The sequence below is a fragment of the Python bivittatus genome, unplaced genomic scaffold (genome assembly GCF_059951505.1).
Source record: "Python bivittatus isolate LINGU-HERP-01145 unplaced genomic scaffold, Pbiv_v1 ctg000610_np1212, whole genome shotgun sequence".
Taxonomy (NCBI): domain Eukaryota; kingdom Metazoa; phylum Chordata; class Lepidosauria; order Squamata; family Pythonidae; genus Python; species Python bivittatus.
The window spans coordinates 7,900,832-8,015,274 of record NW_028277088.1 but is presented as its reverse complement, the minus strand read 5'-3'; the positions used below and the strand labels follow the sequence as shown (position 1 = coordinate 8,015,274).

The 114,443-nt window shown below is 39.5% G+C and overlaps 1 protein-coding gene across 3 annotated transcripts; it reads right to left on the bottom strand.

Moving 5' to 3' along the window:
* Nucleotides 1-16,307: 16,307 nt before the first annotated feature.
* Nucleotides 16,308-105,844, bottom strand: RBM33 (RNA binding motif protein 33). 3 transcript variants are annotated; one of them, XM_007433195.4, is made up of 19 exons: nucleotides 105,578-105,843; nucleotides 99,296-99,371; nucleotides 95,851-95,896; nucleotides 93,652-93,728; nucleotides 90,924-91,233; nucleotides 89,029-89,148; nucleotides 85,819-85,990; nucleotides 79,559-79,767; nucleotides 78,562-78,853; nucleotides 76,674-76,732; nucleotides 63,535-63,685; nucleotides 62,748-63,076; nucleotides 60,925-61,194; nucleotides 58,683-58,967; nucleotides 54,250-54,888; nucleotides 38,336-38,548; nucleotides 37,298-37,489; nucleotides 24,124-24,212; nucleotides 16,308-23,452 (listed from the first exon to the last, which is right to left on the bottom strand). In XM_007433195.4, the coding sequence occupies exons 1-19, from the start codon at nucleotides 105,606-105,608 to the stop codon at nucleotides 23,404-23,406; spliced, it is 3,609 nt and encodes a 1,202-aa protein (XP_007433257.1). In that variant the 5' UTR covers nucleotides 105,609-105,843; the 3' UTR covers nucleotides 16,308-23,403. The 3 variants fall into 3 exon arrangements, with proteins under 3 accessions (XP_007433257.1, XP_007433258.1, XP_025025590.1); XM_007433196.4 differs by having other exon boundaries at nucleotides 37,298-37,486; XM_025169822.2 differs by lacking the exons at nucleotides 16,308-23,452; nucleotides 24,124-24,212; nucleotides 37,298-37,489; nucleotides 38,336-38,548 and adding an exon at nucleotides 47,105-47,561 and having other exon boundaries at nucleotides 105,578-105,844.
* Nucleotides 105,845-114,443: the final 8,599 nt, after the last annotated feature.

Sequence of the window (114,443 nt, the reverse complement as noted above, 5' to 3'; positions counted from 1 at the left end):
CTTAGCCTAGGTGGTTTTACGAATTGCCAAGTATCATGGACTAGTCTACTCCAAAGAAATGCTGTGCTTCCCACTGCCTTGTTCAAAGGTGATTGATAGGACCAATCTGAATGCAAAGATAGGGTTGCATCTCTGTATCTTCTTCCTGAAGTTTTTTTTCTTTTCCCTATCCTCTCCCTAAAGTGCTTTTTCAAATTCCTTCCAAAACTGCTTTTCCCCATCTCTTAGCCAGTGCAATATTTTTTCTGCGTTTGGCAACATGAAGTGGTTTGGACTCCAGGAAATCAAAATCTTAGCCCCGTGCCTCTTTTTCATCTTTTCTAACATATTTTTCCTCTCGTGCAGAGCTGTGCGCAGCAACTGAGGGGCTTTTAAAAAGCCAAGATCCATCCACAGCCATTGAAGATCTACAGAACTCTTTTTTAATGTCCATTTCATGTGTAAGGTCTTTTCTGACAAGAGTAAAATATTCCCAATGGCTAACAGTTTGCCACCCTTCATGACACCTAAAACATGCTTCCTGCGGCTGTTACTTCACTCTGCTCGGATCCCAAGTTGTAGGACAGTGTTTCCCAAACTTGAATCTAAAGAATCAAACTTTAGATTGAATCTAAAGAACCTAAAGACTCAAACTTTAGATTCAGACAATTTCAAAGTATTTAGATTCTTCACTTCCTCTATTTTATTGAAACGAACTATTAATCAGGACTTTATAAAAAAAAAAAAAACCCTGGCTCCAAAAGAATTATTTCTGAAAATCAATGGGTAGATCTAAAAAGTTCACAGAGATCCATTGGTTACATGTAATTTTGAAAAAACGAACAATGATTTATCTATGGCAATTTCACTCAATCATCTAACATGTATTACAGGTCCTTTTCTGATTGACAGAGTGAAATCAATGAGATAGGTGGGTTGGTAAAATGTTGTAACAGTAGACATTTATCTGGAACAGTGCTGATAATAAATTACAGGTGAGTCAACCAATGACTTTCTAAAACTTTGATGCAGTGTTTCTCCACCTTGGCAACTTGAAGATGTCTGGACTTCAACTCCCAGAATCACCCAGCCAGCCATGGGGAAGGTAGAATGTTCCCTTTTATTCAGAACATTGCTTTAGAACAGTGTCCCCCAAGCTGGGCATGCTGATGTATGGCCATTGTTGGCCATTCTGGAAGTTGAAACCCAACAAAGAGAAGTTCTTAAATTTGGGAAACACTGTCCTACAACTTGAGATCCAAGCAGAGTGAAGTAGCAGCCTGAGGAAGCATGTTTTAGGGGTCACTTAAGAGTAGCCAACAATTAGCCATTGGAATTATTTTATTCTTGCTGTCAGAGAAGACGATCTTGAAGGGTTTTCTATTTCAGGTGCCCAGACCTTGAGTGCTTGTGGATGGATGCCTCCTAATGAGTGGTACCAGTCAAAAAGATTTTGTGCCTCAATTACAGACTTTTCCCCCTTCCCTTCATAGTGATGTGTGTGCATTGTGTGGAAAATAAAAGAGAAAACGTCAGAAAATACAAGAGGGTTATACATAGAATGTAATTTTCTCTGGATCTCTTGTACACATTCTGAGATGGATGCTAGGGTACCCAACAGCCCTATTTCAAACACCTGATGATCTTGAATATGAAGTGGGGTAAGTAGGAATGGCATTTGCTGCTCTACTTCCAACATCAACAACTTTAGCTTGGCCTTAAGACCCAGAGCAACTTGACTAAGATCTAAATTGACTTTCCCACCTAAGCAACTAATTGGTTCTTCCTCACCAGACATGACGGTAAATCCATCTCAAGTGGCTGGAATTTTCTAAGCCACAACATTGCTAAGGGTACCTATGCTTGGGATTTCAATGGGACTGCCAAACTGCTCCTAGTTCCCCCACCCTTGATGATTGGGGTCATCTTCCTTCTCTGCCAGTAATTGCCATCAGGGTCATGCATTTTCATTGCAGTTAATTTTTCATTGCAGTTAAGTTGTCAAAAAAATAAATAAATCAGTACCTTCTAGCAATTTCCCCCAACTTTACCTATTGCAGACCCTATTTTATTTGCCCTGCATAGACTAGCACGCATGACTTACACTGTATTCTGAACTAACCCACTACTGATTCTGAACTACCAGAAGAAATCAATTAAATTGGGGCTAGAGAGCTATAGCTAACCAGAGGCTATTGAACCACAACTCTCAGCAGCCCAAGCCAGAATGGCCAATTGTGAGAGATGCTGGGAGCTACAGTTCTGCAGTATCTCAAATACCACATGTTTTCCACCCCACCTCTAGATCTCTTGTCACCAAGGTCATATCATTTAACATGGGGTCATTTCCTTCCTCCCATCCAACACCTAACTAAATTAGTTGCTGGAAACTGCCATAACAAATGTATCAGATGGGATATTCATACAATGATCTACACCAGTTTATTGATTTAATAAATGCATAGCTATTTATCTAGTTCACATAATACATTAAAACCATGGTTTAATGGATAGGTTAGTACAATATGAGAAGCTAAAGCAAACAAACCAAGCATATCATAGTCTTAAGGTGCTACATGTCTTTGTTAAAACAATGTGCAACTGGGGCTCAAATTCATGCCAAGCACAGATGGGTTCATGGACACTCCACAATTCGTCCTGAAGAGGAAGTCTAGCTGAGAATTATAAACAGAAAGCTAAGCAAACTCTGTAGCTCTCTGCTTCTCTTCTTCCAGAATGTGTCAAGAATTTAAGGGCCGACAATCCACCTTCAAGAGGGGAACTGCCTGGGGACTGTTCTACGTTCAAAGTGATGGTCTTTGAGCCTATTAAAGCTCTTCATTGTTCCCCCAGTGCTGAGTCAATATCATTAAGGTTGTAAAATGTCTGTGACTGGAATGTTGTTAATACATCTGCAGTTATAAACTCTGAGTTTAAACTATGTACATTTAGGGGTGTGTGTGCTGCGACCTATAGGAACCCTTGAGGGATTGATAACACCTTCCTTAACATCCATACAGGCATCATAAAGTTCTCTCATTATCAGTCATGCTAGTGGTAAAATCTTCCCAGGTGCCATTTTCCAAACTTCTGAGGGCTAAGCAGGATACGTTAAATGACATCTTGTTGATAAAGGTGGGTGTGGGTTATACTGTAGCATAGCCTCACCCGATGTTGGTGAGGAATGTGAAGCCCCAGTGTGTGTGGAGGGATCCAGATGGGATATGGTGCTGTGGTGGCTGGACAAACTAGAGACTGTTGAACACTGAAAGATACCCTATTGTACTTTTGTCAGCCTGAAGCAGATCTTGCTTAGAGTCCATGGATCTATCTCAAGGCCACCTATTTCTGAAAAGCCCTACATGGCATGGGACCAGGTCAGTGTTGTCCAAACTTGGCCACTTTAAGATGACTGGGGAATTCTGGGAGTTGAAGTCCACATCTTAAAGTGGCCAAGTTTGGGCAACACTGGACCAGGTTATCTAAGGGACCGCCTCTCCCCTATGACTTCAACCCATCCCACCCAATCACACAGAGAGGGCATGCTTCGGACTCCCTCAGTGAAAGTACTTCGACTGGCGGGGTCCAGAAGGTGGACCTTCTCTGCGGTAGCCCCTGCTCTTTGGAACATCCTGCCCCTGGAGGTGCGATTAGCCCTCACACTCCTGGCCTTCCGTAAGGCTTTGAAGACCTGGTTCTGCCACCTGGCCTGAGGTGGGGTGGGAATACCTCAAGCATGGGGATGGCTAGCCCCATAGAGGCCTCAGCCTTCAGCCTCAGGTTTTCATCCCCTTGGTCTCTCCTTCTTCTTTTTAGTTATGTTTTAATTTATGGTTTTATGTGTTTATATATTTTATGTTCTAATGTTTATTGTGAATCACCCAGAGTTCCCCCATTGGGGGGAGATGGGCGGTTGAAAAATTTAATAAATAAATAAAATAAATAAATTTCCTAATTCACCAGTGGAAGTCATTGGCACTCATGAGTTACTTGCAATGAATGTCACCAGCCTTTGGGATCACAACTCTGTATTTCAGAGGTGGATGGCGTGTGTAACTCCTGTCTGTAGCCTCCCCTTAGTTCAGGGCATTTGGGGTGTCTGAATAATGGCCAGATTCATAAGTAGGGGAAGGCTGGCAAAGTGGGATGCTCTTGGCTTGACGAAAGTCTCCAGTTGGGGACTAGCTCCACTGTCAGGTAGGGTGAAGCAGAAACCTCAGAGAAAGATGCAGTAAAATCAGAAAATAGTGGGAAGGGATCTCTATGACACTTAAGGTACTTTGCTACAATCATGAATGGTGGGGGATAAAGAGCATAAGAATCTAAGTGGCGTTCTGTTTGAATGCTATGAAGATCCATGAATTTCACAAGTAGGGCACAGGCTTCTTCTATTGGTGATGCCTAGCAAATAGCATTTACTTTGCTTTTTGAGACATTATGTAGCCATCAAGATTAGTAACCACTGAGTAGCACACCTCCGTGAATTTGTCCAGCCCTCTTTTAATGTGCGTCACAGTTGCACTGAGGTCATCAGCCTGTCTAATGGCAGAGAATTCCACAGTTTGCTGGTGTAAAGAAGCACTTATGTGATCCTGAATCTTTCTTTCTTTCTTTCTTTCTTTCTTTCTTTCTTTCTTTCTTTCTTTCTTTCTTTCTTTCTTTCTTTCTTTCTTTCTTTCTTTCTTTCCTTCCTTCCTTCCTTCCTTCCTTCCTTCCTTCCTTCCTTCCTTCCTTCCTTCCTTCCTTCCTTCCTTCCTTCTTTCTTTCTCTTTCTTTCTCTTTCTTTCTTTCTTTCTTTCTTTCTTTCTTTCTTTCTTTCTTTCTTTCTTTCTTTCTTTCTTTCCTTCCTTCCTTCCTTCCTTCCTTCCTTCCTTCCTTCCTTCCTTCCTTCCTTCCTTCCTTCCTTCCTTCCTTACTTCATTCTTTCTTTCTTTCTCTTTCTTTCTTTCTTTCTTTCTTTCTTTCTTTCTTTCTTTCTTTCTTTCTTTCTTTCTTTCTTTCTTTCTTTCTTTCTTTCTTTCTTTCTTTCTTTCTTTCCTTCCTTCCTTCCTTCCTTCCTTCCTTCCTTCCTTCCTTCCTTCCTTCCCTCCCTCTCTCTCTCTCTCTCTTTCTTTCTTTCTTTCTTTCTTTCTTTCTTTCTTTCTTTCTTTCTTTCTTTCTTTCTTTCTTTCTTTCTTTCTTTCTTTTCTTTCACTGCCCATCTCAAGTGCATGATTCTGGGCTGCTGACAATTTGCATCTGCAATGCACCTTTCATTTGGCATTAATGGCTGAACCTAATTTCTAATAATACCTGTCTTTGTGTATGTGTGTAAGAGAGAGAAAATCTCTCTATCTCCTTTTCACATCATGGATGAAGTTACGTATTTGTTTCACGGCCTCCCCTTACCATCGAAAAGCCCCCAACACTATTGTTTTCCTCTGTGGAATGCTGTTCTAGCTTCCTAATCATTTTGATCCCCCTTTTCTGCAGCAATTCCAGCTGCAAGTACCGCTCCATTGTCCAGAAGTCAATGGCCAGTCAAATAGTTTTCATCCATTGCGTAGGAGGGCTGACTTTGCTTCAGACACCATATGCTCTTCTGCTGTTCTCTCTAAGGTTTCAGCTGCTTTTGTCTGCACTTTGCAATTGGGAACTGCCTTGCAGTAAAGGCAGCTGATGTGCAGTTGAACCCATAAAGAGCTGAAACCACTCTGAAACCACTTTTTTGTTTTTGCAGGTGCCATTTGCATTCTGCAGTGGTTGAGAAGTGGCTTAGTTAAGCCACCAGAAGAATCAGCTCAGGAAAGAAAGATCTGTCTCCCAACAGTAGTTCTGAACTCCCACCCTGTAGAAACCCCCAGAGCTCAGAAGTCCAAGCCAAAAACCATCCATATGAATTATGATTAATTAACGCCTTGGAAAAATATTCAGATGCTGTGATGTGTCTATACCTACGAAGATCAGAATAGGGCAAGCCATGGTATTCCCTGTGATACTTCATGGAAGCAAAAGTTGGACTTTGAAGAAGCAGGAGAGGAAGAATATTGCTGCCTTTGAATTTTGGTGTTGGAGAAGGCTCCTGAGAATATCATGGACAGCAAGGCAACAAACAAATGGATCGTCAAACAAATCAATCCAGAGTTCTCACTCAAAACACAAATGGCCAGGCTCAAATTATCCTAATTTATGCATTATTACATTATGCAAATACCTAGCTCTCTGGAGAAGGCTCTAATGGGAGAGGTGGAAGGAAAGAGAAGATGAGGACAACCAGCAGCAAGGTGGATGGACTCAGTTACAGCGGTGATGGGAGCAGCATTAGAAGATCTGAAAGACCAGGCTGGGGACAGATTGTCACAGAGAAAATCTCTCTGTGTGATCACTAAGAGTCAGCAATGACTTGATGGCACATAATCAATCAATTAATCAATCAATACTTTGGAGCAAGGAGCTTCTGGGACTAGAACAATCTCTACCCACCTGTAGCATAAAAAATCTATAATATGAAGCAGCTGTCAGAGAATCAAGATGTTTATTATTAGGACCATCTTCTTTCTTTGTGGCCCATTCATTCAGTCTCTGCTTACCCCACCCCATCGTCCCATTTTAATCTGTATCCTCCCTGCAAAAAACACCCCTCCCTGCCCGCTTTGGGCCCTCCATCTCTCTGCAGTCTGAAATACTCAAAAACAAAATGCTCTACTCAGTGTTGGATCTTGTATTTCAGAATTTCCCCCCAATGTATCTCTAAGTTGACTTTTAAAAACAAAGGGCCCAATTCTCAGAAATCTGAATCCAAAGGAGAGGTTACGGTGTGTCCCACACACCTCGGGGCAGGTGCACTTGAGATCTAAGCAATGGGGCTGTCCTCCGGCAGCCCCTTCTGTTACAACTGCCAAAATCAACAGCCACATAGGGCGAAAACTTTTGAGTTCACTGTATTTCTCCTCAGGGGGTAGATGGTAAACAGAAAAGGGGAGGGAGTTGCTTGTTGTGGAACCCAGGAGGTTTTCCGTGGCATTTCTTAAAGCAAACAAGAACCTGAGAAGGTCCTTTATGAGTGGAATGGAGGTGACCTCTAGCGGCTTCAGAGTATGTCTGCACAAACCCTGCTCAGCCATGCAAGAGATAGAGAGGTGTAATGAAAGCAACCCATCCTTGATTGGCGACACTTTGAGCCAGTGTTGTCCAAACTTGGCCACTTTAAGATGAGTGGACTTCAACTCCCAGAATTCCCCAGCCAGCATGGCTGGCTGGGGCATTCTGGGAGTTGAAGTCCACTCATCTTAAAGTGGCCAAGTTTGGACAACACTGCTTTGAGCGGTGAAAGCGATTCAGAGTTGAAATGCAGTCCAGCATCTTTCCACATGCACATCCCCACATTGAAATACACCCACCTGTGAGAACAGCTCCCTAGTATGTACAGCATGGATTTTACAGAAGTCCAAAAACTTATTCCTATCAACGGGCCTGAAAGTGGGCTGTGGAAAGATCAGTAATATTTGTCCTTATAGAAACAAATATGGATGAAGAGAGCCAGTGTGGGGTAGGGGCTGAGGGGCTGGGCTACAGAGTAGAAAAATGTGAGTTCTAGTCCTCCATTAGCATGAAAGCCAGCTACTGAGCCCAACCCACCTCACAGGGGGAATGTGGTGGGAAAAGTAAGAGGTGGGGCTTTAAGTTTCCCAGTCTTGAATAATCTTCACACACACACACACACACAGAGCCCCAGAGTGTTGTTTTACAAGCCTCTCAGCAGTGGCAGTCTCAACTGGATCCTTGACTCACAAACAACCAACTTGCTCCATTACCCTCAAGGTATGCCCTTATTATCCCCTTGAGGGTAACACCCCCAGTTTAAGAACCCCTGCTATAGACTGATATTAATAGGAGGCAGCCCTGGATTAACCAGGAAGCAAAATAAACCTGAGTTTGGGGCACCAAGGCAAGGGAGGCACCCCAGAGTTTCCTCATGCCTCTCACTCTTTCACTGCCACACTCAACTGTAGTCAATTTTTTTGTAATTGTCCTTTTCTGCTGTGTTTGACTTTAATCTGCATTGTTAAAAAAATGTTTCCTTTGGCATGGTGAGTGACTAAAGTTTAAAAGTTTGGTTTGAAGGTGTGCCAGAGATCACCTCCGTTTCCGTCTCACGGTGTGAGAGTTTCGCTTCCGTCGAGGGACACATTGTTGGGCTGTGGTTAGAGCATATTTGGCCTTAATCCAGCCCTGATGGTAGGTAGGTAAACAGAGGTTATACCCCAAACTAGTTCTCCATGTTTCCATTGCCAACCGTGACTGTTCTCCACATGAATTTCCTATTTCTGGGTCATGAGAAAACATCACCCGCCTGTTGCCTGGCAGACACGCTACAGAGGCATCACTTCCTTTAAAATACAACCACAGGACAAATTCCCTTCCTCCTGAATCTAGTGCAATGGACAGTTGAAATGGTAAAGATTACCCTGTCCATAGTGGGCATAGGAAGTTCCAGGCCTTGTAGCTAATTACAGCTCGCAGTAAATCATATTAAGAGGGTAGGCAGGGACAGCTGTCTTAATGGTGGCTTGATAAAGAAATCTGGATTGGAAACCAGCATTTGATTCAGTAATAAATGCAGGGAAATTTCTTCGGAATAACATGTTGGCTCAAAATCTGAGCCAGATCTGGAATAAAAGGTAAACCATTTGAACCCAGAAAGAGATGTTATTTTATATACCATTTACTGGCTATGCATGTCACAGAAGCTAGCGTTGAGATGGCATATACACTGGGTATTTGATCCTGTCAGGGAGAACTGATCTCCAAAAACGATGAAGCAAGAGGTAGCTTTGCTGGGTAGGTTACCAAGAATGCATAGAAATGGGTAGACCTTTTCTACACCACTTAATATTCTGCATTATAATCACATCCAGCTATTTAGAAGCCCAAGAAGCAGCAGCAGGTAATGTGTAAACTGTTCACCAGATACTCATGGGGAATGAAAGGCAAGATTCAATATTTTCATAAGGAACCTGACTTTCCCCTATTCTAGATTTCCTTGATGAATCAAAAGTGTAGCATCTCTCAGCTGAGACACTGAGTTCAGATAGAGCAGTATTTCGCAAACTTGGCAACTGTAAGATTTAAGAATTCTGGGAGTTGAAGTCCACACATCTTAAAGTTGCTAAGGTTGAGAAACCCTGAGGCAGAGGAGAGCTGTTGGCTATTAATGGTGTGATCCGAAAACAAAAAGACCAAGACCATCAGTGGGGCCTTTGAGCTTTTCAGCTTGCATCTTTCCTGCAGCTGGGGCATCAAAATACGCAACCATCAATTAAAGAAATGGTGACTCCAACCACACGTGATATGTATCTCCCCTTCTTGACATAAAGGAAACCCTTGAAGAAAGCTCTCCCATTTCTAATCAAGGGGAGGAGAACAGGTTGGCCTGAGTCCAATGCTCGGTTGGAGTCTAGAGGGGAAGGAACAATGACTAATATGTTATTATTGTTACGTTTTAATATTTTATACATCACCTAGAATCGTTTGGGGTTGAGGCAGTTAATCGATCAGTCAATCAATCAAGAACATCTTGGCCCAAAAAACCAATGAAGGGTGGGGTGCCATGGTCTTAATTTAGGAGAGGGAGGAACTGTCATACAGCACAACTCATAACACTTGGTAGAGTTCACACACACCAGCAGCTTTCTAGTCACAATGAACTAAGCCTACGCACCAGCTTCAGCTGGAGGAACGGCGAGTGCGACACATGCTGCGAACCACTCTAGGCCTCTCCATCTCTGAAGGCCTTCATCAGCTGCATTCAGCACAAGAGTCCAGTGTGTCTTTTCCAGAGGAGGCAATTATTTCTTGGCAATTAGGTTCAATCAGGTCACCTTAGAGCAGCTGGCAATCTATCATCTCTCGGCCTCATTTACAACCGTGATGGCCTTTTCGCTGTGCTAATTTTCTGCTGCTCAGGACCATTTCCATCATCAGTTGGTGTAAAAATCATCAATGCATGAGGAAGCGGGCAGGAGGCCGAGATGGGAGGGGAAAGATGGAGAGACGAGCCAGGAAATGAAGGCGACCAAAAAGAAATGTTAAACTCCACCCGCGGTTTGAAGTACAGGGATGGAAAGTTTGGCAGACGAGCTACAAGGTTGCCAGGCGTGCCTGGATCGAGAAAGATGATCCTCATTTGCTGATAAAATGAGACATAAAGGGGGTGGGGGGGTTGGGGAAACAACATCCTGTTTTATACAGCCCAAAATATCTTTTCCTTAAACGCAGGTTTCCATTGAATCTAGAAGAACGCAACATATGGAGAGAATCTGAGAATGACTATCAGATCGAGGGAGAAGATCGGGAAGAGAGGAAACAACGTAAGTGCCAGGGTTAATTTTCACTGGTTTAGTTTTGGGTTTTTTGGAATCTGCTGCAAAATGGCTATTTGCAGCAGATTCAGTGGGGCTTGCATTTTGATAAAATAGGACAAATTTGTGACAAAGCCTTCTTGGGATGAGAGGAGTGGTGAAATGGTATCCCCCCAGGCATTAAGGCCAGTTGAGTGTGAGTCCCCTTTACAGTATTATATGGTGGATTTTTTTCTTTTTTTATGTATTTTTTTTTCCCGCTGTACGCCACCCAGAGTCACACTGAGTTGGGTGGCCTTACAAATCTTAAAAATTAAATAAATAAGTACATAACAGAACTGCTAATGAGTAGTGTGTTTTAAGGATTAGAAACTGAATTATAGAATTATGGAACTGGAAGGTACATTACAGGACATCTAGAGCAACCCTCTGTTCAGCACAGAATCCACTACAGCATCTCTGATAAACTCAACTTCTGCTTGAAAATCTCCAGCTAATGAGAACGTACACTTCATGTCACAGCCTGTTCCACTGGCCAAGAGTTCATATAATCAGGAAGTTCTTTCTGATGTCTAAGTTGAATCTCATTTGTTATAATTTTATAACCTATTGATTCTGTCCAATGCTTAGACAGAAATGAATTTAGACATTTCATTATAATGGATCCATAGGAGGATGAATGCCAGCTAGAACAAAATCCACCTGGCTTTTGACCTTCCAGATCAAAAAAATCAGTTTTGGGGGAGAATGGTACTTATTTTCTAAATTTTGTAAGGTGGTTAACAGTATTTTCTACCTTTTAATTTTACTTTCCAGCATTCTTACAGCAACTCTTTCATCATAACAGGAATCTTCAGACATGCTTCCAAAATTTGCCATGTGATCCTGAGACATTGCATAGTCCTATGGATATTCTAGGAAGTATTGGAAGATTAGATAGACAGACAGACAGACAGATAGATAGATATAATGATAGATAATAGACAGATGATGATTGATAGATTATAGATCCACACACACATGCACAATATTAAAAAAAAAAAATCCCCTCTCACCCCTATGGGTGGTCTGTGTCTTCCTCAATCTCAGGTCCTCTGCCAGAGGCCTGGGAGTTTGAGGGTTCTGCACAGGATCTTAGCTGTTCCTAGCACTGCACTCTTCTGGACAGAGAGCTCTGATGTTGCTCCTGGGATCTGTTGGAGCCACTTTCCCAGCTTAGGAGTCACAGCCCCGAATGCTCCTACCACCACCGAAACCACTTTGGCCTTGACTTTCCACATCCTCTCTAGTTCCTCCTTTGGGCCCTGGTACTTCTCCAGCTTCTCATGCTCCTTCTTCCTGATGTTGCTGTCACTTGGCACCGCTACATCTATCACCACCACTGTCTTCTGGCCCTTGTGTACTACCACAATGTCTAGTTGACTGGCCAATATCTGCCTGTCCATCTGGATCTGGAAGTCCCACAGGATCTTAGCCCTGTTATTCTCCACAGCCTTCTGTGGAATCTCCCGTCTGGACCTGGGAAGGTTTAGCCCATACCCTGTGCAGATGTTCTTGTACACAACGCCAGCTACTTGGATGTGCCGTTCAGTATATGCTGTTCTTGCCTGCATCTTACACCCTGTCACTATGTGTTGGACTGTCTCTGAGGCCTTGCTACACAGTCTGCACCTTGGGTCCTGCCTTGTGTGGTAAGTCCCTGCTTCTATGGATCTGGTGCTTAGTACCTGTTCTTGTGCTGCTATGATCAGTGCCTCAGGGCTGCCTTTTAGTCCAGCCCTTTCCAGCCAGTGGTAGGATTTCCCAACGTCAGCTACCTCAGCTACCTGCACATCCTATGCAGGCCTCAGGCATTCTCTCAGCAACTCATCTTTGGGTGCCATCTTACTGATGTACTCTTGAATGCCCTGGTTTCATCCAGGACAGTGGCTTTGTCCACCAGACCCTGCCTGCCCTCTTTCACCCTCTCCGGGTGTTGGACCTGGGGTGGAAACCTCTGTACATTGTGAGGAGCTTCTGGGTCTTCACAGCAGCAGCCTCCATGTCCTTCTTTGGCCAGCTCGCTATACCGGCAGGGTATCTGATGACTGGCAGGGTGTACGTGTTGATGGCGTGGATCTTGCTCTTCCCATTGAGCTGGCTGTTCAGGACCTGTCTCATCCTTCAGTGGTACTTGGATGTTGCTATCTTCCTTGCCTCCTCATCATGGTTCCCATGTGACTGTGGGATACTGAGGTACTTGTAGCTGATCTGTATGTCTGCTATGTGGCCCGCTGGTAGTTCTACCCCATCAGTCTTTACTACCTTCCCTCTCTTTACCACCATCTGGTCACTCATAGCTCAAACCAATGAACTGGTATATGCTACAGCCGCTGCAGTTCTGGAGATGATAGATAGATAGATAGATAGATAGATAGATAGATAGATAGATAGATAGATAGATAGATAGATAGATAGACAGACAGACAGACAGACAGACAGACAGACAGACAGACAAATACATATACATACACTCTCTCCACACACACACAAATATACACACATACACACATGCAAACAATATATATGGCCACCTATCTCATGCTGCAGCTCTGGGTTGCTGATTATGAATTAAAAACAAAAAGCCAAAAAGCAGATCAGCAAAAACCTTAGAATAGTTAAAAAAGAAGTTATGATAACGACCAACATACTATGCATCAGAGATCCAAATAGTTCCTTACAGCTTACATACTGATGCTAAATAGACAAACAACATAGAACCAACCAACAGGGCTCACCCAACATCTCAGCCCAAATGCCTGAGGGAAAAACCAGGTCTTTAACGGCTTATGGACAGCCAGTAGGACCAGGGCCATCCAAATCTTAGGGGGGATGCTGTCCCACAGGGCAGGTGCCGTGCTAGAGAAGGCACATCTCCTGGGCCCCAGAAGAAGGCATCTGCTTAATGGAAGAGACCTGGAGAATGCTCAAGGCTGGATCTGGTGGGATGAGCAGAAGCAATGGGAGATGCAAATACTTTGGCCCTGTGCAATGTATGGGTGATAACCAGCACCTTGACTTGCACCTAGAAGCTCATTGTAAATTAGTGCATCTCACAGAGTAGTGGTATTATATGAGTATATCATGAAATGTCCCTAGCTACCTGCACCACTGTATTTGGGGCTACTTGCAATTTCTGAATGCTCTTCAAGAGCAGCCCCATGTAGAACACATTACAGTAGTCCAAATGGAAGATGAGTAAGGTGTGAGTGACCATGAATGGTGCCCCCCAATCCAGTAATGGGTGCAATTGATGCACAAGGTGGATTTATGCAAAGGGCCTCTTGGTTATACTGCCACTTGCTCCTTGAGCAGGAACCGTGAGTCCAGGAGTACCCCTAATTGTGCACCAGCTCTATCTGGCGGAGTGCCACTCCATTCAAAGTTAAGGATGAAAAGTCTCCAGATTCAGACCTCAAAACCCACAGCCACTCCATCTTGCCAAGGCTGAGCTGGAGCCTGTTCTTCCTTATCCAGATGCCCAGAAATTCCAGACACTGGGGAAAAGCCTTGATGGCATCACTTGGTGAACCTGGGCACAGATGTATAGTTGGGCATACTGATATGTCACCCCATGTTGATGAATAATCTCACACAGTAGATGTTAAATGGGAATGGGGAGAAAGTTGAGTCCTGAAGTACTCCATTATCAGCATTTCAACATTGTCCAGATCAGGAAACAGACTCCACAAGAAGACTAGAGCTAAGCTTTATTGAGATATATTAACAAATCTGATTGTTTTTCCTCCCCTCTCTTATAACCCAGTGAGTCAGGGAGGAGTCAGCCTGAGTCTCTTCCTAATCCTACCTCCTTTCCCAGAGCTTAAGAAAGGCTCCTGACCCTTCTGTTTTTGTAATGGCTTCTGAATATTTCCCTCAAGGCCATTTTCATGACTCTCTGGATCTGCAAAGCAGGGGACTGGAGCTAGAGCTCTCCCCTCTTAGCAACATTGACTGGAACTGGCCTTGAAGGAAGGAAGAGAACTCCTGCAACACGGGGCTTTCCACTCCCAATCCACAGAGCCAATCTAGAGGGATTGCATGACTGATGGTATCAAAGACTGCTGAGAGATCAATGAGGGCCAGGATGGATACACTGTCCCCATCCAAGTACCACTAAAGGTCATCAAGTGCAACCAATGCCATCTCAGTGCTATATCCAGGTCTGAAACCCAACTGAAAAGGGTCCAGAATCCACTTCCTCCAGGGTTGTTTAGAAGATAGGTGATGACTTGAAGACAGGATACTTGCAGGCCTAGATAGCAGAGCTTTCAATCCTGTCCCCTCCCATGTGCTCTCTCCTTTCCTATCTGGCACTAACAAGAGAGCTCTAGGCCAGAGACAGGCAACCAACAGCTCTCCAAATGTTACTGGATAGCAAATCTCATCACACCTGACCATCCCTAACTAGGGCTTGTGCCAATGGGAGTATAGGTTGTCCTTGCTTAATGACCACAATTAGAACTGGCAACTCCTTTGCTAAGCAATGTGATCATTAAGCAAGACATCACATGACTGTGACTTGAGATTTTACTGCTGGCTTCTCCATCGACTCTGCTTGTTGGAAGCTGGCTGTGAAGTGCGCAAATGGTGATCATGTGACCGCAGGACACTGCAACAGTCGTAAACGCACACCAGCATACTGTGAAGCATATGAATGGTGATCATGTGACTGTGGGACTGCTGCGATAGCCATAAATGCAAGGACCTGTCGTAAAGTTATCTTTCCAGCACTGTTGTAACTTCAAACAGTCGCTAAACAGTGCAGTTGTTAAGCGGGGACTACCTGTACAACCATCTCAGCCAGGAAGAGTCGTCTGGTGGGGCCCAGGAAGAGAGCCTTTTCTGCCATGGCACCTGCCCTGAGGATCAGGTTGGCCTCGACCCAGCTGGCGTTTCGAAAGACGCTGTAAACATGGTTTTGCCAATGGGAATGTGGACCCAGGAGTGTGGTAGAGCCAGTTTGGTGGCCGTATTGAGTGTTACTGGTGGATGTACTTACCTCAGCTGTGAGTCTTATGAATTTTGCTGATTTCTATATTATTTTTCTATTTTTTCATATTGTTTCTAGATTGCTGTATTGTTCTGCTGTTTTATATTATTTTTACGTTGATCCTATTCAAGTTTTCCTAAATACAGTTCTTGGTAGTTTACTTCAGAGTACTTCAGTTGAGAGTATAAGTTGCTAAATAAAACAAGTGGGAGGCTATGGACAGAATACCTTCGTTCAGACAAAATTAATTTGCTTTCTTTCCCCTCAGAGCTTTAAGGATACAGCAGTCCATGACTTTGTGCTCAGTGCCTTGGGAATATGCTAGAGCGGCTTCTGTGCACTATATTTACATCAGAAAAAAAACACGTGTTTGAGAAGATGTTCAACAAAATCCACGGAACAAGAGATGACAAGAAACCCTTTTTATTTACACGTTTCAATTACAGTGCGTATGTTGAACAACATAGTTATCTGAATCAGTTTATAAGCATGACAGCTGAAAATCATGAATCACAACTCTGTAAAGCGATTTCTGCAGTATAACAACAAACTCTGTAGATAATCATTCGAAAGCGAGAAGAGAAACTGGGCATAAAAATGCACGAAGATTACATCTCACAAAACGAGCTGTAGAGTTATTTGGGTAGCTGTCACAAACATGAGGCCAGAATCAACCCCCACCCACCCCACTCCCCACTGAGTCAGTAGCATGACACAGATCTTACTGCATTTGTCCCAGCAAACATACGGTTCACAGTCAAGATGGAAGCAGAACACGTTTGAACAGCATTTCTGATTCTACATAGGCATATGCAGTATTTCACAACGTTACAGGTTAGGAAGGATCACACTCAGTAACAGTAATCAAGGATTCACAAGTCTGACACTACTGCTACATGAGAAATATTACCAAGCTATTACTACCACTGAATTCAAAGAAAACTAGAAAAGCCTGGAAAAAAAAAGAAAAGGAAAAGATTAGTAAGACGGGTTTCTGCTGGAACAGTGACGGGTCCCACTTTCCTTTACGGATAAGAAATACACATAAACAAACTCTTATTAAATAGATTATCCAGTTGTCCAGAACACAAATTGCTCCTAAAAAAAGGAGAAAACCTGTAAAGGAAAAAATATTAGTATAGGTTAAGAAGTTACAAGTACTCAGGTCCACACACAAGGAAACATCTTCAGTTTTGGTATGTGCAAAATTCATTATCTGGAATGGACCATTCCAGAGAACTGCAGTGTGTTCTGCTTTCCACTGAACCACACTGACCCTGGGAGCAGTTCTGTGGTTTTCAGACATAAATCTTCCATGCCAGAAGCTGTTCAAGGGGTTCCAAACATTATGTTCCAGAAGAAACAGGAACATCATGGTTTAGATGTGTGGCATGGTCTGGAGGGAAAGAGAATACTCTGGAATTCTCTGGAATGGTCTAAATGTGATAAATTTTGCATATCCCTATATTGGTATGTAGTGCCCCATTAATGAAACTAGTCAGTGGATTTCTAAACGAAAGATTAGCAGTAATCACCCAATTTGCTGGCCACTGATGTTAAAGACAGCAGTCACAGAACTTGATGGATTCTGTGTCAGGGTTTGGTATAAAGAGGTGGATCCCTAAGAACAGCCTTTCTCAATCTGGCATCTTCTAGATGTGTCGGGATTATAGTTCTCAAATGTTATAATCCCAACGTATCTAGACTGGATAGCTGCAAGTTATCTATGCTAGACATAGACTACTAATTCTTCTGAATGTGACTTCATGATTTGCTGAAAGAACAGAATCCAAGAGTGCAGCTCTGATTCCAGATATTTTGAGGTAGGTTTAGTGCCTCTGAGAAGTCAGGCGGTAGTACTGTTCTGTTCTACCTGCCTTTCTGGCCTGCTACGCTGTAGTAAAATAATTTATTTGAATGCAAAAATCTTTATGCTGCAAGATGAAACAGTAAAAGATCTCTTTATCCCAGACCTAGAGAAGCAGGAGGTAAAGGGGAAAGAAGATTGAGTATTTCAACATGAGGCACAGGACACTCTAGTACTAAACTGAATGACTGGCCTGCAATATAGCACTGTGGGTCAACAATGACAATTGGAGCACAGTCAAATGAGGGGCAGGAGGGCTATGCTTACCTCTCATGAAGTCATATAGCAATGATGAGGGTAAAAAAATGCCCTCCTTTATGTTTTTTTTCAGATGGGGAGAGGGTTGTAAATGGTCAACATACACCTTTCCCTTCTTATAGTTTTGAAACTGCCCTCTCCCTCTCCCTGGCCACTTTTGGAGTGTAGCCCTCAATGAACTGTGCAAACCCTAGAAAAGCCCTTGAAATGACAGAAGCTGCATGTTCCTGCTTTATGCCATGCTAATCACATATCAGAATTATGCCCCAAGGTCCTAAATAATTTTCTTAGCCCAATAAGGACCCAACAGACAATTTAATTTATTGGGTTCTATTTTTCTCCCTAAAAAAGAAAACAAGCTGCAAAGAGGGAACAAAGATGGAGAGTGCCATCACACTGAAGAAAGAGATAGGAAAGAGTTGGGTCAAAGGCAGTAGAACATTGGGACCTGAAAGGGACGTTCCCTGGATGGCTTGATTAACCCTTATAACAGTTTGGTACAGAGGGACAATGAATGAAAAATCATGACCGGAAAAGCGCCATAAACATGATTTAAAATTAAGACAACTACTGAGCAAAAAAAAAAACACCAAAAAACTAGAGCAATGCTAAAATTGAATGAGATATGAAAACTCGAAGATCTCCTGTAAAGGAATGGGTCTGACATAGTGGTTCCACCTGTTAAAAAAAAAAAAAAGTATTCATTTCAAGGTCAAGCTCTGGAAAAGAGTCAGGAATCAATTCCTTTCCCTATATCTGAAAGGAAAATTATACAGTTACTTAAAAGTAAATCTTCATTTTCAGTTACATAAAATGGGAGAGGAAACAAACCTGCTTCACAGAAAAGATCAGTATTATGCATATACATCCAGCAGATAACCATACAATTTTATCCTAATTAACAATAATTTCTCTGAAGAAACACATTTTCTATATTACCAAATTAAAAAACAACAACATTCAACTAGATGATCTATTTAACATTATTGGTTTTGGGGATCCTGCTTACCCGTTTGCCAGAGTGCATTAAAGATTTTTCATTAAGAACTTTCTCCCTTGAGGAAAGGTTAACACATTGTCTTCTTTTTGTGAGCTATGTTTTTAAACCAATAGCAAAGGGCAACATTGAGTTTTATTGTTTTTTATCCTGACATTCCCAACCAAAGATCTCACATAATATGAAGAGGGGTAGCATTACCAAAGATGAGTATGGAAACTGGGGAATATATCCTTCGAATAACACAATTAAAAAATGATCCTTCCCAACCAGATTTATACCAAAAGATGGCATACATGAGATCCAATATGAATCAATGTTCTGTACATTAGGGCCCAAGGCTCATAATCAGTAATAAGTTATTAAATGTATATGATTAAAAAAAAGGTTACAAATAACCTTACACAAAATCCTTAGGATTTAAAATAGTTTTGCAATACTTTGGTAAACAGTATGGATCTTTGCTATTTAATGGTGACCTTAATGTAGATACACCTCAACCAGTTAGCAACTCAGAGGTATGTTATGGCTTTAAAAGCCATTTGCACCATCTTGGATGCCAGTTAAAAGAATTCTCCAACCCTTCCTTTTCTCCAAAATGGCTGCTGCAAAATAAAGCCTAGAAGACAGTGAGAAAGTTTATAAGCAGGCAATCAAAGGAAAAAAGCGAACAAGAGCATTTCCCCTCCATAAGTATGCTAGACTGACAGCCTAGTTAATGAAAGGATAATGCCTGTGATACTAAGAGCCTACCTGAAAAGTTATGGATAAGAAAACACACCTCATTAGTTTTTCTAATACTAGGGAACATCCACAAAAAGTTCTAAGAAGTAGCACCAAGTAAAGCTATACAGTTCATGAATAGAATCATGAAAACTGAAACAGGAGTATATCAAATAAATATTTAGTATAAGTGAACTAACTTCTAAGATGTATCCCATAGATGGTGTAATTAATTTGACTTCCTGATGTCAGCTAAAAGTTTCTGCAACGTTAATATCAAGAGTCATTAAGCTGCCAAAACTCCTTTGGATCAACTCTGAAGAGTTCCTAGTATCAATTCTTACTTTGAAAAGTGTCACCACAAGGTAACATTGCCTTTTCATTTCTTCTGTGGTTTCTACGTTCAGTGTGTGAGCCCTCTTGGTAATGAAACATTCACTGTACCTTTTAAAGTAGTCACTGAAAAGGAATACAGCAATCCCATAATTTCACCATTTGGGCCATATTTGGAAGAACAAGAAACCACGGAAGAATGAAGAAGAAATGTCATCTTATGCTGGCATTTCCCCATAAAGCTGATCAACTCACTCTAATTTGATATATATAAGCCTTCACTGATATGTAACTCACACTAGGTCTCTTCAATAGTGGTCTTGCCACATAATTCATACTAGCACCTAGAGGCTGCTATCTAAAAGCCAATACTTGGTCATTAGGTAGTTCAACTGTTCGATCTAGTTTGATACAAACTACAAATAATTGGTACATCCACCTCCATACACTCTAACTATTTCTGTAGGCTTTAAGGTCCTAGCACTAGAAATATATTTATTTCTAATAATTATAAATTTGACTTCTGCTGAACATCTCTGTTTTATGACCAACATTTCAAAACAACTTTTGAAAATCTGAAGAAGTGTAAAAAACAATTCTTATATAGGGAAGATTTTCTGTAATCTTCCCACGATAGCTGAACCAAGAGAAAATCACCCTCATTTTAGCTTGGACAAAAACACCATTATGCAGATTACCTTTAATTTCTTATCAAATTAAAATTATCCAACCTTGTCCAAAATGAATGTTAAAAAATACATGAATTAATGAATACCATAGAGGCCATTTAACTTTGAACTATAAAGTCATGAATACTTCAGCATCACACATAACTTGACTACACTTTTTCATTGGCATGGGTATAAAAACTAAACTGACCTAGAAAATGTTGCCAAATTAAATGAAAGTTATCTCTATAAGAGAAAAAGTTTCCACATACAGTGGTCACTGGCTAAACATCTATACCAAATGTATGCTTCCGAAGTTCCAGAACAAATAATACACAGGTCAAGATACATGTATTGACTTACTGGCATCTTTATAAAAAACAGAAGAGTTACACCAAAAATAATAATAATAACAGCAACATTTATGGAACCATTTCCATTCAACTCTGATAAGACAACACAACTGCCTTCCTCCCCCAACCCACCAAATAAACTTTCATGTGGCTAAATTATTAGCATGTGAACAGCTTCATTTAAATTTTGTTAAAAAGTCTCGTATTTACATAATACATTAAATGCAATGCCTGCATTTTGCATCTTTAAAATAACACATGATAAAGAAAGAACAAGATAATGGTTGCAACAGATCTTCTACAAAAAGATGTGGAGATGGGTCAGGAAGCATTGTGCAAAGATCAGGGTCTCCTATTTTTACTGTGATTTGCTTTTGTGGAAGGCACCTCAAAATTAGGAACCAAAAGTACTATGATCATGCCAAAGTCATTTCTAATTTAGCATTAATCAGTCAAGGTATTACAGTATCTAAAGGCAATTCAAGCAAGAGGTCTGGTGCCTATCACCCATACGACAGGTTTCCTTCTGCTCGCTATGGAAAGAGAGAGAGAGAGAGAAAATCACAAGTCTTCTTCTTCTTCTTTCCCACATCCCAGAGAATACCCTCTATCAAAATGGTGAACATATTATACACCCGTGAGGCATTTGTCATCTCGTGTGAGAGATGGGCCTCAGACAAATCACACAAAAGTCCACACCATTATTTTAAACGGCACACCGTAGCAGATTTCCCACATACAGAGGTTGTAAACCTTCAAGCATTAGTTAACATTCCCAGCCCTCACAATTCCCTAAGCTTCTCGCCAGCCTAATCAAAGACCTGCTGACATAAAAAAATAGTTTCCTCGGATCTCAAATGTGATGTAGAGGTGGGGCATTATAAAATCCCCTCTTCTGGCAAGCATCGTTGCATTTAATCCCGCCAAACCATTGCAGCCTTGCCAACCACTGAGCCCAGCTCTTTAAAGCTGCCACATTCCGTGCAGTGAATTCACTTTTCCAACCTACTCGGTTCTCAGAACTGTCTGTGCATCGTGCTTGTTTGTCATGGACAAGCTGCACCTCAGCTGTGCGGTGAAGACATGAGGGTTTTTAAAAATGTGATTTTAAACCTAAGTCCTACATAGCAATCTTGGTTTTGTGGAAAGACTGTAACATGTCCTGAGATGGGTAAAGGTACGATATTTTCTCTCTTTTGATCTTGAGGGACTGTTAGTTTTTCAAACAATTCTAAGCAGAGAAAAGCTAACCTAAATTGCGCGATAAACTAAAATCCCAGTTTTCTTAACACACACAAATTAAGAGCTGTAAATAATAAAGGATAGCAAACTCACCTCTATGGCATGGTCAAATTCAAGGTAGGATACTCCGCAAGGATGAAGACGGTTTTTACTAGCTAGTCATTAAAACGTCTTTAACGTACCTTCACACCCTACGCTACGCCAATGATGCTATAACTGTGATATTACCAGTAGAGAGAAAAAAAGCTCTGCCTTTAAAAGACATGATGTATTTTTATAACTTAATTGCTTACTGCCAATTCCCACATCTTCTCATTAACTGGGAACACAGTTTTAAAAGCCTTCTTTACAGAATATGATTTTGAATGATTAGAAAAGAAATATCGCTACTGCCCAATGTCACATCATCTGCAGTCCAGAAAGAACATACTTCATTTTTCTATATGCTCAAACTTGCTGGCTAAATTATAATCTGCTCCGACTATGTTTATTGGCCTCAAATACATTAACGCTGAACAGATTTCTAGAAGGAGTAAAAGAAGTTCTCTCTTCTCACTAGCTAAAGGAAACAGGGAACAAGCGCCTTTCTCTGGCGGAAAGAGCTTATTTAGTATAAAAACAGAACTTCCCTAAAGTCTGCACATATTCTTATATTAGCCCACATCTCAGAGAGGAAATGTCCTCATAATTCACCTGGTGGCATGGGAACAGTGCTGGAGTGCAATTTGGCAGACTCTACCATTATCAAGCATTACTGCCAATCATTACACAGAAAAAATAAATATGAAACTTAACACCAGTGACTCACTTCCCAACAAGCCTACCCAAAATGGATCTCCTGGACCTGAATGTGTACCCATTCTCACCACCAGTTAATTCCTGGCCATTCAAGCACTCTAAGAAAGCACAAGAGAAAGCTAAAAGACATGTCTTTCCAAGAATCCGGAACGTGAATAAGAATCCTTCTTGTGTAAGGCCATCAGACTGGTGAGACTATTTGTCCAAAGTAATGTTGGTAAGAAAAGAATGCTGGGAATACTGAGCGAGACTTTATGCACAACGAACTATATTCATCTTACTAGGAATAAGAGCTTTCAAGAATGAGCTTCAGAGCTCTTGGCAAAAAATCAACAAATTACAGAGCTCAACTTTTATTCTATATTATAGGCATCTATATGCTTAGCTACAAACAATAGATTATGGGTGCATTCTGATTTCAACACCCCACATTGAAGATAAGGGCAACCATTATCAAATATTCTTTTCTAAGAAGAAACGTTAAAAAAAATCTTTTCAAGAGTCAATGTTCTTTCGATCCAAGTCATTGTGATCACACAGTATATCACCTGGAAACATCCGTGTACACTATTCACACATGAGATCTGTAGTTCTGTATGTTCAATACAGTAAAAGAAAATCAAGACAGATCTTTTTCAGTCTTGAAATTCAACTTCCATTTGTAGCAAGGCTGTTGCTGTCAGCAGTTGTCACAGAGTAATTTGAAGTTTCAGAAGGAGTCTGCAAAGCTGGCACCAGAAATTACAGGGAGATTCTACCCTTCTGACTTCCTCCATAACCTGCTTTATTTTAAGACAACTTATGCTCAGTAGGTCACTCCACTATCAGTGCCACGTTGATATGGGAGAGATCTATCATGTGCCTGGAAAAAAGATGAACGCACAATGATTGAAGGTAGACATATTTTTTAAATGCATTAAGGAACTCTCCCACAACTTGGGAGTCATGCAGCCATGTTTTATAAGCCAGTGGTTATCAAACTGAAAAGATTGGGTTGTTTCATTGACTATTTAGTCAAGCACCCCATTTTTTCACTGAGACATTGGCTTGTTATACCATAGCTACCAGAACTTGAATCCACTTTACATTCTGTTTATAAATGATAGAAAACATCGTTTGATATCCTGATTTGTACACTATACATTAAATGACAGTTGTTGTTCCCAATGCTATGGAAAACTGTAGCTTAAAGAAAGACATCAATGTTGAAAAAAGGTGTACTGAGACATAGAGAAACAAAGAATTGAACACATGGATTCAAGGCTTACTTTTAGTCTGATCAGCTACCACTGCTACAGCTGAATTAGGTCTAAGTTAAACAGTTCTCTAATCTCAAGAAGATAAAAGGTCTTTGTAAAATGAATTGGTTGAAAAGAATTTAGTGTCCCCGATTGCTATGTTGAGCTATAATGTTTCTTTTTCACCAGATTGGTTAGGGATAATGAGATTTGTAATACAATACATCTAACATTGAGAGACGTTGAGGAAGACTAAAATAGTTCATATATGAGAAAGCCTATGCATAATACTTACCTGTGAAACTTCTGTTGAAATTTTAAAGCATCAGCAGGTTCCTTAAATTTTGCAATGGCCTTTCGTTGTTGAGGCAACATCTGTAAACTCTATGGAAGACAAAAGGAAAAGAAAAATGCTTTTTAAAGAACATCAGAGCTTGAAATAATTTCCTCTCACCAGCTGTTGCAAAAAGATGCGTTAAGGTGAAAGCCATCAAGCTAGTACTTAACTCACAAATCAATCCATCTGAATGCAGAATCTGATGTTCATGTATTCACTCAGCTACTATAAGAAATTCCACCACCCCTAGTATTTTCACTATCAAATGAACAGCAAAATTAGATATTTATCACATTCTTACAACTAAACAATCACTACAAATTCATCTTTAAAACAAGTATGAGATGGCCTTAAAAATATCAACATTCATTCTGGGGCAGTATTTTTATTAGAGAGCTCCAGGGAAGGGGGGTTGAAGAGGGCTTTGAAGATGTTGCTGCAAACGTCATCTGGACTTTTTGACACTTCCCTTGGATGTAGCTGATTCAAACTTTTCAGTTTTCCATAAGCTTATACAAGTTAAAATGGAAACAAAGCAAGTGGGGGGAGTGGGGAAAAGACCAAATCTTAAAGGGACATGTGAGAAAAGGCTGAAAACATTCAAGGTAGGCCTAACCGAACCACGTTGAAATACCTGCAGATTATTTTCAAATTCTTTTAAGATGATAACTGAATGTAAACTCAACAGCTGCTCCTCTTCTGTATGTTTTTGATGCAGGAAATGTCTAAAAATCCTCTAGATAGGTACACAAACACTTGTGCATACAGAACTGGGTTCCTTGCACTCACACAGCCAATGGCTTCCCATAGAGATTAGTGCTGGTGTCCAACATCCCAGAGTAATTTGTTAGGGTAACTTGGAAGCAATGCTCTTTGGATTTAATTCTAAGGATTTAGACATGTTATGGATGCAAGAATTAGGACAGTTTTGCAGTCCCCCTAAATGGACTGTTTTCTTCACAGATGCAAAGAAAGTGGTAATACAGTACCTCAAATTCTATGGTACAAAATCTTTAACTTCACTTATATTTAACTTAAATATTGCAGTTAAACTGATTTAGTGGAAAATAATCCAAATGTAATACAATCTGTGAATGGGTAATTTAAATGAATTATAAAGATATAAAGAATATAACTATTCATCTCCTTCAGATAAACAATGAGTGGGGAGGAAAAAGGAACCTTTTATTCTCCAAAATGAGACAAAGAAAAATAGAAGATCGATTTTGGTTGGCACCCCTATGATACAACAGAATTAGCTTGACTGTTAATCCTCTAAGTCTGTCACCTATCCTTTTGTTCAGTAAAGGAATAAAATACTATTGCCAAAGTCTGCCATCATGCATGGTAAAGTGTAGCTTTGTTTTCATCTGATAACTTTCTGGTTCATATAATCTCTAGTTTATAATAAATAACCTAGGTTAAAGAAACAGTCACAAATACTGTCTGCATTAGCAGTTAGTATTGTAACTTTATGAGATAATTCCATTATCTCAATTCTCTCCTTTCCTAATTAACATTCCTAGGAATACAAAAACTTGGATACAGATTTTGTCATATTTAGATCTAACCCACTGAAGCCAACAGCATTTCTGCTGTTCTGCATGCTGGCTGGGGAATTCTGGGAGTTGAAGTCCACACATCTTAAAGTTGTCAAGGTTGAGAAACACCGGTTTACCCTATTATTTCTTTACTCTGGATAGAGAAAGGAGAATGCTCAGACCATATTAGATAATGGTCAAAGATAATGGTCAAAGTAGCACTGCAATCAGTGGCATGAAGAAAACCTTGATGTGCTTGTTCAAATAGCCATCTTTAATGAAAGATCAACATAGAAGAAAAGTTGCCAAAACAGAATGACTTTATTACATACTCACTGAAGAAGTAAACTTTGGCTCATCAAACAACAGGAGAAAAAACATTACACCATGCTTTCTATATAAAAGGACCACCTCAAGTTTTCCTTTCCTCAGGATTTACAGAAGTTGAAAACAATTCTGCGCAAAACTTTTTTTTAAAAAATAATACTATTAATCACTACAGATAAATTAAATGTACTCTCGGAAATAATTAGGAACATGAGGCTAATGAAACTTTTTTAACAGTGGGCTTGAATATAACACCATTCAGCATGAACATATATGTCCCATCCTAATACTAGTTGTGAACAGTCTACTCAGATTTATTGCAGATTTTTGTCATTAAGGCACAAGAAGGCATGCAACACCTTTGTGGATGAACGATCCATTGGAACACTTGTGAATGATCACTACAGTTTTGATTTCATGGGAATGTAACAGAATCGTATTAGAATGTACTATCAGATAACAGAAGACAAACAGTGAATCCACTAAACCTGAATTTGTTGTGCTGGTGCACATCTGTGGCTTGAAAAGTTGAAAACAGCTAATGTGTACGAAGTTGCTATCTCTAAAAGAAGTTCTAAGATTGTATGTAAACAGACAAAATAATCTCTTCATTCAGATGCAGTGCTAATCCCAATGACTGGTCTGTACCTGGCTACTCTGCTTCTCTCCTCCTTGACGGTCACAAAAAGATCAAAAGTGTATGCTTCTGATTTCAAGCAACCATTGCTTTTGAATAACTAGGACTTTTCATTAGCTCTAACTCTAACTTTTATCCCCGAAGTTCAGAATTATAAATTACAGTCTAAAGTTGGCTTGCCCAGACAAGCCTGGTTTGTACAGTAAGAATATAGTGAAAAATTGTGGCTAGCTGGGAAAAAAAAAGCAAAAGTTTTCAATCGTCTCTTCAATGACCAATCAAGAAGAAGAGAGGGGAGTACAAGGGTCCCAGTCAAATTACAGCTGAATGTTTCGTTCAAATGCCGCTTTGGTTTATAATGTGCATTTTGACAAATTTCTTATGTTGCAATGTGCAACTGCAATCTTGACAACATTCTGGAATCGAAAAGAACTATTTATAGAATTTAACTATCTGTTGTGCTACATCATGTCTAAAAGGCTGCATTTGATAGAACATCTATTAGCTGCTCATGAAAGGGTAGCACATCATTATGACAAGAATGCCTATTTTTGATCAGTTCATATTCCAGAAGGACCAAATAATATTCAGCACTTCTGCACACATTAGAATATCATTCCTGGAGTTCTTTACAAATAGCTCTAATAGATTTTTCTGGTGTTGGCTGAGGACTACTCTACTTGTCAAATAGCCCAGAGATATAATAGTTTCCATTATTGGTGCCATGACAATTGGTTCCCAAAGTTAAGTTGCATGCTATATTTTTCACCAACAAGAAGTCCTGTTTCTACCTTAATATTTGTACAGCACAGATAATTAGTTTATGAGCTCAGGCATCAACAATGATTTTCCACCCCAAAATCATTGTTCATTTATGTCCATGGGAATCAAAACCATGGAAAATACTGCTAAACAAGAGACAACCTGTTAATTTGACTCAGAACCTAATTTAAAGTCTATAAATAAAATTAAATACAGAAGAGTATGAATGAAAATGCTTTTCACCTTAAACTTCTTAAGTATTATTGCTAACATATTGAGGTTTCAGAAAAGTGTTATTTTATGATTACATACAATCCAATTAACTGGACTGTTTCTAATTCTTAATAACTCTCACATTACCTTATCAGCTCTGGCCTAGTGGTTGCCTAACCTTCCTTATATAAATTTTAACCAAATTCAATGGAATTGGTTTAACAGTTTGTTTCAAAAAAAGACTTCTGCAACTTGATATTGCTATAATAAAGAACATTTTTTTAATTTTTAAATAATAACTATCTTCCATTTCTTGTATTTTTACAGTTGCCATTGTTTAACTTTTAAGAACTGAAAACGGGCAGACATACCATTCAACTTCAACTGTATAAAGAATCCTACTTTTAAACTCCCAGCTGCTAGTGAAGGTAAGGTAACGTTTGGAGAAATTAGTGTTCTCTCATTTGCTGCTCCATATTTACCAGCAGGCGTATTCTTAAATCTACTAGGTTGTTTCTTGGTTATCAAATTTTGACCAGGTTAATGGAATATATTATAAAACCAATACTTGCAGTGGTAAACTAAGTTACAAACACTTTTTACAAACGCAGAAACGATTTGCACCGAATAAAAGTGTTTAAGTGAGACTAGCACTTCCCGCAGAACAGTCACCAATCATGAAGAATGTCCTCTACTGCCTGAGAGGAATGGCATTCTTAAAGGTCCAGTTAAGTCAACAGGAAGGACAAATGACCATGGGAGGGGAACTTCCCCATCAGCAACACGCAGCACTTCCTCCTCTGTCAACTGGTGGTCTCCCCTCTCCTGAACTTTCTTCAGCCCTCTTGCTAATAACTGATTCTCACAATCAAGTTAGGTGCTTTTCTCTCAACTACTGCAGGACATTCGCCCAATGGGTTAGCCTCCAGCTTCCTGTGATAGCCAATTGAGAGGGGGAAAAAAAAAGAAGAAGAAGCTATATTTAGCTACTGTATCAATTCTCAGGACAACAGTCTATAAAATTCTTTGGGGACATGGAGTTAAAATCACAGCCTTCCTTTGAAATGGAGAACTTATGAAAAACATGGTTTTATTTGATAGCCAATCCAATAATGCTTGGCTTAAAACTGTTTTCATGCATTATCACAATACCATCCAAAGTTGCTATTGTTCCTTACTGTGGACAAGGAGAAGCCAGGTTTAGAATCTGGCTATTCTTTCTAACTCTGAACTTGTTCTATGAAACAGTTGCTTTAAATAATTCAGGAAGGCCTCCACGATATTTTAATTTTTGGCCAATGCATGGTCCAACTTGTATTCCTCATTCTATAGTGTCAGCAGTAGCTAATGATTTGCCAAGTTTCCCAACCTCCTTCCCCAACCTTCTGCCCTCCAGATGCTTTGGACTGCAACTCCTATAGTCATAGCCAACATGCCGGCTAGATACGGTGGGAGAAGTAGTCCAAGGCACTGCAAGGTACCAGATTAGAGATGTCTGCTTTCTAAAAGGCTTAAAAACGTTTTAAGTTTTAGAATAGGTGAAACCTACAGGGTGGTGGGGGTTTTTTTAACCGACACTTGAGAATCCTGGGAAACTCTGATATGCACACTCAAAATTTTCAGCAAGTGGGACTTTGATCTGATAAACATATGCAGAGATAATATTTAAACTACTAACTTGAGGCTACTATTATTTAATAACTTACTTTACCAGCTTCTGCTTTTGGGATTCCAAATACAGGTGCTAGGAAAACATAAAATGGAGTTAAGTCTGCATATCTTAATTACATATTTATAGTAAGTACAACTTCTGCTCTCCTGATACATTATGCAAGCTATAACCTTTTTATCTTGGTACAGCAAGCAATTTGCTTTTCAACCTTGGCTGATCTCAAGAAACCAAGGGCCAGACTTGGCCAGTACTTGGATGAGAGATCAACTGTGGGCTAGAGTGAGAAGTAAAACAAATGAATGCACTGTATATCCCAATCAGTAAAGGGAATTTCTAACTTTAATCACTCACTGACACACCCAAGATACAGGAAACAACTTGACTGTCACCTGCATCAATAAGATAGGAAGACAGGTTGCACAAATCCCAATGAAACTTCTGAACTCAAACTTTGATCTCTTGGTTACAGAGAAAAGAAATGTGCTAACTCTTAGAATACTGCATTCAAAGCTCTGTTCTGAACACACACACACACACACACGCCTGTATCTCACATAATAATTCATCCATCCATCATGGGATTTCAAAGAAAGTCCAAAAGCTGGCTCATACCAAGTATTTATATATATTTATATTTATCTCAAATTTGGTTCCCGCCCATCTCACTAGGAAGTTGGGCTATTGGGTCCTCTAACTGAGGACAGTGGCTCCCAGGATGTCTAACAGGGCTTCTTTCAAGCCCTACCTGAAAATGCAAAGAATTCAATTGTGACCTTCTCGGTGAAAAATGTAAGCTATGTAATAGAGGTATGGTCTGAGGGACACTGGATTTCTCAAACCGAAGTTTTTGCAGGGGTAGCAATGAGCCTGTGCACAGGCCAAAGGATCTTTATATTTTAAAGGCTTCCCTTCCTGTATTTCTATATAGCTATAGCCCTTTTGGATATCTACTGGGTATGAACCTATGTCCCCACCCTAATGTGACCAACACTACATTGAAGGGCACACAACCAAGACAGCTTCTGGCTTGTTCCCAGTAGCAAACCCTAACATCCATAGAGTCCTCTACATCACCCACAATGAAAAGAGGAGAGTTACTAGCAGCCCAGCGCACACAATCTGCTTTATGTACACAGAGGATATACACTTTACCAGAGAGGTATTAACCACATCACTGCCAAAGACAAAACAGGCTTAAGCCGTATCCTGCAAATAAGGTGATATGATTTTACGCTGCATACCAGCCATCACAGCCAATTTACTTCTATCTCTAGATGGATACCTACTTATTTGTATGTTGGAAACAAAAGATTAAAAAGCGGGGTTTCACGCAGAATAAGAGGGCTTATTTCCTGAATTATATTTAGATCCTGAAAAGAGAGCAGCAGAGCTGAGAAGGCTAGCTATTTGAAGGTGGCGCAGACAAAAAACATTAAAAACATGATAATTTCCGTCCAAGGTAAAAAAAAGAAAAGAAAAAAAATGGATTTAGGGAATAGCTCCTGTGTGGGAAAATGACAGCATACAAGTATATCTGACACAGGCTAGAGGAAGAGGTCCACAGATTTTCCATTACTTCACAGATTACCAAGAAATGTAAGTCACGCTGTAAACTCATTCAGTCCACAATAATAAATAAACTTTATCCTCGGTGTTATCCTCACGTCGGTGGAACTTCTTTATGTCAAACCACAATGCATTTCATGTTAAATCTGGGGTTTTAAGCTTATAAACTATTAAATGTATAATCATTTTCAAAGTGAAATGCGTAGCAGCAAAATGTTGCAGTTACCCGAAGCAAGCACTAGGATGTGCTATAACTCTAAGAATGTCAAAGGGGGGGGGGAGAAACAAAAAAAAAACCCCAAACTTTTCTGGGTTTAGCACTACAGGGAGTCATCTTTAAGCCCATATTGAAAACACAGCTGGATTTTAAAAAGTGCACAGAAACACAAATGTAAAGAAACTGCAGTGGTGCAGGACTTCTGTTAATCTAGCATAAATGAACACAAGGCCAAGTAAGTTGCTATTTTCCCCAAAAAGAAGGACTGCAACTGCCTAGACACCTTATATTATAAAAATAAGTTAAAAGGTTATCTTATGGCATGGTACTACTACCATAGTACTAATTTGGAACTACAAATCACACCATTTGTTGATGTAATTGAACAGGTACACAGGCTTACCCCTCTAGTATTTTCAAGGAACAGAAAATCGTCCTGCACAGTTGTTCCCTTTAAATATAATGAGCTGCTCCAATGATTCAAGAGCTTAATAAAATAGAAAGAGCTGCAAGAATTGATCTGCTTGTCAGAACAGTCTGAAAATCTTCTGAGCAGCATAGGCTTCTTTCTATATGACTGTTGGTAGAAGATGCTCAAGCTGTCTTCATGGAGCAGTTGAATTAGCAGTATTAGTATTAGAGATGGCGAGAGAACCTTCAAGTTAAGGATCACAATCAAGCCATCAGAGATAATCTGTAGAGGCCAAAGGCGATGGTGGTGATGAGAGGAAAGCCTGAGATTAGTAGGGCCAGAACCAAAAGTGGTCAGAACTACTCTTCTGTTTTTCTTATGGTCTCGTTTCCCTCTCTCTTCCCTGCCCATCACGCTGCCAGGAAAAATAGCTGGCTTTTCCTAGTAGTTTAAACTGATTGTCTAGGCAAGATTTCTTCAGGGTCACATGAAATAATTCCTAGAGCAGAGAAAGGATATCAAAGTAGTATTTTTAAAATCATAAAAACATAGAACTAAACCACTTCTATTTCAATACAGGTAGTCCTTGCTTAATGACCACTCGTTCAGTGACCATTCAAACTTGTGACTGTGCTGAACGAGCAGTACTTACAATCGGTCCTCAAAGTTCTGGCCATCACAACAGCCCCGGGGTCACATGATCACAATCCAGTCTTAACGATGTCGCAATCTCCCACGGTCGCCATTTGTGACCTTCTTTGCTGGCTTCCTACAAGCAAAGTCAATGGGGAAGCTGGCAGGAGGTTGCAAATGGTGACCACATAACATCTTTGCTTAACAACGGCACGGGATTCACTTAATAGTGGCAACTGGGAAGTGCTGGAACTGCCATCTCTAAACAACATGGCCACGTGACATTGCACTTTACAATCACATTACTAGCAATGGAAATTCTGGTCCCAATTGCTGTTGTTAACCAAGGATTACCTGTACAGTGTCTGAATCCATAACCAGTGTTATTATCTCTTCACTAATCCTAGTTTTTGCAGAAATGTCTAAAAGAAAGGTGACAAATGGAATTTTTACAACTTTAAGGTAGAATTTAGAAATCACAATAAAACTAATGGGAAGGAAAAATACTGTATGCAAAGAATAATGAAGTTATACTTCAACTGTTGAGCTTGTTTTATTTGCTACAGTGGTATAAATATTTATTTAATAGATGGCCACAGACCAAAAGAGTAAAAAAAATCAGTGAAATTATACAGTAGCTAGAGAGAAGTGAAACATGAAAGCAGCAGTGTTTAGTATACAGCAAAAGCCACTGGATGTGGATAAATCAAACTTGGCAGAGAATAAGACTGTGATGGAGAATGCCAGGGTTTGGTAGGCAGGTTGGTGGAAAGCAAATGTGAAAGTGAGTGGATGGAAAAACAAAAACCCAGACTTTGCTGGTTATAGAGCAAATCCACTGGTCTCTAATGGCCATAGCCTTGGCTAAGAATTTTGTGACCTTCTTAGATGTTTCCGTATGTTGGTCTCGCAGCAGTTGATCTATAACCATTGACTGGGATAGGTGGAAAAACTTACTAATAAGTAGTTCAATAAGACCAAGGCACCAGGTGTGATTTAGGGGCAGTCTGATTGTGCCACTGGTTCAACCTTGTTGTCAGAGCATGCACAAAGGTGATCCTGATAAGGAATGATACAGTGATGCCTTCCTGTACCAACCACTGAATGCAGTGCATCAAATCACACCAATGTAAATTCCCTTCTATGTGGATCATGAAGGATATGATAAAAATATCTAAGTAGGAGAAAAGGCTTGCAAATATGTGAATTTTTTAATCTGTGTTTTTGGATGTCAAGGTCCAAGACTCTCTGCTTTAGCTCTGCCAGGATTTATCTGGACCACTAGTGTATATAACTTGGGGGAGGGAGAGGGGAGGTTTACAGCCTGCAATAAGACAAATCCAAGAAGGAGGTGCAGCTATCCAAAGTGTGATTGGGCCAAGGACCCCAGAATATTTATTGCAGCCAGAATTTAAGTCATTAGTCTGGAGGGCCTTAAGAGAGATTCAGCCAAGTTGCAACTCAGAAAGTGTAAATATCTCAGAAACACACTCCTCGTGAACCAAACCTGTTACCTTAATGAGCCATAAGCTCAATTGGGGGAGGAGAATTTTTCCTCAATTCTTGCATTTTTAAAAAATGACTTATTTTATTACACACTGGTAGCAGCTCTTGATCAGCTGGTTACAGCCAACTTGTTCTAATTTTTTTCCCTACAGAGCATCTTTAGAATGACGAAGCTGACAGCGGTTGACTAGCCAGCATGTCCCACACCCATCTCCATTTCTGACAGGAATAAGAGGGGTTATGAAGGCGCTCTACGCTACGCAGGAAGAAACCTTTCTTAGCCTAGCCTTCCTCCCTTTCTCTCAGGATTACAGGCAAAATGCCACCCCATCACTTCTTAAGAATGAGATCCCAAGGGGAAGGAATTTTGCAACTGTCCTACATATAATTCAAGATGCTGTTGTTACCTATAAAGCGCATAGGCCTGGTGATTTGAGGGACTGCCTGTCTCCCATAGCATCTGCCCAGCTGTTCAATCCTGTAGGGTTGGTGCAGGATTAAACAATGTCCTCTATTGGGATCGTGGAAGCATGCCTTCTCTGTAGCAGCGCCTGCCCTCTGGAATGAGGTTCCCCCGGAGATCCAGATGGCCCCCACTCTGCTATTGTTTAGAAGAGCCGTGAAGACTAGGCTCTTCACCCAGGCCTTTGGCAAGGGAGAGTAAGACCCCTCTCCCAAACACATCACACTTGCCATCTTTTACTGACTTTATTGTAATTTCTTTTATTGTTGTGAGCTGCCCAGGGTCGTTGAGAATCTGGCAGCATACAAGTTTAATAAATATTATTAAATTAGTATTATTATTATCGTAATCAAAACCGCAAACAGAAAAGGGGCACTTCAGAAGTTTGCCTGCAGAGTCCAACACTCAGTGTGCCTTAGACAGATACTGTGGAAGGCATAACTGAATTTCCCACTATGTTCTCTGCCCAGTAAGTTTCATCCAGTGAGTTGGTACTGGACTTCAAGTCCTCCCTAGGCAGCACTGTACTGTGATACTCTCAGAGGGAGTCTGAAGATACCAAGAAAACAGCACTACCAATTCCTATAGTTACATTATTTAAATGAAAGGAAGATTACCCTGAATTTAAGATATCCCCATTCCCAAGAACATGAGATGGGGGGTGGGTGGGGAAGATTATAAACACAGAGAGACATGCACAGATTCAATACTCTGCTCAACTGCCTTGTCATCTAGAGTTCCCCACTCATACTGGATCCAATACTACAGCATGTTCTTTTTCTCCCAACAAAGTGTGCACACATGCTTGGCTGGGAGAAAAATAATTAATTAATATCAATGTAATTAATGACTATTCATTAAAATAAACTGCTCACAAAATAAGGTATCCTATTAGTAAAATTAACTGACCCCCCCTCAATTGATATACCATCTGCATAAACACAACCATTTTCTCATGCACCCACATACACTCAGAGAGAAAGAGAGTGTAGAAATGTGAGTACAAGCAAGCACTGATTTAGACACACTTAGTATGTAGTAAGACTCATTCCTAGTCAAGCATATATAGAGTACTGCTATGTTGGGATAATTCTCTGTTTATCCCAGCTTATTTCCAGAAAATCGAGTAAAACTTGGGGGAAAAGCGTCCTCGGAGAACTCTTTTTCCTTCTGTTTGCAAAAAGAAAATAGGTAAAAAAAAGGGTTTGTTTCTGGCTTCAAACACGAAGAAATGCATGCTCATTCTGTGATAAGTCCCTGAATTCAAGAGTCCTTACTCTTAGGTAAGTATATTCAGAATTTCAGTCAGCATGCTAACCTCCCTCTCCTTTCATTCCCTCCACATATACAGAGAGCGTTGCAACGGAGAGCCTGTTTTACCCATGGAGAGCCTCCATCAATTAAGGATCCTAATTAACAGAGAGAGCCTCCACGGATACGGAAGATTCTCCAGTGCAGACACCCACCCTCTTCACAAGAAGGGCGACAACAAGTGGGCAGGGCTAGATTGCTCATCTCTGTCCCCCTGAAATGATGACAGCAATTGTCTTTCATCTTTTGCTTCCCTTCATGAAAGAGAAAGTGCTTTCGTTATTTCCAACTCCTGCCCACTCACTTGTTTTCTTCTATTACGGTTTCCTCACTGAATTAAGACAACCTGCCCACATGATAATGATTGTGCCTCAACAGGACTATGTTCTTGTCTCATATCCAGAGCTTACAAATAGGAAACTCCCAACCAAGTGTGACCAGGTAAAGTCCTAGAATCTAGAAGCAATAGAATTCATAACAGTAAGAGTTCTTCTCTTTCTTCATTCTTGCAGAAAATTTCTCTAGGTATATCATATTTTCATATGGACCCAACAGGAGAACCAGAAAGCATGGTACATGCATATTTAAGTAATAAAACCAAAACGATTTGCGTATGAAGACAGATGGCAAGTTATTTGCAAAAAAAAAAATTCATGGATATTTTGTATTAGCCTCCCTTTGAAACTGAAAAGGTACTTTGGTTGACATTTTCACCTAGAGGCAGATGGAATTGGCAAGGAACGTTTTTCCCAGCTGGTTCAGAGAATGCTGATACTGCTAATCTCAAATATTTGTATCAAGAGCAAGAAGCAGATGGGTCTCTGTATAATATTTCTGTAATTCCTGAGCCACTATGTGGCAGCACCTAGCCAAACTTAGCTGACCTGGAAAAACTAGGCAGAGGGAGTGCTGGGATGGGAGACTAAGTCACTAGTATTTAAACTCAATTTGGAGGCTTCACCTTAAAATACTGGGAGGGAGGTAGACAGATTCATGCATTCAATAAAGGAGGTTTCATTGAGAATTTTTACCCCACTGAGCAGGCCCTACATTTGCCTCCTTCCTTCACAGGTGATAGACAACACCTGAATAAGAACACCCCTACATTACTTGTAATAATTCCCAGCCCTCCTTTTTTCAGCTACTTCATGTTTTGGCAGATATGCTGCAATCAAATGAGAACAGGATTCTCTAATGTTTAAGGGTTAATTTCTCTAACCAGTGAGGAAGAACCCAACCCTGGGTACCACTTCCGACCTAGCTAGATGTGAGAGTGGGTAGAGGCAGGCTTTTAAGAGCTCGGTCCTTGCTTGTGGGAATAACTGGTGTTAGTAAGTATGCACATCCACCAAAATATTTGCTTAAGAGAATATTCTTGTCATTAGATTTCCTTGTTAGCACTGAATGTGAATTTTTTTGTTCCTCATTAGCATATTGGAGAGGGGATGGAAAAGAGCTCTATAAAAACTGAGAGAGGTACTTGTAGGTGCAAAATGCGAAACACCACTGCACCCTGCCACATTTTAACTAATCTAGTTAGCATGGTTAGTTTTATTTTTAGTTAATTCTCTTGGGGCTTATTTGTGCTATGCAAACCCAGTCCATCTGGTTCATCTACAGTCAATGTACGGTTCAAATTCAGAAAATGGGTTAAATCAGTAACCAGGTTAAACTTGCCAACACATCCACTGGGCTGTGGGTGAGTATCAATTTATTGATTCAAAAGGTTTTCTCCCCCCCCTTTCCGATACACTGGTGGTGGGCATCTTTAAGTATATGTAGTTAACAGCCAGACGCCTCCTATTGTGCCTCTTCTATCAGAAGTACAGAGCTTTGTAGGATGAAATATTTCAAAAGTGGGGGATGATCTACCTGAATGGGTCCTACTGACATGAGCAGGTTTTTCAACTGGATATCCGTGGTGGACGAAGAGAGGCCTTCCACTGACACGACGCAGGGCTGAGGTTTACACTCTACCACCCGCAGGTTCGGTTTGCTTGGCATCAAGCGGCCTCGGCCCATCTGGCCCGCGATCCCCCTGCCTCTCCCATGTGGAATACACTGCTGAGAAAAAAAGTATTTGATTTAGCGCTTCTACTTACGGAATCTGACAGATTAACACAAAAGTTATATATTCTCTTAGAAGGCGACCATGAAAGCAGAAGCCAACTAAAAGGTGGTTGGCAAATTGCTAAAATTCCACTCATAAACACAGCTATTGGGCTGTCACATTTCTTCAGGTTCACTCTCATTCATATTATGAATAGGAAATCATAAAAAGACTCCAATGTAACAGGGAGTTCCATCCCTAGGAGAAAACACTCCCAAAACACCAAGGCTTGCCAGAGCAACATCCCCTGCCTCCATGAACTCTTCATTTCCAACAGTGTCCTCAACTCAAGCTAGCCCTTCCCACTTTACAGCTATTCCATTAAGACAAGTTCCCAACAACTCTGACATACATTATGGCAATAAACATCTATGGATTGCAAAATGTAGGCTCCCAAGCATTTTTCTATTACCACATGAAATTGCAGAGATGTAAAGATCTTACAAGAGGGTTTTAGATCAAGGGTCCCCTACACAGTGACTTCCAGTGTTGGAATACATTTCCCATCAATTCTGTTTGATGCTTCTCAAGATGTTAAGAGTTGGAATCCAATGTATCTGGGAAGTATCAGATATGGGAATGCTACCTGAGAACCACCATGCACATAGGAATGTTATACTTGTCAATAGCTCTATCTGAAATCAAAACAATCCCAAATCTACACCACCAAGACAAATTCTCTTTCTGCTACCTTACCAGCTAATGTAGTTAACAAATTCAGTGTCTCAATAATCCTGAAAAGTTATTTCTTAAAGGTATCAGTACGACTAATGAAGGTATCAATACAACCAGTACAATACCTTTTTTGCTTGATGTATCCCTGGGATATTTTTTAGTCCTTGAGGAAATGTAGAGTGAATCTGTGATAGATGGTGCTGATGAGGCTGATGCGGTTGCTGCACTGTCCCCTTTGTCAGTGTGACCTTCCGCATTGGCTGATGTCTCTGCTCTGATGGCTGTGGAAGCCGGTGAGGAGGTCCTTCCAAATGAGAAAAGCCAACATTCTCTCCACCCTGTAGGAAAATTGAAAACATTCTGCTCAGGATGTAAAAAATCTACTACATATTTTTGGCAACAGCTACTACAACAGAGCCTGGATAACAGATTAAGTAGCATTAAGACTATGCTTTGTTCAGAAGAGAATGGGCATGGCTTCCTAAAGTTGGGAGGGGGTTAGGAAGAGAAAACATTTAGTAGAACTTTCTTCCTGCATGATCATTCCTGAGAGTTATAAAACACAGAGTTACACATTTTTCAAAGACGTACATATGAATTAAATGCTAGTACAACTTCCCACAATTTGGAGCCCTCTAGTTCTGAGGCTCTCAACTCTCAGAATTTTCAGTCACTGTGACTACTCTATATAACAAAAAGCTGGGGGACTTGTTGCCTTCATGTCCTGCTTATGGCATGAAGACACCTCATACTGGTGACTGTCAAAATTTGAGATACAGGTAGTCCCCAGTTTAAGAATGACATCTATCCTTAAGTTAAATTTGTATGTAAGCTGGAACAGTATTATTGTATAATATTGTATAAGTAGTATTGTGTAATTAACACAAACCATTGTGTATTTAACTCAAATTTTGCTACAATAGGCTCCGTTCTTAACTATGGGTTGTCTGTAACCTGGGCGTTCTTAACCTGGGGATTACATGTATACACAAAATGGAAAATATGTTTTGCTTCAAGCATGAATCAAACATATTCTGGCTTAAAAGTTCATCCAGACCTTTCCTGGAAGTCAAAGTCTGCCAAACCAAAACCCAGATAGCTTATGGATTATATTGCCCTAGTTTGCCTATTCTTCTAACAGAGGAACTAGAGCAAAGTTGATAAACTTGTTCCTCTCTCCTCTCCACTTCTGCATGACCTCTGTACCAGCCTGCCTACCAATCTTTCCAGCATCTTCCTTTCCCCACTGCACTTGAATTCAAGCAAGGTATACCTACCAAGGCCCTCAATTTTCCTTTTTTTTTTTTTTAGCCAATGCTCACCTCCTTCCCATCTTCATTTCTACCTGGTCCACATGTCCTTCTCCCTGATCTTCCCAGAGTCTTACCTTGCCTTAGCCCTCCGTTTTAGCCATTGCCTCTCATCTAGAACATTTTTACTGGCACACATGTATTCGAGATCTGTGCCCAGATGAGATATGCATACTTCAGTCTGGATATGGACCATCCAATACTTGCTGATCCATGCACAGAATGTTTTGCACATCCCTAATGAAAATGCAAGAATGCTGGATTAAGTTGAGTTAGGATTTAGGTCTGATTCAGCCAGGCTGTCTTTATGCAGCATACAGACCTTTTCTAACTATGGTACTAGATTATTCAAAGAAAATAATATCAAACCATGGTTCTCTTGGTTTCCTCAAGAGGTTTCTTTCCTTAAGAAACCTCTTGAGGACATGTCATTCTGTTATTCATGAATTAAATATTCCATCCCAAACTCTGAGTATTAATTAAAACCAATACAATTCAAGAAAGGCTACAGACATTTCAAAGACCTGTGTGTTTTAAATTTACATGATACACTGAAAATACGAACTAAACATATCCTAAGAAGTTTCCCTCTCTAATCTTTTATTCTACATCTCAAAATATTTGAATTGAAATACCCACAGTGAAATCTCCCTACAATGGTTATGTTCCATAGAACTTTAAAGACTTCATTTATAGGGCAGTAGAGAAATGTAACATGTTCCTGTTGGTAAATCCTAAACAAACCTACACACACACACATATGCACAAACATTCATACATACACACATAAACACGCTATTCCTACTTTGGACTAAAAGCAACATTTTCAAATTCCCCTTCAGAAGCTCCTATTTGCATTATTTTTGAATGACAAGCCAAGAGCAGGATTATGTGTGTGAAAAAGCTGATCTATCAGAAGCTCAACAGGAGCTCAACAGGAAGAGCCCTTGTCACAGCATATCTTGAACTGCTGATCTGCAAATAAAAGACCCTGCAAATCTGGAGTGTTTAAAAAAATGAAAATTCAAGAAATGGCATACTTTCGCTCCATTATGGTTATTATATGTCATGTACAAGAGACCTATAGACTAACACCCTACTACACAGTATAAAAACTAAGATCATTATTTGTTTCCTTCCAAGTCATCTTAATTAATTTATTTGGGTTGAAAAAGCAAGAAATTAATGAGTAAGATTCAGAAGTTTCCAATTCCATTATTTATTTTTAGAAATGAAAGCTGTGATCATGTTTTATTAGGAAGGACTTTAATAAATAAGAGCAATGAAGGAGCACCAGAATTTTGTAAGCTGTACTTTTATCATGGATACCTTGACAGTTTCACAATGAAGATGAAGTCTGTTGGTTACCAATATTAGCTGGACAATTTTATTTATAACAAATGCTTTGAGGATGTCCTGATAAAATACTGTCCCACTGATACTGTCACAGCTTCTTGCCATTTGACAGATCAAATCTTATTTTAATTCTTAAAAACTGCGCAAATGAACGGTATCACTAACATGCATTCTGTAGTGAGCAAATTGATTAATCCCCTTCTATAGAAATCTCAACTCTTGATTACACCTATCAGACGTTAAGCACCATTATTCCAAGTGACAACACTTGACAAATTCCCTAACCATCTCTCTCAGCCTTTGTAGCCCTGCTAGCTTGTATTAACCCTGATGAAAAATTAATTTTCCTTATCTTCAACTAAACCCCAAAATCCAAATCCTCCAAACTGGCAACTCTTTCTGTAAAGGTATTATGAAAACCTCTAAAAGATTAATTGCATGTCTTCAGGTGACATTAAATTAATTTCTATACCCATGATAGACATTTGATACTCGGCACTGAGAGGACAGATAACATTGTCAGGATACACAGAAGGACAGTGGTGGAGTATCCCAGGGCAGCCTCTTATGAATTCTCCTTTCGATAAGGCCATATTTCACTGTCATGGGCCCTGTTACTGATCTTGCAGCCCTCAGACCTCACTGCACAGGTTTCTATTAACAGTGACAATGCTGTGTTTATCCATGTAATCTTTGCTAAAGCTAATTCAAATATCCACCCAACGGTGAGAGGGGTGTGCATGCTGGATAAAGCATTTAAAGAAAATAAACTTGGTCTGATTTGTGTAGTATTGCATTGCAGGGGCAGGGGCTGCAAACACAACTCTGCACTCATATCTTGTGGAAATGAGTTACAGTTTAAACAAGGCATGGTACCTTTTAGTCTCTACACTGAGAAACCACAGTAAGCTGTGTGACAACCATATTCTCAGTAAAAGCCACTTTACAAGCCTTAATAAACTTAATAAACTGCTTGCTTTTCTCAACAACCATTGCTTTTTCAAAACAAATTTGTAGAAAGCAGGAGGAGAAAGAAACTACTTAAACCAATTAATGGTGCAAGTGTAGTTAGCAACTTCAAGTGTACATTCAGTAAAATAAGGTAAGATTAAAATGAAAAGGTGTAATATCACTGCAAAGCTAGCAACCCTCCATACATTTTATCGCATTTGAATACTTCTATTAATCAACTAACCAAAACCAATGTTATGGTAAGTAAATTATAGAAGGGTTCATGTTTGGTCACTTTTGAGATCTGAGACTTTAAAAAAGGGATATTCTTCTTTCTGCCTTAAAGGTCAAGGTGAGAAGACTGCAAATGAGTTTATCTGGGTTAACCACAAGGTAGCATTCAAGGTACAGATTCAGACTTACACCAGCCTTTCTCCACTGGCTTCCTTCAGAAATTCAGTACCGTATGTATGAGACTCAAAATTAGCATCTCACATATTAGTGTAGAATGAAAGGATACTCTGAGTTCCATTTCCTCTGTCCACACTTTCTGAGAGGGCATGAATTGGCCTTTGCCTTAAGTATATTGCTGGAAAATAGGGGGTCTGGATTTGTACTTGAGGGTGTATGAGAACCACACCTACAAAACTCACAGACTTTCAGCACAGAAGATGCCACAAGGAGGCTTTACTCAATACACAACATATATTTCTGCTATTTCTACAATAAACCCCCATCCACAGTTAGGGTATAATTAAGACACACCTCAACACCTCCGTACTTTTACAGTTAGCTGAAGACAGTAAATGTCCTTAGTGTTATCAAATAAATGGCCCTTTAATAGAGATGTACTGCTGTGTGTCTGCAGATCACTATGACCGCAGAACACATATGGATGCCTGCCACTGCAGCCATAAAAATTACATTTTTGAAAATGTAAGGTTTTATATGGCTGTTCCTTGAAAAACTACTCAACTGATGATAAACATAAACATTCTTCCTGTCCCCAGCCCAATCAAGCTGTTTCACCACATGGAATTATAGGAAGCAAAATAAAATCGGTGAGCTGCAGGACTTCAGAAATAAAAATGTGAGATCTATTCTTTCAATTAAAAAGATTTTAAAAAATACTATACTGGGTGGAAAATAAAGTGAAATAAACATAATTGCGTGCTTCTTGCATTCAAGAAATATTTTTAATCATGAAAATATGTGCTAAAATATGTAACAAATACTAGTAGTAGTTTTTTTAAATAAATATCTTAAAAGCCAAGGATTGAGAGAATATGAACTTTACAGGCTTTGCATTCCATCACATTCAAAGGAAATTCCTTGCAAAGATTACAGAATATGCCTATCTATAACCAAAAGTAGTAAATCAACCTTACACCATAGTATCCCCGTTCTCCTGAAATACAATGCATGCATCTTTCGTTTTCCCTTCCCGTGTCCCTCCATCATGCTTTCTCCAAACATTCCCCATATTTTTAAAAATAGAAATTGATATCCCCAGATGAGCAAATCTACTTATATTCTAAAATATTATTCAAGCAGAGCAGAGGGGCCCTACTCTCCCTTTCAGAGTTGCAGGATATTTGCAGTTGGGTATCTGTCTTTCGAAGCTACTGAGGTAACTACTCCAATTTATGTTGGAAATGTGAACAACAAGAAAGGACATTTTACCATGCTTGGTGGACTTGTAAGAAAGCCAGAAAAATTTGAATTCAAATACATACCCTAATTCAGAGGCTTTTAAAGATGAATATACAATTGAAACCGGAGGCCTTTCTTTTGGGACTGATAGAAAAAGAGTTGGGAAAAAGTCATGGAACTTTGTTTTTATATATGACAACTGCACCGAGATTATTGTGTGTGCAAAGATGGAAAGATTTGGTACTACCCACAATGGAGGAATGGTTGGTGAAGATGATGGAACTTGCGGAAATGGCCAAACTGACTCTTTTGATTAGAGAAAAGACAATATCTACATTTATTGCTGACTGGGAACCCCTTATAGACTTTTTGTGTGAAACAGAAAAGAATAAATTTATCATTTATGGTTTTGATGATTAGACGGGATAGTTTATAGAAAAAAAATGAATTATGCTATAACCATAGAGCAAGAAATAAATGTATAATTGTACTTAAAACTGCTGTAAAGAAAATCAGAAGCTACTTCTTTCTTCGCTTTTGCACCTTTAGCTTTCTTTGATCATTTCCTTTTTCTTACTTTATATTAGTTTCCATTAAGTTTTTTTATATTCTTTCTTAAAAGTTTTAATAAAATTATATTTTAAAAAAGAGACTACTACTAAAGACTTGTTCCTTTCAAACTTTCTTCCTTAGTTATTAGCCACAGCCATAGATGGTTTGAGAGAGAAAGAGAGAAATATTTATTTCAGTCAGTGACTTGAAATCTGCTCATAGCTTAAACATAACTTCTGGAGACCTTCTCATCAGTCTACCTCTTGCAGCAGTAAGGTTGGGAGGCATAAATGACTTTTTCTGCAGTGATAAATGTTATGTTAGTAATTCATTTCCAGCTGGGATCCATATATTGAGCCCCACCACTACAGAAGTTTTCAGTAACTGCTAAAAGATGATCTGTCCTAACCAAGTTGAGCTTTACTGAATATGTTGTTGCTGGGAGTCAAGTGTTTATTGGATTTAAATTTTTTCTTGGGTTGGATCAGGGATATAGGTTTTGCAGAAAAGATTAAACTGGAAAATTGTTCTATATAATCAGTTATAAGATAATTTGCATGGAGCCATTTTCAGTTTGTATTAGAAAAATGTTCAAATGCAAATTGTCTTCTGCACAATAGATTAATCCACATAGGAAAATGTTCATCCTCAATGTTGTGGGATGAAAAATTTTCTCTGGAAAAATAAACCACAGAAAAAATTCCCATCCTTAGGTCACTGGACGGGGTATTGCTGTATGTTAGTCTTAATTCTTAAAGAGAATCTAAAAAAAAATCGACATCCTTTGTCAACTCATCAATTTTAACTGTGAGCCACCCAGAGTCACCCATTGGGGGGAGATGGGCAGCATACAAATTTAATAAATAAATAAATTCACAAATATGGTAAGTCATGAATTTCTTCAAATAAGTAGTTAACTTTATAAAGCAAAATTGTTTGAAATTACTTTTATTCAAAAAAATACCACAGTGTGCATGGCAATCTACAAAGTAGGAAATGATAGGCAGGCCCCTACTCCAATGTGTGTATAATCTGCAATATAATATAGGAAAACAGAGTTAATAGGGAAATAGGGGCACAGAAAGCAGGACAACAATAAAATGGTTGCTTCTGTTATACATGTTCCTGATTATTTATTTATTTATTTATTTATTTATTTATTTGGCTTGTATGCCGCCCATCTTCCCCACGGGTGACTCTGGGCGGCTCACAATAAAAAGAAAAAACACAATTCTCTCCAAGATGGCTAAAAACTATAAATAATTAAAAAACATATTAAAATGCCCTAAAAAACCTCCTCTAATTTTGGCCCTATAAAAACCTGTAAGATGCTGGGGGGGGGGCAACCCATCACCCCACCAGCCATCTCCACAGGTGCGGGCCCCCCTCTGGCCTCCAGGCCTTCTGGCAAAGCCAGGATTTAATACCTTTCCTGAAGGCCATGAGGGAGGGGGCACACCAGACCTCAGGAGGCAGGATGTTCCATAGGGCGGGCGCTGCAGCAGAAAAGGCTCTCTGCCTAGACCCCACCAATCGAAATTCCCTGACTGGTGGGGTCTGCAACCTGCCCCTTCTGCTGGACCGAGTGGGACGGGCTGAAGTGACCAGGGCGAGGCGGTTCCTCAGGTAACCTGGTCCCGTGCCATGAAGGGCTTTAAAGGTGATGTCCAAAACCTTGAATTGGACCCGGAAACAAACCGGTAACCAGTGCAGCTCACGCAACAGTGGTGTTATATGTGCCCTCCTAGGGGCATTAAGAATTGTCCGCGCCACCACATTCTGCACCAGCTGTAGCTTCCGGATACTCTTCAAGGGTAGCCCCATGTAGAGCGCATTACAGTAGTCCAACCCAGAGGTGACCAGGGCATGAGTGACCGTGCGGAGGTCCCCCTGATCCAGGAAGGGGCGTAACTGCCGCACGACACAAAGTCGTGCAAAGGCCCTCCTGGCCACGACTGCCACCTGCTCTTCGAGCAGGAGTCGTGAGTCCAGGAGAACCCCCAAATTACGCACCGGGTCTGTCTGGGGTAGTGCAAGCCCGTCAAGAACCAAAGATGACAAAGTCCTAGATCTTGAGGCTCCCCATATCCACAGCCACTCCGTCTTACCAGGGTTCAGCTGAAGCCTGTTGTCCCCCATCCATGATTAGCTACCATATAGAATATCTATACACATGGGAACCAGAAGGATGTGCCATTAGCTACTTTATGGGAACTAAAAGAATGGGAGGTGTCAAGAAAAAGTCATGGAGGGACAAGAAACTTTTGAACACATTAATAAGTCTGTTTTTGTCCTAAGGTGACAAGACTATTTCAGGTAAGCACAGTTCCATCAACTACCCTATGTAGGGCCCAACTGCATTTACACAGTGATTAGCACAAGGGTTAACCATAGCCCTAACTAAAACCCACAGTCACAGTTGGCTAAGACTGCTCATGATATAAACCTGCACAAGTTAGGTAAAAAATAGGATCTGGGATAGGGCTGAAGCAGGGCTAGCTTCTCAGTCACCCAAACTTTATGTAATGTGGTTCCCATGGATGGAAAAATATGCCTACAGTGTGTGGGGACTGGGGCAATGCTTGCCGAATCTCTAAAGCATGGTTTTACTTCACTCCAAAGCTTCTACAAGTAAAATAAATGTATGTACTGTTAAGATTTTAAAATAAAGCACACAAAATGAAAAACAGTGTAGATGTGCTCAATTAGCATAACGTTATTCAACTTGCAGAATTCAGCTTCTCTCAATTCAGCCTTCAGCTTATTGGAATATAAGTATATTCTTCAAGTATCCCTTGTCAACTGGATATATATATACTTTACGGAGTGAAGCAGAAGACGAAATTTTTATTTTTTGTCTTCTAAATCTGATTGCATTTTGAACAGATCACCCGATCATTCTTAAATTCATTCTGAAGCCATATCAGTTGTCTTCTCCATTTGTTTTAACTATCAAAAATTGTCCTAGGGGGAAAAAAGGGTATTTCCAGCTTCAACATAGTTAATGCCTTTTCTACAAAGGAACTGATTTTTATCTATGACATCACAATAAAGGGGCTATAAAAGTACAAATTCTTCAAACGTTTTTATTGTATGAGATGAGAAATACAGATGCAAAAACAAAAACAGACTATACAACAAGCAAACTTAGTATGATGTTTTGCGTCAACTGAGATGGGAACACCTTTGGAGTAGTGCTCATCGTGAGAGTAATGCTGGCTAATCACCTGCAGCACATTTCTTTGTCCATGCCTCCACCTTTTCCATTCACTTCATCCCTAGTACATACCAGTAGTTCAGACAGGTTGGAATAAGTATGGCACTTATTAAGATTGTGCTAGCTGTGAAGTCAGGCTTTATAGGCATATTCAGTACCAACAGTATACAACACAAAGCTGTTCTTCCATATAGAAAAGAGCACTAGTGAAGCTCTCTCTCCAGAGAGACAAAGAGGTATGTTCTTGGTCCAGTATTTTCAGACGACAGAGGACTAGTCATGTCACTCTGAGCAAGGGAGGAAAGTCTTTGGCTAAGGAGAAATCATCCAACAACAACATAAGATGGCTACATAGTACAATTAATATTTAAGCTTCATGTTATTTCACAGCAATCAACAAGTAGCATCCGATATAAACAGCTTCCATCACCCCACTAAAGGGAAATCAGAAACATTATTTAAAAAACCTGATTAGACAGTCATAATTATTATAATTTGTTACTTTACACACATTCCACCTGTACTTTTAACCTCAACATTTATGTGCTATTTCAGAGGCCGCTAAAGGAAAGGGAACACAAGGATGGGTCACATTTTAGGCATACCTGGCCTGCAAAGCAATTATAATCTGAGGTTGGGAATAAAGACATTAGATTTTATTTGTTTTGTGATTTGGGGCCTTAGAGTGCAAGGGGGAGGATGGCAGACCACGGAGGATATCTGCAGGCATACAAAGAAAACATTTCAGTGGCAAGGTGATCTGAAATCCGTGTGATGTAGAGATTAAACTGTTGGACAAGGACAATGGAGAGTGAGGTTGAAATCCCTGAACTATAAAGCTCATGGTATCACATTAGTCAGGAGGAGATAAAAATGGATGGATAAGGCAAGTACCGTTTACATTTCCCTGAGTCCCATGAAAGAACTGTATAATAAGTTTATTAATATGATTATGATGAGCTTTAAAATGATTGCCATTTACTGCCTGTGAATCTTGAGATCCCGTTCCCACTAAGTCAACAAAATAAATTATAGCAGCTATACAGGGAAGACAACATAGCTGTGAGCAGGGGAAAAACATGGTTTCAAGAGAGAAAGTTATGCAATGCAAAGTAAAGCAAAGCAGAGATGTACTAATGCCAACATATGTGAGCATAAGGATTTTGAACAGTGAAGGGTTTAGAAGGTAAAGGGTGTTTAAACTACCTTCAGTGATAATTATGTGATTTAACAGCAACGATAACATTTCACTGGGTTCAAAGGCATTTATACTCAAATGGTAGCTAACACTACTTCAGACTGTAAGCAGGGATACTATTACAGAATATCCACTCTCATAAAACCATTCCTACAAGTAAAATAAAAAGACACATAGTAGTTGCTTTATTGGGTAATAATCCTACTTATATTAAGTATCATAGAGGGGAAATTTGGCTTATCCGTACCATCAAAAGTTCCTTCCACTTTAATTCTACAAAGTCTACAGACAAAGCTTAAGTCACAACTAAATTTTGTCTGAGGCCAGATAGAGAATAATGTAGACAGAGTACTAGACTGTAGCAAACAAACAGCAGCACTGTACTAGGCTGTGGAGAAAAGTAGCCAGTTAGAAACAGGAGCTAAGCGTCTATCAAAAAGAAGTCAAAAACCTAAGCAAGCAACGTATTTCACATATTTCACTCAGCTCAACAGTCAGATGCAACAGCCTCTAATAAAACAGGGAAAAAGGCATTTGTTCTGGACCAAAAAGGAAAGGCAACTGAAGTTCCAATGTACAAGCAAACACCATCCCAGAGAATGGCAACATCAGACATTTACCAGAGATAAAGTACTACCAAAGGGCCCACTTTAAAAATGCTCCCACCATCAAAAGCAAGAAAACTCTGTCCAAATAAAGCAGGCCCTACCAAAAACATTTTACCCAAGAATTCTCCAAATACTGCAGACAAAAAGAGCTCTTAGCAGACAAAACAACACACTGAAAAATGTCCCTCAAAGGAAAATGAAACCAGCTAAGAGAAGCTGCAGATACTCATTTAGCCAAAGACAACTTCCTTTCTCAAAACTTTCCAATCGCTGGTCAATATCCTGCTATTATATGTACTTCCAAAAGTCATGAATATTCCCCACAAGCACTGAGACACAGAAGAGAACCTTCGTAGTTACTCAGTCAAGTTTCACATTTACACAGGACACAAAAAAATGCCAGATAATAATAAAGCATGAAAGTATTTCAGGGATAACTTTTACTACAACACATCTACATGCACACCAAAGATGCTGAGGCAATGCGGAAGCCAGGCAAGGAATATTTGAACCAAAAGATAAACATTTAAATACAACTTAATCAGCTGTTATCCCAGGATGTTAGTAAGCATGGAAGGATCTTGTATATTATAAAAATAGCCTTGAAAATTCCCAAGATGGCACATTAATGTCATAATATGTAAGCATTCCCACCACAAATGGAACCATGCATTTTCTAAATGTGCTTATCTTAATTTCTTGAGCTCTATGAGGTGAATATGTAACAGATTCATTTTATAAAGGTAAAGTTCCTCTTGACTCAAGCTCAACTTCTGGTTGAGATGGACACAGAGATGTCAACGTACTTTCTTGTCAACAACAGAAAAATGGTTGGTCATTGTCCGGATGTGTTTCCAGCTTGCCAATCTAGCCTATGGCTCTGGGATTTCCAGTGATCGCCCATCCGATTACTTACGGGGTTAGATCCTGCTGAGCTTTATGAAATCAGGCAAGATCGGAGAGGTGCTGTTACTTGCAGGAGGGAGATTCATTTTATTCATGTTAAATGTTTGGGTTTGCCTTTGCAATCATAATTCTCCCTTTCTCTGTCAAGCATGTAGAACAAGGTCACACGGTTACAATTTTCTTTCAATAATCCTACCTTTTGCTAGGATTGCACACCAACTGTGGAAGGCAACTGCACAATCTCAAGAAAAGATGCACCTGCTATAAGAACTGCTGATGGATGCCATGGTAGCAAGACACTTTCCCCCCTTCAATTCCAGTGTTACACAGCCCAAAAGGGCTAAAAGAAAATAAATCCTTCAAAATCTGGAACAGAATTCTATAATGATTCTTGCCTTCTGAGTTACAAAATATTCCTGCTCCATACCAAAAGGCAGAATATTTTACTTTCAATCCAGAACAATTCTACATGTATGAAGACTAGAACCAGATGACTTGCTGGACAACTTAAGTTCTTGCCAAGTATTGTAGCTCCTACTGTAAATAAGGCCTATCAATCTGCAACTTAAAGCTGATTGCCCTCTTTAGCAATGAGAGATTCTGCAGGAACAATTTTCAAAGTAGGCCCTGGTTTCACACAGATGCCTCTGCTATGCACTGTATTTTATCTATCATGCATTAAATGATACCCTGATCTTTAGATGACAAAGTGCAGAGAGAGATTCCATGACCTCAATGCCTTCTTACTCACCTGAAGAACTGCTTCTATATTAAGGTGAACTTAATGGGGAGTATCCCATTTGATTCATTCTGAGTAACGTTTACAGCCAAAATCCTATCAATCTGATTACAGGCATTAAAATAGGTAAAACATAATGGTAATTGATGGCTGGTGTGGGTCTTCCGGGCTGTGTGGCCGTGTTCTGGAAGTTTTGTTTCCTAACATTTTGCCAGCAACGTTGGCATGCTGGCGAAACGATAGGAAACAAAACTTCCAGAACATGGCCACACAGCCCGGAAGACCCACACCAGCCATCGTATTCCAGCCATGAAAGCCTTCGACAATATAATGGTAATTCTTGTTCTAAGAAAATAAAATGACTCCCAAAGTAAATGAGGTAATTACTTACTCAAGCTATTTGCAATGCTGCTCATGTTATAAGTAAACACAGAGAATCTGACATTTAGGAAGAATTTCAAAGTTTTGTCAAGTACAACTGCACAGAACTGGGTTTTTAGTTAAAAGAACAGTACTACAGTTATGTCAAGAAAGCCCCCCCCCCAAAAAAAAACCTTTCAAATAGTCTGTTCCACAGGAACTTTAACTTATTTTAGCCTATAGGCCAGTGTTTTTCAGCCTTGGGAACTTTCAAATGTGTGGACTTCAACTCCCAGAATTCCCCAGCCACCATGGCTGGCTGGGGAATTCTGGGAGTTGAAGTCCACACATCTTAAAGTTTCCAAGGTTGAGAAACACTGGCCTATAGGTTATTTGGCATACGTTGCCCAAGAATGGACTGGAGGTATGCTTAGTGTGAAAAGAACTCCACGGTAGAAATCTGGGTGTTTCTACTTTAGCATGATTTATAAAGTGAGTTAAGATCCTCAGCTGCACTGCATTTCACCTTTAAAAAGTCATCTATAACCTTGTTCTCTTCACCCTCTGGTACTGTTTATATGCACTTCAGGCTGAAGGTTTTTGACCAACAGAGTAATATATAGTTGCAACTGCATGAGAAAGGAATAGATGGGATGGAGAACCTCAGGCTGTATACTTTCCTTGAAGGAGTCCTCTGTTTGGAGTACTAGAAAAATCTGGAGCCAGAATATGTATGTGTTTGTATGCATGCATTACATTAGTATGAACGTACAGCAAAACATCCCTTTTGAAAAGTCTTGTTATTCCTATCCTTGGAAAACAGAGGAAGGAAGCAATTTCCCCATCATCTTAAATCTATCATATTTTTAATATAATCGTCTATTTTTAAAAGCAGAGGTAGATAATGACCAGCTGTGTGTGGCATACAGAACCCAAGCCCAAAGATACAGGGATGTGGGGGTATATATGGAGAGTCTGCTGCCATATTTCAGTGGCAACCTTGACGGGTCATCAAGTTTAACTGGTGACACCAGCACTCTATCTAGATACAGACCTGCAGTTGTACTACATTTATTTTAGGGGGAAGAAGCACAGCCCCCACTTCTTCCCAGTTTATGATTTCTAAAGTGCAGTCTGCGGTGGCTTGTTCCTGCTTCCTGCAAGAAAGGCCGATGTATGCAGAAGACACTCTGTATTTTGGAGGCAAAAAGCTATTCCACCCCCAAAACAGTATCTTGCAACTGTTCAGAAATGGGTTTGTGACAGCATTAAAAAAAAAATTAATGGAAAGAAAAAGGGGAGATTTCTGAATATTGCTGTGAATAACAGCAAGTATTACTATTGTGTAGTTTAAAAAGTTAATGATGGCCTTTGAGTGGGATTAGAAGGGAAAACAATTGTGGGTTGAGTATATGTAATTAATGTATGTTTAAATGTGTGGTTAATTGGAAAAAAGCTAACATATGACATAACAGTATTTTCAAGTGTATAATTAAGTTTAAAACAATTGGAAAGTTCACTAATGATTGATATAACCTACATAGAACATGGTTAAAACAGAAAAGAAATTAGAATGTAAAAATAGCCCAGCTATGCAGTGACCAAACGGATGCACAGATAATGGCATAGGGCCTGGTTACTTGAGGGACTGCCTATCTCCCATAGTATCTGCCTGACCGGTTTGATCTTGCAAGGTTGGCATGTTCCAGGTTTCTTCAATTAAGCAATGCCATCTACTGGGACCTCGGGAGCACACCTCTCTGTTGCACTGTCAACCTTAATGAATGAGGTTCCCCTGGAGATCTGAAAGGCCTTCACCCTGCTGGTGTTCTGAAGGGGCCTGAAGACCTGGCTCTTTACCCAGGCCTTTGGTGGGGATGACTGAGGCCTCCTTTTAACTTAGGTTGTTTTCTCTCATTTCTCCCCAGTTTGTTATTCTGCCATCTCTATCCTTTTTTCTGCCTTGTCTTTATTGTCATGTTTTAAATCATTTGTAAACTGCCCAGAGTTGCTGGGAGTTGGGTGGCATACAAATTTATATGATGATGATGATGTGATGGTGATGATGATAATAATGTCCCTTTCCACCACTACTTCCCAGCAACCAGTATTTAAGCCATGCAGCCTACAATTCAGAAGCTACTAAACAACCATCAATATTAGTAGCCACTTAACAACCTGATCTATGAATCTCTAGAGTCCCCTTTTAAAATAATCCAAATGGGCTGCTATTACTGTAATTACTGGCAACAAATTCCACAATTAAACTATAAAAAAGTTTCCTTTGTTGGTCGTGAACCTCTCTACATTTAATTTCAATGAATGACTTTGAATTCTAATATTGTGACTGAAGGAGAAAAACTTCTATTTATGTGATCTATGTCACTGGATGCATTTAGGAAACCTTACCCTCTTTTCAGTTTGGTCTTGCACACTTTTACACGTGCAGTTCTCTATACTCCAGAAGACCAATTACACTTTTTAACACAAAAATGATTGCCCAACTTTTTCCAGCTCCAAAGTTTCTTCATGCAACATCCACATAAACTGAACTATTTTTGTTTACTATTCACTCTTACTCTTTTGATTTACATTCCATTTCCTGGTGTAAAAATAATATACATATATCTTCAATGGACATTATAGTACACCTTAAGTCTAGCATTCTCAGCTTTTCTAGCTCTAGGTTGTGACCTAAGCTTAACTAAGCAGAATGCAATGCTCTGAGCATTTTTATTCTGCTAAAGGAGCAAAAAAGAGGGATTATTTTTCTGAATTTAACCATATACAATTACTTATGTAATATTCACTGTTACTTTTTTTGTAATTACAGTTAAATATCAATTTAGTGATCAATATTTTTACACTACTTAACACTTATCCTGTCATGATGTAGCCCCATCAGTTCAATGAGACCATTTGAGGTCATAATAAAGGATAAAGTACACATATTCTTTTATGTGTAAGGGAGGAAACCACGTCAATAGTTACATATATCTTTGTATCTATCTTTCCACACACAACTAGGCCTGCTCAAAATTAATAGGGGAAAAGCTGAACGTGGGTGTTGGCCAGATTATTCTTTCCCAGTCCACCTTTTTGGAGCTTCTGAAAATGACACCAACAGGACAGATGGAGATCACAAACCAACCATACAAAAATAAGAGACAGACATGCCTGGTAACTTACCCCTCCTGACAATTTTATCACCCTGACTTTGGTGCCGACATGGGGCCCATCGCCACTACCACTGTTTGCCCGCTGCATGACAGTTCTTTTCACCCCAGGCTTCAGCTCTTGAGGTTGGCCTTGCACCGATGCCACCCGAGCCATCTGGGACAGGTTCAAGTGCGCAGCAGCAGGCGGCTTTGCTTGCAAACCTTTATAGGGCAGCTGGAGCTCATTTTCGGGCACTGTCCTAGCCTGCCTTAGTTGCTTTATTGTTTTTATTTGCTGTCCTTGAAATTGCACACTGTCTCCAGCCTGGAGAATGTTTATAGGCTTAGGCTGAACAGCTGGGGAATTTGGAACGACTGGCTCTTGTTTTTTAACCATTAGCCTGCATTTCACATTTTGGCGGGGCTGTGCACCAGGAAGGGAAAGCAATGGATTTCCATTGGTGGGCAGCTGTGAAGTTTCTTCCTCCTGCTGTTGGGCTGAAGAGCCTTGTTGCTGCTGCTGCGCAAGCCTTTCAAGCAATTCTCTTTTGCGGGCCCCAGCCTGAAGCTGCCGCCTCAGCTCCTTTTGTTTCAAGATCTCTTCCCTGAGGCGTTTCTGTTCCTCTATCTTCAGACGGTACAGTCTGGTTTCTTCATCCTCATCAGGAAACTGCAGGGTAGCCAGAAAAGAAAGTTACACATGGTAAAATCCAACTTTGTCCAAAAAAAAAGAAAGAAAGAAAAAAAAAAGGTGACACTTGTTAAAAGAATGGCACACTTTCCCAGCGGTATACTTAAATTAACTGAAAAACGATGCAGTGTCTTTAACGACAAAGCTGCTAACAATGGTTTATGAGCTATTAATCAGACAAGCAATGAAGAGGCAAAGAATATACTACTCCACTTTGGACTTTTAAATACAGTAAATCAGAAAGCTGAAACTGAAGCCTTCTAAATCGGAACTCATTTAGAAGTTGCTGAAACTAATTAAACTATTAATATAATTCAAGAACTCAAATATTGTTTCAAATGGAAGCAGTAACAATAAGAGGCAGCCCACTGTGTCACACAGGTTTTATCTTGCTCTTTTCTGACAAACTAACAAAAGGTAGGATGGTAAATGACCTGAAAGGCCCTGATTAGAACTATTGATTTTTCTTACAGAATTTTCAGCCTGATCTGAAACTCATTTGTCACACAATAATTGGTTATAATGAACAGCGCAAGTCAATCTCTCTGACCTTGAACTCATGCACTCTCTTCAGAATTAAAATGTTGCCAAATGCAATGTTGGAATATTAATGGAATATCAGGAATGGCTTTAATATTCCAGCCTTAAGCTTTTTAGAAAGTATTACAGCCTTTGTGTGCCAAATAATCTTTCCTGTAGTCCTAAAACTCCAGCAAGATATATATCCTTATTCAAAGCTACTGGGAAATTAAGAGCAAAAGAAAATTCTGATGTTGTTTTTGAATTTGCAGGTTCAACATACTTTAATAATGTGAAAATGCTGCTTTTTAAGTATAACAGCAGTCTTCACTCCTAGAGAAAGCTACAAACCACCTACACCGTGTAATAAATTTACTATTCTTTGATAAATTTAGCTGCTTATATTTATTATCTAAGATTTCCATAAAGAATATTGAAGAAATAAATACACCATTGTCTATTATTTTCATATTACTAAGAAAACTAAGTAAGCAGTTATAAGAAAATGGAAAAAAACTGGGAGGAAAGAGAGACGTCATAAAATTAATATTAATTCAATCAGTGTAATAATCACTAAGTGAAATTGTGACTATTCTTTTCTACCATGTGTAATAATCCTAAAAGTGCATTGTTTATTACTGAATACTCCCACCTTGCATATTCTTAACTATTCTATCCATTTTTCTTGCCCACCTGAGAAACCCCTGACATTATTTTGAGTAAAGTAAAGAAAGAAACAACCTGAACAGATTCATAAATGAAAGAGACTAGGTTTATTGGAAAACAACATGGTTAAGAAAAATGTCCTGTCTGACAAACCCCAACCCTAAGCAGCAGCTCTGGAGAAAGCAGAGAAATGAGAATCCACCACCACACCTGAACTTAACACACACCGTAAGAGCTACTTTCACAAGACAAAAATCTCTTCTTTCAGACTGAATTGACAAATGAGATGGCTGAAGCATCAAGGCTCCCGAGTCTCCTAACCGCTAGCATGGCATTTCAAATTTGCAAGGTTCTTCTCTTTACTGCATTTCCCCAAACCAGCACTCCCTGAATTAAGCCTGCCATATACAGCTTCAGATTTGCAGCATGACACTGGTTCCAAGCGTCTGATCCAAATAATGTGAAGGTGGCCATCGCCCCCAAATTCAAAGCTTCCCACCGGCACAAAAAAGTCTAGGGTGACATTCTTTACTGCCAAAGTTGCCTGTCAGTTCACCCCTAAGATGACAATTTCACCAACTTATAGCCTATATAAAACCCAAGATATAATTAGTCAGAAAAGATTTTAGTGGTTAACATTTATAGCAAAAGCACGTAGTCTGGGATCCCTGAAAGCCTCAGGTATGGCTCTCAGAGGCCTCCAGATATTGCTGTCAAATGTTATATTTAATAAAACAGAAGAGGGAAATGATTAAATACACGACTGGAGAGTAATTGTAGTAATAATTAATTCTAATGAAATGTTCAGTAAAAGCAGACTTGCTTCTTACTCTGACCTCACCCACTCTGGAGTGTGGCCCCCAGCATGCTACTCAAAGGCAAGTGTAGTAATTTGAAAAGATGTAGTACTTTAAATGTGAGTGTCCCAGCTTCCATGAGACATTTGGCTCCCTGTTGTTTGAATAACTAAACGAAAGACACTAAATGGAAGACCATCTCTTGAATTACTCTTCCTGCTGCAAAGATTAAAGCAGGAGGGAATTCTGCTCCATTCCATAACAGGCTTTAAAAAAAACACCACAGAGCTAAATCTTTCAGTCCAGCTATAATTTAGTGTAATATTAACTGCTGCTACTTTCTGGTATCTGCTCATTTTTATGTATTAGCAAAGAAAAAGTCTGTTGTTAGGCTAAGTGTGATTTACTTTCTCTGCCATGTGACTTAGGTGATCTTTTATTTAGGAACTCAAAAAAACAGGGAACCAAAAGTCCCATGGAAATTGGATGCTCAAAGGCTTATGGTACCACATGTTCCAAACTAAAGTAAATAAGGGAAGTGCACTCAGTTACTTATTTCTGCAGATTATTATGGCAACCATTATAAAAAACTACAAATGTGATGGTACCACATCCTGTATTGGCAGATGACCGCTCCCAGTGGCTTTAGATTCCAAATAGTAGAGGGGAGAAACTCTGCAATGTCCCACAATGGAGACCTCTCCCCCTTGCTGACTGGAACTGTCCATCTAGGAACAAGAAGTGCTGCAGAACACTGCAGCCCATGATAGACAGTAGTGAAGACAACAGGACAGGGACTAGGAAGATTGGTGGGTGGGTGGGTGGGTGGGTTGGCCAGTTGGAAGCTCAGTAGCAAAGGCACTGGGAAAAATGGCAGGGAGACTGGTGGGAAGGTATTGGTAAGATCAAGGATGGGAACGCTGGTGGGAAATTTGGCAGAAAAATGCTGGGAACTTAGGGCAATGGGCCAGTTGGCAGAGAGACTGGGGGAAAGGGCTGGGAAGAATGGAGGGGTACAGTGGGAAGTTCAGTGGACAGACTGAGAGGGTGGCAGGCCAGCAAGCAGATCAACAGGAAAGTACTGGAAAAACTGGGACTAGGCAAGCCTTCTTTGTGGCTATACCTGCCCTGTGAAACAGCATCCCGCTGCAAATTCTGATGGCCCCAACCCTGTTAGCCTTTTGTAGGGCTCTGAAGGTCTGTTCCTCTGTTTTTTGGGTGGTGAGCCTGATTAGCATTGGTGAGCTTGGTTGGGGTTGGTGATATGGTTTTGTTTTGGGGGTTATCAACTGGAGCATGATGAGTTTGTACTGTTGTGATGGTTTAATAGTTTGTACTGCTATGATGGGACTCTGTACACCACCCAGAATCACTGCTGTGAGATGGGCAGCTCTATACATCGAACAAAAGATGGAAAGAATGGAGCTGTAGGCCAGCAGAAAGATTGGTGGGAAGGAGTTTTCCTTCGCTTCCATTTGCAATGCAACAGCGCACTTCAGGCTGCGTACTTTTAGACACGTGTAAAATGGCAATCAGGCTTTTTATGCATGCACAAAAGATTGAATAGACATTGGGGCTTAACAAACACCTCTTCTCCCTGAATAGTCTGTTAAATCAATTTTTTTTAAAGTTCCTGAACATAAACAAGAATACAGTTTGGCAGGTACTAAAACTGGAACACAGGCTGCAAACTACCAAGAATACAGACACTATCTCAAATGACTTGTGGTCAAAACCGCTCCTGAAATGAAGATGAGTACCCAATGGACCTTTGCTAGATGGAAGCCCTACCTCTGGTTCAGATTTGACCTCCATTTTAGGCTGAGTCATGGGAATGACTCTAGGCTTGGTCTCAGTCCTTCCTAGTTGGTTCTTGACCCCTGTGACAGGCCTCAAAGCAGATGTGGTGCTAGTAATAGGTTTCACTTGAGCAGCAGGAGCTGAAGTTCGTCGGTTGTTAGCGGCTTCGATCGCATGCAAAGGTGCTATTGGCAATTCGCGCAAATTACTATTCCTTGGAGCAGATGACTGGAGCTGCTGGTTTGGACGCTTTACAATGCTTTGCGCTGGTGTGTTCTGAAAGAAAAAAAGTTATAAAAAACTCCTCCTGTAACAAGTATCTCTAGCAAGCCAAATTTCAGGGTTCCTCAACAGAGCAGAATTGATATACAGGTGATACAATCTTCCCCTTCTAGTCAGGAAAGCCAGGAGGCCCATTTGGCTAAATTCCCTCTCCTACACCCCTGCCCCCCTCCTGCCCTGAAGTTAACTAGCCAGAAAGGACTTTGCTAGAGGCATTTTATCTCAAGGTCTGTTTGGGGAAGGAAAAGACTGCCCTGATCCAAGTAATATGGAAAGAGAAGTTTCCAGAACTCAGAAAAGAATCAATTGCATGTAGAGTTCCAGGATCAGTTATAAGTAAACAGTTGGACTGGGTTACAAGTTTTTATTTTATTTTCAATGTGCTCAAACCCTTGTCTTATTAGTTTCACAACTATTATCCCAGGAGGCTCAATCTCCATTTCAGATGAGCTTATCTATTATTATTTTGTTTATGCATACTATTGGTTTGTAATACTCATCCATGCTTCTCTTTGTTACCCTGTGTTTTCTAATAAATAAGTAATACTGTAAATACTTTGGATGCCAGCTTGTGTCTTGGGAATTGTCTATCCTTCAGATAGTCTACACGAGTGTTTCTCAGCCTTGGTAACTTTAAGATGTGTGGACTTCAAGTCCCAGGATCCTCCAGCCGGCCATGCTGGTTTTAAAACATCCTTGTGTTTTCTTTTATTAAAGAAAGAGGAAGACATTTTTTTTTTTTTTAGCCTTAATCATGACTCCTGGGGAAGGGGGTTGCAACAAGTACCAGTGAAAGCAACGCCAGCTCCTTTCATTCCAGGCTATCTTATCTGGGTGGGGCTGAATGAGAGACCCCTTACACCTCCTGATATTATTGAGCTCATAATCAATGGTAACAGTAGGTAACCTGTAGCCCTGTTTTGTTTTTTGTTTTTGTCTGTGCTCAGTCATTGCTGACCCTGCAGTGACTGCTTGGACGAGTCCTTGCAGTTTTCAAGGCAATTGTTTTTCGGAAGTGGTTTGCCAGAGCCTCCTTCCTACAGCAGAGCCCAGCTGGCGAGCGCAGGAGGCGGGGTTTCCGTTGCTTCGCGCCCTTTTCGGGCACGCACGGTTTTTCACGCTTACCGGCAACTGCTCCCAACTCCTTTTTGCAAGGCGCCGCCAGCATTTTTCCTCCCACCGGAGTGAGAGTACCCATTTATCTACTCATGTGAGTTTTCGACCTGTTGGGTTGACAGGAACTGGGGAGGAAACAGGAGCTCACCCTGTTTAACGCGAAGGCTGGACTCGAACCGCTGAAGCGTCGACCATTTCTGGCCGGCAACTTTCAGCGTCATTAAGTACGTACTACTTAGTTCCAGCTCCTAGCATCTTTCTCTTGAGAGTCCCACAACTCAAAGAAGACTGCTTACCTATAATGGTGGTAGCTTGACTCCATGCCCTACTACTCTAATATGTCAAAAGAGTAGTGAATGGGAGTCATATTAAAATATAGTCCATGGGGGATGTAGAAGGGAGTGTGGAATGATAGAAGAAAGGCAAGCCGGTAGGACATAATTATCTCCAGGGCACTTTTTTCCTTTTTTTAAATGATGTAGTGGTTAAGAGATTGGACTTGGGCCAAGGGCAGCCCATACATACATACATACATACATACATACATACATACATACATACCAACAGCAACCAGTAGACAGCCCCAGCCCCCCTCCCCCCAAGTTCCCAGAGGAAAGGCTGGATATAAATATTCAAAATGAAAACGTTGCACAGGCTCCAGCCACCTAGAGTCTATTGACTTGGTGGGGTAGAAATGATGAAGTAAGCAAATACAGACAGAGAGGCAAGCACAGTAAGAGAGATAAGAACTCACACCTTTTCAAAGACGACTGTTCAGGTCTTGCCCCTGACCAGTAAGAGCCAGCATTCGTTGCTGAACGTAAAGGATACTTACATGCCTGGCCTTGACCAGGCCTTGCCGCTGCTGGCACTGCATCCGATTGCTGCTGGGCTGCTGCTGCGACGTCTGCATGTGAGGCCTGAACTGGGACGGGGCAACCGGAATCAGTGGCTGGGGCGGCACAGGCAGCAGGTGGTGCTGCTGCTGGTGGGACTGATGCGGCTGGTGGTGAGGCTGGGGTGGCTGCGGGTGCTGCTGGGGCGGCTGCGGGTGCTGCGGTGGTGGCTGCGGGTGCTGTGGCTGCAGAGGAGGGTGCAAAGGGCCCTGTACGTTTGAAAACATGGCAGGTGTGAGGCCAGGTTTGCTCTCCAACCGCTAGCAAGACAGAATCAGTACTTGACCAAGAAAAACCCTCTGACAGAAACTAAGGTTGCTCAGAAATTGGGAGCTGAAGACAAAAAATGCTTCGGCGCATCAGGCAGCGGAAAGTACCACCTGACTGCAACTCTTTAAACCAAAAAGACACTTTTTCCCAGGATTAGACAGTGGCAGAAACTGCGTAATCCAGGGCAAAGATATGATTACGTACTTTAAAGTTTGAACCTGTGTGTGCTCTGACCAACTTTCAATCTTCATATCCAAAGAGCTGCACAGCCCGATTAAAGTACCACCCAGTTCTAATCTGATGAATTCAGATTAATCTAAGGCAGTGTTGTCCAAACTTGGCCACTTTAAGATGCGTGGACTTCAACTTCCCATGCTGGCTGGGGAATTCTGGGAGTTGAAGTCCATGCATCTTAAAGTGGCCAAGTTTGCACAACACTGATCTAAGGGCTGTCCTGCATGAAGGCATTATACTGGAGCTCTTCCTTTTTTGGGTGAAGGTAAAGGTCACAGCTGGAACTTGAACGCTTTCTACTGTTCATAAAATACAGAATCTTTCTAAAAAATGTTTCAGCAAACAAACTACAAGAAGCTGGTGTTTGTTACTCGAGCCGTCCCAAAAGGCAAAGCACCGGCAGAGGGAGCTCTAGGCTTTGTAGTGTTCCAGGCCTGATGTTTTTAGAGGCATGCTTAACCTACTCACTGTACAGGAACTTGTTTTCAGAAAATAGACTTCCATATCTCTCCTGCAGTAAATCAATTTAGGAAACCATGGAATATGTAACAGAATGTCATATTACAAACTTTTCTAATCCCATTAGCTCTGTGAACAGCTTCACAAAAATCAAAGCTTTTTAATGTCTTCACTTTGAAGCATTCCCATGATATAGTTGCAGCTAGCCCTTATAATTCAATTAGTGCTGGCCACCAGTGGTGGTGGTGGTGGGAAGAGTAATGTTATCATGCTTGGCACAGCAATAAAAAGGCTCATTTAAAGTGCTTCAAACATTAAGCATTCAAGCTCTGTTTACAAGGCAGCTTCTCTCAGCATTCTGCTTAAGCAATGTATGGTCTGAGCTAAGACTAAATGTAGTAACCTATAACAGCCCCCCCAAAGTGGCATATTCCAGATAGGTTGGGACTACAACTCCCAGAATCCCTCTGACAGCATAAGGATGCTAGGCTTATCCACAACTCACTTTACTCTTAGCCTGAAATATCAAAGAAATGACTGCTTTACATATAAGAGGGTTTGAAAATAAGGCCAAAAAAGGCACAGTAGAGTCACCATCTTTTTTTTAAGTGACTGCAGAGAGCAGATCTGTATTATTCCCTAAAATCATATTCCTGCAAAAAGGCAAGAAAGGAACAATAGGGAGGAACAATTCCATTCACCTGCACAAGAGGACCGACATAGACTTTGAGAGTTCAGGCTAAAATGGTCATAAGAGCACTCAAGAGAGATGAGAAGGGCTGCCCTTATTGTTACATACCTGCATGCCTGCTTGGGTGAGAGGGGTTAAGAACGGCTGCCCTGGGACCTGCAGGAAGGACTGCCTCGGAGGAAGAAACGGCCGTGCATTGGCTGCTCCAGGCTGGCTGAAGTGAAGAATTCCCACGGGGCCTTGAGGCTGCAGATTCGGCCTTACCAGCCTTTCTCTTGGAAACATGGCTTGCTGCCCCTGCTGACTGAAACCTGGTCCAGGCTGGCTGAATGGGAGCGGGTTCTGACTGGGCACAGGATGCGCACTGTTAAGAAGGGGGGGCGGTGGCGGAGGGGGGCTCCGTTGCTCAAATAAGTGGTGACCAGGGAATCTTGGCTCTGTCAGAAAAATAAAAAGGAGATGGCATGAAACCAACCCATCTGCCAAGCAAAATACCAGTTTTGGCTTAACTCCACTGGAAATAAAAGTCACACAGAGAGTTGCCATGATTATGTCCAGCAATTTCTTCAATTAGCCCAGTACTCTCTACTCCAACTAGAAGTCACCAATTGTATAGACCAATCATCCTGTGGTCTGTGCATCGCTTTCTGGAATATTTCTGTGGTAAGGATGCATGAACAAGGTAAACAATGTATAGGAAAGGGCGCTGGACTAATCACCAGGCTGCTTCAAGAGTATGGATGTAATGGCTAAACGCTGCACTCCAAACAGAGGAAGATGGGACAATTTTTGGATTGGCCAAATGATAAGACGGGGAAAATCCTGGCTTTGTAGTTAATGCCAAATCCCTCCCTGAGAACTGAGGAAAATGTCCCTTCCCACTCGTAAGCAATACCTCCCATGAAGAAAGGTTCTCTCTCCTGTGGAGGTGGTGGTGGAAGAGGAGGTGGTGGCCCTCGCCACTGATCTTGGAGGGAAAGTCGTGGGGCTTGGTTGAAGTTGGTAGGAACAGGTCCAGGAGGGTTTTGTTGAAAATCTGGAGGGCCCTGCATGGTAAAAAAAAAAAAAAGGGGGGGAATGAGGGAGAAATGAGGCAGAACTCTTCTTGCAGCATTTCTTCACTAGTCCATTTACTTTTGAAAGAAATGTGTAACAGATGAAAGTATCTATTCTATAATCTGCACAAACTGCCACCTTTGCAAGTGTCATCTTTTGTTGCGGCTATGAACACAGAATCTAAGGACAACATGTTTACAGGGAACTCAAAACGTTTTAATAATCACAGCAGCCCTACAGGAATGCTGTTTCTTTTCAAGCTTACTGAAATGCCGTTTCTTTTCAAGCTTACAATTATTGAACTTCTATCCCATTAATCCAAAAGTCTGAATGTCTACTTTGTGCTCCTGACACTTATCTTTTAAAACCATGCTATTCTTTGCTATCTATTTAATAAAGCCTAAGCAACTAAAAATGAAGCTACTTTAATTTTCTGGTGTCAAGCAACAATCCCTCGGCCCCCTTCACAGACACGTGCACACACATATACGCGCTCTGAAATAAAGAAAACTTATTTCAAGAATAAGGAAGACAACATTTGACAACCCACATTATCCTAAGTACCTAAGCATCTGAGACACTCATTATAAAAAAGATATGAAAAATTAACATAGATATCCTACCCTTCATTTTAAATAAATGTGTTACAGACAGATATTTAGCTATTTCATCATCGGCAAAGGGAAAAACTATTTAAAATTTAAGCTCTGTAATTGATTTTCTCCCCTGCACCAACACTATGACGGAATGTACTTCTGTCCATTAAAAAGACAAGGGCTTTTTGAGACACAAACGCTGATTAGCTAAGCTAACAGGAAATATTGTATTATCATTCTTCTTCCCAAAATAAAAACTATTAAGATAGCAACATTTGCCAGTTTGTATTCTCTGATACTTCAAGTCACACATCATCATCATTCAAGTATCAGATCTGAACAGTTGTCCAGCTAACTTGCACACTTGCTACTGTAATGTCACACTCTGGATAGTGCACACTCTTATTTTATGTTAATGATTGCTTTCTATGCATATAAAGGTGAATGCTTTGATTAGTACGTTGTAGGATAAGATATGACAACACAGTAACATCTTAACCATGTATGCTTAAGTATGTAGGCGTAGCTATGTTCTGTAACACTGATGTAGTATAGTAGTCTGTCCCTCAACTGACTCAATGAAATCCCTCTGGAAAGCAGGACGTGAGTACAAAAGCCCCCTCCCACCGAAATTCCCCAGTAATGGGTATGAGACATTCATACTGAAAATAAGTAACCATGAGAAAATAAGTAACCATCATTATGACTAGTCATTCATGCCTTGTCCTTCATGAGCTGGTCTAATCCCAATTTAGAGGAATTTAAAGTTAGTAGTCTGTGAGGATCATTAATTGTTCTTGACTTTTTAACAGGTAATATACCATGTTTCCTCCTGGAACAGGCTATATCTGAATCTAATCCCTCCGTCCAACAGAATTACTGTTAACCCAGCAGATCTTTGCTTCAAAGTAATTTTTACAGATGTTACATATGCCCTATGTCATACTCTGTGTATCCCTCACAGTTATGGTGTTTCATCTCCCCTTCTGCTCCCATTTTCATTTTTTTTTAAAGAACTGTAGAAAAAGTGCTTTAGAAAGTACAAGGCTATGAACATAGCTACTATCTGCATCTCACTGAACCAACCGCATCTTTTTCTAGGATCATGTAGCAACTGCATCCAAAGCACTGAACAGCCCTATTAGGTAGGTTCCAGTTTATCCTCAACAACTACTCAAAATAGAGTAAGAAAAAAAAACATTATTTTGCTTGAACCATAAATTTCATTAACCTGTAATTTGTTTTAAAAAAACACTAGCTGATGAGATGTTTGCTATGCTGCTTTTCTTTAACAAGTTAAACATGAGTACCTAAACTGTTATACACAGTAAATAAATTACAGAAAACTTACTACATTCTAGAAAGAAAATATTTTAGCTGTGAAAATTAACTATCCTGCTTAAAGTACTAAAAAAGAGACACATGAGAAGTGTCACACATATTATATTTACTTCTACATTTTCCAGTTTTATACACATATACATACACATATATATGTGAACATGCCAACTATTAACTATTTTTTATTCAATTTATATCCTTGCAACTATAAATAATATCACACAAAGGTGCCCAGGCAATTGGTTCTTTTAGTCCTTTTAGATCCAGAGACAATGAACACACCAGCAGATGAGGAGATTTTAAGCTATACTGTTAACTCCAGCAAACAGATTTAAACAGGAATACAAAAATATAAGATACCAAATTAGCAGATAGAATAAAACAGAAATACAGAAGCATAGTGTATAAAAGCATAACATACCAAGCAAGATGATAAAAACTCTTCCCCTACTGTTGGGAGCTACCATAAGGCGACAGCGGAGACACCCCAAGATGGCTTAGATAACACAGCTCCTGGTACCAAGGCCTGTGTCCAGGCTCCAAGACTCAAGGGGCAATGCCAGGGCTTTTATCAAAGTCTGGCACTGCAATCCCATGACTCTGTTTCCATGGCATCGAGGTTGCGGGAGTGACCTTGACCAGATAGTTCTCAGGATCTGAGAACTATACAGATAAGACAGTGTTTAACCTAAACAATCCTGAAGGTCTCCCTCCCCCTACCACTTCTAAGTAAAAGTGAAAAACAAGCCAACTAAACATTATTATGACTCAGAGTGAATGTTTTTTTAACATTGTGCAGGAGAAATCAAAATAGGTCACCTAAGCTCCTTGAAATAACAATGGTCTTCCGTGTTGCCACTACAAGGTGTTCCTCACTTATTGCAACTTTTGGCTTCTATGTTTTTGAGGGATGCATTCCAGATGATCTAATATGTACCTCAATGTTGCCCTTCAAATGGAATTTGGCCTTTCTCAGATGGAATTCTGGGAAGGATTACCACTTCTAACTTTTGTGTGAAGTTCATTTTAGCCCCAAGGAACTTACTCTCCTTACTTCAGTCAACAAATTTCAATCTAACTGGAAGAGGACCACAGACAAAAGATTATGCTTATATCCAGTATTCCTGAAGAGATTATTTCCCTTGGGATATGAACAAGCACAATCACGTTCTTAAGCAAAGGGTTTTAGATATGAAACATCAGAATGAAATAAGCACAATTTCATCCACTATAATTATAGGAAATCAACTCCACCACTCTACACCTCTGTGGTACCTCAATTTGTTCTCTATTTCTAAATATCACACAATGTTTACACTAGCAATATTTTAGAGGGTAGATTTAACAAAATTCCTTATACAAGACATTTACCTCTGTGAGTCTGTGGCATTAGTATTGCTGGCTCTTTATTATTATTTTACCTATTTTCACTGCATGCCTTTTCTAGAGATTACACAATGCTATTATGATTCCACTAATCATTTTTTTCCCTTGGATGCCCTGATGACTTTATATAAATTTCTTTGTGGATCAGGACTACAATATTGCAGAAATCAGTTAGGTTTTGCCGATTAAAATATGTAAACTATTATATGAGATACCTTAATCTAATTAAGCTTAAATTAAATTTTAGGAGCTTATGACCAATTTTTTTCCCCACAGAAAACTGAAATAAAACCCTAGTTTTGAAAATTCTGGCAAAATATGTGATATATACAACCAGGAGCTCTTCCATGGCCACAAACTATAGAGGAGAAACAGGAGAAGCACAATATATTCTAAGAAGTACTGTTAGGTTAACAGATACACTGTCACCACTAAAGGAAATAAAACTATAGCCTATTTCTTTTAGAATTTGAACTAAGGCTGTATTCAACAACTCTCTTTAATACTGCAGTGTACCACAAGGACGCAAGTTTTCACACTCACAAGCACTAATGTACAATAGATGAAAAGAATCAGCATGCTAGATAAAGAAGTACTTTCTCTTTTTCATGATTTTAATGTAGCAAATTTCAGATAGCAGTACTAAAATTAATCTTAACTCTCTGTAAATCTGAAATGACAATGTTTTAGGGCAATGCCTTTTTGAACGTTGGGTGCTGAGGAGGTGTCGCTGGCTTTGGAGAACGCTCATTTTGAGAGGAGGTCTGTGTTGGCCTTGCACGGTTTTATCAGCCAGGAAAACAAGAAGGACGAGAAAAAGTTGAAATACCCACAGGCCAGGTTTGCTAGGGTTGAAGCTCCAGAATGGTATACCCACCTCTATATAGTATTCATTTAAAGAATCTCAGAGCCTCAGGGCCACAAGCGTCTTATGCCTATTAAAAAAGACACTCCTTTCACGATGCCTGACATTCTATAGCATGAACATTTATACAACATATTAAAGTGTTCAAAGAGCTTTGCTCATACAATCTCAGCAACAACAGCATTACCCCCTATTGCACATGGGACAGCTAAGACAAGATATAGAGGTGTGCCTTAGGCTTAGTAAATTTATGGCAGTGGCAAGATAACACTGGAGACATTTTCAGTCTCTTAGCTGTCTCTTAGCCAGAAACTCTTCAAAGTCTGCAGGTGACAGCTTTTACATTCAAACCCTGAAGTTGTGAAATTACTTCTGTCACCTTTATTAAAGAAATGTTAGATGAGTTGTTGCAAGTTTTAAATAGCTTAAATCTATATAAGAACAATTTTTGCCAAAGAAACCTACTGATACATATACGTTTTGCAACAGGCACCATCCTAGAAAAGCTTATCTCTTCTATGCAATGGAGAAAGGAATGTACACATGGAGCACGCTATAAGGGCTGTGATATTTATCAAATGCAATCTTTAAAAAAGTCTCCTTCAATAACTATATCAATCAGAAATTAAAATATAAGGTCTCCGTTTTCTAAATGTAATTATCTTAATTTTTTGAGCTCTGTTATGAAAACATGCAACATGGATCATCAATTTCTTTTGTAAGGATAGTGTTATCCTCCACTCAAGCTCAGCTCTGGTGATTTCATGAGAACCACCATGTAGTTTTCTGGCAGCAATATAGAAGTGGTTTGCCATTGCTTTCTTCCAGGATGTCTTTTTTTACTTCCTAGCGCAGCCTTTAGACCTGATTCCTGGTAATCTCCTATCCACATATTAGCCAGGCATGAATCTGCTTAATTTCTTTGAGGTCAACTATGGTTGGTTAGATGCTGTCATCCAACTTGGGCATAACAAATTAAGAGAAATATGGTTAACCAATGTCTATAATAACAGTAATTATCCAGCATAGATATTTCAGTTATGTACCAAAGTAAAGGCATAACATGGGTGTTTTATCAATTACTTTTGCAAACATCTACTCTAACTTCTTCCTACAGCCGATTAGGGATCTGATTAGGTTGTTCAGCATGACTTCAGCATAGACAACAATGCAACTTTCTGAAAGAATGTGGGACAAGGTTACTTTAATCCTGTCAAAGTATTAAACTATTTTGCTTTCTTTTGATCCTCTCAAATATACTCCCTAGCTAAAAAAATTAACATTCTCTCATATACAATTCTTATACAAATCGTACTTTTACTTTTTGGCATCTCTTATTAATTATATGATATTATCTCTTATAATCTATTCATGAACCAGAGATAACTTTGGCTACCAATAAAAGGGAAAACTTAGCATAAATTGCTTAGCACTACGGTAATCTTATAAAGCAAAGCATAAAGAGGATCTAGCAGCTATTATATCACTTATCAGCTTTTCTAAAGGGTCACTCTATGTATATTTTTTTTCAACTAGACTAATTAAATACTTCAACAATGTCACTGAAACTTCATGAATCTTTCAATAAATTATACTCTGTCTCCACATATGTTCATTTATTAATCTCACTTAAAATGCAAAGAGACAAGAGATGCCATTGACATCTAGGTATGGATACTCTGTTAATTCTTATTAAAATGGCATGAATGCAAAGAATCAAGGACTACTGTAACCTATGACACTACTTAAAACTGTACCCATTTGTCACAAATGTTAATCCTCTTACTTTAGCAGCCACCGGACTTTACCTTCTTCTCAGGAAATAACCTTGGTTTGATTCAATTAGAATAGGGTAAGCTATGTGAAAGTGGATTGTGCAAATGTCTTAAAAATAAATCTTGTTTCACTGTCATCATATCCTCAGCAAAATATTTTCAATTCCAGAAACATGGTGGTCTTGAATTAACCCTGTGATGGAGCCCTTCACAAAATCAGAGAGTCACTGTTGTGTAACAGATAAACGGTTGGACTAGAACCAGAGAGACCAGTGTTCAAGTCCACCCTCAGCCATGGTAATTCACTGGGTGACTTTGGGCCAGTCTCTCAGCTCAAACTAGCTCATAGGTTGTGGGGATAAAACCCCACATAAGCCACCTTAAGCTCCTATTGTTGTTGTTCAGTCGTTAAGTCATGTCCGACTCTTCATGACCCCATGAACCATATTGCGCCAGGCCTTCCTGTCCTTCACTGCCTCCCTGAGTTTGCTCAGTTTCATGCTCAGTGCTTCAGTGATGCTATCTAACCATCTCATCCTCTGCTGTCCCCTTCTCCTTTTGCCTTCAATCTTTCCCAGCATCAGGGTCTTTTCCAAAGAGTCCTCTCTTTGCATTAGGTGACCAAAGTATCTGAGCTTGAGCTTCATTATCAATCCTTCCAATGAGCAATCAGGGTTGATTTCCTTTAAGATTGACTGGTTTGACCTCCTAGCTGTCCAGGGGACTCTTAAGAGTCTTCTCCAGCACCACAGTTCAAAGGCATCAATTCTTCGGCGCTCAGCCTTCTTTATGGTCCAGCTCTCACAACCATACATTACTACTGGGAAAACCACAACTTTGATTATGTGGATCTTTGTCAGCAAGGCGATGTCTCTGCTTTTTAATATGCTGTCTTAAGCTCCTATTGGTGGGATACAAATCTAATAAACAAAATAAGTAAATACATACATTGTGCGTACAGTGGCAGAAAAAGATGGGGGTGATCCAAGCTCTGAGTCTCACACCTGAGTACATATATATATATTTACTATGCTGGCTCTCAGCACTTAAAAAGGCCTTTAAGCTACTCCTCATGAAATAAAAGAGTTTCATGCTCTAAATACAATTCTAGATCTTGTGAAAAAGCCACAATGGCTGCTATGCCAAGGCCAAGATAAACAAGTGATCTATGGACAATCAAATTCTGCCACTCCTCTTTGTAACCATCCCATCCACTCAAAGCTGCTCAACCTTCCAGAGCCCATTTTAAGGGGGAATGCAGGATGCTGCAACCAGGGAAAGAATTTGCTTCTCGGACTGATGGAATCAGTCCAGTCAGCAGAATAACATGATTTCACCCTATGGAAGCCCATAGAGAACTGTAATAGATGAACTCACATCTATGTCAGTTGAATAATAATTTATCGTAGATTGTTCTTTGTAGCGCAAAAGAAAGATGGGGGTAGGAAAAGTATTTTCTGCTTCTTGATGAATTTAACTAGTTAAGGTATAACACTGATAAAATGAGCAGAATATTCTATGTTAGAATTTGGAACTGAGGATATTTGGACAATGGAAGGCAGAGGAAAGGGGCAAAAGTTTTATGACTATTCGGGATTTCCTGGCTATAAAGAACTGCTATATTCTTATTTGTTGTCAGCATTTAGCGCTCATCAAGTATTATCTGTCAAAAACATGGTAGATGACTTGTCTGGGGACCAGGAATGCACATCTCCTAGTCCTATTTGATCATTTAGCTGCATTCAATATCATCAATCACAATATATCTAAGATTGCCTGGGTGGGCGACTGGAGGCACTGTTTCTGGGTATAATTCAAAGTACTATTTCCATTTTCATGAAACTATTTTCATCCTTAAAAGCCCTATGAGGCTTGCCTCTTAGGCATCTGGAAGAACCACCTTCCCTCATTAGAACCATCCTGTCTGATGCACTCATCTCAGCTGGGGATGTTACTGTACAGATAGTCCTCGACTTACAACCACAATTGGGACCAGAGCTTCCGTTGCTAAACAATGTGGTCATTAAGTAAATTGCACCTGATTTTGCAACCTTTTTGCTGCAATTGTTAAGTGAATCCGGCTTCCCCCATTGACTTTGCTTGTCGAAAGCCCCCCCGGAAAGATCGCAAATGGCGATCACATGACCGCAGGACGCTGCAACCATTGTAAATACATGCCAGTTGCCAAGCCCCCAAATTTTGATGTGACCGTGGGGATACTGCAACAGTTGTTAAGTGCAAGTACCAGTCGTAAGTCACTTGTTTCAGCACCATTGTAATTTCAACTGGTTGTTAAATGAATGGTCATAAGTAGAGGACTACCTGTATCTATCTCCAGTGCATAAGCATGATTGGTGGGACTCAGAGGCAGTGTATTTCTGTTATGATCTCCAGCTTATGAACAGTTTCTCCAAGGTTAGACTAGTGCTAACTTTGACAATGTTTAAGCAGTTAAAATTGAGCAATTTCATAGGGTGCTAAAAGCTAATCACACTTAATATCTGTTCTTGCTTAATTGATTGCTGTATTCTTATTTACTCTCATTTTTATTATGTAATGATTTGTATTTCTGTGTATGTTCACAGTTGAAAATTGTCATAAATTTTAAGATTTGACAGCATAGAAATCTAATAAATAAATAATCAGCAATAATGGCAAATACCATTGACACTGATCTTCCATTAATGTTTTCTTTTTTTAAAAAAATTGACAAATGATGCTCTTTGATTATAATTTATTCACAGATCACTGACCTTAAGTATAAGATCTGTCTACTTCTGTGACACCTATGCTGGTCCCCTTTTCTAGACCAAACCATATATACTGGAGCTCATTCTGCCACTTCCCTATGGCCAGAAAGCCCTTGTTCTGCAGATTAAAGGTTCCGAACAAAACATTCTGCTACTTCAGAGATCCTACAAAGTAGGGAAGTCATACCATACTCAACTCTACTAATACCCACATGAATTTTTAAAGCAGATATCTTATATTTCAATGTTTGGGGATCTGTGTATTTTAAAAATGGCTATTTTTCTGAATATTTCAAAAATGGTTATTGTCTGTGAATGAGCAAGTCAGATCAAAGAGTGGGCAACCACAACTTCAGCTTGATTTGACCATTTAGGAACAGAAAGGACAAAAAAGGAAAGGGCTAGTTCATTTTAGATCCTGCCCCCCTCCCGGGCTTAATAAGTGTTATCATCATGTTTAGCTTCTGCTGCTGCTCCTGCAGATGGGAATTCATTGATATGATTAAATTTGATAGTGTGATAATGTATGGAAATAGTGATTAATCAGAAGCTCACTAGCAAATGGAAGATGTTTGTTATCACATCACCTGCACTGTAAATTGCCTTTCCTTTCTCCCAGCCTGACACTATCTGACACTGTATGGGGAGGGGGTGGAGCCCCTGCAGTTGATCTTGTGGGTACTGTACAGATCTGACAAGAGAAAACACTCATTGCTCTATTGTAAAGGCATTAATAATAGGACTATGGAGATAAGTTGTGAAAATGGCTGGTCCTCGTAAAGAAAACTTGCCAAGTGATGCTGAGGAAAGCTCAGTTGCACATCTGCAGGGGCTGTAATGGGAGAAAAAATGTAATTTGATTCAGCATTCTCATTCGAACATGATTTGCATGAAATGCTGTATAAAGCTCTATCCAAGAAATGTCAATCATGACCACCTGATACCTTGTATCATGTTAAAAAGAAAAGAAAATGCTTTCCAGACTATCTGGAATTTGCCACCGCTGCTGCACAGTAATAGAGTGAAAATTTCATTTACTGCTGCTGTTCTAACAGCACCGCCATAAAAAAAACACAATTGCTATGGCAGCCATGCAGCAGGCTAGACTTTTTTTCCCCCTCTCTGCATTTGATGTCTAACATTTAAACAAATAGCAATACAAGCATGTAGACAGCTATCTTTTATCCAATGGTGAAACTGCTGACAGGGCACTTTTAATACGCATTCCCAATGGCTATAAATGGCCTACACATTATGTTTTAGTGGGTAAAATCTTCATACATGTTTCTGTATCTCAGAAAAATATGTATTTGGAGCCAGGACTGGAATACTAAATTGGGCCAAATTATTTAGCTTTCCTAGTACATGAAAATGACTCTTTGACCACAACGAAAACTCCCCATTCTGATAACTAACAGAAGAACTGAGATCCCTTGTTGTCTGCCACCTGAACTGAGGAGAGAAGAATGCCACTTATCATCATGTCTGCATAAATCAGCAAACATATCTTCTTCAGCTGACAACAAATAGATTTGTGCTCATGGAGCAAACTAATTCAAATTTAGTTAACTATACCCGCAGAAGACAATTCCACTACTATTTTCCATGCTATAGACCCTTTTCAGATTGTCATTTATGCTGACTTTAGGCAGTGGGAGTTGTACCCTACTCAGTGTCGGTTCTGACTGGAGTGGCCTGTAAAACAAATAAATAATTTAAACTGTGTAAACCCCTCCCCGATGTTTGGAAATGATCCAGCAAACCTCTGGCTTGTTTGGTTCCTCTACCTTTCCTTCACTTTATACATGGAAGGGAAGGAGGGAACACTATAAAGTGAAACCCTCATTACCGATGGATTCAAGGAACTGTGGTTTATTCTTCCCAAAGTTAGTTAACAAACTGAAGTATCAAAACAAGGTTTGAAAGGAAAAGACCTGTCGTGACTCACTTTCAAATATCAAAATCTGCCTGTTACAATTATATCCACCCATGATTAAGCTGAAGAAGATCAAGAACAGCCCTCTTTTCCCAAGGTCAGGTTTAGTGATGATCCTACACGTAGTCCTCAACTTACAACCACAACTGAGACCAGAATTTCCATCATTAAGTGATGTGGTTGTTAAATGAGTGGCACCTGATTTTATGACCTTTTTTGCCATGGTCAAGTGAATCACACGGTTAATTGACTTTGCTTGTCAGAAGCCCCCTGGGAAGGTTGCAAATGGCGATCACATGACCCCAGATCACTACAACCATCGTAAATACATGCCGGATGCCAAGCATCTAAATTTTGATCATGTGACTGCAGAGACTCTGCCAAGATTGTAAGCGTGAGGACAAATCGTAAGTCACTTCTTTCAATGCCATCATAACTTTGGTCATAAGTCGAGGACTACCTGTATTTTCTTTCTATATCTCCAATTTCTAGGAACAAGCTGGCTTTCTATGGACCAGTGCTATCCCAAGCAGCAGTGGCTGTACTAAATATTAATGAAAATATGGTTAAAAACTCATTCTTAAGTCTCACTTGCAATAATGTTCATTTCATACAAGTTTTATTGTTTTATAAAATCTACTACCTGGCCTTTGAGGGAATTATTCAGAAGACATGTTCATTCTTCTGTACAAACACCCTGACAGCACCATGCCATTAAAACTTATATGTGCTCTGAATTTATACCCATGTTTGGTGATACCTACTATTCAAGCTCACTGTCAATATTCACTGGATTCATGCCTAGAAAACAAAGTAGCAGCTAAAGATGTGGGTTGGTCATGCCTCATCCTCAGGATAATTAATGAATTATATGGGCAGTGTCAAATGCCTCTACTTATGATAAATACATTACGTTCTTTTAAAAAGCATTTTTTTTCCAGGACATGTATCTTAAATGTGCATGTTTTCTAGAAAAAAAATGACCAGCATGTAATAATTATAACATTCACAATCCAAATGATTAATTCTATCAGAATTTACCAATTATAAGATAACTCATAAATGTGCCAACTGCTTGCGCTTTCCACACTGCATAAATAATATCACCATCAGGCTCCACCTGAGTTTCATTTAGCACTCTGTATGAACTGGGAAGGTGGACTTGATTTCTCCTGACAAGTCATTTCCCAGGTCACAGGTGCCAAGAGAATCACGGAGAGCACCATCCACCATCCCTCTGGTAGAGAACCTACAAAGAGCAATTAAGCAACATACACCACCACATTGCTTGTTCCCACATGCACCAGAATTCTTCTTACTCCTGCAAAATAATACACAAACTACCAAAAAGATGATTGCAGGTATTTAAAACAAAAATCACCTCATCACATGTACATTGGTTTAATATTTTTGTTATTAAAAAAGGGAAGTCAAAGTAGTGTCCAGTAAAAGCAGCAATAAAATATATTAACCTTTTGATTATAATACCATGGAAATACATTCCTATATTTCTGAAAAATATTTCCCAATTTCTGAGTGTTAATCTAATATGTGAATTATTTTTTAGCTTTATACATGCTGAAAAGGTGCTAAAAAACATGATGTATTTCCAGTCTGGTGAATGAAGGCAACATTACTCTGAATATTTCTACAATGTGTCTTGATGCACAGTATGAAGACACTGAAGGAACACAAAACTGGGGGGGGGGAAAAACTGGGAAATTCACGTACTACAAAAATATGAAGGGGAAGAGAAGTGGGAACATTCAGTGACATTCCAATGGCAAGTCAACCAAATGTAGATTAGCTAAGAGAAAGAACTGGTGACTCTGTTCAGGAGGAAAAAAGACAGAGGTGGCAGAGCAAGCCAGTATCAAATCAGCTTCTGGTATTAAAGTCACTACAAAACAAAACAAAACAAAACAAAAAAAATAATAATCTTCACACTGACATTAGAAATATGCAATTTGTATTTTAAACCTGTCGTATTTAATGCCCTTTTATTGAAGAAAAGCAATTCTATTTATTCTGAAAGGGCTCTAATGAATGGAGGAGTACTTATTATTTTAAACTGAGCGAGTGTGTGCTTTTTTTTTTTTTTAAACTCCCCACTGGAAGTTTTTACAATTAAAACAAAATTAATTCAGCTCCGAAAAATTCATTGACCTTTAAGCTTTTAACAAACAATTTTCTAGCTCACGGATCACTGTCAATATTTGCAAATCCTTAAAATTATATTTCACTGGCACCACTTTTATTTGCCATATTAATATTTCTTTACAAATGTATGCTTATCCATATCAGAGAAGAAGAAACAGCTGCTACTCACAGGAAATCTCTGGGGTCCTACAGCAGGTCTTGGCTGGGTTGGGACTGGCAGCAAGGGCACTAAAAACAAGGAGCACACCTTTTAAATCAATTTGTTTTAGCCAAGACTCCAGGCCATTTTCATATGCAGCCACATTCACAGGCAGCTGCCTCCCCATTCTCCCCAACAGCTGCAGGCAGGCAAAATGTGTTAACACCATGCAACAGGGCAATTAGGATGCTGATGGCATAGGCTACAAAATTAAACAAGGCACAGGCAATTTGAAATATTTGTTTTCATAAGTACCACACATGACTGAAGGGGGGACAAAAACTTGACAGCACTGCATCGGAGGCATACCATGATTTCCCAAAATTCCAGAGGCAACACCGATTCCATTGGTGAATTTGCGTTAATTCAATTATGCGCTATAGTACTATATACGTTTACTAGGAAATACAACTAGCTAAGCTCAGTTGCACATATTCCTGAGTAAACTTGTTCTATATCAGCTTGTCATTCACACTGTATTGCACCTCCTAAGATAAGGCAATCAAATGATTTAACTTTTTGCAAATGGAAAAAGGAAGTATATAAACCGAAGAAAAACATGTGGGAAGGAGTCTGTGCTGAATTAGTAGCTGCTCTGCAAGTAAGCTCTCAATATATATATCCTGCTTTTACTGCTGCTCATCATTACAAAAGCGCACTGACTTAATGGAAATTTCTGCACCAGAATTACTCTGGCAAGAGACCTTAAGGTATAGTAAACTTGTGCTACATAAAGTTCTGATTATAATTTAAGAATCATATCCCTGAACTCACTACACAAAACTATAGGCCAGTGTTTCTCAACGTTGGCCACTTGAAGACATGTGGACTTCAACTCCCAGAATTCCCTAGCCAGCCATGCTGGCTGGGGAATTCTGGGAGTTGAAATCCACACGTCTTCAAGTGGCCAACGTTGAGAAACATTGCTCTAGGCACTCATTTCTTTCTGTGTCAAGAACATACCCTTGCTTAAACCTTTACCCATTATACTAGGCTGTGACATAATTTTATTTTGGGTTCAGCATGTTATTATGAACTCTTTCCAGGGGAAAAAATAATAATGGGGCTTATTTTTTTTATCAACCAGCTATAGAAAAATGCTAGGAAAACAAATCAGGAATTAAAGAAACCATTATTCCTTTGTTGGCTTGTAAGACAAGCTGTCTTATTCAATAAGGCATAGAAATACAACTCCTGGCTTAAATTTATGTGAATTTCTCTTTCATTCATATACCTGAAATATATATTTCATTTCCACAAAGATACCCCCTTCTTATCTCTCCCTATCCTATCAGTCTATTCTGCAGCTCCCTTACTTGTTTATTTATTTATAAATAAGAGTTACAAACTGCCTCACTCCAGAGGCTCTCAGTCACGTACAAACCTAGTACAAAGCCCAATATAATAAAAAGTAATAAAACTGTGAGCAATAGCAAACAATATAAAGTTCTGCAGCCCTCTACATCCCAATCTCTATCTTTTGCCCAGTATGGATTTATTTTCTACAGTTCTTCCAGGAGAAGTCCTTCCCATCATCTAATTCTAGGGGATGAATCTGACGAACTCCATATAGAAATCTGTTCTGCTATGAAAGTAGAGATAACATCAAAAGCCAACTTATACCAAGAAAGACCTTTGATCTACACTGATTAGCCTAGTTGATGATGATCAACAGCAGCTTTCTTGGCTTCTATCTCCTACTCAGTGGTACTTCCAAAGAGATTCTAAAAAACCAGGAATGTTTACATCCAAATGCCTGCTTTACTTCTAAGCAATGGGCTTTTCCCGCTACATTTTGTACTGATGCCCATGTAAGGATAAAAGACCCACCCCAGACTTCCTTTGAAAAGATCCCTACCTTGAACAGGTGTTACTACAGTTCCTTTGAAGTGTGGATTTATGTGTATGTTTTTGGGCTGCTGGGATGCCACTGAAGGAGGAGTCATCAGTATTCTTGGGGTTTCTACTTGGGATGACATATGAATTCCTTGAGGGGGAGGGGGTGGAGTATGATGCTGAGTGGGGATGGGGAGCAGACCCTGCAGCTGTTGTGGCTGTTGCTGCTGCTGCTGTGGCTGTTGCTGCTGCTGCTGCGGCTGGAAAAGATTCCTAATGGGCTGCTGATGACGAAATATCCTGTCTGAATGTGTCTGAAATTAAAAACAGAAAATAATATTTCCATTACTTGGAAAATTAAACAATTGTCTCCATAAGGAATGGAGGAGAAGTCTTATATGGGATTAAGCAAATTCATGGCTGCTGATAGTACCTTCGTGTTCATATGGTGCCTTCAAACTTCAGTTTTTCTTGGGGAATGAGCAAATGAAAGTGGAGACACCCTACCCTTGTTGACCACCCATGTGGTCAGAATGTGCAGAAGACTGTTTCTTGGGCGCGACTTAGCAGTAGTATCTTATGCACATAGGGATATTACAATTCAGCATTATAAACCTACATCTATCAACAAGATCTCTCTGTTCTCATGATGGAATTAAGACACGAAAAAATGTTTCTCTTGAAATATAGATAGATAGATATAGATATAGATATAGATATAGATATAGATATATAGTCATTTTACACTATCATCTCAAGCATACCCATACACACACATGAGCAAAAGCAGTTTCTGGCTCTACAGGGTACATGTTTCGAAGAACTGCAAGAAGTATCTAGAGTAGGACCATCACTAATCCTAAAATAGATCTTGAGATGATAAATCCCAGTTCTCCCAAGTTTAAGAGTCTTCAGAATAAGGCTCTGAATCAAGCATTATCATTTAAGCAGCTAAACCCAAGCAGGACTTCCATCACTTTAATTCCCCAATCCAACCACCATTACTGCATTTAGGGTACCGTAACAGCTGTCTGGGTTGGCAGCAAAGCAGGCCTGTGATCCTTCATTCTTCCCCTTTCATTGTTGTCTCTTCTTTGTCCTCCCAGCCCATGACACATTAATGACCCTCCTCGTCTTCCTCCTCTTCGGGAGCCATATCGCCCTTGTTTTAGCTGTCTTTCCCGTTCTTCAAATTCAAGTAGTGCTGCTTTGGCTTCTGCAGAAAGTTCTATTAGATGAAAGAAAAGATAATTTAGTATTTGCCAGAAGGATTAAGAGTTATGAATTGATAACAGTTTCACTACAAGAGCAACAACTGCATGCATGTAAACACACTCATTAAGACAATCTATTAACATTTAAAGAATTAATTTGACTGTATCCTTTTAACTTGCAAACGGAAATGCATATTTACAGTCTAGTGATGCTAAAATACTTTATTCTCTCAATAACAGTTTCATTACTGATTTTTTAAATAAAATTTAGTTTATTTAGTTTATTTTAAATAGTTTTACTTTAATCTTTCTTTCTCCTGTAATAACTTGCAAAAATTCAGTAATTAATTCATGGACACAAGAAATATAGCCAATAGCTTATATTTAGTTTCATTTTTATCCAGTCATATATCTCTGATTAGCCATCCTGATTTTCTAAAATCATATTAACTTAGTTATCTATTATATCTATCTACCTCTATAACTCCTATGCTGCTACAATTGGATCAACTCTAAATTAAAAACAGCAACAACAAACAAAACATAAAATAATACAATATAATATAGTAAGACACAATCAAAACATGTATCTGGTGCTTTTCTGTCTTTAGGACAAACTCCCTAGTCATATCAATGTCATCCTTCTGTGAAAGCTCTTTGGAAAAAAAACACACACACACCTTCACTAGTATTCTTAACATCACCAGGAAAGGGGTCACAAAAGTTATCAAAGGCAGCAGATTCAAAAAGATATTGATGGTAGCCCACTGAAGCAAAGTCTGGGCAATATTCCATTCTAAACACTTGTTGCTTCTTCCTTGCTCCCTTCTCACAAAGATACCTAACATGCCTCTAATAATAGGAAACTATGTACTGTAGTGACTATCCTGGGCTTTTTATTTGGAAGTCCTCACGTTTTGGAGAAAGGAAAGATGCCACTACATTTGTAAGACTAAATCCAGTAATTAGAGCATTGCTTCTAAACCTATTTTAACTGGCACACTCAGAACCATGTTAATCCATTCTGTCCCTGCTATAATTTTTGGCTACAATCTTGAAAAACAAGGCACAACATATTCTGAAAAATATCTAATTCAGACTAAAACTCACACAGAAGGATGTCCAATTTTAAGGAGAGTTAGCGAATGAGTTTGCAAGTAAGTTCATGTTGTTGTTACTGGCCCTCCTTATCCAGCACATATCTGAACCAGTCCCAATTCTAGCTTCCGAGCACAGAGAGTATCTGGCCTGGGAAGGTGGACTCAAAGGGGTCAGGAATATCCTCTGCTGTTAAAATGGAACTTTATTTTTCATGTAACTGGAAGAACAACTCAGATGCATTTAGTTTGTCCAATTCAGTCTTACATATCAGTTTTCAAAGTAGGATGCCACTGAAAAATAACCAACCAGAGTAAAAGATGGGAGAAGAATCCTCCTTAGTGAATATCACACCATAATGGGTGCCATCAAAATAATTACTGCTTTAATGATAGTAAAATTATGTGTCATTTAGACTTGAAAGGGAAGAGGGGATGACGAGAGAAGGAAGAGTATGGGTTCAGGGCAAGTCTCTTTGCTTTCATGCACAAATATTTATTCCAACTTCTGACTGTCTTCACTTCAGGAAGCTCATAACTTGAAAATAGGTCCCTATAAAACCAGTCCTACGCTCCCTTCCACCTAATGGTATCAGAAAAGTTCTCCATCAAGCTTCCTCCTAGAAGCCATTCTACCTCTAAAACCATTACTGTAAAATACCAATCTTACTGCCTGATATATGATCAAACACAGAGCAGAGCCCCTAATTAGGAGTTTCACTGGAAGGGAACATATAATGGGAGATTTTCTGGAACATCAAAGGTATAATTGTTGTCACTTTCAAAACATTTCCTTTTCTGAAAATGAGGAGCCTTTGTATTAAAAATGAATAATTTTTAATTATTTATTCTACAGTATTTTTTTTAATAAAAAGCTTTTTTAATTGCACACAAGCAAAATCAAAGTCTGGAATTCAAAAGACCATGTGTGGTCCTTTACACATAACACAGGCCTTTTCAGATGCTCGATTTCAGAGCACAAATGCTCTAAAAACTATCTTGAAATACGGGACTCGTTTCAGAAGTATTCCATGAAACACAAGAAGCCACTGGAAGAAAGGGAATCAGGTTATCCCTTTTTGTCCTCTCACTTTTATGACTCTTTGAATTGTTGTCCCTAAAGAATCCATTTCATGTTCACATTTACCTGCTTTAAAATGCTTTCAGCCCCAAAGACTTTTCTTTTAATTTGAAAAAGCAGCATTTAAGACATTCCTCTGCTGTATTCATAAGGAAAAATGTTTAACATATTTTTACCAGCACATATCCAATCTTTATTGCAGAATTCTTTCACACACAGCTAATGCAGTGAATCAGCAATTATTTCTCTAGTCCCTCCAAGTGTCAAAATTAATTTGGCTACCCTTGGTAATAAAATGGTTTCAAATGCCATCTTTAATCAGCAAGTAAGGATGCTTTCCTCCAATAGAGACAACCTGTCATGAAAGGTCACCAAAAAGTGACAGAAAGGAAATTACGTTTGGAATTTCAACTAAAATATTAATTTCTATTTTAAATGTTTTCTCAACTTATGCCTAGATGTTAAAGTAAAAATTGTAACCACTCAATGGAATTCCATTTCTATACCCATAATTCTTATTAAGAGCAATCAGTCCTGAAAGAAAGTAATATTTATTACGCCATTTTTACTACATTTTTCACTAATAGACAACAATTACTGCAGATCGCTTAACAGCTCTAGCTGACAATGGCTTTTTACAGAAAAACTTGAGTAGGAACTGCAAAACTTGCATAATATATATTTGCGAACTGCTAATCAGACATCAGAGCTATTTTTACTGGCTACAGCATTTTGATACTGTCATTTATGATAGCACAGAAACAGCTATCAATTAAATCACGTGTATTTCCAAATATTCTTCTAAGGTAGTTCCATGCAGCTAGCTTACTAACTTTGTATTTTTCAGATGAGAGGTTACAAATTAAAAGGGAATTTTTCCCCATAGAGGAAAAGCTAAGCACAATAAATTTTTCTGGCAGTTTCTTAGAAACGCCTTAGACTGAATTTCTTCAGCTGAACTCTAGAGAACAGCTCTCCAAATGTTCCATTATAAAAACACCCTCACTATAACCTATTTTCCCAGGCTTAACCCAATGTGCTTGTTTTAATAGGCCTAAATGGCTTTCAAATTGCCCATGAGGCCCTCCTGATATACTAAATTACAACTTCCAGCAATTCCAACCAACATAAACTCTGGGAATAAGAAATGCAGGGAACATTGGGATGGGAGTGGCAGGTTGGAGAAGTCAGATTTATGATTTGGATATCTAAAAACCATTTCCATACCTGCCACTCTGAGCACTGCCCAACAACTTTTGTCATTTGACACACGGTATTTGACTTGATAGAGCTCTGTAATCCCCAGCAATGGGTAGTTCAGTTTCCAAGAAATTTGTAATGATTCAGCCCAGCGGGTGAACTGTTGTTTATAAAATGTCAGGCTAATATCACTGATTATGAAAGATGTTTCAAACTGGCAGCTTCATCTACCCCACCCCGCATATTAAACTGTTCTTAACTGATCTTATACACAAAAGCAAATAGCTGTGTGAAGAGTATGCCATATACTGTATATTGATCTCAAATTATTTTTATTATTTACAATAAACAACAGTCCTCAATTAAGCTAAAAATGAGAAGTACACATAGTTTTTTTAAAAATTCTACTTAGCCAGTCAGTTATAACTGAAATGGGAAAGTAGCAAGGTATCTTGCACAGAGCAACCTAGCATCCAAAGGAATGGTGAAATAATTCCCAAGGAACACCATTCCAGGTTTCAGGGCCATTTCAAAAAGAGTAGACAGACAGACACCTAATGTTTAAAAACATTAGAACCAATGAGGAAAAGGCAATTTAAGGCTTCAAAGAAATACATGAGCATCTTAAAACATGTCTGGAAAAATGATTAACACAGATATTTTAAAGCACTGTAATATAGCTTATCTTAGTCAATGTGACATTCTATATTAACTAAAGATTCTGAATCATCTTTGGGAGCAGACCAATGAAAATGGTGTTGCAATAATTTCATCAGAAGATCATTAAAGTATACAAGTGGCTAAATTTCTCTTCCTGCAATAGACAAGATGGAAAAACATTGTTGAAAGGTGTATCAGCCATAACGGTTACCTGAAAGTTCAAGGTGGGGCCTAAAGCACTACAGCAGTGTTTCTCAACCTTGGCAACTTTAAGATGTGTGGACTTCAACTCCCAGAATTCCTCAGCCAGCCATGCTGCTAGGGAATTCTGGGAGTTGAAGTCCACACATCTTAAAGTTGCCAAGGTTGAGAAACACTGCACTACAATCTTCAAACCTCCCCTACAATAGTAATTATAAATTTATTTCCACACACTCAGCTTTCAAATCTGCTTTGCCTAGAACAGGAATGAACTCAATTCCAATCAACGTCAACCGGCACTGCTAAAAGAAGCTTCAAGTTGCAGTTCTACAACACCCAGAAAACCATAAATTCTACATTCCTCGTTAAACTGAAACAAAGTTCACGAAGCTCAATTAGCTGAGAACTTATCTCAGACATCATCTCTGAAACAGAAGACAATGCAATACAATTGCTGTTTAATGCATACTTTAGAAACAGAAACATACAAGAAAACTATAATTCATAGAACTAAGTCAGTCTTTAAAACAGCAGAGTTTCTTCAAGAGGCTTTCTATTTACAAGACTTGAAACAGCTACGTTACTTTTGTATGAAACATCAGACCAGACAATGATGTGCCCCATGTCTCTAATATGACAGAAGAAATATACTCCTGAGATAGTTTCACAGCAACATGTTCTGTTAGAAAATTACAAGATATCTTCATATTGATCCTGTAACACAGAATGTTTCAAAAGAAGTCCTGTTTGTGTGTAGCTTCACAAGGTGTCACACTGAGATGCTAAATAATTCATTAGTAATCCTGCTGATTCCACCTCGCTATGACATCAATCTGAGATTTCTTTCAGGTACCATCTTTAATTAGCCAGTCCTTCCAGAAAAACTGATTTGACTCTCAAGCTGAGCAGACATTGTGTGACAACGTAACGTGTTTGTTCTCATATTAGGAAGGATAAGGCATATCTAAATTTACCAGATTATATTATTTTACGTATATAACACTGCCACAAGACCTTTAACAACTTCCTATCCTGAATGACAGTCCTCAGGTTTCAATGGCAATTGGGACCAGAATTGCCATCGCTAAGCAATGCAGTTGTAAAGTGCAGTGTCACATGACCACATCACTTAGCAACGACAATCCTGGCAGTCCTGGTTGCTGCTGTAACCCCAAGACATGCAGCTCATTAAGCGGGAAAAAGGAGGAGTCCCAGGTAAGGAGTGGGGGGTGGGGCTGTGCCACGTATGAGTCAGGGAGGGCCAGTGCAGGCTCCATAGTGCTGCAGGCAGGAGAAAAAACAGGAGCAACTTACCAGAGCAACTTGTGACCTGCCCTCCAGGCTTCCCCATTGACTCTGCTTGTGGTAAGCCGGCAGGGAAGGTCACAAATGGCAACCATGTGACCGCAGTTCCCCGCAATGTTGTAATGCAAGTCGGGCAACAGAATGCCCGGATTGCAATCACATGACCATGGGGATACTGTGATGGGAGGAACTTCAAGGACCAATACTAAGTCCATTTTTTCAGCACCGCCATAACTTCAGCACCATATCAGTCACTGAACGAATGGACGTAAGCTGAGGACTATCTATACACAGTTCAACACTAAAAAAGTGCCCCTGAACTGCAAATTATCACTGCTTTTACTTCACACGTTTTACTTTCTTTTCATCCTCACTGCTTATAATTCATACCTCCTACACAATTATTTATAATTTTTATATTATTACTCAGCGATTTTCAAAAAAATTGTGCATGTAATATGTTAATTTGTTTTAATGCTAATAAAGAATCTAGTTTTCTGACCATTCCTCAAAAGCCTTACCCAAAGTTTCTGGAATGTTTCTTCGCTCCCTTGTTACATCTGATAGCCTAATAATTGTTCCTTCTTTCCGTTCAGTTTTGAAACGTAACCGACCAGACTCTTCATCATCTTCCTCCTCCTCATCTGATTCTTCTTTGGTTTCTTCTTGAAACTCCAGATTTTCAATAACTGCCTGTAACAGAGGAGGATAGGATAGAATACCAGCCTTACAGACTTATAAGGCTTTCAAATTAAAAGAAAATTTTAAATCAGTTTAGTGGGAAGTCCTTCATATGAAGCAACATATATGCTGCCTATATATAGTATCTAAATGTCTCTAAATCATGACTCTTGTATGTTAATTTCACCATGCAATAATAAACCACTGATCTTTTCTTAAAATTCACACACTGTTCAAAATTATAGCATTAGTCTCCAGTTTAAGAATGAGTTCTGTTCCCAAGGTCTGTCCTTAAACTGAATTTGTATATAAGCTGGAACAGTATTGTTATATAATACTGCATAAGTAGTATTGTGTAATTAACTCGAACCATTGTGTATTTAACTCAAATTTTGCTACACTACGCTCCCTTCTTAACTATGGGTCATCCTTAAACTGGGCATTCTTAACCCAGGGACTACCTCTACTATGTGGAATTTCTGTACCCAAACCACTAAAACAGTATAGGAAAAGAATTTATGGAATTAATACATGCTTAAACTCAGCTGGTAACAATAATTACTGGCTAAACCGCCTTATGAAATGGTGTATTTTTAGGACAGGCAAGGAAGGAGAGCTTCCAAGATATATGTTTGATCACTGCCACAAAACTCTATACATTGTTTAACGATGGTTCAAACTTACAACAGCCTTGGAAAAAGTGCTTTACAATCTGTACTCGCACTTGACTGTCGCAAACCATTGCACCCCCCCACGCTCATGTGATCGCAATTTGCTACCTTTTTTACAATGGTTGTTAAGCGAATCACCATGGTCGTTAAGTGAATCATGTCGTTAAGCGAATTCTGGCCAAAAAGTCCATTGGGTAAGCTGGATTCACTTAATGACCATGTGTTCTGCTTAATGACCATCATAAAATGGTCGTAAAATTGAGTCCAGTCATGTGGCGACTCGCTTGATGACTGTTCCACTTAACAACCAATTTTCCACTCTCAATTGTGGTTGTTAAGCAAGGACTACCTATACTAAAAATCAGTGTTTTATATCAAGATAGGAGAGTGCTGTATCTCTTACTATGAGTTCAGGAGGCTGAATCTCAGGTTGCAGTATTTAAAAGTAACTTGGGGAAGTCTGAACTGTTTGAGAATTTTGCCAGACTAAAAGATATAAAGGAGAATGCTGCATAAATACTGAATGGCTACTTCCTTGCTGTGTTCACAATGTTTATTCAATGCTGAATCCAGTGGAAATCATTAAAGACTAAGTATATTTAGGATCACAGCCACAACTCTTAACATAAGTTTGGAAATCTTTCTCACTGCTCACTTCTTGTAACTGTATAATGTCCCATAAAACATAACCAAACACAACTAATAAGCAAATCAGTTAATAACATTCTTGGTACAGTAGTAGAAATAACATTTGAATGAAGGTGAATTATAGCATTTTCAGTTGGGAGACTTTGGCAAAATTCCTCTGTGCAATCAAAGCCTTAGAATATTCTCTTACTTGGAACAGAAACTGTTTGAATGATATGAGCTAGTGTCTTAATACTCATAGGCTACATTCTTTAATTACTGAAATTAATCTGTTAGGATTGATTGAACAAGAAAAAACATCAGTCCTATGTATTAGTTATGGTGCCTTTAAGGTATTTTTTCCAAATCCCACAATTCTATTTTTTCAATCTACTGAGTACTGTATTTTCTGTTGCAGGAAATGCCTCATCATGCTCAAAAGAATAAAACCACAGGCTTTAAATACTGAGTAAACTGACTAGGATTCTAAGGAAGACACTAACTTGGGTGATGAGCCCTTATTTTAAGGTGATAGAGAAAAAAAAACGAACTGCCTGTCAAACAATCCAGCTAAAGCTCCCACTCCTGACTTCAAAAGAAACTGAGGATGAGGAAAACCTTAAATCCAAATATAATCCCTTCCTCAAATATGGACAGTGAAAGCTAAGAGTGGCAGCTAGCCTCTTGCAGAAGAGAAAAAGAAAATAAATGCATCACAGAAAAATAAACTTATTGCTCAGGTAATAACTGGTCTTCTCATGGACGGCTGCCTTAAGTCACTCTGAATTTCTTGCCTCCATCTTCTAGCAAGACAACTGTTCATCCGCAAGTTTTGAAATGTCAAGGATCATAATTCTTTTGGAATGGAGTATAGCACTTATATTAAACATCTGGCCAGGCTTCAGGCTTCATCGCTAGCTTCTATGACTGTTTCTCCTTTGGTGCAGGGGAGAAGGAAATCAAACTGAACAGGGAACGAGAACTCTCAACAGGAAACTCTGTAGAAGACGGGCTTACTAAAATGTCCCCCAAGCTCAACCGAGCTGTCGTTATTTGTGGTGGTGGTATTTTTACATCTGCCTGCAAGCAAATAGGCCACGATGTCTACGGGATAAAGGTAATTCATGACAACACTGTGAGCAGATGAATGAAACTGTTCGACTACACATAAGTAATGCTAGAAAGAGATGACCTGGTTCCCACAAAGACAAAGTGAAAAAAGATCAAGGATTCGATATCAAGCAGAAGATGCGTCAATGCAGCACAGCCCGTTCTGGTGTATTGCTAAGCGGCTTTGAATTTCTGCTCACAAAGAAGAGGAAGGAAGAGAGGAAGTAGTGTGCATTTCCTTCCTGTCCCAAAAGCACTACTACAGACAGGGTTATTCAGGTAAGAAAAGTAAATGGAAAGTTGGCTAATGACTGGAGTGGGCTCTGTAACTCTACTGCTATTTGTAAGGGCTGCCAGAAATGAGAAACGGTGGAGGAGAAACAGTTGAGATATGAGTAGCATGCGTACCACTCATCTTCATATATTGAGTTTTTCCCTGAAAATGAGCATTCAGGAATGTTGACCATCCTGGTATATAATTCTCTTAAAAGTTAACATAGGATCATAAAATAGTTTCTCTTCTCTTCTATTGCTACTTTAGCGATAGAAACATTGATAAAAGCAATGCCAAGGGTAAATACAAAATTGAAAACTCTATCTGAAATATTTAAATGTTTTAATATTTCAACTTTTCCAAAGTACCTCTTCTGACTCATTTGGAGGTGTCTGGGTATCAGCAACCTCTTCTAACCCTTCTTCAGCTATATATTCCTGTTGTTCGATTACTTGCTGATCACTGAAAGACTGCATATAATCTTCATCCTGAAAGAAATGCACAAGGAAGCCTTTCTTTTAAACCAATGTTTGTTTCTAAATATATCATTGCTTATTTATTTAGTAGGGCCTGGTATATATGCAATCTTCCCAACTTGTTTATCCTGATTGTTTGCCTTGGAAAGAAGTCACAAACTTCTATACTTCTGCAGGTTTTCTATCTCCAGCATCTTAAATCTACCTTAAACACAACCAATTTATGTAAACCAGTGTTTATCAGAGGATCAGGATTTAAATGCTAATTAGCAAATGGTGCTTAAGAGAAAATGTAATTAATACTAACCACAACTTTATACCTAGTTGCAACTAAAACTTATCTAGGATGAGAAGTTGGAATCTACATGATTATAAACAGGTTATGAAGGATGAAATACGAAACCACTTTCATCTTAAAATAACTGAATTTTTTTTTAATGCGTTCAATCGCATCTGATTCTTGGAGACTGCTCAGACAAGTCCCTGCAGTTTTCTTGGCAAGGTTTTTCAGAAGTGGTTTGCCATTGCCTCCTTCCTAGGGCTGAAAGAAAGTGACTGGCCCAAGGTCACCCAGCTGGCTTTGTGCCTAGGCGGGACTAGAACTCACCATCTCCCGGTTTCTAGTCTGATACTTTAACCACTACAACAAACTGGCATTCATAACTGAGATCTAGGTCTGCAACCAATCCCAAACAGCACAATTAAAATTAAATCCATGTGATATAATTATTTACTTTTTGCATCAGTAGTTAATTTAGAAGACAAAAACACTTAAGATTTTAATACATGAAACTAACATTACTACAGTATAATTACTGCAGTTTTTAAAAAATGTGAGCTAGGAAAAATTACATCTATTTATTTAAAGCATATTTATCCTACACCAGCAAAAAAATAAAATAAAAATTAATTGCTCCCAGAGCATCTTACACAGCACAATGATGTGACAGCTCACATTAATTCCTTTAAAATGTAGGATTTCAGATTTTAATTAAGTGTCTGACTAATTTGAGAGTAATATAATACCTTTATTTTCCATGAAATGTACTTTCCCATTTATTATGTCATATGCATCTAAGAGTAACATGCAGCATTTTATTATATGATTTACACATAAGATTTAAAGCAAAGATAAAGGATCAGTAAATCCACTGACATTTGCTAGGGTTTTTTAATTGAGAAATACTTCTAATAAATGGCAATAAATCTATTCTCATTTCAACTCAGAGCAATCTATGCAGCAAATCACTGAAACTGAAACAAATTATATATGTGACATGTTCTAAAGTAACCTCAAATCTCTTTATTCAGGTTTAGACAGTTCTCAATTACAAAAAAAGGGGAGGGTGGAAATGAGTGAGCAGAACATCAATCACTTTGGAATATTAGCACCTTAAAGATGTCTTTAGCAGGTCAATAATCTTTTCACCTTCGAAGGACTCTATCAGATCTTGTCTAAAGCCTGGATAAAAGCTTTTGCATTAAGTACTTCTAACAATTGGCACTGTGTCTCCACCACACAAAGCTGTTTTCTTCCTTAAGGATACAATCTTCAAGGTCATGATTCTCAACTGCCTTCCAAAATGACAAAAGAGCATTACCTACAGCCAAACAAGCTGTCAACACAAACTTTGTCACAGCTTAGATAAAGAAACTGGCAGACAGTGATAATAGGTCTAATTTTGCTCTGGTCCCAAGGGAGGTAAACAGATTTCAAATCAGTCTAAAAACCTAAGCATGTGCAGCAATGTTATCTCAAAAACTAAAATGGGGGGGAAAAAACTCACTGGAAATTCATCTAGAGGTTCATTGATTTCAAGATCCAGCACTTCATCATTATAATTCTCTTCTTCACCCTGATCTTCCCCATAGTCTATTTGGTCTTCTGTCAACTCAGCCTCTTGGCCTTCATACTGTCCTTCTGAATACTCCTCTGCATACTCTTCAGGCATGTCTGATTTGTCATAACCAATTTCATCTTCCCCTTGTTCGTACTCCAAGTCTTGTTCAATAGATGGGTCATTAGCATTCTCTGACAGCTCAAAGGATGTAACCATGCTAGATGCAGCATTAAGACTCATAGCGACATCTTGAGTACTACAATACAGCAAAAAATATTGTTTTTAATTGAAATCAACACATTACTACTAAGTGCATGGATCTTGCATGGAATGCAACACTTTCCACATTAAGTAAAAAAAAATTAATTTATGCATCAATTTGACTTCATGCCACAAATTCATAATATGCATACTTATATCACTGTTTATCACCAATAGTGGGCTATTTGAGCAAAGGGACCAACCATATGTTCTATCAGGTTAGCCTGGCAAGAAGTACAGGGCAACTGAGTAAGCTGCATTCAGTTTTAAATCCCAGGCTAACAAATATACACAGAAGGAGACTGGCATCTGTTTCCTACTTAGTGCAACATTAGTTACCCATTCTATTAGCTACATTAATACTGCCAAGCACCAATACTTTGGATTTTTCAGTTACTGTAATGAAATATTTTTCAAAAGGGTATGCCTGAATATGGAAGAATTTGCATTTAGTCCTTATAAGCATCAGTATCTCCAATCTGAGTTGTGTCCTCAACAGGTCCTATCTAAAATCTGAAGAGCAATTACAAGTTTTCTGATAAAAATTTCCATAAAAGCCTATCAATTCAGCCAATTAAAAAAGAATTCCTGTTTTTTTGTCCAATAAAACATACCAACTTTCAATGCATGAAGTAATAATTATCCATAAGATTATTTTTACTCTCTCTCTCCAAAAACTATTTATTGTTTGTTTATATCCTGTCAGCACTTCAGGAACTCAAAGGGGCGTAAGGGGCACTTTCTCCTTCTTTTTTTCCCCCACAACTACAACCCTGTGAGGTAGGCTGGGATGAGAGAGAGTGATTAGTTCAGTCACCCAGCGAGCTGCCGTGGCTGAAGATGGAACTAAACTTGGATCTTCCCAATGCCAGTTCAAGTTGTTAATCACAAAAAACATGGCATGTAAAAGTCATGGAAATGAACAAATTAGAAAGCAGTTATAGCCAGACAAGTTTCAAAGATGCAGTTCTGTCCTGGGTGTAAAGTTGGTGAGACTGGAATTCAGCTGTTACACTGAGTTGTGCCTATAAATCACCTCTGAGCAAGTTGAGTCCTGAATAAGGAGTTCAATGTCACAACTGTTTTGTTGTTATGTGGCCTTCTGAAATATAAATATGATAGTTTCATATGGTTTTGGTATATTTTAATTAGTAGTTCTGCTTTGCCAAGGAATTCTTAGCATAGACAGGATTGATTAAAGACAGTTAAAACTCAAAACTTTCTACAAAACATCAGGGATTGACCTATTATGGCAGTGTTGTCCAAACTTAGCCATTTTAAGATGAGTGGACTTCAACTCCCAGAATTCCCCAGCCAGCCATGCTGGCTGGGGAATTCTGGGAGTTGAAGTCCACTCATCTTAAAGTGGCCAAGTTTGGACAACACTGTTTTATGCAAATGAGAAAGAAATAAGAACAATGCTTTGCTTTAATGTGTCAGGCAATACATCTAAAAGAACTAATTGCAACCACACTGATCTGTATTGCTTTTCTGTATGAACATACATATTTCAATATGCTCACTTGATTGTGTAACAGGAGAAGATAATGCGTCACAAAGATTCTAAGTGTTTTGATACAACAGAGTTCTGAAACCCACTTAAATAAAATTGTACTGCCACAACTCCTTTAAGACTCAGAGCACTCAAAAGAAAAACTCAGAGCACTTCAGGGAAAACTCTTAAACAAGCACTCAAAGAAAAATCCTGCAGAAGCTCACTGGTTGAATTGTCTTATTTTCCTCCATCAACAGGTAGATGAGAAAAGATGTATATTCAAAGCTAACAAGATGGTGAAAAGATAAAATATCTTGACAATGTACCCAAGAAATTTAACACTGCCATTGAATTAAAAAACATGATTAATTGTACACATTTATTCTTAATGCAAATGAATAAAACAGCAGTTCTTAATTCAACTTTGCAGTTAAGATTATGCATGCATGTAGCAGATCAGGCATCCTCTTAGAAGAGGCCTTCTCTTTCTTCTTGGAGGCATTTTAACACAAGTTTTTTTTTAATCAGCTACAGTCTTAATACTTACATCAAAGAAAAATTATATAATTAGAATTTCTCATTAAAATAGCTATTCCTAAGGAATTCCTGGAAGCAATATTAAATTTTTTGATGAGTTTACCACAGCTCTGAAAGAATGCATCTGGGAAATCGGGTCCTATTCTACCATTATTTTCTGTTTTAATACTCAGCCAAAAACAACTTGAATTCCTATTCATTTACTTGCACAGAAACAACAGTGTTCATGTATCACTTCTAACATTAATCAAAAGTTAATGCTTCTTATCCCTAACAGCACATTACACGTGCTTTTCTAGCATAAGAATACAAATAACTAATCTGAATGTACTGATCCAGAAAACAAGTTACATTACTTGGCTTAAGCGGCAAAACACAAACCTGTAATGTTGATCCTCTTCATTATCACTTTGCAAAAGATCATCATTCAGTTCTTCATCTGACATATCTGACGGAGTCTAAAATTGAAAAAAAACAAACCTTGAAATATATAATGTTCAAGGGAGTGACAGTAATTTTATAAGGTATATTCAGAAAGCAGCAGGCTCATTAAGTTTGACTTGACAGAACCGAACACCAAAAAATAAAAAAGAAGCCATTGGGAAAAAAAATTCCAACAGCAGCAGGCAGCAAAAAATTAAAAAAAGTCTCATTACAGTATACAGTAGTTTATATAAACACCATGTTTGATATTGAATATAGAAGCAGTATATTAAATATCAAAATATTTAAATATATAACCTTGGAACAATAACCTGAATTCTTTTGAGATGGAAAAAAGCATTTTAACAAGTGTTGGAACATGCATACAAGTTCTATCATTTTCAACAGCTTCATCCTAAAGGCTATTAACTGGAAAAAAATGAGAAAAAATTGGGGTTTAAGTGTGAGGAAACTGAAAAGAGTTCAGAGAACAGCAATGAATCTGTAAGGGTTGGGATGAGTCTTACACTGCTTTGAATTATTTCCAATCTGCTAATCATGTTGTTAATATTTATTTCTATCTATAGAAAAAAAGCAGATCAAGACATACGCACACTGAATACTGAAATTATTTATGTAAAATATATAGGCACAGTTCTAAATTCATCCTAGCAATTAAAGGCAGGAGCTACAAAAATTATTAACAGAACTGAACATGAAAGGAGAAGGAAAGACAGCTCCCAAAGCAACTGTATACAGGTAGTCCTCACTTAATGACCATTTGTTTAACGATGGACCATTTAATGATGGTTTGAACTTATGACAGCCTCGCAAAGGGTGTTTTATGGCCTGTAAAGCACTTCCAGCCGTCATAAAATGTCATGCCACCTCCCATGCAGTCATGTGGCCACATTTCAGGCGCTTGCAAACCAGCTTGCATTTATGACTGGTTGCCAAGCACCCCGCGATCATGTGATCACCATTTGCAATCTTCTCTGCCGGCTTCCCCATTGGAAGCCGGCAGGGAAGGGTGCAAGCAGAGGGGATGCAGCAATGCGCAGGAATGGAGCTCAAATCCTGAAGATCTGAGCTCCATTCCTTCACAGCAGTGTGAAGGAACGGACCTCAAATCTTCAGGATTTGAGCTCCATATCTGCCCACCGCTGGGAAGTTTCCCCTCCTCTATCAGTGGTGGGCAGGCACAGAGCTCAAATCCTTAAGATTTGAGCTCTGTTCCTCCAGCTCCAGGAAAAATTTCCCCTCTGTCCACAGAGGGGAGAGCAAATCCTTCAGTGGGCTTTGAGAGTGAAAGGGCAGGCAGCCCTTTCGTTCTGTCCACTTAACAACCTGGGAGAATGTTTAATGACCGCAACTGTGAGTGCCCAGATTGCAGTCACTGAGCAAAGCAGTTACATGGGCATCTCACTTAACAACTGCTTCACTCAATGACCAAGATTCCAGTCCCAATGGTGGTCGTTAGGCAAGAACTACCTGTAAACTAAAACATCAGAGGAAACAAGAAGAGTATTGTACTTAAAGATTGAATTAAACATTTAAGTTTAATCATAGAACCCATGATTATTCTGAAGCCAACAAATGTCATTTAAAAAACCCGAAATAATTGTTAATATGATTTAATCAATTTGACTGAACTGATTTTAGAAGCTTGCAAGGGACCACACGTTTCCTTGATTTTCCCTTCCGAGGTCAAATAAGTCTCCAGTCTTGAAAGAGGAAATCTGACACCAGAGTCTCCCTCTTGCCTCCCCCTCAATTATTTCTTTCTGAGATCTGGAAAGAATAATCCCCAGAAGGGATCTGTGGTGGGTAGACAATATAAAAATTGTCCTGGATCCAAGAATTTTTTCACTCAACTGACCTCCAGACTTTTTGCTGTTGTGGGAAAAAACAGGTTTTGTACTGTACTTAGACATAAATTAATAAAAATGAATTGATAAATAAACAGGCAGGGCAGTACTTTCATCTTGCTAGAATATTCCAAAAGAACATTTGGAGTTCTTTATCGGAACAGCAGGAGAACAGATGATTCTAGACAGTCAGGAGTTTCACCAATGTGGTTTAAATACAAAGTAAAGTAGTCAAATTAGTTTTTTCCCATATATGCAAGCATATACTTTAAACAGGCTTCTTAATTACCTTTTTGCCAGTCAAATCTTCTCCTAGCAAGTCATCCTCTAATTCACTAGAAGAGAAAGAGATACAGTAGTCAATTCTTCAAAAGAGTGGCAAAAATGCAGCAGTTCATATCATTCTACTTTACTCAAAATATAGTTGAGGGTCTCAACAGCAATGCAGACTAAAAAGAGGGTAATCTCATTTTTCAGATAATGAGAAATTCCCATTTCTATACTTAAGTCAACTAAAGCAGAGAAGGAGAATTGCTAAATGTAAACTGAGAATTCTGATTAATTCCAAAGGAAGGTACAGTTTCCTACAGCTTAAACCTTAATGAAAAAAATGTAAAGTTGTTCTGCATAAAGACAGTTGTAAACATCAGCCTACTTTAGGCACATTATGTAAAGACCCAGCTCTCTGGATAAGGCTCTAATGCTAGGAAAGGTAGAAGGAAAGAGAAGAAGGGGACAACCGGCAGCAAAACGGACAAGTTACAGTGGCGATGGGGGCACCATTGGGAGACGTGAAAGACCAAGTTAGGGACAGATTGTCAAGGACAAAATTTATCTATGTGGTCACTAAGAGTCGACACTGACTTGATGGCACATAATCAATCAAGCATCAGCCAAAGGAAGATGGTTAAACTTTAATTAACCCCCCAGGTGAAAAATTAGCTAAGAGTGTGGGACATTTCCATCAGACCCTTGTCATGGTCAGATTACTCACTGGTTGCCACAGAATTAACAAACATAATGGATTTCCATATAGAGGGAGGACCTACTTAGTCAGTCCGTTCCAGTTGCCTAATGGAACCTGTCAGTTACCATTTGGGAAGTTTCCCAAAATTCTGGTAGCTAGTTCTGGAATAAGAGGTCAGCAGCAGTGCTTGATAGGATTGGTGCCGAGTCACCTCTCCCTAGTCACCAATCCATGGGAGCACCTTGGTTTTTTGATGAGCTCCAGGAAATGGAGTGACAGAAGAGACTCCTGGAACAATCCTAGTGTAAGTTGAAAAATGAACGTGGTCAAACACAGGCAAGACCTCAATGGTGATCCTATACTGTGATGCTAAGATAAGCATCAAGTTTACTCCTCTACTCTTACTTCATCCATGGAAAACCATCCCACAACATTGTTTACAGTTACTCAGTCCCTTTTAAAGAAAACTGAGCCAGAAGACTGTTTGCTCAGCCACTGTAAGGAACTTAAGCTTTTGTAATGCTCTGAAGACCTGGCTGTTCCCCCAGGCATTTACGTCAGAAGGTTGGGTGAGCTCCGTTGATTAAACTTGCTTTTTATATAAATTGGGATTATTGTTTTAACCTTGGACATTTGGATTGAGGAATTGTTTTAATTTGTATGCTGCCCTGAGTCACTGCTCTGAGGCGGGCAGCAGAAATAAACAAATAAATTGATCTGTCAGTTATTTGGGATCAGTATGAACCTGTGGATCCTGATGAAACAGACATGGTCCTCTGTGATTTTAACTCTGCCACCTGTGGATTAGATCTCTGTCCTACTTGGTTGGTGAAGGTGGCCAAGGAGGTGATAGGAAGCTGGGTACGGACAGTAGTAAATGTATCCTTAAGTGAAGGGGTGGTGCCTCTCTCCTATTTGTTCAACATCTAAATAAAACCACTGGGAGAGGTCAACAGAGTTGTAGAGTGTAATCTATAAAATGATGGTGTCCAGTTCTATTGCTCCTTACTATCCAATTCCAAGAAAGCAATCAGTACCCTTAGATGTGGCTAAATATATACTTTTCATTAAATTACTAAAGCAACTTGATGCCATCCAGATGTGTCAGGACTGAAGTTCTCCGAATTCCAGGCCATGCTGATACTTCTTGAAATGCACACCCAAAACATATGGAGGATATCAAATTGGGGAAGGAGGCCTTAAAATATTATCAGCTGTTTATGATTTCACAAAAGAGCATCAAGGCAAGGCAAGGCAAGGAACAGAAAATGTACCTGCTACATTAGATTGGACCAACAGGGCACGTTCCAGGGCCCTTCAATTAAACAGAGTCATCTATCAGCCCCTAGGAGGTATGTCTTCTCTGCTGCAGCACCCACACTTTATAACAGCATCCCTCCAGAGATCAATAGGACCCCCACTCTGATGGTGTTCTGAAAGTTGTTGAAAACTTGGCTTTGCTCCCAGACTTGGGGATGCGGTGGCTACTGAGCCCCCCGTCAGTTTTTCTTTGGGGTGTTGTGTTTGTTTCTTCCTTTCATTATTTTCTTTTTGTTTTTAGTGCTTTTTATCTTAACAAGTAAGCTGCCCAGAGTCATCTGGAGTCAGGTGTCCTCTAAATTCAATACTATAAATAAAATAAAATCTGCCATGTTATACATATGTAAAAGTACACCTTGGGCCTTCAAGCTGGGGGTTGGGGACACCTGCACAACCCCACATAACCCAACTTTAAAGTGCCCTGCTGCATTGCAAGTGGAGGGTGAAAGATGCATGTGTTCGAGCAAAGTATTAGGAAAGAGCACAAAGTGTACTCTTTTCTTTTAATATCCTTCCTTCCATTCTACCACTTGCTGCTGGGGGAATAATATGTTCCCAGAGTACTGCTTTCCTGCAGCCACTCATAACCAAAGGCACCAAACTGCCTCCTTTGCCACTGCCCAGGCTTGCAGTAGAAGCCCAACAACTACAAAGAAACAGACTCAAAGTGTGCAATCAGCCCCTTCTTCACCAAGCCCCTGACCTTCCCCACCCTGTCACTGCTAATGTCACAGAACAGCATAAGTCCCTGGCCTATCCATCCCAGTGACCTCCCCCATACCTTCCCAGAAACATCAGTAAAATTTCAGTTAAAACCGTCTTTGTCCAATACTTCAAATTTTGTCCACTGCATCCAATTTGTCCACTAAATTAAGGTCCATTAAATCCAGGTTTTAATGTACAATGAAATGTTCATTGTAATATATTTGTTCATGTCTTCAGGCTCTAAAGTGGGGGGAGGGTGGGAAGAGACAACATCACAACGTACATAGGATCTGCTGAGCTTCCTCATTTGTCCACAGAATTTCTTTACCCACTGATTCCAACAGACAGGCTTACTTAAAAAAATATTAATGGGTGCTCGTGAGCATGTGTTATATACAGGAGTATAAATTCAAGTATGAACAGTTATATATAACTAGGTGTAAATAGGAATTTATAGATAGATGGCAAAAATGTAACATATTGCTCATTTTTTATTTAGCTCCATGGACTCCCCCCATGTATTTCACAGCAAACTGCAACCCCGATTAAAGAAAGCGGTCCCTGCTCACTGCCTGCCACACACTTCCCCACAATTATCAGATATGCACATGGCAGATAAACAAACTCATTAATGTCTGTATTTGTATATTTTCAAAACCCTGTAAGTTAGAATGTGAAATAGTGAAGTCAAATAACATACAGTCCAAAAACATCTCAGCATAAAAGGAAAAAAAAAACTTACCTATCCAAATCTTCATCTCCAGTTCTCCTTCTCCAAGACCTTTCTGCACCAGGCTTATGATGATCAAAGTCATCATCTATAAACAGAAGACATTTAATGATTTGCAGAACGTGAAACAAATGTTTGGATTCTAAGGCAGCAGTACTGATATTCTTCTTAGGAATCACCCACTATCCTTCTAGGAGAACAGCTTCTTTTAAATTGCTTTTAATCTTTTTTTTTTTTTAAGCAAGATAAGAGATACTGCTGGGCATCATCATAAATAAATCCATGTTTTTGTAAGAAAGTTGTACAAATGGAAATGAAGAGCAAATGCTACAGACTGGCATCTGCAACATAAACAAAATGCAGAAAAATCTAATACCAATTATTGTACCCACTCCCCATTTAAAACACTTCTGGCTATTTTTTTTCCCTGTGGCACAGCAAAGGGCTTTAGGTTTTCTCCTTCATTGATTACAATGGGAAAGAAAACTGATGTAAGCGAATGGAATTGTTTTAGAGACTTCCGATCAAGCACAACATTTTACAGACTTTTATAGTTTTTTATTTCTACATTTTATAATATAACTAAAAACATATACTACAATGTCCCATAAATATCACTCCTGATTGTCCCAAACTGCCTCATGATACCAGTGGCTGCTCTGCTCAGATGTTAAAATAGGCCTGTTGTCATTGCTTAAAGCAAATCAGTTAACTAGCTCTAGTGTTTCAATGGCATCAACTCAAATTCTTTTTTTTTAATACAAATTTTATTATGTTTTCCAAAAAAAGCTAATACAGAAAAATCAAGAAAAAAGGAAGGAGAAAAAAGGGAGAAAGAAAAAGAAGGGCAGGTAAGAAGAGGGAGCATAAGAAAAAAAGAGTAGCTTCCGATTTTCCTTGGTGCAGGTATAGATAGAGAATATATTCACCTCTTACTCTAATATATAAAAATTTATGTAGTAAAAACTAGTTTTTAATCTAATATTCAGAAAGATTCCTAAAAATTAATCTGTTTGGATAATGCTTATGATTTGTACAAACCCAAATTCTTACAAGACTCTGGCTATCCAACAACTCTGGACCAGACCTGACTCTTCAAGGAAAAGATAAATAATTTGCTGCAATCTGGGTAATCTGACTATAATACTCATAAACCCATCCAATATAGCCAATTATTAGAAATTATATAAACTGTAGTCCAAAACATCCTAGGCTGCCTATCCCTGATTTAGGAACAGAAATTCCTTTTTAAAATTCTAATAACTATTGGCAACTCTGGGTTAATTGCAGAGTGCTGATGGGCATTCACAACATAGTGTTTCAAACAGTATTTTCAGGTACATGTATTTAGACGATCTTCACTAAAAACCTTCAACAAGTATTACTTACCTAATTATTATTTAGAAATCTCTTTTACACTACAATCCTATATATGAAATCAAATTAAATCCCAGCAAGATGGAGACTCTGTTTATCCAGAAGTCACTTGAATTCAGAATAATCTTTAGGCTATGACAGAGTTGCAGTTACAATCTCCTGGAAGGAGCTGGTGGAAGTTCTGGACTCATAACTCCAGCTGGAGAGCTGGTGGAGACAATGGCCAGGAGACCCTTTGCCCAGCAATAGTTTCTGAAACAGGATATTCTGGTGACTATCACTCATGCTCTTATCATATTACAATTAATTTATTAGTTCCTATGAAGTCTACTCAGAAACTGCAACTGATTCAAATTGCAGCAGCCTAAGTGTTGATGGGGCCAGTGTCCAGTTTAACAGAATTTTCCCCATCTTGCAAGAGCTGCACTGGATATCAGTACACTTCTGGGTACAATTTTACATGCTGGTCATTGTTTATAAAGCCCTCTATGGTTTGGGGTCTTTGTTTTTTACAGGACTGTCTTCTGAAGTAGAATTTCCCTAGTCTGTGCATTCTACTGAGGAAAGTATGCTGGTGATTAATGAAATCATCGCTTTCCCCCAATGGGTTAGGCAATGGCAGCACAAAACAAGTTTCTCTGTGGTTGCCTCCACCCTTTGGAATTCTTCCTTCTTTTCTCTCCGAAATTAAAATGTCTCCTTCCTTTATTGTGTTCCAAAAACAGGAGATCATACTTTGGCCGTCAAGAAAAAGTAATAAGAATACTGGTTCCTATATTATCTGGTAATTATGGTTTACTGCTACAGGCTGCCAAAGTCTACTGAAATGGGTGGCGCACAAATAAGGTGAAATAAATATGTTTACTGAAATCTAAGTCATGCACTGTTCAGGATTAATTAGGGCATTAGGCATCTTAATTTTAAGCTTATTAAGATAGATCACTTCTTGTACTACTCAATACTCGCTTTATGCAATTGAATTTATGCAATGGCTTCTATAATAACAGTGCATTGGAATATATATTTAACCAATAGATGTACAAATTCATGAAGACTCTTAACAATGCTTCTGTTTCATGGCTTCCTTTCAGAGAAAGGAAGGTAGGAACACAATATGCCAGCTTTCTTTAACTGGATATCTTCCAAGTATGCTGAACTACAACTCTTAACACTTTTATTAAGAAAATGAATAGAATGAAGAGTTTTGCTCTCTTTTCTTATGTTGAAACCTCCAAACTTCCCAGTGAAGCTGAATAGTGGCAGACTGACAACAGGCAAGATGAAGCTCTTCTTTTAACTACAGAATCCACTTCCTTATGATGGGATGATACCACAAACATGGTTAGCTGTAAAAGAGGCTGGACAAATTCATGGAGGATAAAGCTACTAATGGCTATTAGACCTGATGGTAATAAAACGGTTGCTGGAAAACATAAACCAAGATTATATTGTCCTCATGTTCTGGTTGTGGGCATCTCAGACATATCTGGCTAGCCATAGTGGAAAACAGGAAGCTGGACCAAATCAACATTTGGTCTGATTTAGCAGGGACCATTTTATGTTATGTTAAAGCATAATATACTCATTTTAAATGAGTTTCTAGGTTTAGCAGTTCAAATGTACTTTAAATAGCTAAATCATACACAATAGCATTGTTTGTGATAAACAAGCCAAATTCATAACTTGTGTTCTATTTCACTTAATAAAGCTCTCTAAAATAGAATCTAGTACACTGCCAAGTATTCAAATTCAGTAGTATCAAAGTCTAACAGTTATCTGATTAGTTCGAAGAAAAGAATCTGAGTGGCACAATTTCTTTTAAAGGGACAGGGTGCCTAATGATAAAGCTCTTATTCTTACCAAATACACCAAACAATACTGTGGTTAGCAGCGACTACAGCAATGGGAGACATGGTCTAATATCTAATACAATTTCCACCATCCAAGTATTTCCTGCACTAACAATACCAGAATTCCAGTTTTCCACTAATATATACTGGAGTAGTTCACTACTGGAGTAGTGAAAGGTTTTTCATCATACTGGGAGGAAACAGCTTTATATCTACATTTTTTAAAGGTTCAGGTATGGACTTAAAAATGCAAAGGAGGAATAAAACTAGCCAAGTCAACTCTGACAAGAACAATTCAAACTGCAAGAAACTTGAAACAAATATATGAAGACAGAATAGTGAGTTTCAAATATCCTCTCTTATCTTCCTACTACATGTTCTCCTATGTTATATCTTACAATAAGTTCCCAAAGCACCTTATATCAGCTGAGAGTCAGGACTAATTAATTGAAATATGTGTTTCTAGAAGAATTCAGGCAGCAGATCTGGAAGCAATTTAGACTAATAGAAGACAGGCCTTCCAAGTTCAACCAATATTTTAACATTTATATGGCAGAATTATACTTTACAGTCTTGGTAGGTGGGCTAAAAAACTTCCCTGTGGAGTGTATCAGATGTCTGCTCTTCCATCAGAAGCAAGTATACCTGGTATTTGGCTCTCTCATTTTATTAGGCGCATCTGGAATCCCAAAAGCCAACAACAGATCGATAGCTCAGGACAGCCATCCAGCAATACGTGCATCTCTTGTCAGAGAAGCCTTTGTAAGTATGTGTCCCCTTCTTCCTTCTATAACATGTAGCTACAAGAGCACCAGACACTATGCATCATAACATGAGGATTCTTACAAAACAAAAGTGTTTTTGCTATATTTCTACTAAAATAGGTAACTTCTTATCTATTTAGAACACAAATCGTGAACATAAGTGGAGGCACTCTATAGATCACATCAGTTTCTCATCTACGTAACTATATAAGCATAGTTATATTTTAAATCCAAAAAAGAAAAACATAAAACCCAACAGTCCAAGTGGCCCAGCTCTGGGTACATAACGTAACACCTATAACATTTATTCTGATACTAGCTTTCCTCTCCTAGGACTTGGCTACTAAAATGTCTACATGTCTAGGTAGTGTTGTTATTTTACATTGTGGCTAGTTAATTTGGTATGCATTTGTAATTATTACTAAATTTATGTTTCTAATTTATACTGTTAATAACCACAGGCTAATTGTACTGGGATGTGACTAAGTTACAATTATGATGACCTAGAACACATCTCTCTGCTATAGGATAGCCCTCTTCAGAACAAATCCTCTTCCTTTTTCTTATTCATAACAGGCAACAAAAAATAACAGCATGAATGTTTGTGGAGGCGAGGGTATAAAGATGTGGCTAATTCAAATTTCATCTCCAAAAATAAAACTTTCCCCAACAGTCCAAAAGGTCTAACAGGATGTAAAGGTTAAGCAAAGAACATAGCCTATAACAGACCAACAGTTTGGATATATAAAGTCCAAATAAAATAAGTTAATAGAAAAGGCTGTTGCTTCAGACTATAACCTATTCTCGAACAGAGCAGAAATACTAGCTAAGATACATAGTCTGATCTAAAATAAGACAGAGCTATATGTTGTGTTAACTTTGTAGAGAAAGTGTATTTTCCCAGTAGGAATACCATGTTTCATGGAAGACTGTTCTGTTTTGTTTTAATTCAAGTGAATTTACAGCTATTATATTAATTCTGTGTATGCTCAGGTCAGCAACACAGCCCTATTCTATATCCTTTATTAACAACATTGTACTGGAAAGGAGGCTAAGCTGACAGATATAGAGGCAAATCCAAGATGGGTAAACAAACTTTACAGCAAACTCTGAGTCTTGCTTGTAGACAGACACAAAATATTTAATTTGAATTATTTTTCACTTTTGTTACAACACAAAATTTTAGAGTTTTATATACACCATAAGTAATGAAATCACACAACTAGCAAGTTATTTAAACCTTGATAAAATTACAAAAATACTGAATTGCAGGCTCTGGGCCAAACATATCAAAAAAATTCTGATTTACAAAACCAACCAGGAGAAGACCAATATCCAAGAACACATATGAGAAATTCAGACTTAATATGTAACAAGCTTTTTATTCATGACATTTGAAAGTACTTAAATATGTAAGACACATGGCAAGGAGACACTGATATAAGGAGCATGTCCAGAACCAAAGCAAGACTGAGACAGATCAAAGATAAGAAAGATGTATGAGCTGAATGTGAATATTTTAAAAGCAAGCAACAAACTGTTCGGCTCAACTTTTATACCTCTTTTCAAGATACAGGAAGTTTATGCCATTCAGGATTGCAAGAACTTTTGCAATAAAGAGAGATTCTTAATTTGAAAGCTTCATACTCCTTTACTAATTAAGGCCCTCTGCAGCAGTAGAATACACAAATGTCAACCATTATATCTGAATGTAGCTAAAAAATGCACGAGGAAGGGTGGGAGGATAGCAATTCCCTCAAAAGAACAAGGTCAAATGGAAGGAAACAGGAAATAAAAACGGGACGCAATAACACCCCCTCCATAAACACTTTAGTCTACCTCCGACGTCCTATGCCTCTATCTCGCTTTCATTACCCCCGAATAACCCCCCAACCCCAGCCCTCAAAGGCCTGCCACCAACCCCGTGGCCCTTTTCCTTTCCACCCCCAAGAGACACTTCCAGGTACCCCCCTATTCTTCCCGCTTCCTCTCTCGTCCAAGCGCCTCGGACCCCTGGAGGCCCTCCTCAGGTGACCCTCAATCCAACCCCCCCCGGCAGGATATGCCTCCGTAGCCTAGCGAGGCTTCTTGCGAGTAAACACACACGCAGGCGGCTCAAACAGCAGCATCTGTCCCGCTGTAGCGCAAGAGATCAGCCATCCCTCCCCCCTCCCCCCGCCCGTTTCCGTGGCGCCTTCTCCCCACTCCCCCAGGAGCGTCCACCATCCGGCTGGGGCCCGCAGCTTTCCCCGCGCGTCAGCCGCACCCCCTCGGCCTCGGGAGGACGAGAAGGGACACCGTACCTGCTCCTGCTCCTCCCAGAGCGGCTGCCATGGCGTCGGATCCTGTCAGGCCGCGGCGTGAAAAGCCCGCAACCCTCCTACCTCTCCCGACGCCGGGAGCTGCTCTCGTCGAGGCCGACCGCCAGCCGCGGATCGTAAAGCTAGCACAACATGGCGGCCGGCTGCTGACGGGAACGCAGAGGAGACGGACGGGGAGCGCCGCTGGAAGCGCCGCGGTGTACTCTGGGATACTGGAAGATCGGCTGTTCCGCACCGGAGCGGAAGATGGTGGACTCGGCGGGTTGGCCAACGTGCCGCACTGGAGACAGGGCGAGGGCGAAGGGGGAGGGCATTGCGAGGACGTCACGGATTCTAGGCGCCTGCGCTAAGCCAAGGAAAACGGGCCTCTCTTTCCCTTGTCTTTATGATCATACTGACAAAAAAAAACTGGATTGCAAGGCGCATGCGCCAAAGGAGAATGGGCGAAGAATGAAGCCGGCGATTCAATGGCAAATAAATGCGGCGCATGCGTGGAATCTTTGTAGCTGTTGGAAGAGAATTTATCTACCGATGGCGCGGGGGGGGCGGTAATTTGGAGTCCTGCCAGTGACTCTAGGGAGGAGGCCTGGATAATCGTTCTTCGGCCTGAAAATGGTTCTTTAAACATGGTTTGCTGAATAAGCCACCATTGGCTGGATTCACATAACACATAAATCATAAAGCAAAGTTTTATCAGCCGCAAAGGCTGCTTTACATAGTAGACTAAAGCTCTGTTCTCCCCAAACGACTTACCCTTTAGCCCAGTGTTTTTCAAACTTGGCAACTTTAAGATGTGTGGACTTCAGCTCCCAGAATTGGCTGGCTGGGGAATTCTGGGAGCTGAAGTCCACACATCTTAAAGTTGCCAAGTTTGAAAAACACTGGTTTAGTCCTTTGGAAAAACCCAGCTGCTGAAATGATGCGTGAGACCAATATCTGAGCCCGTAATTAGAAACAGGAGTTAGGCAGATAAAAGATATTCATATATTTAGAAACATCAATAGCCTTATTCAAATATTACACAAATGAATTTTTGAAGAAAGGCGTGGACATCTAGGCCACACATCACTAGGGTGTGAGATCTGGTGGCCATACACATTCCAAGCTCTAACCTGATTTTGGTGGCTTGTATAGCACGGTTTATGGCCTAGAGTGTTATCCAATGCAGCTAATTGTGGTTTATTCAATAAGCCATAGTTAAACCCTGGCTTCATGTGATACCTGAACAAGTTTGCTGAGTCATTTGAGCCTTGAGCTCTGTTGGTATCCTTTTAACAGAAGATATTTGGGGATTAAATCTGGGATCTAGGTAGATATGCCACCACTCTGTCAAAGAAACAATTAAGGGAATTACTTCACTTTCCTGATCCACGAGAAAACAAAGGACTTGCGTATGGGATAACTAGGGTACACATATTAGTTCTCATCTGTGGTGGAATCAGTTGACATGCAGTGGAGAAATCATACTCGTGTTTCCTATTATTGCATTATTTGTGATTCTGACATTCCACAGCTGGTTTTAAATAATTGCATTTGTGGTCTAGTTTTGCATCACTCTCGTGAACGGTATTTGTAAAGTTAGTTGGCATTCATTCTATGGTAACAGAGAAAGGAAGGTCTCTGCCTCTATGGGTTTGTGCTAATGGATTCAAAGCACCCTATCTCTAGGTCCTATTGATTATCCCGCCCTGCCATCAGATTAATTTATCAGCCAATATTAACTTTCACCCTTGTTTTTAATTAATTTGTTCCTTTCCACAAAGAAGATGGGTATAATCCAAACCATTATATCACACCCTACAGTACAAGGGAACTAACAGAGATTCTCATCCGACATAAGGCAGAATTTTTTTTTTAAGAGCTTTCTTCAATAACCAGTTATTGACTTCATTGCCCATTGTACTAGGTTTTAATTAAGCGATAAGGCCTTCTGTGTGGACTATTTTATCTTTCAGATAAGGATTTATCAGACATACCCCCAGCAGGTCTTTATCTGAAAGATAAGGGGAAAGTACATCAGTGTCCACTTGTTAGTTTAAATCCTTTAATTAAAGGACCTCTAAACAAAAGTCATAGGCTTGAGAGATGCAGAACAGGTAATGTGATATCTTGAACTGGATGAGCATCTTTTGAGTGAAGGAGAATGCGAAGAATTCTGGTAAATTCTTACAACTATGGGATTCTTGGTGCTCTCTGAAGTGGTTGTTTCCTTGCAGATGTTTCATTACCCGACTAGGTAACATCATCAGTGCTAGTGAGTGTAGGGTTTGCTCCCTGTTTATAGCTTGTGTTGGTTGTGCTGTAGTGGGTTGAGTGGTCAGGCACTTTTTGATAAAGTTCCATAAGTATCCATTTTGTTGGAAGATGTTGTATAGGCGGTCTGTTTCCTTTTTCTGTGTTCCAGGTTGCTGCAGTGTGTTTGTGCTTGTCTGAATAGTTTTCTTATATAGCTCCTCTTGTGGGAGGTTGGGTTGTTATTTTGGTAATGGAGCATTTGGCTAATGTGGGTGGTTTTTCGATAGACTTGCATTTCTAATTTGTTTGTATAGGTGGTCTGTTTCCTTTTTCTGGTGTTCTGGGTTGCCTCAAGTGCATCTGTGCTTGTCTGAACACTCTTCTGTTGGAACCACATATGGGTGTCAAATGCTTCAGAAAACACACAAGTCATCTATTTCGGCCTGTTTCTAGTTATGTTCTCCTTCCAATAGAAGATAATATCTGTAGCTCAGGGTTGAACTGATGATGTTACCTAGTCAGGTAATGAAACGTCTGCAAGCAAACAACCAAGCTCGGAGAGCACCAAGGACTCCACAGTTCAACCCTGAGCTACGGATATTCTCTTCTTTTGAAACTCTTACAACTTGGTGAAGGCCCTGCTGGATCAAGGTGGTGGCCCATCTAGTCCAACCTTGTGTGGTCAGCCAGGGGTATTCAGGAAGCTCATGTTGAAGCATGAAATTAGAACAGTCTGGTAATACCTTTTCAGATTAACACATTTTATTGAAAGACATAAGCTTTCATGAACTACAGTTCACTTTATCAGATGCATGGAGTGGCTAAACCAACATAAGATTCAAATTGGGGTGGGGTGAGGTGAAGGGTGGAAGAGTGAGGAAGAATAGGGAGTTAGTATACAAATACAGGCTTCATGTGAGATAGAAATACCTTATCAATTAATAATTATAATGTGTTAAAACCCATTGTGTTTGTGGAGATCTTCTGAGACAGCCTGAGACATTTTGATGTTTGTGAATTCAATTTCTCACTTGACTGTGCTTTTTTTCAGAATGGCAGCTTTGAGATTTGTAATGGAATGGGACACTGAAATACTTTCTTAAGACTTTGTCCTTGTTTTGAGCCCTGATGTCAAATTTGTTTCCATTATTTCTTTTGCGCAAAGTTTGGCTTGTTTGTCCTATATAGAATTCAAAGGGGCATTGCTGGCAGATGATAGCATATATCACATTAGAGGAAGAATTGACGCTGCCTCTGATCTTATGTGTAAAGTTGTTGCTGCGATGATGCTGTTGGTGTAAAGGTGAGGGCAAAAGAGACATCTGGGTTGTGTCAGGATCTGACTCCCATGTTAGCATAATTGTCCTGTTGCTTTTTGCAGGATCTGGTGCAGGTTAAGTGGTTGTCTGCATGCAAGTATGAGACTCCCATTCACTACCTGATAAAGTGCAGTGTTATTGTCCAGTATGGACTGTAGCTTATTAATAACGTGTTTGAGTGGTATGAGCGCTGAACTGTTGGTGACCATCAGTGGTGTTTGTAGTCTGTCTTTTAATAGATCCTCCCTGCTAATCAATCTGGCTCTCCTGATTTTGCTGATGTCTGATTTCTATTGATCTTGTTCATTCAGTCTCCTGAATGCCTGGTTTAATTCTATCAATTTAACAGCTCTGTCAAGTGGGTCAGAACAAATGTGGTTACAGTACACAGCCTGACTACAGATGATAGATTTGGCAGTATGCTCTAGATGGAAGCTGGAAGTATGTAGGTAGGTGTGGCATCTGTAGGTTTCCTGGATAATGTGGTATTTATGTGTCCATAATGTAGTTTTATCATAGCATCAAGGAAATGGACTTGTTTTGTAGTTAGATAGAGGCTGGCTTTATTTTTGTCAATAACATATACCTACAAAGCAGTGGCATAGCATTGGTGCACTCAGTGCTCCACAATATGCCAACGACCTCATGGCTGACCTAGAACAACACTTTCTCAACTCTTACTCCCTGAAATTCCTCCTTTACTTGAGATTTGTTGGTGACGTTTTCACCGTCTGGACCTATGGCATTGAATCTCTCACCAAATTCCATCATGACCTCAACAACTTTCTCCACACCACCCATCTCAGCCTTGCCCAATCTACCTCCTCCAAATATAGAGATCTTTATTTCTTCAGATTGTTCCGAGATCAAATCTCTTTCTCTATGTTCTTGCTCAAGCCAAGAGGGTAAACCTGAATGCCATTCAGATACGTGCCCACTGAAATTTGTAGCTCAGAACTAAATGAGAAGCAAGTTTGAGATTCTGTAGTGCTTCTTCATGATGGTTTTCTAAACATCAGAAAAATTGCCCTTTTGTGAGATCTGTTTCATTTACAGCACGTAGAAAGCTACTTAATCTGAAAGTAGAAATAGGTAATCCTCCTCAGCCTAAGCTTTTAGACATTTTCATATGCATGTCCATGTTTTTGGAGCAAAAATGTTGTGATTAAACCCAGTGTTGTGCTAACAGCATAATCTGAATTTCAAGTGTAGTGAGAAAATAAATCTAACAAACAAAATGGAGATTGCATGGTTTTTCCTCCCTGTCAGGGAGGTCAAACTCAACTCCTGTGCCTAATCCTAATCAGACCCAAATTGACTCTCCCCGCTCCCAGGCAAACCCCCCTAAAATCCCATCTAAACTAAATAATAAAAGCCCCCTCACCAACTCACATTGCAGCCCAAGACCAGCCCTTACAAGGAAATTGCAACACAGATGAAGCCCAGGGTTCCATGCTCCATCAGCTGATGTAATGGTATGTGGGAATGACCTTGGGAGATGGGGGGGGAGAAATGCTGCCTAGGGAACAATCAGATAAGAGGGGGCATAGCCCGCAGCTGCATAAAGGACAGAGAAACTCAGAAAGAAACCTCCCTAATTTATCAGGCTGTAAAAGAGACAGCTGTACTTTCAGACTTGCACGATTAAAGTAAAGTAGAATTAGCTCATCTGGTCTTGTTTTCTGTCTGGTCTACCTGGGAAGGCTGACAGCTGATGACTTCAACATTCCATCTCCTTAACCATGAATTTCATCAGCTCTGCTGCCTTCCTGAAAGGGCTGCTTTGCTTTGCTTTCCCTGGACTGCTAGGAGGTCAAACCAGTCAATCTTAAAGGAAATCAACCCTGATTGCTCATCGGAAGGATTGATAATGAAGCTCAAGCTCAGACACTTTGGTCACCTTTGGAAGAGAGGACTCCTTGGAAAAGACCCTGATGCTGGGAAAGATTGAAGGCAAAAGGAGAAGAGGACAGCAGAGGATGAGATGGTTAGATAGCATCACTGAAGCAATGAGCATGAAACTGAACAAACTCAGGGAGGCAGTGAAGGACAGGAAGGCCTGGCGCGATAGGGTTCATGGGGTCACGAAGAGTCGGACACGACTTAACGACTGAACAACAACAACACAGACAAAGACCTGCCTAGCTTCCCCAAACTGGCCAGCAAATCAGATCCCAAGGACCACTTGCAACTCAACTTCTATCAAAATCTTTGCTTTCCCATTGTCCAAGATCTGTCGTTCTTGTAAAGCAGACACCCTATGATGGTTGCAATAAACATGATTCTTCTCCTCAATGTTGTGCTCTATACTTCTGAATTTCCCACGTCACAAGGATGCTTTCAGCTAGGGATCAGATAGTGCCTTCAGGCAGCTTGGAGTAAGAAGAACCAACCAGGCTGCATGGAATGTCTTGCACAGTCCATCAAAATAGCACTGATAATTCTCCCTACATAGGATTTGTAGCCCAAGGCATTTGCCCACTTTACCTACTCAAAGGGATAACTCTACTGCTTTGGTAGAAACTATATATATTTTATGGATGCATTTTAAAATTTTAATATTAAAAAAAGCTATAGAGTGTGATTTCCATGGTCTTTTGAAGCTCACGCTGATAAGAAATGCAGTTGTTATCTAGCATTAGTGTATCCATTTTGCTGGACAAAAGATCAGAGTACAGAAGCAGAATTTACCCAGATGAATCTGTACTTTCCAACCTCAAACAGTAAAACATCTTGCCATTCCTGCTTCAACAGCCTTGAGACAGCAAATGGATAGAATTATGCTATTCCCTAATGGAAGTAAACAGAAAAAATGTGTTTATAAGCGTTAAAGTTAGAAAAACTCACTGATACACTTACGTAGACGATCAAGTGTTTCTGCCTGGAAATTAGTCAAAAATACAGTAACGGGAAAAGGAAATAGGTGCAGAAAAATTAAGTATTTCTATATTATAGATATACTACACTTAAATATTCTCTTATACAACAAGTCCCACTGAAATGGACAAAGTAGCATGCAAGATATCTGTTATGTCTGTGCCTAGTTTTCATGCATATGAATTGAGCTATCATATGTAAAAGCACCTACATCAAAAATCTGGCCAATTTCTTCTTTTACATCTCCAAGACGTTATAATCCCCATATATAAAACTTTGCTATGTGTATTCCAGCACTTGTCCAATTTCTGCTAGTATTTAAACTCATTTCCGGTCATCTTAAATCTTATTTTTTTATTCATTTCACCACTGCCTTTTCTTCTTTTTCATTGCCATTACTTCAAGTACAAATTAAATCACCAAATAAAAGTCCCATTAAAGCTATTTCATTGTTCTGGGCAATATACATTTGACTTTTTGTTTCAAAATCTGAAATAATAACAATAACGATAATAATTGTTCAAGTGGTGCTCCAGATGTTTTTGGCCTTGAGTGCAATCCCAAAATGTCTGGAGCACCACTTGAAGACCATCAGCATTGACCAAATCACCACCAGTCCATTGCAAAAGGCAGCTTCACTTGGAACAGCTTCCATCCTGCGACGATACCTTTAACACCATCAAACAGCAACATCTGCCTATCCCAGGTCCTTGGGAAGGACTCGATAGGTGGATGAAAATCTCAAATCCATCCTAAACATCTGGCTGACTGTGTGACCAACCATGATAATAATTTAATCCAACAAATATCATAGTCTTTAGACTGGATATTTTCTGATTGTTCGAGTTCTAACCAACAGTCTAGAAATCATGGAGATATCATTGTAGTATGTAGGAAGTTCCAGGTAAGATGATTTTTTGTAAAGTGAGTGGTGCAAAGTCCAGTAAATTTTAAATGCCCAAATATATGGTAAATTCCTTTGATATGAAATTATTATCATTATCCTATGTATGTATTCATTTATGAAAATAAAAAATAAAAAATATTATTATTATGCCTAAAGGAGTGGGTACAAAACCAATAAAAACAGTTTGATAAAAGCAATCAACAATAAAACAAATTCACTCAAAATAACATAATAAAACAATATTAGTTCGTGAAGGGTGTGGAAACTTTCTCACTTTTCAGGAACTGGTAATACAAAGAGGTTTATTGGTAGGGAGAATTTGTGTGTGGTTGTAGTGGTTACCCCAAAACGTTTTGGGAATTTTATAAAAAAAAAAAAAAGGTTTGCTACTCCCTAGAAGCAAGTGACAAACAGAGAGCTGTATAAATACATCACAAATCTGTGATTGAAATAATAGCTATAAAACTACGGGTTTATTCAAAGGCCATTAAGGAAAGTAGCTCATAGACATACAGCTGACACGATAATTGTCACCTCTCCCCTAGCAATGCTGATAATGGTATAATAACAAACTTTGTACATCTGAGCCTCATCCAGGGAATTGTCTATAACGGTGTCTGTGGGTGGGTTTGGTTATAAACAACTGCAGTATATCTCAGAGACTTTCCTAGATTACTAAACTCGGGCAGTTTGCAAAGAATTGACTAAACTTAGCCACTTTGCAAGGGTGTTCTGAAGGGGGGGGCTGTCAAAAAAGTCAAGATGGAGTCCATGATTGTGCAGTTGAAGCCCCATGGCTCTTTTATGTCCACTGAGGTGCTGACCAAAACTCTCAAGCTGACCATCACAAAGCAAAGTGTCATGATTACTAATAAACTGACTGAAATAGATTCCTATCTAATGCACTATTTGTTGAATATGGTTTGTTGAACGCAAAAGGCAAGTTCACAGAAGACACTGAGCCCACACCAACCGCACAACAGTATGGCTTTGCCAGATGTGTGGAAGAGGCCGTGTATATCTGTGACCAAGCTCTGTTCAATGAAAGCAGCCTGAAAGGTAGTCAAATATCTTGGAAAGCCAGTACGCTGAGATTCTCGGTGTGAAACATCTGTAGCAGATCAGACTGGATGTCTGGGAAAGGGAGGGTCAAAAAAGTCAAGGTAGCAGCCACAACCACACCATCAAAGCTACTGCCTTGAATTTTTTGACCTCCCAACCCAGCCGGTAGATGCCCCTGAGCTTGGAGGAAGAACTTTTCAGCAGAATTTTAAGTCCTTTCTGGGGCACTGTTTCTCCATTTCAGCCACTATAAGATGTGTGGACTTCAACTCCCAGAATTCCCCAGCTATTATGCTGAGTTGAAGTCCACAGATGCTGGTTGGGGAATTCTGGGCGTTGAAGTCCATAGATGCTGGTTGGGGAATTCTGGGAATTAATTTCTTCTGGAAATTAAGTTTCTCCATCTTAAAGTGGTTGAGATGGAGAAACACTGTTCTCTGGACTTGGG

Coding starts and splice junctions, on each gene's coding strand:
- RBM33 (XM_007433195.4), bottom strand. CDS start 105,608: ATGGCAGCCGCTCTGGGAGGAGCAGGAGCAG. Junction 99,372..105,577: donor TCTGGGAGGAGCAGGAGCAG/GTACGGTGTCCC, acceptor TTCTGTTTATAG/ATGATGACTTTGATCATCAT. Junction 76,733..78,561: donor TGTAGTAACACCTGTTCAAG/GTAGGGATCTTT, acceptor CCTTGTTTTTAG/TGCCCTTGCTGCCAGTCCCA.